The sequence below is a fragment of the Bos javanicus genome, chromosome 18, assembly GCF_032452875.1.
Source record: "Bos javanicus breed banteng chromosome 18, ARS-OSU_banteng_1.0, whole genome shotgun sequence".
NCBI classification, from domain to species: Eukaryota; Metazoa; Chordata; class Mammalia; order Artiodactyla; family Bovidae; genus Bos; species Bos javanicus.
In genome coordinates this window covers 43,751,515-43,856,700 of record NC_083885.1, presented here as the reverse complement: position 1 = coordinate 43,856,700, position 105,186 = coordinate 43,751,515, and the positions used below count along the sequence as shown (strand labels likewise).

The 105,186-nt window shown below is 52.9% G+C and overlaps 2 protein-coding genes and 1 non-coding gene across 5 annotated transcripts; 1 reads left to right on the top strand and 2 right to left on the bottom strand.

Annotated features, from left to right (window-relative positions):
- The first annotated feature begins 40,536 nt into the window (after positions 1-40,536).
- SLC7A10 (solute carrier family 7 member 10) lies at positions 40,537-56,395 on the top strand. Of its 2 annotated transcripts, XM_061387902.1 has the most exons (11): positions 40,537-40,918; positions 50,144-50,348; positions 52,398-52,549; positions 53,022-53,147; positions 53,219-53,372; positions 54,063-54,186; positions 54,272-54,375; positions 54,717-54,813; positions 55,013-55,162; positions 55,726-55,903; positions 56,146-56,395. In XM_061387902.1, the coding sequence occupies exons 1-11, from the start codon at positions 40,768-40,770 to the stop codon at positions 56,274-56,276; spliced, it is 1,572 nt and encodes a 523-aa protein (XP_061243886.1). In that variant the 5' UTR covers positions 40,537-40,767; the 3' UTR covers positions 56,277-56,395. The 2 variants fall into 2 exon arrangements, with proteins under 2 accessions (XP_061243886.1, XP_061243887.1); XM_061387903.1 differs by lacking the exon at positions 55,013-55,162.
- A 1,081-nt stretch (positions 56,396-57,476) lies between these two features.
- Positions 57,477-69,742, bottom strand: LRP3 (LDL receptor related protein 3). Of its 2 annotated transcripts, none has more exons than XM_061387900.1 (7): positions 69,406-69,738; positions 67,518-67,565; positions 61,800-61,974; positions 60,283-60,497; positions 58,743-59,859; positions 58,388-58,520; positions 57,477-58,130 (listed from the first exon to the last, which is right to left on the bottom strand). In XM_061387900.1, the coding sequence occupies exons 1-7, from the start codon at positions 69,476-69,478 to the stop codon at positions 57,543-57,545; spliced, it is 2,349 nt and encodes a 782-aa protein (XP_061243884.1). In that variant the 5' UTR covers positions 69,479-69,738; the 3' UTR covers positions 57,477-57,542. The 2 variants fall into 2 exon arrangements, with proteins under 2 accessions (XP_061243884.1, XP_061243885.1); XM_061387901.1 differs by having other exon boundaries at positions 57,844-58,149; positions 69,406-69,742.
- Positions 69,743-104,693: 34,951 nt separating this feature from the next.
- Positions 104,694-104,767, bottom strand: TRNAT-AGU (transfer RNA threonine (anticodon AGU)). The gene has a single exon. It is a non-coding gene; the product is annotated as a tRNA-Thr (tRNA).
- Between the last annotated feature and the right edge of the window lie 419 nt (positions 104,768-105,186).

The window sequence follows — 105,186 nt, the reverse complement described above, 5'->3', positions numbered from 1 at the left end:
CCATCCAACTTTCCTTCATTAGATGCTCCGGGATGTTTCCCCTTCGGAGGCTGCTCGAGATAACCTGGCTGATAAAGGCCTGATTCTCGGAGTCTTAATTATGGCCCCAAGATCTCCATGTAAACAATCAGCCAGAGCTTGCTCTCTGCCTCCCCTCGGTGCTCAGGGGAGCACAAGCCAGGTGCCAAGTAGGAACCGGGTGACCCCGGGCTCCTGAGTTCTCTATGCTGCCTCCCTGTGGGGCTGTCCCCAGGGAGCTGGGTGGCCAGGCCCTGGGCTTGATGCACGTCCCTGCACGGTAGCCACCGGTTTTGGGTCCCAGAGCCACAGCCTCCTGACCACATGGCCTCAGCCTGCTCATCCGTAAGTGACAGTGACAGTCATCAGACGGTGAAGGAGACCCCTGGCCCGTAGCAAGTGCTCAGGAAATGTTGGACAGAACCTGTAGTGGAGAGGCACTGTCTTGACCTTGACCCCTGTCCCAGCCCCTGGCAGGAAGCCTCTGAATTCTCAGCTCCATCCCCGCTCAGCTGGACGAACAGGGAGGTGGACGTGAGCCCGGCCCCCAGCAGCTCTGCCCAAATTTGCCCCCAAGCCCCACCCTAGGCCCAGGTGCCCACCAGGTGCCCGTGACTTCACATCGCCAGTGGATCAAGGTGGTCCAAGGTGGCAATTTGAGGACTGCCTTGGGTACCCTTCTTGGCACCCTCCCCCCATGCCCTGTGTAGTACCATGCCCCCCACCCTCACCTTAGGTACCCCTGAGGAGTCACCCAGGGAGGGAAGGCCACCCTGTGCCCCCTGAGGGCAAGCTCGGGCACTTGGCAGGACGCATCTCAGCCTCATTTGAGGGAGAGGCTCTGCTCAATACGAAGGATGCGTTTGGGAGGAGATGGCGCCCCCCCAACATGTTCACCCGGAGAGACCTGCACACACATACACGTGATCCCCCCACACACATACACACCCACCAAGGCATGCACACACGAGGACACTTCCCAGGCTAGGCCTCAGCAGCTCAGCTCCTGGTGGGGCCATCCGCATGCGTGTGTGAGTGTGTGCCAGTGTGTGCGTGTGCGTTCGTGGGCTGATGTGGTGCTGCCCATCAAGTGTCTGTGTCAAGTGCAAGCATGCCTGGGAGAAAGCAGGAAGAAGAGGAGGGCCAGAAGCCCTCTGGTCCCCTGTCTGAGGCAGGAAGGGGACAACAGTGACTATGCAATGTCCCAGGCCACTGTGGCCTTGAGCAGGGCTCACCCCGGAAGCCCTGAGGAGCTGGGGAAGAAGCCTTGTCAGGGCTGGGGCGCTGGCCTCTGTGGGCGCCGCCACCCTCCAGGGGCACGGAGCCCCCGCTCCCTCTCTCTGTCTGTGTGCCTTGGTCTGGAACGACCAGCCTCCCGCTGGGCCTCCAGCTGAGACCAGCAAGCCATTTTGAACCATAATGAGAAGAGGAAGTTCCTGAGGCCCCAAAACAGGAACAGGAAGCTGGGAGGGGGTGTATGGATAGGGAACGGGGAAGGGGGACACGGGTACTCTGCTGATGCACACGGAGAGCCCCAGCCTTCCTGGGCCCAGCTCAGCTGCCGTGTCTGGGTGTCTCCACCTGATCGCAATGCCATGGGGCTCATCTGCCCTGCTGCCCCCACCCAAGAGCCAGGCTCCCTGAGGGATCCTCAGATGCTGGCCAGTTGTCCACCCGGGCGTGTTCAATCATTCAGGCTCATCTGGTCCTGATCGAGAGGATTCCGTGGGTCTGCTCGAACCTTCCTGTCCAGCCAGGCACTGTGTCTGGTCACGCCACCACTCCCTGGCCCCGGCGCGTGGCCATGTGGGACTCTCCACTGGGCTGGCCTACCACGTCTGTGTGACCACCTGACCACTCCCCTGACCAAGCACGTGACTTGCTGTCTCCCTGGCCGTGGATCTGATGACTCCTAGCCCCAGCCTGTTTTCTCAGCTGCCTTACGGGATGTGGCAAGTCTCCAGCCATACCCTCACTTGGTAATAGGACACAGGACTGTCCTGACCCCCCCTCAGCAGAGTGGGAGAAGCTGGGGTTCTGCCGCCCAAATACCCCTGCCTCACCCCACATCCTGGGGTGGGAGGGCCTGGGGCCTTCGTCTCCCCTCTGCTATGTGGGGTGGGAGATGGCATGTAAGAGGCACAGCAGTGTGTGGAATCACGTGCCAACCTCCAGACCTGGGGAGTGCCTGGCTCACGCAGGGCCCAGGCAGGGGTGGGGGTATGGAGAACTGGAGGGTGTGCTCACTCAGGGAGCACACGGCTGCTCCTCCTCCCGGCTTTGGAGGGAGCGCCTGCAGAAAGACTCTGGGGCGAGTGGGCGGGGGCGGGAGCTCAGGGGCGCTGAAAGGCAGATGTCACCAATTTCAGTTCTGCCCCGGCCAGCCTGAGGCAGCCTGGGACTTCCCAGAGTGGAAGGACAGGCTGGGGGGCCAGGCCACTTGGAGGCAGGGGGACCCCTTCCTCGCCCCAGCTGGACGCCATCTGCAAAGGAAGCAATAGAAGTTCTGGGGATCCAGAGTGGGCTGGATGGAGCTCCCTAGGGTCCCCACACTCTCCTTGATCCTCCAGAGCAGGTCCCTCTGGTACCCCATGCCAGTCAGCTCCAACCCAAGATCCTGGCAACAAAGGAAATTATTGGCCTTCTTGTCCCCACAGATGAAGGTTATAAAGGGCACATCTGCCCCCAGAGGCATCTAGAAAGACTTCCAGGATGGGAGAGGGGTGGGTGCCACGTGGATTCCTCTCCTCACGCCAAAGGACCAAGCGGAAGCCACAAGAGCCGCCCCCCCCCAGCCCCACGAGTTGGCTCCATCATCTCAGCTCCTCATGCTCATCCCCCAAAGAGGGAATGCAAGGAGCAGGTGGGGTGGGCGGGCAAAGCCCCCTGCCTCAGCCTCGGCCCTCCCCTTGCTCGCAGCCCAGCCAGGCGGGCGGTCAGCACCGGAGCCAGCAGGGAAACGGGCCCCTGGGTAGGGAACACTTCTGACTGGACCGTGTTCTTGGGAGATCAGTTGTGAAACTCGCTTCAAACCCCCAAACCACAAAAACGGCCGATTTTCCCAGCCCTGTTCTCACGTTTCTCAGATCAGCCTAGGAGTCTTCAGTGTTTCCATCCGAGAGACGCCAGGCCAGCCGCCAGCCCCCGGGGGGGACGAGGAAACGGAGCACGACAGACTAGGGTGCTCCGGAAGCCCCTCCACCCTTCCCCACAGGGCACCGTTCTGGCCAGTGTGTCTGGAAACGTGGGGTCCGGGCTGGGGACAAGGGCTGGGCCTGGTGCGGGACACTGGAAATCCGGACAGAGGCATCTTGAAGCTGCTAGAGGCCTCCGGGGAAGGAGAATTTGAGAGCACCCTTCTCTCAAGGGTGGGGGACGGTGGAGGAGGGTTAGCTGGTGGGTAACTGGGAAGATGCCCTTCGATTTGAAGGAAGGTCCCAGCGGTGTCCCTGCTGTCTTCCTCCTCCGCCTGGGGCACAGTGCACACGGTTCTAGTTCTTTGTCGTCGGGGCCGTGACAGCAGAGAAGGAGGCTCTCGTCAGGCAAAGACTGACCTGGGGACCCTCAGAAGTCATCAGAACCCCAAGAAGGCCTTCCTGCTTTTCTCTGCTGGGCGGGGATGATGGCAAAAGCCACCTGAGAGAGAGAAGCTGCCTGTAGTTGCTTTGGATGACGGTTGCCTCAAAGTCTCAAGGCCCCAGTCCCCGCTGCAGGAATGCAGGCTAGTCTCTGCACCCCACCTCGGCTGCCTTCCTGGGGCCAGATGCCCCCGCCCCCACCCATAGAGGAAGCCAGGTGAGGCCCCACCCCTCCCCGTGCCACTGCCCCCTCCTGCTGCCAGCAACCCCCCGCCCGAGGGCCTGCCCTCCACATGGCCTGCCACCCTTCACCCCTGTCTGCCACCACGGCCGCCTGTTTCCAGCTGGAACCTCCTTGAGTCTGGGACAGAAACTCTAACCGGATTAACTTCAGCAGTGATTTCCGAAAGCAAAACATTGCTGAGAAAAATACCGAGCTTTAGCTTCGTGCGTGCTGCCCCAATCTTTCCCGGAACTGTCTCCTCTCTTTAAAACGCCACATAAGAGGTTAACTGATGCCATGCTCCCAGTGTTAATATCTATGGTAGGTCATACTGGCTGTGGGACTACATGTAGGATCTGAAAGCTGCCTGATATAAGAACTAATACCTCCAGTCCACGGGCAGGGCCCAGAGAATCCTGCCTGGGGAGACTGTGACCTGGGTTCCCTGAAGCCAAGGCCAGGGCAGCAATAGAATCCAGGAGGTCCCCACAGACAGGGGGTCCCACGTGAGGGGCAGGGTTGGGGGGCCCATGAGCCAGGTGACTGGGGTGCCCACCAGCTGATGAGAAGCATAGGGGACAGTGGGGACAGATACGTGTCTCCATCTCTCTTGTCTCTCTGTACTTGGGTTTGCAGGCCCATGTCTATGAATTTGCCTGGGTGTTTGCCTATGTGGCAGTTCTTGGGCATTGCCTATGAGTGTGTTTGTGTGATTTTCTGTGTGTGCCTACAAGCATCCACCTCTCTGTTCATGCAACCACTCTCATGGGCCCAGTCCTGGGCCAAGTCCTGGATGGGGGGTGGAAGACTTGGTCCCTACTTCATCACACCCAGTCTGGTGAGAGGTGGATGGGACACAAGGAATCACCCCCTGAAAAGCATAGCCCAGTGTGATGATGGAAATCCATGCTGTGCAGACAGAGCATGGGATGGGGGGAGGTGAGCAGAGCCCCTGAGACAGTGTGCTGATGGAAACACTTGATGCTCTGAGAAAATGACATGAAAGCTGAGTGAGCCGGGGCACATGGAGTCGGCCAGATGGGTGAGAAAGGAAAGTTTTCCAGGCAGAGGGAACAGCATGTTCCCTCTGGGGCACAGAGGAGGAAAAGGAGGCCAGGGTGGCAGAGCAGAGATAGCTGAGAGACAGTAGGGGGAGAGGGCACGGGGTGGGGCCGGAACTGGACATAAAATCTTGGAGGCCACAGTGACAATACTGTGCTGGTCGGGAGCACTGCAGGAGAGTTTGGTTAGAAGGGCTACACCGTCTGCTAGGAGAACGGGCTGCGCCGGGCCTGGGGCAGGGCTGAGAAGTCATCCAGTGAAGAGAATGGAAGGATAAGGGGCAAAGCTTGGCGGTGGGGGAAGTGTGCAATGGTGGCTTCCTGTGTATGTGTGCACACGTAGGCACGTGTGCCTGTGTGGGTGTGCACACACCCGCCAGGTGCCGGGGCCTCACACTCAGACCTCTCCCTCTCCCCTGCCAACCTTGCACCCGTGTCCCCCCACCGCCTCGCCGCGGACATGACAGTGACGGTAAGAAGGGCTCGGTGTTGCAACTGCATTTCCTCTCGAACCCAGGGCCACCAGAGATTAGCTGAGAGCCCCGTGTGCGCCAGGCGATAACACCCCCACTCCCCCCGTTTCCTAATCTCTGATTCATTTCCAACTGATAACAGGACGAGGGCCCACGGGCGACTAAGAAATGCCCCAGCAGGTCCTGCCAAGACTGTGGCCGGGCTGCCTACAGGGGCTCTTGGATGGCAAGAGCCTCAGAAAGATGAGGGTCGGGGGTGAGCTTGGAGGGCGAGAGAGATGGAGAGAGAAGCAGAGAGACAGGGAGATGGAGACAGACACAGCAGACGCAGAGGAGCCGGGGTCGGGGTAGGGTGATAGGAAAGAGAGATAAGGAGGGAGAAACACGGAGAGCAAGACAGACAGACTGACAGATGTATAAATATAGAAAGAGAGGGGTTGGGAGTCCCGGGGGCTGGATGGACTTACGAAAGAGAGAGAAAAACAGAAGACACTGAGACAGAGACTGACAAAGAGAGAAGAGGTGACCCAAGGTCAGGAGAGATGGGGGCGGTGGGCCGCCCTGGCCGTCCCCAGGCACTGCGCATGCGGCCAGAGAACAGTGAGCCGGAGGTGGGGGCTGGTCTTGCTGACTCGATCTCTGCCAGACACAGGCCCCAGCTGGGAGCAGACCCCCACACACATACCACACACCCACCCTCACTGGCCTCAGAGCCTCTGGAGGAGCAGAGGGCTGCTCGGCTGCACGGCTGTGAGGCTGATGGAGCCATGTTCCCTGGCCTCAAGGCTCACCAGAATGGGGGGCCCAGCCAGGGCAGAAGGGACAGAGGAGCCCCCCGGGGTTTATTTGTATCCTGCTAAGGTCTGGTGTGGGTTTTCCCAGTGGCTCAGTGGCAAAGAATATGCCTACAATGCAGGAGACTCGGGAGATGTGGGTTTGATCCCTGGGTCGGGACGATCCCCTGGAGAAGGGAATGGCAACCCACTCCAGTATTCTATCCTGGAGAATCCCATGGACAGAGGAGCCTGATGGGCTACAGTCCATGGGGTCACAAAGAGTCAGACACGACTGAAGCAGCTGAACACACAAGGTCTGGTAGGGCTGGAGTGAAGCTGGACAGTCAAGGTGGGGTGGGAGGGACTCAGCTTAGAGGCAGGGGGAGCAGAGGGCCAGGCCACCTCTGTGCCGGGACCAGAGGGAGGCCAATCTGGCCTCAGCTCCCCTCCCAGGTCCAGCTGTCTTCTGAGGTCAGAGCCTGAGCTCATGCCCTGTAATGCTCAGAGAAGGGGAGGTGGGCTCCAGGAGCTCTGGGGACCTGGCCCCCCTCCCTCGCTCCTAGGCCACCACTCCAGGCCCCTCCCTAACAAGAGACAGAAAAACGCAGACGGACAAGCTGCCTTCTTGAGCAGCACCAGGAGCTGGGCAGGCTGCACAGGCTTCTGGGCTTTGGTCTTCAGGGAGAAAGGGGGTTCCGCGGAGCAGCCCAGCCAGGGGCTGAGGGCTTCCCAAAGGGGAAGGGACAGCAGGCCTCTGGGTAGAGGAACTGCGTGAGCAGGTGCAGGATAGGCAGCGTCTGGAAATAACAAGAGGCAAGGAGCAATTCTCCAAACCTGGTAGACCTCATTCTGAGGGCAGAGCTGAGCTCCGGAAGATCCCCAAACGGAGGACCCAAGTCCCCCATGGGCATTTTAGTAAGTCCCTTCAACCCAAAGCCCCCAGCCCCACGAAAGATAGCACAAGCTGCTTAGCCAGGGTCCCCTGGCCCAGGCCTGCACAGGAAGGCTCACCTCGCCCCCTCCTGGGGCAGGCCAGCCTCCCCTCTGATTTGCCATGCCTGCCCCGATGCCCTGACTGCCGCGACCACAGGAAACGCTGCCCCAGCTCAGCACTTCCCTTTTCTGAAATCTGCCCCCAGCAGCCTGGTGGCCAGGGAAGGCAGACTTCCCGCTGCCCCCACCCTGGTCTCTTCCCACCGGTCACAAGTGGTTTGTTCCTGAGCTTCCCTGGGCAGAGGTGACCTTGCCTCAACCACAGATCAGTTATTTATCAGAACAGGAAAGATGGCACCAGAGATATGTCCTCACCCCCACCAAGAGGGCCTGGCCTGCTCCAACGACCGCACGCCTGCTCCCCACATCACAGAGAAGCGTGTGGCCGGCTCGTGCGGGCTGCACAGGGGAGGGTGCCGAGTCGAAGGCCTCATGGGCAGGCAGGGCAGGCCTGGGTGAGGCTCTGAGGGCAAGCTGGGAACACTGAATCTGATGGGACCCACTCTTCCTTAAGATGCAGTCTCAGTCTTAAGACTCCTCTGTCCCCTGACTCCTGGGGTCAGAATCCCAGACCACTTCTCCGTCCCTCTTCCATCACAGACCTACATCTTGGTGCCTATGGATTCAGAGGCCAGTTGTGAGAAAAGGAAGAAGAGGTTATCAGGGTTCTTTAACAGTGGCAATGTAGGCAGTTTGCTGCTGCTACTGCTAAGTCGCTTCAGTAGTGTCCGACTCTGTGCGACCCCATAGACGGAAACCCACCAGGCTCCCCTGTCCCTGGGATTCTCCAGGCAAGAACACTGGAGTGGGTTGCCATTTCCTTCTCCAATGCATCAAAGTGAAAAGTGAAAGGGAAGTCGCTCAGTCGTGTCCGACTCTTAGCGACCCCATGGACTGCAGCCCACCAGGCTCCTCCGCCCATGGGATTTTCCAGGCAAGAGTACTGGAGTGCGGTGCCATTGCCTTCTCCAGGCAGTTTAGCCTGAAGAATTAATCCTGTATTGTTGAGGGCTGTCCTATGCGTGGTAGAATGTTTAACAGCATCCCCAGCCATTATCTACTAAATGCCCACCAGCACCACCAGTCACAGCATTCAAAACTATCTCCAGATATTGACAACCAGTCTCTAGGAGGACAAAAATGTCCCAAGTTGATAACCAGTGATCTAGGTGTATCAAAGGCCCTGGTTTCATGGCTAGAAAGTTCTTGGTCTCATTTGGCCTCTTTTACAGTTTTTTGCTAGAAGGTCGCAGATTCAAAGGGTTTCCCTGGTAGCTTGGCTGGTAAAGAATCCACCTGCAATGCAGGAGACCCCAGTTCGATTCCTGGGTCAGGAAGATCCCCTGGAAAAGGGATAAGCTACCCATTCCAGTATTCCTGGGCTTCCCTGGTGGTTCAGGCTGTAAAGAATCTACCTGCAATGCAGGAGGCCTAGGTTCGATCTCTGGGTTGGGAAGATCCCCTGGAGGAAGACATGGCAACCCACTCTAGTATTCTTGCCTGGAGAATCCTCATGGACAGAGGGGCCTGGCAGGCTATAGCCCATGAGATCACAAAGAGTCAGACATGCCTGAACTATTAAATACAGCACAGCACAGACTCAAAAGACTGTAACTGATCAGAGTCTGGGGTTCCTGGGAACTGGAGGATGTGTTTGAAGCATCTGTGCTTTCAGGCCCCATCTGGGATTCTGGGTATCACTGTGTCACAATCTGGAGCCAGAAAGAGGAGTCATAGAACTGGAAAGGGGAAGGTAAAGGTGGGAGGTTTCATTCAAAGGAAGATCCAGGAGATATACTCAGGGGAGTCATGACTCATGACTCGTGAGTTGAGTCATCTAGAGGCCCTCAGGTTCGTGGGCCACAAAAGCCGGGGAAAGCTACAGAATCTGTCAGAACACAGGGACAGGATATTTGTCGTGGACTCCCTGAGGTGGTAAGCTGGAACTGATGTCCTCACGTAAAGCCCAGGCCTAAAAGGGCTGCCCTGAACAAAGTAGACTTGTAAAGCTGACCCAAGAAATGAAACTTTCCATCCTCCTTAGAACAGTGGGTAGGAAAAATAAGTCAGCTGTGAGAAAACAAAACCCTAGCCAGAGATACAAACAGGTATGGGATTCAAATTTACACAATCCAGCCCCAAGTCTAGAAATTAATATAAAAACTGATAAAGAACTATAAAACTTACTTTTAACCACTTTGTATGAACACTTCCACCCAGGGCAATTTCTACAGAAAAACAATCCCTGGTGAAGATGAGCTCACAATAAAAAGAAATTACGAAGAATCTGAGAGAGCAAGTCACTGCATCAGCAGGAGATCGTAGATGTATTAATAGATACTAGAACAGGGGCGGCGGCTGGGAGGAGCTACTCCGCATCCGAGGTCAGGGAGGGCAGCCGAGAGGAGCTGCCCCACATCCGAGGCCAGGAGCGGCAGCTGGGAGGACCAACCCCACACCCAAGGAGCCATGGCTGCACGGGCGCAGGAAGGCCTAGAGGAGCTATCCCACGTTGAAGGTCAGGAAGGGCAGTGGTGAGGAGATACCCCTCATCCAAGGTAAGGAGCAGCGGCTGCACTTTGCTGAAGCAGCCATGAAGAGATACCCCACGCCCAAGGTAAGAGAAACCCAAGTAAGATGGTAGGTGTTGCAAGAGGGCATCAGAGGGCAGACACACTGAAACCATACTCACAGAAAACTAGTCAATCTAATCACACTAGGACCACAGCCTTGTCTAACTCAATGACACTAAGCCATGCCCGTGGGGCAACCCAAGATGGGTGGGTCATGGTGGAGAGATCTGACAGAATGTGGTCCACTGGAGAAGAGAATGGCAAACCACTTCAGTATTCTTGCCTTGAGAACTCTATGAACAGTATGAAAAGGCAAAATGATAGGATACTGAAAGAGGAACTCCCCAGGTCAGTAGGTGCCCAAAATACTACTGGAGATCAGTGGAGAAATAACTCCAGAAAGAATGAAGGGATGGAGCCAAAGCAGAAAGAATACCCAGCTGTGGATGTGACTGGCGATAGAAGCAAGGTCCGATGCTGTAAAGAGCAATATTGCATAGGAACCTGGAATGACAGGTCCATGAATCAAGGCAAATTGGAAGTGGTCAAACAAGAGATGGCAAGAGTGAATGTCGACATTCTAGGAATCAGTGAACTAAAATGGACTGGAATGGGTGAGTTCAACTCAGATGACCATTATATCTACTACTGCGGGCAGGAATCCTTGGAAGAAATGGAGTAGCCATCATGGTCAACAAAAGAGTCTGAAATGCAGTACTTGGATGCAATCTCAAAAATAACAGAATGATCTTTGTTCGTTTCCAAGGCAAACCATTCAATATCACAGTAATCTAAGTCTATGCCCCAACCAGTAACGCTGAAGAAGCTGAAGTTGAACGGTTCTATGAAGACCTACAAGACCTTTTAGAACTAACACCCCAAAAAGATGTCCTTTTCATTATAGGGGACTGGAATGCAAAAGTAGGAAGTCAAGAAACACCTGGAGTAACAGGCAAATTTGGCCTTGGAATAAGGAATGAAGCAGGGCAAAGACTGCCAAGAAAATGCACTGGTCATAACAAACACCCTCTTCCAACAACACAAGAGAAGACTCTATACATGGACATCACCAGATGATCAACACCAAAATCAGATTGATTATATTCTTTGCAGCCAAAGATGGAGAAGCTCTATACAGTCAGCAAAAACAAGACCAGGAGCTGACTGTGGCTCAGACCATGAACTCCCTATTAGCAAATTCAGACTTAAATTGAAGAAAGTAGGGAAAACCACTAGACCATTCAGGTATGACCTAAATCAAATTCCTTATGATTATACAGTGGAAGTGAGAAATAGATTTAAGGGCCTAGATCTGATAGATAGAGTGCCTGATGAACTATGGAATGAGGTTCATGACATTGTACAGGAGACAGGGATCAAGACCATCCCCATGGAAAAGAAATGCAAAAAAGCAAAATGGCTGTCTGGGGAGGCCTTACAAACAGCTGTGAAAAGAAGAGAAGTGAAAAGCAAAGGAGAAAAGGAAAGATATAAGCATCTGAATGCAGAGTTCCAAAGAATAGCAAGAAGAGATAAGAAAGCCTTCCTCAGCAATCAATGCAAAGAAATAGAGGAAAACAACAGAATGGGAAAGACTAGAGATCTCTTCAAGAAAATTAGAGATATCAAGGGAATATTTCATGCAAAGATGGGCTCGATAAAGGACAGAAATGGCATGGACCTAACAGAAGCAGAAGATATTAAGAAGAGATGGCAAAAATACACAGAAGAACTGTACAAAAAAGATCTTTATGACCCAGATAATCACGATGGTGTGATCACTGACCTAGAGCCAGACACCCTGGAATGTGAAGTCAAGTGGGCCTTAGAAAGCATCACTACAAACAAAGCTAGTGGAGGTGATGGAATCCCAGTTGAGCTACTTCAAATCCTGAAAGATGATGCTGTGAAAGTGCTGTACTCAATATGCCAGCAAATTTGGAAAACCCAGCAGTGGCCACAGGACTGGAAAAGGTCAGTTTTCATTCCAATCCCAAAGAAAGGCAATGCCAAAGAATGCTCAAACTACTGCACAATAGCACTCATCTCACACACTAGTAAAGTAATGCTCAAAATTCTCCAAGCCAGGCTTCAGCAATATGTGAACCGTGAACTTCCTGATGTTCAAGCTGGTTTTAGAAAAGGCAGAGGAACCAGAGATCAAATTGCCAACATCCACTGGATCATGGAAAAAGCAAGAGAGTTCCAGAAAAACATCTATTTCTGCTTTATTGACTATGCCAAAGCCTTTGACTGTGTGGATCACAATAAACTGTGGAAAATTCTGAAAGAGATGGGAATACCAGACCACGTGATCTGTTTCTTGAGAAATTTGTATGCAGGTCAGGAAGCAACAGTTAAAACTGGACATGGAACAACAGACTGGTTCCAAATAGGAAAAGGAGTACGTCAAGGCTATATATTGTCACCCTGTTTATTTAACTTATATGCAGAGTACATCATGAGAAACACTGGACTGGGAGAAACACAAGCTGGAATCAAGATTGCTGGGAGAAATATCAATAACCTCAGATATGCAGATGACACCACCCTTATGGCAGAAAGTGAAGAGGAACTCAAAAGCCTCTTGATGAAAGTGAAAGAGGAGAGTGAAAAAGTTGGCTTCAAGCTCAAAATTCAGAAAGATCATGGCATCTGGTCCCATCACTTCATGGCAAATAGATGGGGAAACAGTGGAAACAGTGTCAGACTTTATTTTTGGGGGCTCCAAAATCACTGCAGATGGTGACTGCAGCCATGAAATTAAAAGACACTTACTCCTTGGAAGGAAAGTTATGACCAACCTAGATAGCATATTCAAAAGCAGAGACATTACTTTGCCAACAGAGGTTCGTCTAGTCAAGGCTATGTTTTTTCCTGTGGTCATGTATGGACGTGAGAGTTGGACTGTGAAGAAGGCTGAGCACCGAAGAATTGATGCTTTTGAACTGTGGTGTTGGAGAAGACTCTTGAGAGTCCCTTGGACTGCAAGGAGATCCAACCAGTCCATTCTGAAGGAAATCAGCCCTGGGATTTCTTTGGAAGGAATGATGCTAAAGCTGAAACTCCAGTACTTTGGCCACCTCATGCGAAGAGTTGACTCATTGGAAAAGACTCTGATGCTGGGAGGGATTGGAGGCAGAAGGAGAAGGGGACGACAGAGGATGAGATGGATGGATGGCATCACTGACTCGATGGACGTGAGTCTGGGTGAACTCTGGGAGTTGGTGATGGACAGGGAGGCCTGGCGTGCATGCGATTCATGAGTTGGACACGACTGAGCGACTGAACTGAACTGAATAGAAATTGAATTACTAAGGAGATAGAAGCAGAAGTGGAAGACATAATAAAAATATTACTTAAAAATAAAGAGCAGATAGATTTCAAAGGATATCAAATAGTCATCACAGTATAAAATAAAAGTTCAGTGGATGGATTATATAGCAAATTAGCTATGGTGGAAGAGGGAACTGGAAAACACATCTGAATAAATTTCATGAAATGCAGCACAGAGATATAAAAACAAGGAAAAATAAGATACAAACTCTCTTAAAGGATAAAATGAAATGGTCCAAGAAGGTCCAACATGCATGTAGTAGGGATTCCAGAAGACAAGAAAAACTCAAGACCTAATGGTTGAGAAATGTCCAGAATTAAAGAATAAATCCTCACACTGAAGATGCACACTGAGTCCTAAGAGGCATAAATAAAAAGAAATTCACATAATAGTAAAACTGCAGAACTTTAAAAACAAAAAACAATCGTAAAAGTACCAGAAAGAAATGAGGAATTACACAGAAGAATGGCGGTTAGCCTGACAACAGACTTCTCCTCAGCCACAATGGATGCCAGAGGACTAGAGAACCAAACATTCCAGGTGCTTAGGGAGATAACTTTCCATCAAGAATCCCGTGCTCCACTAATGTCACGCCATGTGTTAGTCGCTCAGCCACGTCTGACTCTTTGCGACCCATGGACTGTAGCCCACCAGGCTCCTCTGACCATGAAATTCTCCAGGCAAGAATACTGGAGTGGGTTGCCATTTCCTTCTCCAGGGGGATCTTCCCAACCAAGGGACTGAACCCGGGTGTCCTGGGCTGCAGGCAGATTCTTTACTGCCTGAGCCACTAAGCTGTCTCCACACTCCACTGAACTGAAGTGAAATAAAAAGCTGGGGTGCAAGCGGTGGGCTCGGTCTGTGGTGAGAAGATAGCGTTCATATCAGGAGTAGAACTGAGGGCCTTCAAAGCAATCGTGGTGGAGGGCAGAGTGGACAGATGGGCCAGTCTGGCCTCGTGGAGAATGGCTTACTTTTGATGGACACATGAGACAGGAAAGTGGTGAAAGGCAAGGTCAGAAACTATTCCAGAAAAGAACATGATAAAGCGGCAAGAGAAGTCCAGCAAGACAGTTCTGTATGTGGTTTTCACGAGTCGTGGGGGTGAGGTCAAAAGCCACTAAGGGCCCCTTTTGCCCTGGAGCCACACTGGCTTCAGAGTGCAGCCACATCTTCCCTACATCTCCACCTCACCTGCTCTTTGTGCTCCACTCCATCGCTACCTGTTTTTCCCTGACCCCTCACCGATGCAAACTCTCTACTCCGTGAACTCCCTATGAAATATCTTGCGAGCTATGTCGATTCAGTCATGTCCAATTCTTTGCAACCCCCCAGGCTCCTCTATCCATAGGGTTCTCCAGGCAAGGATACTGGAGTCGGTTACCATGTTCTCTTCCAGAGGATCTTCCCAATGCAGAGATCCAACCTGCATCTCTTATGTCTCCTGCATTTGCTGGCGGGTTCCTTACCGCTAGTGCCATGTGGGAAGCTCATGAACTATTTTAGATGATTTTTTTAATATTTATTTATGGCTGTGCTATAAATAAATATTAAAAAAAAAACTTCAAGGAGATCCAACCAGTCAATCCTAAAGGAAATCAGCCCTGAATATTCATTGGAAGGACTGATGTTGAAGCTGAAACTCCAATACTTTGACCACCAGATGCGAAGAACTGACTCATTGGAAAAGACCCTGATGCTGGGTCTGAAGGTAGAAGGAGAAGGGGACGACAGAGGATGAGATGGCTGGATGGCATCACTGACTCGATGGACATGAGTTTGAGTAAGCTCTGGGAGTTGGTGATGGACAAGGAAGCCTGGTGTGCTGCCGTTCATGGGGTCACAAAGAGTTGGACATGACTGAGCGACTGAACTGAACTGAACAGATGGCTGTGCTGAGTCTTTGATGCTGCGTGGGCTTTTCTCTGGTTGCAGGGAGTGGAGACTACACTCTAGTTGTGGTCCACAGGCTTCTCATTGCGGTGGCTTCTCTTGTGAAACACGGGCTCTAGGGCACGCAGGCTTCAGTAGTTGTGGTTCCTGGGCTCTAAAGCACAGGCTCAGCAGTTGTGGCGCGCAGGCTTAGTTGCTCTAAGGCATGTGGGATCTTCCTGGACAAGGCATGTGGGATCTTCCTGGATCTTTCTAGACATAGAACCTATGTCTTCTGCCTTTGCAGGCTGATTCTTTACCACTGAGCTGTGGAAGCCCTATCTTAGATGATTTTTGTCTGGACTTCTGTGTTCTTTCCCTATGAGACACCCACCCCAGGATCAGTATAGACTCACCTGTGCTTCACACACAAGTCTTCCATGGTTCCCTTTCCCTGGTGGGTGGCCAGGAAGTGTGCCCCGCTCACTCATTAGAAGTGGTACACAGGCTCAGCCACACCACAGCTGCCCTTAGACAGAGCAAGGCTTCAATAGAGCTAGAGGACTCGAATGCCTACAACTACCCCCAGGACCACTCTGAGAAGCTCCCATCTCAACTCCTGTGACTCAAGGGGTCAAGGGGTCCTGTAAGTCAGCCTGAAGCACAGAGAGAAATGGATAAAACCATCTACTACAGTGGAGTCATGCTCTCATCACTTCCTGTCATCCCTGGCCTGTCCTCCGGAAAGTTATGGAGGAAAATTTCTAGTACTCCATGTAGGAATCCTCAGAGGCAGGAATTCACCCACTGTGAAGCTGGCACAGCTCCCCTGACCGGAGACACAGGGCTTAGAACAGATGGCCACGCCCATTTGCCCTGGGTGGTCAGGTCATCTGTATTGGGTGGTGGGGTGATGGCCTACATCTTGGCACCACCGGAACTGTTAACTGGACAGTTAACCTGGAACCGTCCTCTAAAGACTTCCAACCTGTTCCTGCCACAGGGCCTTTGCACTCCCTGTTCCTCTGCCCAGCACACCCTTCCCCCTTAGAGTCATTTTGTTGGCTCCTCCTTGTCATACAAGTCTCAGCTCAAGTGTCACCTCCCAGGGAGGAGATCACCTCTGACCCCCTCAGCTAAAACCCCATGGCCACTCTCATCACCCTCATCTCTCTGATGGGTATCCTTCATGGCCTTTATCAAAAGCTGAAATTACGTCATTTTCTTATTTGTTTACTGGTTGATCATTGCCTCTTCACAGAATGTCAGCTCTCCAAAGGCAGGGTTGAACACACCTTGCTCACCGCTGAGTTCCCAGTGCCTGGTGCAACACAGAGCACACGGCAGGTTCTCAACAGATACTGAGCAGGAGTGACTTCGAAACCCAGAGGGCACCGGAGGTGGACAATGCCAGCCCCGGACTGCAAGCCTCAGGCCACCCTGATGACTCCCTACCCAACAGGGCTCACTCAGCCTCATCCTCCCAGCTGCTCCCTGGCCCTGGCCTTGGAGGCTGGACCCCACAATGGAGCCCTGGACCTAAACCGTCCCAAGTTCACATCCTGGTACTGCCAGTAGTCAGCTGTGGGACCCTGAACATGTGTCTAGGCCTTGGCTTCCTCATCTGTGACATGAGTCTGCCCAGCAGGGATCCTGGGAAGATGAACTGGAATAAGAGACTTCAACATGGTTAGGTTCCTAATGGGTGCCCCGGCAGAGTGGGCCTTTGAGCCTCGGGGGAGTCCAGCTGAATGGCTGGCAGCGTTTCCCAGAGGCTGGGCGCAGGGTTCCCAGCAGCTGACTGGGCGGCTGACTAAGGCCCTTCCTTCCCGGGAGCAGCCGCCCCCACATCCAGGAAGAATGGCAGGCGGGCACTCGCCTGGCACTGGAGACCGCTTCCTATTTTCATCCTATCCTATGAACATGCCTCCTGCCAGAGCGGGCCGGACTGCCATCCTCCACAAGGACCAGAGCCTGGCGCTGGGCAACAGTGGCCTGCTGCAGACCCAGATGAGGGCTGGGGTCCAAGCAGACCCAGTCAGGGGGGCTTCCTGAGAGGAGCCCCTCACCCTCAGCGCTCCCCAGGGCTGCCTCCTCCCCCAGACCCTCTACTCAGCAGGAGGCTGCTGGCAGTAAAGGCTAGTGGGCACTGACTGGAGCAGGCAGTGATCACCCTCAGGGTCAGCGACTGGCCTTCTGTGCCCAAAGAACCACTGTGTGAGCCGGGACTCAGCCCTGGCTACACCTTTTGCTATCTGGTCACTGCCTTTCTGGGCCCCAGCCCAGGAAAGGGTGGCAGTCTGGACGGTTTAGAACCCCACTGCCCACCACAACTGACCTCTGGAAAGAGCCCCACAGGACTAGGGAAAAACTTACTCCTCCTGGGAGCCACGCCACCAGGGCCCCACTGGCCTTCACCGCCCCACCCCCTCCAATCATCCACAAATGGCCCAGGAGAGCCTTGGGCACTTTCCAGCAGAAAATCCGGCTCCAGCGCTGGAATGTCAGGCAGACTCAGTGGGTCAGAGGTGTCAGAGGCCCTGCTCTTCAGGATGGGACCTCTGCTCTGACCAGCTCAGGCTCAGGGACCAAGACTGGCCTGGCTTCAGGGTCTGGGAAAGTTCTCAGGCCCTGGAGCGGGTGGGGGGTCTTGGCCCAGGCCAGGAGTGACACCAGAAGTCACCCCACTCGTTCGGGCACAAGATACGGGGCCCCCTCCTTTTGAACTCCTGCGGAGTTCCAAGCCAGGAGGGCCGCAGGGTCGGGGCCCAGCTGTCCCTGAGTCAACCGTAAAGGGGGGGTGGGTGGAGTCAGAGACCAGGGCCTCTTTTGTGCACACATACACCCTGGGGTGGCAGAAGCCGTCCCAAGGAGGGGGCAGACCCTGCCCTGAGAGTGCAGGAGGTGTGGGGGAGGAGGGGGGACATCCCTCAGCCTCAGGCCTCAGCATCCAGCCACCCACCCCTGAAGGCACAACTCCCCCCACCGTTGGGTCCCCGCCCTGCAGGATGTCCCCTCTGAATTCCTCCCCTCAGGCATCCAGCGGAGGACACCCTGCCCTCTCCTGAGCTCTGGCTTCTGCCAAGTGGAGGCTGGGGTGCCTCTGGGCTGGGGGAAGGGCTGTGTGGCCCCAGGGCTCCCGCAGGCTGACATGGCTGACTGTGAGTCGGTGTGCCTGGTGGAGCAGGACACGCGGCCAGTGAGGGTAGAGTCAAAGCCTGCTCAGTGTGTGTCTGTGGGCTGTGTCACTGAGTAGTGTGTGGTGTCCATGGACCATATCAATGTGGCCTGTGTGTCAGTGTATGATGTGTGGTCTGTGTGTGCTGCATGTGTCTGTGATCTGTATCAGTGTGTGATGTGTGATATGGGCATGTGTGGTATCTGCATTAGTGTGTGGTAATGAGGTCTATATGGTGTGTGTCTGTGTGTGATGTGGTATGTGTGATGTGGGGTCTGTGCGTGTAGTTTTCGTGTCTATGAATGGTATGTGTATCTGTGTGTGGTGTGGGGGTCTGTGTGTGATGTGTGAGTGTGATGTGTGTGTCTGTGTGTGATGTGTGTGTCTGTATGTGATGTGTGTCTGTGTGTGGTGTAGGCTTTGTGTATAATGCGGGGTCTGTGAGTGGTGTGTGTCTGTATGTGATGTGTGTCTGTGTGTGGTGTGAGGGTCTGTGTGCGATGTGTGCGTCTGAGTGTGATGTGTGTGTCTGTGTGTGATGTGTGTGTCTGAGTATGATGTGTGTGTCTGTGTGTGATGTGGGGTGGTCTGTGTGTATGGTGTGTGTCTCTGTGTGGTATGTTTGTGGTGTGGGGTCTGTGTATAGTGTGCGGGTCTGTGTATGATATGTGTGTCTGTGTGTGGTGTGGGGTTTGTGTATAATATGGGGTCTGTGAGTGGTGTGTGTCTGTATGTGATGTGTGTCTATGAATGGTATGTGTATCTGTGTGTGGTGTGGGGGTCTGTGTGTGATGTGTGTGAGTGTGATGTGTGTGTCTGTGTGTGATGTGGGGTGGTCTGTGTGTATGGTGTGTGTCTCTGTGTGGTATGTTTGTGATGTGGGTCTGTGTGTAGTGTGGGGGTCTGTGTATGATATGTGTGTCTGTGTGTGGTGTGGGGTTTGTGTATAATGTGGGGTCTGTGAGTGGTGTATGTCTGTATGTGATGTGTGTCTGTGTGTGATGTGAGGGTCTGTGTGTGATGTGTGCATCTAAGTGTGGTGTGTGTCTGAGTGTGATGTGTGTGTCTGTTTTTGATGTGGGGTGGTCTGTGTGTATGGTGTGTGTCTCTGTGTGGTATGTTTGTGGTGTGGGTCTGTGTGTAGTGTGGGGGTCTGTGTATGGTGTGTGTGTCTCTGTGTGGTGGAGGGAGTCTGTGCATAGTGTGCATGTCTCTGTGTGGTGTGGGGATCTGTGTGCGGTATGGGGTCTGTGTGTGGTATGTGTGTCTATATATGGAATGTGTGTCTGCGTGTGGTGTGTGTGTCTGTGTGTGATGTAGGGGTCTGTGTGTGGTGTAGGGATTTGTGTATGGTATGTGTGTCTGTGTGTGGTGTGCATCTGTGTGTGGTGTGTGTCTGTGTGGTGTGGGGATCTGTGTGTGGTGTGTGTCTGTGTGTGGTGTGTGTCTGTGTGTGGTATGGGGTCTGTGTGTGGTGTGTGTCTGTGTGTGGTATGGGGTCTGTGTGTGGTGTGTGTCTGTGTGTGGTATGTGTCTGTGTGTGATGTGGGTCTGTGTGTGATGTGGGGATCTGTGTGTGGTGTGTGTCTGTGTGTGGTGTGGGGGTCTGCAGTGTGATGGTGTGTATGTGGTGTGGAGATCTGTGTGTGGTGTGGGAGTCTGCGGTGTGATGGTGTGTGTGTGGTGTGGTGTCTGTGTGTGGTGTGGGGATCTGTGTGTGGTGTGGAGGTCTGCAGTGTGATGGTGTATGTGTGGTGTGGGTCTGTGTGTGGTGTGTGTGTCTGTGTGTGGTGTGGGGGTCTGCGGTGTGATGGTGTGTGTGTGGTGTGGGTCTGTGTGTGGTATGTGTGTCTGTGTGTGGTGTGGGGATCTGTGTGTGGTATGGGGGTCTGCGGTGTGATGGTGTGTGTGTGGTGTGGGTCTGTGTGTGGTATGTGTGTCTGTGTGTGGTGTGGGGGTCTGCGGTGTGATGGTGTGTGTGTGGTGTGGGTCTGTGTGTGGTGTGGGTCAGTGTGTGGTGTGTGTGTCTGTATATGGTGTGGTGTCTGTGTGTGGTGTGGGGATCTGTGTGTGGTATGGGGGTCTGCGGTGTGATGGTGTGTGTGTGGTGTGGGTCTGTGTGTGGTATGTGTGTCTGTGTGTGGTGTAGTGTCCGTGTGTGGTGTGTGTGTCTGTGTGTGGTGTGGGGGTCTGCGGTGTGATGGTGTGTGTCTGGTGTGGAGATCTGTGTGTGGTGTGGGAATCTGTGTGGTGTGTGTGTGTCTAAGTGTGGTGTGGGAGTCTGTGGTGTGAATGTGTGTGTGGTGTAGGTCTGTGTGTGGTGTGGGGATCTGTGTGTGGTGTGGAGGTCTGCAGTGTGATGGTGTGTGATGGTGTGTGTGTCTGTGTGTATGTGTGGGTCCGTGTGTGATGTATGTGTCTGTGTGTGGTGTGGGGGTCTGCCGTGTGATGGTGTGTGTGTTTGTGGTGTGGGGGTCTGTGGTGTGATGGCGTGTGTGTGGTGTGGGTCTGTATGTGGTGTGTGTGTCTGTGTGTGGTAAGGGGGTCTGCAGTGTGATGGTGTGTGTGTCTGTGTGTGTGTGTAGGTCTGTGTGTGGTGTGTGCACAGTGTGATGGTGTGTGTGTGCTGTGGGTCCGTGTGTGGTGTGGGGGTCTGCGGTGTGATGGTGTGTGGGTCCGTGTGTGGTGTGTGTGTCTGTGTGGAGTGTGCCCATGTCTGAGGGCCTGACCGGCGCTGGGAGTGGCGCGGTGTCTGGTGCAGAGTCTGACTCCACAGGAGCCCGGGAGCCCCAGGAGCGGATGAAGGGCCTGGGTCCCCGTGCGGTTACCTCGCGGGGTGCGGCGCAGGGAGGGCGCCTCAGAGCCCACGGTGCTGGCGCTCTCGGCATCCACCCATCCCCTCCCTCCAGAAGCTGCCCAAAGCCCCGGGGCCCGGGGAGCCCGGGCTCATTTCCTCTCTCTGCCCAGGCCCGCACGGCCCATGTGCCAACCAGAGAACGGTGGCTCTCGCAGCAGGATCCCCCCTCCCGTGGCCTGGACTCCCTGCCTGGGGTTCGAGTCCAGCTCCGTCCCCTGCGGGCACTGTGCGAGCCGCTTTTCCCTCTGAGGCTCAGCCGCAGCACCCAGGTGGGGTGACCAGGCGCTTGAGCTCCAGGAAAGGCGTGCACGGAGGGGTCACACAGCACGTGTCACACCATTGCTCTTGTCCTCACTCTCTCCTCCGGTCCAGGACCCTTTGGCTGGTTGGGGGCAGGCTGTTCCCACCTGACGGGTCCGGGTCCCAAGCAGGGAAGGAACTGGGGGCCAAACGGTGACCCCGGGCATGGCCAACGCAAGTGTGGGTAGTGGGCCTCCCGGATCCCCCACCCCCACCCCACCCACCAACCTCAGGGCTTACTGCCCACGCAGCTACCAGCCTGGGCCAGCATAACCAGTCTTCCATCCCAAGCCTGGCCCATCCCTCCTGGCACTGACAGTGCCCCAGGGAGGCAACCTGGAGTCAGGCCCACTTGAGCCCACTTGCAGGCGTTCCTTCTCTCTGCCTCTTCGACTCCCCAACTCCACGCGCTTCTCGGCTGCATCTCCCACCTTAGAGGGTGGCCCCCGCTCATCCTCCTTCTCCGCTCCTCTCCCTCATATTCTTTCCTCCTCACCCTCCGCTTCTGTTCTTTCTCCCCACTGAGGGGGAGTCTCATTGCTGGAGTTCCTGGCCATCCTTAACCCCTCCCGCTACTGCAAACCCAGATGGACCCAGGACAGAGGGCTGCTGGGCTCCACAGCCCTCAGAGCACCAATGTTGGAGGTGGGTCCCCTTTTCGAAGCAGGAGCCCTTGTGGAGATACTCCAGGTGCCAAGAAAGGCAACCAGGTAAGAGTCACATGGTGAGTGACTGGCAGGTTCTGTTGTTCTGGCCAGACCCTCTGGGGGCAGAGTCTGGGGACAGCAGTGTCTTCCTGGGAGCCCAGGACTCCCCAGGGGATAGGGCTCTCAGCGTCCATGGGAGGATTTCAATGGAACAATGGGTTAAATACCCACCCAGGCTGGTGCAGCCTGGGTGAGGGGGACAGGGTGGCCAGGGCAGTGTCCCTCCCGGTTGAGTCAAAGGGGACTGGGCCTGGGTAGCTTGGGAGGGGCCTCTGCTCAGCCTCTACCTCATTCCTAGCTCAGGGCTGAGACACAAATCTGGGACACAGATAGGTCAGGGGGATGGCTGTAGGCAGGGGACATGCTGGATGGGAAAGCCAGGGTCCCTCCATCCCCTAGAGGTTTATGGGCAGGTGCCCCAGCCATGGGGACAATGTGGGCTACAAGTCATCCATAGCTGCCCTTCCTGTTCCAGGCCCCTTCTCAGCCAGGACCATGCTGAGCGTCAGAGGGTTAAAGGGTGGGGGTCTTGAGCCTCAGGTCCCCCACCTGGTGCACGGCAGTTTGCAGGGGGCAGGGTAGGGAGACGCCTTAGAGGCCTCAGATAGGAGACAGGAAGCCCAGAATCCCTTCTCTGATGGCTGGACCTCCAAGGCTTCTGGGCCCCAGAAAGGAGCCTCTGACTCCTTCATCCACAGCCCTTGGCTGCTTGCCTATTGCTCCAGGGCCCAGCCGTCTTCCCCTGCCCAGGGGGGCCCCCTCCCAGAGCCAGCCACCCGCCTGCCCTGAGCCCGCTGCTGACCACAGCCCTGAGTGTGGAGTGAAGGGAAGAGGCTGGACCGTGGAGACTGAGGGCCTCCCACTCCCGTCCCTCACAGCCAGGGTTGGAGCCAGGGGTCACCCCCTCATCCACCCCAGAGACCAGGGCAAGGATTGGTGGAAAGGCTGAGAGGTTCAGGGGTCACAGTGCATCGCTGGGTCGGAGGTCAAAGATTTGCTGACAACAGCCTTGGAGGTATTGATCCGGTGGGGGAGGTGACAGAACTCTGTGCCCTGCCAAGAGCTGTGGGCACGGGCTGGTGGTCAGCAAGCTGGATGCAGCAGAGCCCACCCCAGAACAGGCTCCTGGGGACGAAGGGCAGGGGGCTACACAGCCCCTCTCATGGCGCCAAGTCCCTTGACAGGCAGGGGAGCAGGGGTCATATCACAAGGGATCTCAGTTATCATGCCTGAGCCGATGGTCCAACATGCCTGGGCCTGTCGCCAGGGGGACAGCAGGGACCTGGCGGCTATGTGATTCAGCACCCAGAGCTCTCACAGGTATGAGGCGACAGGCCTGGGCGATCTGGGAACTGAGGAGTCAAAAAACCCGACATATCTTCAAGAGAACAGCAGGCCAAGGGCCGGGCTGGCTTCCTGGGGGAGGGTACACAGCTGCAGTGACCCTCAAAGGCTTCCCCCAGTCTTACCTGCTCACCCCAGAGCCAGCTTCTAGCGGATGCAGGCATCATTCCAGCTCCCTCGCACCCCAGAAAGATGTAGTGAATCCTCCTCCCCACTCCCATCCCCAACTTGTGCCCAGAGCCCACCCGGAGATGGCCAGACAGTCTGACTGCCCCTTACTCATCTCGCACACACCCACCCACCCACCCAGCCTTGGCCCAGAAGGAGGGAGCCCCCATGACCGAGAGGGTGAAGGGGCATCTCGCCCAAATGAACTCACCCCAAACAGACTGGACCCAAAGGTGTTTCCTTTTCTTTTGGATTATATGAATGTGTACATATCTTTGTATGGAGGGGATTTTATTTATTTACTTACTTACTTAGCTATTTATTTATTTTGGCCACACCATGTGGGATGTGGGATCTTAGTTCCCCAACCAGGAATCAAATCCATGCCCCCTGCAGTGGGAGCACGGAGTCTTAACCACTGGACCACCAGGACATCCCCCCAAAGGTGTTTCTGCATCTATCCTTGAGGGTGCCTGGGGAGAGAAAGGAGGGGAGTATGCGTGCCTGCCTGTGTGTGTGCCTGTGTGTGTGTGCGTGTGTATCTGCATGTGCGTACATCCATGTGCTTGTAGCTATGTGTGCACGTGTTTTTCCTGTGTGTGTGTATGTGCACGGGGCATGTGTGTGAACATGCCGTTGTGTGCATGTGTGAAGTGTGTGATCATGTGCACTTGGGTGCATTGTGTGTGTGTGTGTGTGTGCATGTACTCACATGTGTTTGGCCCAGGCCCGAGGCTGGGCTGGCCCCCTTCCAGGCACTGCCTGGAGAGACACTCCAGCTGTCCCTTGGAATGGCTTGATCAGAGCTTAGCCAGAAACCCTTACGAGTCCCTGTGGCCCTGGCTCTGGCAGCTGGCCCAGAGCTGAGGGCTTCTGATCAGCCCTGGCCAAGCTGGCAGCATGGCCAGAGGGCAGCTCTGTCCACTGGGAAGCCATGTGGTGGCCCCTGACTCAGAGCATGCCTAGGTTCGAGGTCACTGTCTCGGAGACAGGAAGAGACACGTGGCCCCCTGGGGTCTGGAGCTCCTTGATGCAAATGGGGCCCCCTAGCAGTGGCCCCTGCTGGGAACATCAGGTATTGCAGACTGACTCTACAAGCCATCGTCAGGCAAAGGGCCCCCTTCGCTGCAACAGATCCCTCTCTGCAAGGAGCAGTGGGTTGATACACATGGTTTTCAAACTGTGCTCTAAGGAAGCCTGGGGTTCCTCAGGTCTCTCCAGGGGCTCCCAAAAGTCAATGCTCCCAGCTTCTCACCTTCCTTCTCAAAAGAGCATTGCTTTTAAGTATTGAGCTTTTGAAGCTATTTCTCCCAAAATACTTTAAATCTCCAGGCTGATTTTGACCTTTCAGTTCTGGGAGTCTATTTATGAGTGTGTCTCAGTCAGATCTGCGTTTAGAACAATTCATTGGGCTTTAACCCCATCATCTTCTGCCCGGTATACAATGTCACTTTAGATTGGGTTCTGACTTAAATATCTCTTGGAAAGCGGAAGAAGCAATAAAGAGAGGGGAGTTCATTTCAGAGCTGGGCAGTTTTGGGGGTCCCCTGGGGCCCAACTCTTTGGCAAGGGCCGAGTTCATGCCCTCCGACAAAAGGGTATGTACGTGAGGGGCTCCGAGGGACGGGCTGCCTCACTGCTCTGGCCTTGACACGGGGAGACCCTGATAACAGGGCATGTCCACCCAACAGCTACCGGCTCCTCCCACCACTCCAGAGGGGCAGAACAGTAACTGCTGGTCTCCCGCTGCCACATGGCTTCTGGCATCCTCCCGCATGTCCCCAGCTCCTGTACGTCGTAACACATGGGGCACACCACGTCGCCTGCATTCCACACCTTGCTGTGTTTGCCTGAAGCCATAAAATGTGATTTGCTAGATATAAAACATGGTTCACAGGGAGGTAAAGCAGGGCCAGAGGTGTGGTGGGTGGTGGCTAGCCACCCTAGCCCCAGCCTGGCCCACCACTTCTAGCTTAGACTGGCCCCAGAAGCTCCCCATGGGGGCCACTTCCCTATAATTTCCTAGGGGGTGTGGCCATAACAGACCAATCAGAGCACGACAAGGTCTGGGGACAACTGGGGCAGATACACCTTGTTCAGGTCTTTGGCTTTGTTCCAGGGGGATGGGCGCTAAGGCCCAGGATTGGTCCTGCCATGGCAAGACAAAGTTGGGATGGGTGGGGGACAGCCTTGACCCACTCATCCCTGTGCATTCACTCATTCATTCAGCAGTGGAGAGACTCCAGACAGGAACTTTCTTGCCCTTCCCTCTGCCCCACTCCCTCTGACTTTGCTCCCAGCCAAGAAGACACTATCCAGGAGCCTGGAGACAGACCAGCCCTGTCCTGCCCTGGGGAGCCCTCAACCAGCGGGGAAAGGCCCTCGAGGGTTTTAACTGCTTCTCAGCCTACAAAGATATGATGACTGGGTCCTGTTGGATCCACCACAAGCTGTGGCCTCCACTCCTCACCAGCCATTACCGGCCCCAGATAGAACAAGCCCTTCAGCCACATCCCAGCATGAAGGCTCCACTGCCTGGCCCCCGAGGGCCTCTCCATATTGCATGTCCTTGGGGAGAAGAAGGCAGCGTAGCCCGAGGCCCCATGTAGTCTGTTCTCTCCCACCCTCCACCCTTTATCACTTCACCCATCCACACGGGCCTAGGTGTTCCACTGTAACAGGTCCAGCTTGTTCCTGCCTCAGGACCTTCGCACATACTGTTCCAGGTGCCCCGAATGCTCTTCCCTCTAGTGTTCACACGACTGATCCTCTTCATTAGCTGTTCACAGAAGCCCTCCCTGGACCCTCCTTGCCCATGACCCTCCCAGTTCTTCCATGAATGACTTCCCCCGTGACAGGGTCCCCACCACAAATTCTCGGGTTCATTTACTGCTGCCTTTAGCATTCTGAGCCTGCAGGCTCCATGGGGTAGGGTCCAGTCGTCTATGGCTGAGTCCCCGGCGCCGGACACACAGTGGGTCCTGCTCACTCTTGCTGAGCAGTGCACAAGTGAGTGCTTGTCTAAGGGCTGGGAACTAGGCCCACAGGCAGCAGAGTAGGGCTGTGGGAATCTAAGTGCCAAGCTGGACAGGGGCGGGCAGGTGCAAGTGGGACTCTACCCTCCTCCTTCACCTGGCAGGTAGGCCTGCCTGCGGGCAAAGTGCTCACCTGGAAGTGCCAGCGGGAAGGCGCTCCCTCCCCCGCAGCAAGGCATCTGGGCCAGGGAGGGGCCGGGTGGCCAGGAGTTACCTGCCGCCCCACCACTTGCTACCTCTGTCCTCAGCCTGGATCTATATGGACAGGAGGTGGGGACGGGCTGAATTCCATGGAGAATGTCTCCTCTTGGACAAGGCAATGTCACCCCCATGGGCTAAACACAGCTAGTGGGTGCTTAGATGTCTTAACAGATCGGAAAGCACCCCTTTATCAAGGAAAGGGGGGCAAGCTGGGGGGGCGGATGAGGGGACTTCTTCTGTCCCATGGGCTCCTGGTGACACCTAGTGGCCAGCGTTTCTGATGCACTGTTTCCCCCATTCCCTGAACTCTCTCCTGGGGGAGGTCCCCGGGAGCAGGGGCCCCCCCAGCCCTCGGCCTCACCCACTCACGTTCTCACGATCCCCGTCTCTGGGCCCACACCCACACGCTCACTGTCACACCCTCTCTCAAGGCTCTTCCCACCCACACGCAGTCACAGAGCCACCTGGGGGCCCCTAGGGTGTCCCTGGGCCCTGTAGGCAAAGAGTCTTCACCAGGGCCAGCTCCTACCCGCCAGCCTCCCCACCCCCACCCAGATACACCATGACCAGCTAGTCGCCCCTGGGGAGGGAGGCCTCAAGGGGAGGCTGCAGTGGCACGCTGGGCTCCCTGCCCACCTCCTCCCCCTGATAAAAACAAACCAGGCGAGGGGCCCCAGACCAAGGTCGAGAAGCAGCAGGAACCCAAGAGGTCACCATCCTGACCAGAAGCCCAGGAAGAACCAGCCCGTGAGCAAGGCCTGCACGAATGAGGGTGGTGACCCTTGAGGACACCGGGCAGGGGAAGGGGCCTGGGAGCCAGGCCAGGCCCCAGAGTGGGCACGTCCACACTGGCCAAGAACAACCTCAGCTGAGCTGGGGCCAGGCTGCCTGCGTCACTGAGAGGAGCCTGAGGAACTGGGAGAAAGGCCTGGGCGGCGGGGTGTCTGAGCCCTACCAACTGAGGCATGGGGCACGCAAGGCCAGTGGTACAGGGCGGGGCCTGACGGGGCCCCGGAACCCCGACTCCGTGGACTGGAGGGATCCATTTCAGGTATACTGCCAGCCCTCTCCTGCAACAGCCACCAGGAAAGGAGGGCAAAGGTCCCTTTCCCCATTTTTTTTCCCCAGTTGGGAGCACGAGGCCCAGTGGGAGCTGACCGAGACAGGAGTTGCTGGCGCCTCCCTTCCCAGACTACAGAGCACTGGGGCCTTCACCTCCTATAGGGCCTCGCTGATGGCTCAGATGGCAGAGAATCCGCCTGTAACACAGGAGATCTGGGTGTGTTCCCTGGGTCAGGAAGATCCCCTGGAGAAGGGAATGGCTACCCACTCCGGTATTCTGGCCTGGAGAATTCCATGGACAGAGGAGCCTGGTGGACCACAGTCCATAGGGTTGCAGAAAGTCAGGCACGACTGAGCCAGTAACACTTTCACCTCCCATATCCTCCCAGGATCTGGCATCCCTCAGCGCTGTGCACCCAGCTCAGCCAGCTTGGAGATGGCTTCATGCACCAGCGCACCCTCCCTGAGCCCCCTCTACCTGCATCACACAGAGGAGGTGTCCCAAAAGCCAGAGCACCCCTGGGATGGGATGCAGTCTCTGCCAAGGGCTGAGAGGTGGCCAGGTAGGGGTGCCCACAGCCCTTCTCTGCCCTGTCCACGGCCCTGGCCCACTTGCCAGGCATGAACCTTGCTCAGGGACAAGCAGGCTGGGGCCAGATGAGAAGTGAGGTGAAGGCCACCCCAGGAGGTGCCCCATGCCCCAGGGACACCTTAAGTGCTGGAAGTTCTGGTTCCTCAAGGGGTAGATGCCAGGAACTGAACTGGAGGCGGGACCCTTCCCTCTGCCTCCGCAGTGCTCGTCCTCAGCCCTAGCCCCACTTTGGGCCAGAGCAGACCTTCCCCAGTAGACACCTGTGGTTGGAGAGATTCCAGGGTCCTGTGAGAGAAGGGGCAGAAGCTCTGGTCAGGGAGACTCCATGTTCTTCCCCTACCCCACAGGCTGTAATCCACAACCCTCCCAGAGCTGCCCCTCAACAGGCACCTCCTCCAGTCTCTGGAGGGGCACTGGAGGCCTCAGCAGATGAAACGAGGCTTGAACTGACTCGAGGTCTCAGCCACGTCACCTTCTTAGGAGTCATACTCTGACAATGCTGGCCCTAGGGGCTGGGACGTGTGGAAGGAAACACTGGCCCAGGTGATGCTGGGGAGAGGCTCTGGTGGAGGGTTCCCTGGAGAAGACCCCTAGGCTGAGAAAGCTCCTCCAGACCAGGGGTGCTGATAGAATTTCAGGCTAAGGCAGAGGAAAGGGCCCTGAGAAGGACGAGACCCCAAGCTGCTGGGAGTGAGACGTAGGAGGGGCAGGTGGGCGAGGCTGGGGCAACAGGGGCCCTGGGGGCCATGGGTGAGAGGCCACCAGCTGGGTGAGAGGCCCTCGTAGTTCTTGTGCTTCTCCCATGGGGTGTCTGAGAAATGGAGGGAAACTCTGGGTGTCGTGCAATGAGACTGCTACAGGCATTGCCGAGGAGCGGTGGTGGGGCTGGGGGCTGGGTGTGGGGGCCATCCTGCCCAGCGGCAAGTCGTCCTGTGCCCACACAGCGTCTGAATATCACACGGGACACTCTGGTCGGGGTAGGTTCTGCCCCTCAGGGAACGTTTGGCAATATCTGGTCACACTTCTGATCATCACCTGGGGTGGGAGTGCTCCTGACCTCTAGTGGATGGAGGCCAGGGATGCTGCTAACATCCCACAACGCACCATAGCACATCAGTAGCACCAAGGCTGAGGAATTCCTGGCGAAGGTGAAGACTCTCTTGGTAAGGATGAGAAGTCTGGAAACTGCTTTCGTTTTACACGGTTTCCAAATATAGAACTTGCTAGGATGCAACAAGCATGACAGTCCTGGGAAAATGTTTCCTTGTTTCGTTTGGATGTTTATCAAGAGTTGTTTGTTCTGGTGGTCCAGTGGTTAAGACTCTGACTTCCAATGCAGAGGGCTCAGGTTTGATCCCTGGTCAGGGAACTAAGATCCTACATGCCACCAGATATGGCCAAAAATTGAAAAATAAACCTTAAAAATTTTTAAATAAAACTGATTGGGAGCTGCCATGTAGCACAGGGAACTCTACTCAGTGTTCTGTACAGAAAGTGAAAGTGAAGTTGCTCAGTCAGGTCCCGACTCTTTGCAACCCCATGGACGGTAGCCTACCAGGCTCCGCAGTCCATGGGATTTTCCAAGCAAGAATACTGGAGTGGGCTGCCATTTCCTTCTCCAGGGGATCTTCCCACACCAGGGATCGAACCCGGGTCTCCTGCATTGAAGACAGACGCTTTACCGTCTGAGCCACCAGGGAAGCCTGTTCTGTATAGAGGGGGAAAGAATCTAAATGAGAGTGGATATATGTGTGTGTGTGGCTGATTTGCTTTGCTGCACACCTCAAACTAACACAACATTGTAAACCAACTATACGCCAATAAAAATTTTAAAATATATAAAATAAAAAAACAGAGTTGTTGGTCATTTTGGAAATTTGCCATCCCTAAGCTGCGGCTCCTGCAGCCATCTGAGCCTGGAAGGATGCTCTGAGCTCAGTCTGGTCTACAGTTGCCACAGCCTCCATTATTCTACACAACTGGTAACTGAGTCCTCGGTAGGTCATACGCAAGCATCTTTTAAATCAAACACACATTGTGAAGTTACAATTTACATCCCTTTTATTTCTCTCTAGTTTTAAAGTTAGGGCATTATGTTGATTTTTATTTAATTTGACTGTAGGTTACATTACCTATGAATTATACTCTGGGGTGGCAAGAAGACATGATAACATTCTTTACAGAAAGGCGAATGAATCAACAGGCTGTGCTGAATGCCAGGACAGACCCCAGGGAGCAGCTCAGGACCAGGAGGCCCATGCCTCCCAGGGGTCACAGTTTCCACATCTGACTATCCCAGCTCCCCACTTATCAGCTACATGACTATTTCCACTCCACTCCATGCCACAGCTTTTCCACCTTAAAAATGGGGAGACAACACAGCACCAGACCCACTCCCATCTCCCCACCAGCAGACCACGCCCTGAACCTAGCCTGTGCCTGGCCCCCTCCCCTCTTGGCACGACTCACCCTTAGCCAGGCTGACCCGAACCCCATGGGCAGCCTGGAGTCGGCTGAGGCCCTGGGAATCCTCACTTCACACATCTTCCTCCCTGTGAGGTGGGCCCGAGGGAACTTGGCATCCTCCTCTTGGGAAAAAGTTCCAACAGATGCTGGTCCTGAGGTCCTCCGGGATGGTGCTGAGTGGGCCCGAGGCCCTAGCCCCACTGGTGACTCATGTCAGGAACAGACTGGGTGGGGTCAGATTCAGGCCCTCCCCTAATGCAGATCTCAGTCCAGCCCACCCAGAGTGGATGGTGCTTTGTGCCCAAAGGGGTGGTCCCAGGAGGGTGACCCAGGGGCCAGGGGTGGGGAGATCTCTCTGACATTGAGACAGCTGCTCTCCAGACCCTTCTCTGTGGGCACCCAGGGTCCAGAAGGCCCATCTGCACAGGGCCCTGGAAAAGCAGATGGACCTGCGTTTCCAGAGTGGATTACCCCTCACAACCCAGGGGAGACAGACCCCTACCCTCTGGCACAGGGAGGAGGGGGATCCAGGAGGGGGCACCCAGAGAGCTGTCCTGTCCAGGGTCCCAAGTTTAGACTTCCTGTGAGGTCCCCCAGTGACATTCCACCAAGGCCCCTAAGCTGCCTGCACGACTGAGGACAGTCCCTGCCCATTAATAATAAAATCCTGCAGTGTCCCAGGGGCTGGTGAGTCTCAAATTCAGAAGTATCTGGTGATGCCAAAGTCTTGTTTTCACATGAAAAGCGTTAGTTTGTAACAAGTACATGCCTAGAGTGCCCCAATATTTAATAGTAACTGATTTTGACCTATCTCTGTGTTTTGAGGCACCAGGTCTCTGAGGGACCCGCCTAAGCGCCCAGGCCCACAGTGCCCGATCCCCTCCAGTGGCGCCCACTCCTCCGCCCGCACCTTTCTCAGGCTCACTGCCTCCCTGCGTACTGGGCAGGTGGGGAAGCTGGGCCCATGGGGCCCACAGAGCCCCTGCCCACCAGGCTGTGGTTGGCTTGTCAGGGCAGCTCACTCCGCTGTGAGAAAGGCCAGGGCCCATCAGATAAGGCCCTGGGCCCTCCCCACACCACCGCCACTGCAGAGGCTCTATCGCCTCCTGTCCTTCCCCAGCCCTGCCCCGAGGCAGGTGTGCTGCGCGGAATGAATTTTACTACCAGATCTCTCGGGTTTCACTATGAGTTTCCTGACCCAGGCCAGCACCCACGGCCCCGGGGGCCTCCCCTCCATGTCTAGGGCCAGGACAGGCAGCAGAAGAAGGAAGTAGGCACAGCCCTTGGGAAGGACTTCCCTGGCTCCCAGCTGACTCCAAGAGAGGCTAGGTCCTTTCCCAAGAAGCCTGGCCAGCCTGTCCCAACCCCTTACGACAGGATTCACCAGGGCCTGATTTCCTTGTGTCTGAGAGGGAGGCAGGCTACAGAGTCCACCCCAAGGTCAGAAGGCTGCCCTCTGGTGGCATCTTTTGGAATGGCCGGTGTCCTTGAGAGACGGCCAGGGCAAAGGTGTCCTGGTCCGGGAAGTTCACCTGGCAAGATTTGGGACTGGGACAACCAGGAGGGACAGGAGAGTCCAATTCCGGAGCAGAGGCCCAAGCCACAACTTCTCATATTTTCTACTGGTCCCTGTTACCCACAGCCCTCACCACCTCCAACAGGGGGCTACACAGGGCTGTGCCTATGGGAGTCTCAGGGGAGAACACGGCTGACACAGGACAACGTGAGGGTCCCAGACTCCCCAGCAGGTCACCCTACCCCTCTTTTTCCCTCTTCCAACCAGTGGGCCCAGGAACCCCAGGCGCTGGGCAAGCTGCCCCTGAGAATAGCTGTGGCACTAGGGGATCATGCCCCATTCCCACTCCCTCCCCTTCACAGATGGTCAGTGACTCATCTAGCTTAGAAGTCAAGAGCAGGACTGGGGCTGGAAGCTGTATCTCTGAGTTCGCAGTCAGATGCTTGGGAACCTGCATTGAGGATCTACTGTGTGCTGGGAATAAGGCCAGATTGCCTATGAGGAGCATCTGGTCCAGCAGGAGGGAAGTAGTAAGGACAGGGGCAAGGTGGACACAGAAGAGGCACGTGGTCCCATCTGGGGACCAGGAGGTCTTCCTGGAGAAGGTGGTGAGCAGGCTGACTCACGAGCAACACAGGAGCAGGAAGGTGTGCGTGAGGGGGTGCAGGCCAAGCAGACAGCATGGGCGAGGCAAGATGGGGACCGACATCTGAGCATGCAGAGCCTGGCACAGTGGCTTTAAAGGTGAGCGCACATCCTAGATTGCTCAGACATCCAGTTAATGCCCTCTCATCCTGCTTTAATTATTAATAGCACCCCCTTGCATTTTCAAAGGGCCCCAGTTTGGACTGTTAGTCAAATGGCCTCCCTGGATTTCCCTGGTGGTCCAGTGGTTAAGAATCCACCTGCCAGGGGCGGGGGAATGGGCTCGATCCCAGGTCCAGGAAGATCCCACATGCCTTGGAGCAACAAAGCCTGAGTGCCACAGCTACTGAGCCCGCCTGCTGCAACTGCCGAAGCCTGCTTGCCTAGAGCCTGTGCTCCTCACCAAGAGAAGCCACTGTGATGAGAAGACTGTGCGTCACAGCTGGAGAGCAGTTCCTGCTTGCTGCAACTAGAGAAAGCACAGCAATGAAGACCCAGTGAAGACAAGAATAAATTAATTAAAAAAAAAAAAAAAGAAAGAGAAACCTGTTCTTTAAAAAAAAAAAAAAATTAAAAAATAAATAAATGGCCTCCCTGCTGAAACTGAGCAGGGAGACTTTGGGATGGGGGGGAGAGATTTGATTTGCATTTTGAAGCAATCTTGGGGTGACGAAGAAGCGGCCGTCAGCCTGGAGGAAAGAGTGGGTGGTGGAGAGTACTGGCGAGGCTGGTGTGGAGGATGGAGGAGTCAGAGCTCCGGGAGTGGAGACCGAGATAGGGATCGCAGAGTGGGCGAGGGCTTGGTGTCCTGACACACCCTTCATGTGATCATTCTAGAAGCACCGAATGTGCAGGCTGAGCCCTCAGCTTTGGGCACAGGGGACCCTGCCATGGACCCTCACACCACGGACAGCCAGAATGTCACCAGCCCAGAATACAAAGTTGTTTTTAATTTCAGTCTCACAGAGTATTTTAAAGTTTGGTAACTAGCTGAACAAAGGTGAACTGCGAGAGAGGAACAAAAGTAATACAAGGGCCCCCCTCCCAAGGCCAGAAGATGCTGGGCTAAGGAGTGTAAGTGTGTGTGTGTGTACATGTGCACGGGGGGCAGTCATAACCCCTGCCCTGGGAAACTGGAAGAGACAATGCTTTCACTTAAAGTTGGCTGCCTCAGGTCACCAAAGACAGTGTCCTGATTTCCCTCTAACTGTGCTTTCTTCATTGTCTATTCCACAGTGACCTTAGGAGCTGGGATTTAAACTAAATATTTAGGCATATGTATGTGGAGCCTTTGTGTGGACTCCTGCCCCTGGTCCAACCAGTGCTAGGGCTAGACATAGGCAGTGGCTGTCCAGGGAGGGTACAGAGACTGGAGACAGAAAACAAGGAGAGGCAGAGACAGCCCCATGAGACAGAAGCAGAGCGGTCCCCTAGAACCACCCACAAGGAGATGCTGGAGACTTAGGGAGTGGTTTGGGATCAGGATGGCAGAAACTAAGGAGAAACGGGCTGCCTGAGCAGCCACCTAGGCTGGAATGTAAGTAGCAGGAGAAGGGGGGTTAAGGCCAGAACAGGTATGGAGGTACTGAGCAGGTTCAACACCTTTGAGGAGCTGGTGGAAAAAGAACTGGCCCAAGGACACCCCAGCTCAGATCCTGTCCCATCCAGGGACGCTGCAAAGGACATGCTTAATGTCCTATTCTTATTGAAGTGAGCACAACCTACATATAAAATATTGCACATATCCTAAGTGTTTTGCTTGATGAATTTTCACAAACAACATATTCATACAACCAGCACCCAGATCAAGAAATAGAACACAAACCACCCCAGATTCCCTCCCTCACCCCTCGCCAGTCACCACCTCCAAGGCACCTCTGTCTTAACTTAGAGCGTCATACATTAGTTTTGCCGAGAATGTTATACCATATTCAGCTTCTTTTGTTCAATATTATGTCTATAAGATGTATCCAGGTTGGGGCATGGTAGTAATTTGTTCATTTCCTTTGCAGTACAGGACTCTAGGATTTGAATGTACTTTGACATATTTATCCATGCCACTAATAATGGTTTCCTGTTTGGGGCTACTGTGAAGAGGGCTGCTATGAATAGCGTTATAGGGACTTTCCTGGCAGTCCAGTGGTTAACACCCCACTTCCACTGCAGGGGGCACGGGTTCTATCCCTGATCAGAGAAGATCCTGCATGCCCCACAGCATGGCCAAAAAATAAACAATAAAATAGTTAGTTCTTTTAAAAATAATAACAATGTTATAAACATCTGGCAGTGCAGTTGTATCTTTGTTTCTGAAAGGTCCACGGGAGTGTATCTTTGCCTGGGCGCTCTAGAAACAAAGCCTGAGGCAAAAGCTTAGGTGGCACTTCTTACCCAGAGTGTGAAACCACAGGGAATCAAGAGTGAGGCTAGAGACTCCCCTGGTGGGCCAGTGCTTAAGAATCTGCCTTGCAATGCAGGGGGTGTGGGTTGTAAGATACCACATGCCTCTGGCCAAAACATAAAACAGAAGTAATACTGTAACAAATTCAATAAAGACTTAAAAAGGAAGGACTTCCATGCCGGTCCAGTGGTTAAGAACCCACCTTACAATGCAGAGGATGTGGGTTTGATCCCTGGTTGGGGAACTAAGATCCCAGATGCCGCGCAGCAACTAAGCCTGCCCTCCGCAACTACAGAATCCATGCACTGCAATGAAAGATCCCACATGATGCAAGCAAAATCCTGCGTGCTGCAACTAAGACACAGCCGAATAAATAGTTAAAAAAAAAAAAAAAAAAAGACTGAGGGGAAGGGAAGTGAGGCAGGGAAGGCAAGAGAGCCAATATGAGGGTGAGTTTCTGAACTGGCCACAGCTTGCCAAAAGCATCTGATTGCTGGGCCGGTGGGACCCTCCTGCAAGAGGCCTTGTAATGAACAGGACTCATGACAGTCCATCCAGGATGAGGAATGGCGGAGAATTTGTCCACTGGTTACCACCTGCCTAACTTTTGATAAAAATCAGGCCCAAGTATGTTAACTCCTCTGCATTTTGGGTTACAAATGTGTGGGTACCGGTTTCAACCCTCATGGTCTCAGACCTCAAGGGATAGCAGAGAAGACCTGGGTGGGGGTAAGGGTGATGGGAGGTGTCAGTAGGTTGTACTTGAAAAGGAAAAGAAAGTAGCCAGGCCCTCAAAGCAAGGTGAGGCTGGAGGATCTGAGGTGGAAGCTGGCAGGTGTCTGATAAAGAATGGAGATGCTGGGCCATAGGGATTTAGTGCCTTTGTGCATGGGCAGTCAGTCGTGTCTGACATTTTGTGACCCCAGGGATTGCAGCCCACCAGACTCCTCTGTCCATGGAACTTTCCAAGCAAGAATACTAGCATGGATTACCATTTCCTTCTCCAGGGGATCTTCCCAACCCAGGGATGGAACAAACCTGCGTCTCTTGCGTCTCCTGCATTGGCAGGCAGATTCTTTACCAGCTGAGCCACCGGGGAAGCCCATAGCAGTTTAGAAATACTGCCAAAAAGGCTTCCAAGCTGGTGTACCAAGGCACACTCCCTCCACATCCTTGGCGACACTCGTGTTTACTTTTAAGCAGTGTGGTGGACGTGCATTGGTAGCTCGTTCTGGTTTAATTTGCACTTCCCTGATGACTAATGAGGTTGAACACCTGTTCAAGAGTTTACCAGCTATTTGGACATCCTCCCTTGTGAAGCACCTACTTAAAGTCTTTTTCCTACTAATCTGTAGTTTTTTTAAGATACAAGTCCCTTATCAGATACACGTACTGAAATAACTTCTCTCAAAGGTGGCTTACTTTTCCCTCTCTTAGTCACGACTTTTGATTAACAGAACTTTTAATTTTTAACGGAGTCAAATATATCACTTCTTTAGTGATCTTGCTTTTTGTGTCCTGGGTAAGGCAACGAACCTATTCTTTTCCCTAAGTCTTCTTGTAGCAGCCTGGTTGTTTTACCTTTCACGAGTTCATTTAGCTTTCATGGGCACATCCATGGACTCGGTTCTAAGGTATAGAGCAAGGCAGAGATGAAGGGGTTTTTTGTTTGTTTGTTTTCCAATATGGATACGTCATTGATTCAGCACCATTTACTGAAAAGTCTGTCCCACTTCTCTCCCCGGCTCTGTGATGTCAACTTTGTGGTAACAAAATAAGAGTCCAGAAATGAATGAGTCTATTTCTCATTTTCTATTCTGTTCCTAGTTGATTGTTTATCCTTGCACCTGTCTTCCTAACTGCAGTGTACATCCTCCAGCTTTGTTCTTCTTCATCTATGTTTTAAAATCAGCCACTTTGCTAAATTACCTGATTAACCTTGAGTTATAAACATAAATGTTTTATATAATAGAAATGTTTTTGGATTTTCTATCCAACAGTGTTACATGTAAATGACAGTTGTATGTTTTCCTTTCCTATCTTCACACCTTTTTTTTTATTCTTTTCAGATTGGCTTCTTTCACTTAATAACATGCATTTAAGTTTTCTCCATGTCTTTTCATGGGTTGATAGTGCATTTCTTTTTAGTGCTAAGTATGGAGAAGGCAATGGCACCCCACTCCAGTACTCTTGCCTGGAGAGTCCCATGGATGGAGGAGCCTGGTGGGCTGCAGTCCATGGGGTCACTAAGAGTCGGACACAACTGAGCGACTTCGCTTTCACTTTTCACTTTCATGTTTTGGAGAAGAAAATGGCAACCCACTCCAGTGTTCTTGCCTGGAGAATCCCAGGGACGGGGGAGCCTGGTGGGCTGCCGTCTATGGGGTCGCACAGAGTCGGACACGACTGAAGCGACTTAGCAGCAGCAGCAGCAGTATTCTCTTAAGGGATTCCCTGGTGGTTCAGACAGTAAAGAATCCACCTACAGTGCAGGAGACCTGGGTTTGATCCCTGGGTTGGGAAGATTCCCTGGAGAAGGGCATGGAAACCCACTCTAGTATTCTTGCCTGAAGAATCCTATTGACATAGGAGCCTGGTGGGCTACAGTCCATGGCGTCACAAAGAGTCAGACATGACTGAGTGACTAAGCACAGCACACATTATTCTATCATCCTAAACTGTAGATGTACCATTCACCTACTGAAGGACATCTAGATTACTTCCAAGTTTTGACAATTCTGAATAAAGCTGCTATAAACATCCATCTGAAGATTTTTGTGTGGACTTGAGTTTTCAACTCCTTTGGGTAAATACCAAGGAGCACGATTGCTGGGTTGTATGATAAGAGTATGTTAGTTTTTTTAAAAAACTGCCAAAATATCTTCGAAAGTGGCTGTACCATTTTGCATTCCCACCAGCAACCAGTAAAAATTACTGTAGCTATACATCCTCAACAGCATTTGGTGTTGTCAGTATTTCAGATTTTAGTCATTAAAAGGTTGTGTCTTATCACTTCTTTTTCTTGCCTTATTCCACTGGGAGGACCAGCCCAGTACTGTATAGAAAAGAGTGCTAACTAACATTCCTTCTCATCTCCAGTCTCAGTGGGAAAGCAAGCATTTCGCCATTGAGCACGAAGTTACTGAATGGGTTTTGTTTGTTGTTTTCTGTATCTTGGAGGGTTTGAGGGTTTGGTAAGATACCTTTATCAAATTGAGAAAGCTCCTTACTATTTCTAATTTGCTAAGACTTTTTTGGTTTGTTTAAATCGTGAAAGACTGTTTTCTGAATCTTTTGAGAACATCCTACGATATTCCTATTTTTTCCTCCTGTTAATGTGGGGCCTTATATACCTCTTGTCATTTGGATGGTAAACCAATCTTGCCAACTTTTTTTTCCCATCAGGGTTTGCAAGGTCTGGTGTATTCCACTAAAATGACCTCCTGAACTGTGGGCCTGGAAAACAAAATACAAATTCCATTCTGCGCAGTGCCCTAGGGTCACCCCCCTCCACCTCCTGAAACACCGACTCCACATTTCAGGGACCACGAGAGGCTCACCTTGGAAAACCACAGGCCCCTGGCCCGTGAGGTTCATGCCAACCCTGGAGGGACCCTCTCCCAACAGACCTTATCGTTGCAAGGGCAGCTGGGTGCAGAGAGTCGAACAGGTTAGACCCCAGTCCACATCACCCGCGACAATTAAAGAGTCCCCAGAGCTCGCGCCGCTTGCCCTCACCCCACCGCCCGCGCGAGGCTCCTTTAAGAAAGTCCGCGCTGAACGCGTCTCTGGGGCGGGAGGCGGAGGGCGCCAAGAATGCGGGACTCCGACGGGAGCGCGAGGGCTGAAGCCCCGCTGGGCGGCCTCCCCCACCGCGTCCCGCCAGGGTCGTCCCACGCCTACTCCTAGGTCCCCACCCCCAGCTTCGAAGGTCCCCCTCGCCTGCAACCTCGGAGCACCGCCACGCTGGCAGCTCGACGCTCCGCGCGCAGCCCAGCACGGGGCCCAGACCCCGCCCCACCCCCGTCCGCCCGTCGGAGGCCGCGGGCGGGGGGAACACGGGTCGCCCGGCGCGGCTCATCCACATTCAGGGGACAGCGCGTCGCGGCGGCCGCCAGGAAGGGACAAAGGCTGTTCCGCCGCCGGCCGCACCGTGCCAGACTCTCCCCTCCCGCCGCCCTGGTGGCCCCCGACGCGGCCCTCCTCGTGTCTGCTCCGCCGGGCCGGGCTACGCAGTCCTGACGGCTTCCGGGAGGAGGAGGCGGCGGCAACCTCCCTTGGGCCCTGCACACCCGACCCCCGCCTGTGACCCCAGAGGCCAGGGCCCCCTTCTCCGCGTCTCCGGGGCAGTTGAGGTGGCCTCGTCTCCTGGTGCGGGCTGGACTGCGCGGGGCCTTCGCCAGGGACCCGAGTTCTGGTGCACCGAGCCCGAATTCTCACCTGTGGCCAGGCGTCTGCGGGTAGAACCTGCCAGGCTCAGCGCAGAGCCGGGCTGGGCGGAGAGCGAGGGAAGGTGGGGTTTTGAGCCGAAGCCCTTCCAGGGCCCCCACGAGGCACTGGGTCCCCTCTGGATGGCCGTTGAGGGCTCCAAAGTCTTCACCCCGACCCCATCTCCCCAGACTTTTGATGGCGTGGCCTTAGGGTCTCCTGACCCCTTCGAGGGGATCCCGGACACAACCTATACCCCTCGGAGAACTGTAGCTCCTACACCCTCCACCCAGCGTCTGTCTGGAGGCCAAGGCGGCCAAGGCGGCATGGGAAAGGGTTTGCGCCTAGCAAGCCACTCGGTCAGCTCCCTTTACTATCCCGGGAGCTCAGCGTCCACCCGGAGAAGGGGCCCAACCTCCATCCCTCTCCTGGCACTCGCGCTCTACGGACCCGAGCTAGGATTTAAGGGGTCCGGCAGCGCTGGCGCACAGTGGATCTCAGCACATAGACGGCTATGATATTGACCAGCTTTCTTCAGTCTCCTTGAGGGCAGGGACAGTCCTGCCTTTGAGCCCTGCCCCCCTACCCCCACCCCAGGAATGGTTGTAACTCAGGCAGCGGGAGGACCCACTTCTTAAGCCTTCTTGGGTCTGGGAAGTTCTTCCTAAGTCTGCCCCAAGTCCTTTCCCTCTTTCCAGGCCTGGGTTGGGAGGGGGAGAGCCACGGGGAGGGGGGGGAGAGTTCCCTTTAAGGAAGGTGGGGGAGGGGGCTGCCGGCCGGTCTTCCTTCCGCCCCTCCCTGGCCCCCGCCGCCGGGGCTCAGGGCCCGGGCCCCGCGCCCGCGCATGCGCCCGCCTGTGGGCGCTGTCCCGGCTGAGAGGGCGGCGCGCACCGACAGCCGGACTGACAGGCGGCCGGTCGGACCGACGGGACAGTGCGGGGAGCGGGGACGCGGCGGGACAGCGACATGGCCGGCCACACGCAGCAGCCGAGCGGGCGCGGGAACCCGGGCCCTGCGCCCTCGCCCTCCCCCGGCCGGGGTCCCGGCCCCGGCGCCTCGGAGCGGGTGGCGCTCAAGAAGGAGATCGGGCTGGTGAGCGCCTGTACCATCATCATCGGTGAGCGGGACCGGAGCGGGCGGGTGCCTGGGGCGGTGAGGCCTGAGGCGGACAGCGGCTTGGAACAAGGAGCACCCCTCTCCGGGTGCGCCTAGCGGTCCGCGACGGTGGACCATGGATGAAGGATGCACGCCCGCGGCACATGCGGCGTCTCCCTTCACACAGCAGCCGCAGAGTTCCCAAGTGCCCCGGACTTCTGCGCTCGAACGAGGTGCAGGTCCCGTCCACCGCTGGAATCCTCCTGCTGTCCTTATTTCTTTAAACTTCTGCAGGGCAGTTTCCCTCAGTCTTATCATCTCTAACATGTGGTCCTGCCTTGAGTGCAGGAGCCTTGCCAAGTGAGCAGACACTGTAAGCTGGCCTACTGCTAAGGCCTCCCAGTTCTGGATCTTGTGGCTCAAGCAGAGTTCCTACGGTGTGCAGGGTCCAGGTGCCATAGCGTGTGAATGATTTATTCTTCCAAAGCAGGAGGGACTGTGGGTAGCCTGGACAGGTAGAACCAGCCCAGAGTGGAAATGGGTTCCGAGAATGTAATTAGTGCCAAGATTGCCAGCTGGACCCTGGCGCAGGGGGGCGGAGCAGCAGTGATGGGGCGGCTGAGTTGGGGTGGGCAGACCCCGCCTGCAGAAAGGCTTCCTGGGGTGGGACCCCACTCGCATCCTCTCTGGCCCAGCTTCCCCACCTGAGAATGAGTGCACACATCCTGCCCACATATGGGGATTTCTGGGTAGGCAGAGGGCTCAGGGCCCAGTGAAAACAGTGGTGGGATTTCCCTGCTGTCCCAAGTCATGAAACTGACACCTCAGGAACTGGCCAACCCAGACCTGTGCCTGTGTCCACACAAGGTGCCCCAGACAGCCCTGTGGGAGGAGTCTGTTCCACCTCCAGTGTCCCAGGAGACAAGGGCTGGAAGGATGAATGGAGTGGACTTTGACTGCTCTTTCTTTATCACCTTCTCATGCTTCCCATCCCCAGTCAGTGGGAGCTGCTTGTTCATCCTCGGATCCCTGGAGATGGAAAAAGTTGGGGGCTCAGGAGGACAGTCTGGGGTCTTCACTTCCTCCTCCGCTGGCCCACCCCCACCCCCCACACTGGAGCTCCTGGGCCAAGGCTGGGGTCTAGCTGGGGTCTAACTCACACTGAGGGTTGCCCCAGGACACAGCCCCTGTACAGGTACCCCTCTGTCTCACCCCCTTGCACCTGGAAAGGCATCTTCTAGGAGCTGATACTGATCTGGTCTGGAGCCCTTCTTGACCTCGAGTGCCCCTGCCCGTCTGCTGGGAGGACAGTCTCCTTCCAGGGATTCAGTCAGAGTACTGGCTAGAGCTTTGCCCTGACCCACACCCTCTCCAGGAGCTGTGCCCCCAGAAAGAGGAAGCCCACACATCGTGGGTGGACCAGGGAGTTCAGAGGCTGACCAGCTACAGTGCCCAGAAGGGGCAGAGAGAGACGTGATTTTTCCTGGGCTGCCTCAGCTAAACCCAGCATCCTCGAGCATAGACCTACTCTGCCTTATCCCCATATCCCATCCCCGCTCCCCTAAGTCCAGCAGAGGCTGCTGGCTCATCTCGCCTCCTGAGAGGGCCCTGGTGGTGATGGTGGGAGCAGATGAGGCTAACTCAGCAGGAGTTTTTCTGTGCAGCACAACTCTGCCCTCCCAGCTTCCCCACCTCTCATGCCATTTTTGCTGTTCCAGGGCCACTGTTCCCTTGGCGTGAGGCCTTGAAGACTGAGCTGGGCTTTAGGAGTGACTTAGCCAAGGGTGGCAGACTCAAAAACAGAGCCCAAATGATCTGACTGCAGCCCAGGACACTCAGGGGTGGTCCTATAACCCTACTTGGGGAGTTTTGAAGGGTTTCAGCAGGCGGGAGGCTAGCCTGGGCAGAAAACAGACAAGGGGAGAATGTTCCAGAAGGTGACAGATGAGGCAGGTATGGCCTGAATCACTGCACCACCATCTCCCACCTGACACCCTGAAGGTCCCCCTCTTCACTGTTCCAGGGGCCGCATCTCCCACATCTTATCCCACTTTCCTGCTCTGGGGAGCCTGGCCAGAGTAAAAAATATCTTCAAAGTGTCCTATTTTAGCCTAAAAAGTCTTGAGAACTTTATAGCCTTCTTCATAATTTTTCTTGTTTGTTAGCAGCTACTCTTCTTATCTCCAAAACTTCCAAATACTCTCCCAGAAGATCCTGTAATTCTCTCCCCTTGCAGCCCCTACCTCAGGCTAAGTAGGGCTTTGGGCTTGAAAAAGACTCCACCTAAAACGTACTTAGGACCACTGAAGCAAGCACAGCTGGAGGGGAATGAGCCAGCCTGGAGGAAAAAGAGTCCTCTGGGGCCGGAGCTGTGCAAGACATCACTACATCTGTCTATTCAGAAAAATACGCCTGGCTACATTATGAAAACACAGTCTCCCTTTATCTCATGTGATTGCCCACCTTGCAAGATGGGAATTTTCATACCACTTTATAGATATAGAAACTGCTGTTGAAAGTTAAATGATGCTGCTGCAAGGGGTGGACTTGATATTTGGAACCAGAATTGGGCTCCTCTCCCAATCCAGCGTGCTTCTTCACACTGCTCTGGTGCAGGGCAAAATCAGAGCCAGATTCAGAGCTCATGATAGGGGAAGGTTGAGGATTAAGCTGGGAGCTCATCCAACCAAGATTTACTGAACTCCTCACTCTACTATAAATAGACAAACAGGTGGACAGAGAAGTCTTCTGTGACTCCTCACCCCCACCCAAGGCTGTATGTACAGGATCCCTTGTCCTGACTCAGGGACCACAAACAGCTACCTCCCCAATTCATGCCCAAGGAGGGACTGTGCCCAGGTTCAGCAGACTGAGAATCACCTGTGTCTGCTGACCAGGCTGTCCTGGCCTCCACTGTCTCCCTTTGACCCAAATATCCAGCCTATGTTTGTGGATCAGGCTCAAGTGTGTTCTGGGGCTCTGGGGTCTCCTTTGTGAACCCCATCTCCTTAGGAGCCAGTACCTATGCACCCAGCTGTGGCCAGGTCCCTCCATTGTCTCCAGGGCTGGAGATTCTGGGCTGCTCAGGATACCCCTCTTCAGAACCCTCACCCCCCAGCCTGTCTTTGCTTCACCATAGCCCCAATTTACAGATGAGGGAAGTAGGGACCTGAGGCTGCCACCAGGCCTGGGTCAGATGCTGTTGGTGTGCTCTCGATCACCCTTGGGGGCTGAGGCAGCTCCAGCCACAAGGGTGGGGCTGGCCAGCACTGGTCATCTTCATGCATCTATTCAACAGTTAGGTACCAAACAGTGCAGGGCTCTGTTCTGGGTGCTGGAGACACAACAGGGAACAAGACAGACAAATCCCTGTCCTCCTGGAGCTGATGTTCCAGCATGGGAAGTCGAAGAGCAAATAAGATAAACCAGCTGAATGTTTAGATGACCGGGTCATGATTAAGCGCTAAGGTGAGAAGATGATAGAGAGAGGTTTGTAGATGGGTGATGAGTCAGGCATGGGATGGGGTCCAGTCTGTGTGGGTCTTGCAGCCACAGTAAGGACCTTGCCTCTTTTTCTTTGTCAGATGGGAGCCCGAGGAGGGCTTTGAGCAGAAGAGGGATGGCGTGGGGTGGAGTAGGATGGAATGGAACAGGATGGCATGGCATGACATGGCCTGGGGCTTACTGTGGGGGAGAGGCTGCGGGCTGAAGCCGGAAGCCCAGTCAGGAGTCACCCAGGTAAGAAATAATGGTGGCAGACAGTGGGGTGATGCTAATGGCGGTGCTGAGAGGAGGTTCAGTCCTGGGCATGTCTGGAAGATTGAGCCAAAGGACTTGTGATGAACTGGATGAAAGATGTGGCCAAGTAGAGTCTAGGTGATAGCGAACTGGAGCCTGAGCAGCTGGGGGCCTGGTTTGCCATTCATCGATCTGGGAAGACTGTGAGGTGAGTAGGTCCAGGGAAGAGAGTTCTGTCCTTCTGCTCATCACTCTCTCAAAAGGAAAGTGGGTCAGTCTGGTGGTACACACTGGCCGATTGGCACTTTCAGGCATGTCTTGGAAGTGTCCCCACTCACCTCCCTGGAGTTCTGCCACGACTTCAGCGGGCACTTGTGTCCCCCAGAGGGGTGCCTGACATGTGCTCACCACCAGGACACTGGGAGGCAGAGGCTTCACCCAGAGCAATAGCAAGGCCCCCAAAGCAGGGCTCTGGCTGCTGACCCCACGGTGTTGAGGTCCCAAGGGGCTCAGGTCTCCATAGGTCAGCTTGGGTGGCTGGCTGTCTCCAAAGTAGACAGCAATAGGGACTGCCCATAAACACTTCCCAGGACCTCTGAGGTAGCAGACAGGATGAGTACAGACCCACATCACTCCCTCATCTCCCCATCTTACAGATAAGAAGGTTCAGAGAGTGAAGCACCTTGTCCACAGCCCCCCACCATGAGGGATCCAGGGTTTGAATTCAGATTTAGGGGTTCTCAACTAGTCATTGGCCCTGCCCACGGTCTCAGGACACTTGGGACTTACCAGCAGGAATTTTGAGTTCTTCCCTGGAAATCTCATGGGTCACATCCTAATGGGGAGGTGCTGGGACTCATTGCCCAGTGCAAGGGAAGGAGGCCTGGCCCATGGCCAGTCCCTGACAGGGCCCAGGAGTCCAGGAGCTGTTCTCTGTCAGGCCAGCAGGCCAGTGTGGCAGGAGGAGGCCACGTCATAGCCATGCTCACTGAAAAGGCAGGCATGTGTAAGAGGACCTAGGCCCTAGGGGTCCCCTGTCCTTTTAGGGGGCTCAAACTCCTCATCTCAGCAGGTCAGGGCATAGTCCCTGCCCTCTGGGAATGCAAGGTCCACCCAGGATGGCAAATAAAGGTAATCACTTCCTAGCCATCCTCCAGGTACCATGGGAGAGGAGGAGGGGCCCTATTATAGAGATCATGGTGGGAGATCAGGGAGGGCTTCCTGGAGGTGGCATTGCTTCTTGGAGGCCAGTGAGCTGGGAAGAGACCTGCCACGGGAGAGGACAGAGGGCCCTGAGCAGACCGTGTTTCCTCTGGCAGCTGGCAGGACATATCCATCCTGCCCAGCAGTACCTCTGCCAAAGTCAGGGTTGCCCCAGCCCTCTGCTGCCCCCCGAGTCCCATGGCCCTTCCTGGCAGAAGGGGAACCTGAGGCTTAAAGGGGGCAGCACAGGCCTGAGTCACACAGCTGACTCCTGTTCAGGGATGGGGGTGGTGGTGACAGGACCGCCCCGACCCCTCCCTGAATCAGACTCTGCACATTACCCCCACACACACCCAGGGCAGCCAGCCCCTTCCACCGGCATGACCTTCGTGGTCTACCCTGGGGACCTCCATAGTCGGCCACTGCCTCCCAGAAATAGGTCAGCACGCACTGCAGCAGCCAGGGGAACAATGGCCCTTTCTTCGTTCCTCCACGGAGCTGGGTAAGCCCCATCAGGCCAAACATCTTAATGTGATAAAAACCACCCAGCTCGGGCTGAGGGAAGAGGGCCGAGAGGATACTGGAGGGGGGCCCCCCTGGTTGGGGGGACTCATCCTCACCACCCTCCTGGGAGCTCTGGCCCCGCCGAGGACCCGCGAGGACCACAGAGCAGCCGTCCCATTGGGTGGACAGGAATATGGAGGCCTCGGAACACACATTCCTCCAGCCTACTGAGACACCTGACCAGGTGCTCAGCAGTATCTCCCAGCCCATCCCACCTTCCATGGTCCCTGCCCTTCCTCTGCTTCCTCCAGAGCAGGATCCCCCAAAGGATGGACTTGTCCACTGTGCTTGGTCACTTAGTCACGTCCAACTCTTTGCAACCCCATGGACTGTACCCTACCAAGCTCCTCCGTCCATGGGGATTCTCCAGGCAAGAATACTAGAGTGGGTTGCCATGCCCTCCTCCAGGGGATCTTCCCAACCCAGGGATTGAACCCAGGTCTTCAGCACTGCAGGCAGATTCTTTACCATCGGAGCCACCAGGGAAGCCCAGGAATACTGGGATGGGTAGCCCATCCCTTCTCCAGGGTCTCTTTCCGACCCAGGAATTGAACCAGGGTCTCCTGCACTTCAGGTGGATTCTTGACCAGCTGAGCTACCAGGGAAGCCCAGACTTGTCCACTGCTGTTCACTAAATCTGGCAGAGCTGATTCTGCCGGGCCTGAACATGGGCGCTGAGAAGGGAGGCCTGGACCCTCCACCACCAGGAGCGATAGGCAGGCATCCCTTATGGCTCTGTGGTCCCTTCTCCACACCCCTAAACATCCACTGCTGTAGGCGGCCACCTCAGCAACATCCCTCCTTGTCCTCTGCCCCTCATCTAGCCTTTTTGCTCCTTGCATAGCCCCATCCCACCCACATGGTACCAAGAGCAGCCAGTGGACCTTGATGGGGTTTTCTGCCATCTTCCAGCGCAGACCCAGGGCAGAGGCTGGAGGATGTCCAGGCCTGGAGGAAGAGGCCCCCAAAGACCTCAGAGACACCTGCTGGCACACGTGTCCCTTTGAGCCATGTGGGGAGAAGTCCTGCACTGTAGCCTGAGGCCACGTGTCTAAAACAATAGCAGTCTCCACCCCCGGCCCATCCCCCAGTTCCCAGCATCCAAGTTAGTGGGCAACGACTACTGATATGTCCCTTTCAGATCCCAGCCTTGGGAGACGAGGTGCCAGGTGTGGCTTCCCCGAGGGCTACCCTGGTGGGGCCCTGTCAGGCTGAATTGTACAGGGTGGTGGTGGGGGCCCCACAGTAGGGTGGGGGGGGCCGCGTGGCTCAGGGCTCTGGATGCACCCAGCTCCTTCCAAGGCCACCCAACCCCCGCTGGCTTCCAACCTCCCTGGCTTTTGGCAAATCCTGCTCCACCAGGTCCTGAGAACAGAGGCTCTACTACTGGACAGAGTGAACTCAAAGACCCTTTAGAAACCCAAGAGCCCACCGAGGCCCCGGGCCCCACAGTGGATGAAGCAGGTGGCCTGTCTCCCCCTAGAAGCAAGCTGAGGACACAGCCTACCTGGGGGGAGGCTGGGAGACAGAAATTCTTTCCTCCTTATCTGGATGTGTTTAGGGCTCCTGGGATGTGACTGGAAAGCCAAGCAGGGCATCGTGGCCATCCAGACTGGAAATCTGTGTCGACTGGGTGGGGGTGGGGTAGGACTGTGAACAGGGAGTCCATGCAGATGGGCGGCCCCAGCTGTGTCCTCATCCAGACCTGCCTGTGGGCCCTGCAGGTGGAGCCGGCAGACTCTGCCCTCTTGGTCCTGTGCTCCCCACCTGGGCCCTAGCAGATGGGGCCATTTGTGGAGGGGTTGAGGCCCAGGTCCCAGCAGTGCGACTTTTTTATTCATGTGGCCTGTGGGTGTGTATGCGCTTGTGTGCTCAGTCGTGTTCGACTCTTTGCAACCCCTTGGACTATAGCCCACCAGGCTCCTCTGTCCGTGGGATTTCTCAGGCAAGAATACTGGAGTGGGTTGCCATTTCTGGCTCCAGGGGATTTTCCTGACCCAGGCATTGAACCTGTGTCTCCTGCATTGGTGTGCGGGTTCTTTAGCAGCTGAGCCACCAGGGAAGCCCATGCCCTGTGGGTTCTGGGGTTATCTCCTCTTGGGCAGGCCCTACTGTACCTCACCAGTGATATGACTGGATTCATTAGCACAGAGGATGAGGCCCAGGTCACCCAGTGCATTATCCTCTTTGCCCTAACTGCCAGGGAGCTCAGGGTTAAGTGGGCAATCAGCATTTTGCTCATTCTGGAAGCCTGCTCTGCAGCCTGCAGCTTGGCTCTCTGAGGGTCTCCCATTGTTCTGCTCCCAGACCCCACGAGTCAACAGAGAGTCCCACTCTGACCAGTGCCCATCCTTCCAAGACTCAAGAGTCAGTCCAGGGGCAGGCCAGGCTTTCTGTGACCCATGACCTGCCAGATTCCACTGGCACCCAAACCTAGAAAGCCAGCCAACCCCTCTGTTCCTGCCCAGAGTCTCCTGCTGGGAGGGCCGAGTGGAGACAGCTGCACCCACTTCACAGATGAGAACATTGGTCCCTCACATCGGGGCACGGGTGCCATTTAGGACCTCAGGCCATTCATTCACTCATCCCGTAGTTTGCGCAACAGATGTGTATTGACCACCTACTATGTGCTGGAGGCCCTAGGTGAGGTTTCCAACAGTACACACAGAATCACCCGAAGATGCAAAGAACATCTGGATGCAGCTGTGAATGAGCTGAGGCTTCCCATACAGTACTTCACTGAATCCTCACTAGAGCCCTGTTGTGCAGGCAGGACTCGAGAGGTGACCTGAGCTAGGAGAGATTCCTGGCTTTCTGAGCCCCCGCCAGGATTTCCCACTGTGGTCCTGGGATTTGAGCAGTAACTCCTGTTTGCAACAGTGGCTGTTCCCAAGGGAGAGGCATCTGTGCCCAGACCCCAGGCTGAGCCAACCGAGTCCTGCCAGCCTGCCACCGTCCACCTCATCCCTGAAAATGTACCAGGTCCTCTCCCTCACCCCACTGCCCTTTGCCCAGAAGCTGAACCATTTTAAGAACACCAGGAAACCAGATCTCTTCTGAGTCTGTGTCTGCCGTCTGTGTCCTAGGTCAGGGAAGAGCCCAGCAGGCAAAGGGCTCTCTGACAGGGAAACAGGAGATGGAAGATAAAGAGAGTATGGAGCAGGGTCTGGGGCTGTGAAGTGGGAGGAGGAGCCTTGCCAGCTGGTCAAGGAGGGCTTCCTGGGGGAGGTGCCGTCCCCAAGACACTGTGAGTTTGGATCTCGGCCAATAGAAAGTGGCAACAGTGTCATGGTCAAGGTCTTGCTTTAAGTGACCGGCTCTGCCAGCAGGCCGGGAGGAAGGAGGTGGCTGGAGGCTGACAAGCCTGGAGGCCTTGGCCAGGGTTGAGGGGCTGCACTTGGGCCCTGTGGGGAGGCACTGGAGTGGCTGCCACTGCTTGGGCTTGGCCCACCTCATGGGAGTGAGAGGCAGAGGAATTTGGAACAGGACTCATCTCTGGCAGGGAGCCTGTCTGGACAGACAAAGGTGTCACTGTGCATGTCAGGGGCTGGGGAGGGGAAATGAGGTGGCCAGAGTGGGGCTTGCAGGGTCTCAGGGGCCCGTGGTGTCCACATGCCTCCAGGCCCACCTCCAGGGAGCAGCCCAAGCTCCCCTCCTCACTGCAGCATCTAGAGCTGCACAGAGAGGCTGGCCTGCTGGGGGCACCCCAGACCTGATGCCTCCCTACCTTTCCCCACTGCAGGAAACATCATTGGCTCGGGCATCTTCATCTCCCCCAAAGGGGTCCTAGAGCACTCTGGCTCTGTGGGTCTGGCCCTCTTCGTCTGGGTCCTGGGTGGAGGCATCACTGCCCTGGGCTCACTCTGCTACGCGGAGCTGGGAGTGGCCATCCCCAAGTCTGGTGGGGACTACGCCTATGTCACTGAGATCTTTGGGGGCCTGGCTGGGTAAGTGTGGGGCTCTAGCAGCTGGGGGTGGGGACAGCCTCTCCAGAACCGATGGCCTGCTGGGCCCGGACCCCAGTATCCTCTTCTGCTTCTCATATCCTGGGGAGGTCATGGGAGTGGGTGGAGGGAAGGAGAGAGTGTTGGATGGCCTTCTAAGGCCAGGGTGTGTGGGACCAACGCCCATGGCACTCCAGCCAGACACTAGCTGGCCCCTGACCTCTCTGTGCTACCTTTTAAATAAGCCTCACCTCCCTCCCAGGTGTTTACAGGTGAGAAAGTCCTTACTATGGAAACTTCTAGATGTTGTCAGCATCCAGGCAAGCAATGAAGGGCATGACATTCCTATTAACGCTCTGCAAGAGCTTTCCTTTAAATAACTTCTAGTGTTCCTTTAATCACCGTGAATGTTAGCTAAGCACCTGCTGCTTGCTGAGGGCCGGGATGCAGTGATAAAAGAGTCCGGCCCAGTCGTCAGGTTGCTTACAGTACAGAAGGGAAACTCCTCTGATGTGATCAGGACCAGGAGGAGCCTTGCTCTGAAAGTGTAAGAGGTAGCTGCCCAGTAGCCAAGAAAATAGCTGCCTACCACCCGGAGAAGGCTGCCAGAGAAAACACTTTTGCGCTGAGGCTTGAAGGGGCAGGTGGGGGTTTTTTGGCTGACCAGTGAGGAAGGATAGGGTGCACGTACAGAGGGTGGTGGCCTGGGCTTGGCGGGGACTGGGCAGCCTGTGGGTGGAAGGGAACCCAAGCTCCATCTAGCTGAGCCACGCTGAGGGCCTGAACAAAGGTCCAGGAAGATTCCAGAACCATTAAGGAGTCCAAATTGTGGGGACGTGGTGGCCGGTGTGGCATGAGGGAGGGCTTTAGCAAGACTCCACTGATGGGGGTTCCTGATCAGGAGGGGTAGATTTCAGGCTGGGGTTTGTTACTTGGGTGAGGTCTTTGGCACACCCAGGAGATGCTCAGTCAGGCCTTGGGTGGGGTATCTGGAGCACAGAGAAGTCTAGGCTGAAGAATTTAAAGGGTGGTTCTGAGCAATGCGGTCAGGGGCCTTTAAGAGGATGGAGTGTGGCAGAGCGTGCACACTCCTCTGGGTGTGTCTGGGGGTGTTCTTCTCTGGGGAGGGGATCCTCAAAGGGGCCTGGGACCCATGAAAGCAGAAGAATCATGCTGTGTGGCTGGAATACTTGAGAAGATGGGAGAGGAGGGCCCAACCCCCACCCCAGGGACACATAACACTGAGTGGGTGTGTGGGTGGGGAGAGGGGAGCACCCAGTATGAGAGGGGGGCCAGGGTGCTAGGATGTCCCAGAAGTGAAAGGAGTGGGGCAGGGGGGAATGTGTACAGCGAGGAGCATGGAAGCAGGGCTACAGAGCAAAGGCCAGGACGGAGAGGAAGCCACTGAGCTTGGTGCCCCAGAGGCCACTGGTACCCTTGGATAAGGCAGTGCCCACCTTCAAGGTGGGGTGGACAGGCGGCCAGCACCACCCCCACGGACAGGTGGTGCCCTGGGTGCAGCCAGAGCCCCCAGGAACAGGTCAGACCTCACTCCCAAGTGGACACCCTGCAGAGGGAGTTTCGGGCAGAGGGGACCTGAATCCTTCCCACCCTACCAGGGTGCTTTGCAAGGTCTGGTCCCTCGGGGCCCACAGCTCAGAGTCAGCCATCTGTAGCCACAGGGCTCTGCTGGGGACTACTTCTGGAGCCAGGACTGGAGGTCCCAGGAGAGCCCAGCCCAGCTCAGGAACAGCCTGGGGCCGAGGACCTTTTCTTTAGAAAAGGGGTGGGTTCCCTAGTCTCTCTCCACACCTGCCCAGAGACAGCCCATAGCAGTGTGTGCTGAACAGCTATCTCTGTTGAAACAATTTATCAGTAGAGCAGACACCTCGACAAGGTGGGCCCTGCCTCCCTGGACTGAAGCCAGCCTCTGGGTTCCCACAGCAGCCTGGGTACCAGGGCTCAGGGTGCAGCCCCGCTCCCCACACCTGGGCCCACTTGGCCCGGAGGGTCCCGGGAGGCCCGCCCCACTCGGGCCCTGGCTCATTCCAGCTTCCTGCTGCTCTGGAGCGCCGTGCTCATCATGTACCCCACGAGCCTGGCCGTCATCTCCATGACCTTCTCCAACTACGTGCTGCAGCCCGTGTTCCCCAACTGCATCCCGCCGGCTGCCGCCTCCCGCGTGCTCTCCATGGCTTGCCTGAGTGAGTGCCCAGTCGTGGGGGTGGGCAGGGCCTCTGTCCCCAGGACCCGCCCTGCAGAGGAGGACTTGGGGGTCTTTTTTTTTTTTTTTTTTTTCCAATGTGGACCATTTTTAAAGTCTTTGTTGAATTTGTTGCAATATTGTTTCTGTTTTATGCTTTGGCTTTTGGGCCTGGAGGCTTGTGGGATCCTAGCTTCCTACCCAGGGATCGAACCCACACCCCCTGCATTGGAAGGCAGAGTCTTAACCACTGGACCACCGGGGAAGTCCCCTGTGGGAGGACTTGGGAGCGGGTATCCCTCCAGCTGCCAGACCCCCGTGAAGCTGGCCTCAGGGGGTGGGCTTCTGGCACTCTGGCTGCTGCATGAGACACCCCGTCCTGCAGCCGGGGCTGGACTTGGCCATGGCCCACCATGAGGGGCTTGGCCTCGGGTGCCTGCTCACCCACCTGCCCTCCTGTCCTTCTCCCGCAGTGCTCTTGACGTGGGTGAACAGCTCGAGCGTGCGCTGGGCCACGCGCATACAGGATGTGTTCACCGGCGGGAAGCTGCTGGCCCTCTCACTCATCATTGGCGTGGGCTTTGTCCAGATCTTCCAAGGTAGGGCCGGGCATGGGGCTGGGTGCAGGGCCGGGGAGACGATGCTGACCCTTGGCCTCCGGACCCCCCAGGACACTTTGAGGAGCTGAGGCCCAGCAACGCCTTCGACTTCTGGATGACGCCGTCCGTGGGCCACCTGGCCCTGGCCTTCCTCCAGGGCTCCTTCGCCTTCAGCGGCTGGAACTTCCTCAACTATGTCACAGAGGAGCTGGTGGACCCTCGAAAGTAAGTGGGGCATTGGCCCAGCCCTGGGAAGGGGTGGGAGAGGCGGCCTCCCCAGCCAGGCCTGCGGTCACCTATGGCCTGGCTGCGCTGCTGATCCCCACGAGCGGCTCTGGAAAGGCAGCCAGGAGGCCTGTGTTCCAGCCTGACCCTGCTCTGTATGGTTGTGGATGAGTCACGGCCCCTCTCTGGGTCTCGGAAACACTGAGTCTCATTGTCTCCCTGTAAACGGATCCAGCTATGTGGTTGGCCAAAAAATTACACATGTGCACACAACATGGTCCCTAGAAAAGAAGCCAATGGCTCTGTCTGAGGCTCAGCTGGGACCCTGACGGTGAACAGTTACAGCTGGGGCTGGGGGTGAGGGGTGCCGATGGGAGTCCCTGGGGACCCTGGCCTGTGTGGACTGAGCTCTAAGGACACTCTGAGGATCTTCAAAGCTGATTTGGCTGTATGCAACATTCTTTTCACGTGCAGACATTAGATCCGCCCCCTCCCCCAGGATATTAGTGACTCCTCCTCCTACCAGGCTGTGCCAAGGCTGGGCTGCGGAGTAGTGGGGAGACAGACTGACGGATTGCAGGGCTGTCCTCTCCCCTGCCCTGGAGATGGGTTCAAAGCCCCATTACCTCCCTGAGGCCCCACCCCAGCCCCCCAAGGACCAATGCTGACACGCTCCACCACTGTCCCCAGGAACCTACCTCGTGCCATCTTCATCTCCATCCCCCTGGTGACCTTCGTGTACACCTTCACCAACGTCGCCTACTTCACCGCCATGTCCCCCCAGGAGCTGCTGGCCTCCAATGCCGTGGCCGTGGTGAGTGGGGGCCCCCGCCTGGTCCCTGGCTCCTGTCCGGCCCCCGCCCCACCTCACGCTCTGCTTCTCTTCTGTGCCCACCCAGACCTTCGGGGAGAAGCTGCTGGGCTACTTTTCTTGGGTCATGCCCGTCTCCGTGGCACTTTCCACTTTCGGAGGGATCAATGGCTACCTGTTCACCTCCTCCAGGTGACCGGGCTGGAGGGAGAGTGGTCAGGGTGAGGCCAGGCCGCCGCCCTGGTGCACGGGAGCAGTGCTGGGGGAAGGGAAATCCCGCCTGGTTGAGCCCACCTGAAGGTGGGACGAGGAACTCTCGGGGAACAGAGATCTGATCCCACTTCTGAGGAACAGGAAGCAGGAGGGAGGCAGGCTGGATGAGGGGAAAAACTGCCCAGTGGGGCTGCTGGAGCAGGGGGTCAGAGGTGACAGCTCAAGAGAGCTATCAGGTCCAGAGCTGAGGTCGGGATCTGGCTGGCAGGGAGGCCCTGGGCCAGGCTCATGGCCCCCACCCATCTGCCCCCATCCCCCAGACTGTGCTTCTCTGGAGCCCGAGAGGGGCACCTGCCCAGCCTGCTAGCCATGATCCACGTCAGACGCTGCACCCCTATTCCTGCCCTCCTCGTCTGTGTAAGTTGGGGGACCAGGCTGGCAGGGCAGGGAGCCAGGGCCACGCAGCAGCCTGGGTGGTGGCAGGGGGTGAGGCCTGGCCCTGTGGGAGGGGAGGGCCGGGCTCACCGACGTCCTGGCCTGAGCTGGCCGGCCCAGGGCCCCTCCTGGGCTGACAGGAGGCAGGTGGGAGCCAGACCTCAGCCCGGTCCTCTCCCAGTGTGGGGCCACGGCGGTCATCATGCTCGTGGGAGACACGTACACGCTCATCAACTACGTGTCCTTCATCAACTACCTCTGCTATGGCGTCACCATCCTGGGCCTGCTCGTGCTGCGCTGGAGGCGGCCAGCGCTCCACAGGCCCATCAAGGTGAGGCCGGGGAAGGACTGGCTGGCTCACATGCCGGAAGTGGTCAGGGCCACCCCCGGGGGCAGCGATGGCAGCAATGGGGAGGCCAGGCTTTGCCATGTGCCCAGCCCTGCCTGGGGCCCTGTGTGCACTGGCGTCTTCAGTCCTTAAGCAGCCCTATGAGGTTGGTGCTGTGAATACTCCCACTTCATGGACAGGAAAATAAGGTTAAGACACGGTCACAGAGGATTCCACGAGCCCACACAAAACAGAAGCCCCGAAAGCGAGCTAAAAGGAAAGTCCTCCCATTTGCATATCAATCCTTGAGCTGGAGAAGTAAGTGCTCAATGCCTGAAATGTGGAACACTGAAAATCATTCACCTCCAGCCAAGTGCGAGCGGCCAGTCCACATACAGTCGTGGTGGGGAGCTCCGAGCCACTGAAGTTGACAGACCCTCAACAGTTGGGCCAACTGGGCTCCTCAGGTCTCAGCTCCCAGGAAATGGCCCGAGACCCCCAGGGTTGGGGGGTGGGCAGGAGAGCTGGGGGGGTGGTGTCCTGCACTGCTGCTTGCTGTCCCCCAGGTGAACCTCCTCGTCCCCGTGGCGTACTTGGTCTTCTGGGCATTCCTGCTGGTCTTCAGCTTCATCTCGGAGCCTATGGTGTGTGGGGTAGGCGTTATCATCATCCTGACAGGGGTGCCCATCTTCTTCCTGGGAGCATTCTGGAGAAGCAAACCAAAGTGTGTGCACAGACTCACAGGTGAGCTGGGCGGCTCCCCGAGGGGGCGGGGCCTGGAGATAGGACCCTCTCTGGGCTTTGCCCTAAAGCGGGGATCTCCCGGCAGCCGAGGTGGCCACACGGGGCCCAGTCACCACCAGACGTCTGCCCATGGTGTGGCTCAAGTGTCCGGGTCCCGTCACAAGAGAGCAGCTCCCTGAGGACCCCTGTCCCACGGGGTCAGACCCCAGCGTCCATGTGTTGGTCTGTCTGTCTGTCCTCAGAGTCAGTGACACGCTGGGGCCAGGAGCTGTGTTTCGTGGTCTACCCCCAGGGCTCCCCAGAGGAGGAGGAAAATGGCCCCTGCCAGCCCTCCCCACTGCCTGCCACGGACAAGCCCTTGAAGACACAATGAGACATTTGTGGAGCCTGAAGCAGCTGTTTCTGTTTACATGTTGTTTATTGAGGAGGTGTTTTTGCAAAAAAAAAAAAAATTTTTTTCCTGGGGAAAAATAAAAAGAGCTCTGACTCTTAGGGCTTGGTAAGGAAGCCCTGAAGATGTGGACTGGGTCCCCTGTCAGCACTGCCCTGCTAGCTTTTCCTGGAAAGATCTGTGCATAAAACAGGGCTGGTGGTGCACTTGTCTCAGGAACTTGTTGGGTCCCCCTGGGTGGGGGGGGGGGGGGCATGTGTGGAGCTGGCTGGAGCAGGTGGCTTGGTTGGCTCAGGAGGAGGCTCTTGACTTTTGGGGGTTCTGATGCTTGAGCCAGACACTCCTTCTCTGGGGTTGGCACCTTGGTGTCCAGGGCCAACCCTGCCCTACAGAGGTGGAGGACTGAGAATTGGCTGGGTGTGACCCTTTCTCCCATACCCTGCTGTAGGCTCAGCCACCCAGGAGAGCCTGGGGTCCCCACCAGAACTGCCTTTCTTCCCATAAATCCCCACGGAGTGAGTGTCAGGACTCAGTGGCCTGGCTTGGTTTACAGTTGGGGAAACTGGGGCTTTGAGACGGGATGGCATGGGTTTGGCTGCTGTCGGTGCCTCAGCCTCTGCCCTCTGAGAAAGCATTGGGCACCATCTTCTGGGGGCCTTGGGGCCTGTAAGAGATCCCGTGAGCTTTCTCTACCCCGTGCCTACCTTCTCAGCCCGGCATCAAGCTGACTGGGCCCACACTGACCCCACAGGCATGAGGTTAGGGGCAGAAGCCTCCTGGCCCAGCTTCTCCGGGCCCTGTGCCACCAGAGCGCTCACCGTGGACTAGGTCTGACGTACCCATGGCCAAGTCCAGTCCAGGGACAGCTCTGGCGCCCCACAGGGTGAATGGAGGGAGAAGCCACAGGAAACATTCCGGGGAGCCCTGCCCTGGCCCTCCTTTCTTCTCTGCAAAAGGATTCCCAGAATGGAGGCAGGGGAGGCAGATGGGGACTCCCCCCAGGTATCTTGTGTACCCTGGGGCCCTGGAGAGGGGCTTACCACTCCACCCTCTTCCCGTGTTCAACCCCCGGCAAGTCCCTCTGCCCACCATGCCCACCAGAGGGGCCAGGGTGCTGACACAGGAAGCTGGCAGGGCTCCCGGGTGGGCCTCTCCATAAGAAAGAAGGACACGGAGGCGGGGTAGAAATGACTGTGTATTCCCTGGTTACAAAGCGGGGCTGTGGCGGTCATCAGCGTGTCCGGCGGGTCAGCAGACCAGCAGGGCCTCGTCGTCACTGGCCTCCAACGTTGGGGAGCAGGGTGGCGGGGGGCTCCTGCAGACACCCAGTGGCTCTGATGGGTGGGGGCCGAGGGTGCTACCGGCAGTGAGGGCCGGGGGGTGAGGGTCCTGGCCCGAGCAGGACTCCTGAGGCACGTCCACAGGGGCTGGGCTGTCCACCAGAGGGTCCCTGCCAGCCTTTCTGTCCTTGTCAGCCGGCCTGGACTCCAAGGGGTCCCGCAGGCCGGAGGGGGGCGGCACAGGAGGTCCCACCTCCGAGGCGTGGCTGGGGGCGCCGGGGGACCCCTCCCCTGCTGCCCCCGGGCTGCTTGTGTCCGTTAGGGGTGCCGGGGGGTCCCGGGCAGCCCCCGGTGCCGGCTGGAGGAGCCCGTCACCCAGCACCGTCTGGGAGGTGCGCGCGGCCGTCAGCAGCGGGATCTGCCCGCGTGGTGCCCGCGGCCGGTGAAACAGCCGGTTCCAGAGGCGGCCTAGGCGGCGGCGGGAGGGCCCGCGGCGGGAGGCGTGTCTGCGCATCTGTCGCCGCATGGCCGTGCGCAGGTTCTGTAGCACCGAGGCCTGGAGGGTGGGGCGGCGGCTGAGGGGGCAGAGGTCAGCACGACCCCACCCCCCGCCGGGGGGCCCCCTTGTCCCCTCCCCTGGCCTGTCACCCTGCCGAGGCCTCATCTCCCACCTCCCTCAACCCCAGAACCATCCCGGCTGCACGCTGTCGCACCCGGCCCCTGGGTACCTCCCTGTACCCCGCGTTCTCTGAGGTCTGGCTGGGCGGGTCGCGGGGGCGGGGCGGGGGTCCGGTCTCACGCTCTCAGGCTCACCTGGGATGCACTGTAGACAGGAAAGTCCTCGACGGGTGGAATGAGGCCCTGTGCGATGAGCTGCCCATAGGACGGGGGTGCCTCCCGCCGCACAAACTCAGCCTCCAGGCGTGTCATCTGGGTCTCAAAGGCCCTGAGGGCAACGGCAGAAGGGCAGCATGGCAGGCCGGCCTGGTGGGGGTGGGGGTCGCACTTCCCGCTTCCCAGGATGTGGGCCCTCCTCCCTCCATCCGGGCATCCCGAGGGGCCCAGACCGGAGAAGCCCCGGGTGGGTGGCCCACAGCTGCAGGAAGCGTGAGCCCAGGCCCTCTCTCCAGGAACACGGAGGAAGTGACGCTCCGGCCCCAGCGCCCACCTGTACTCCTGCGTGCGCAGGGAGTAGAGCTTGAAGGCACAGCCCAGGGCGATGACGAGCAGCAGCCCGCAGACCAGGCTGCCGATGAGTGCAGCGGTGATGACCTTGCGGGGCACGGCCGCCAGGCAGCCGTGCTCATCGCTGCCGTCCTGGCAGTCCTCCTGACCGTCACAGCGCCACGTCTCGAAGATGCACAGGTTGGTGCCGCAGTGGAAGGTGCCCGGCTGGCAGGAGAAGCAGTTCTTCTCGTCCGCACCGTCGGGGCAGCTCTTCTGGTTGTTGCAGCGGTCGGCGGGCGTATAGCACAGGCCGCTGCCCCCCTCGCAGGGGTATTGGTCCGGGGGACAGGCGGGGCAGCCCTGCTCGTCTCGGCCGCTGGCACAGTGCCACCAGCCGTCACAGCGCTGCGGCTCCGAGAAGCAGCCTTGCTCGCCCGGGTCCTCCGCGTCGCCCTCTCGGCTGCTCCCGCACGGCTGCTCCCACGGGAGGCAGTAGCCCTTCACCTGGTAGGTGGCATTGAAGCCGTGGCCGGCGCTGCGGGCGCGGGCGTGGTAGGCCACGGTGAGGCGGCCTTGGGCGGCCTCGAGGCTCACGGGCCGGTGGTTGCTGCGGTAGGAGAGCGTCTGCAGCAGGCGGTCCCCGCGCTCGCCCAGGCCCTCGTACACCTGCACGTAGTCGTCATAGCCCAGCCGCAGCTCCAGCTGCAGCAGCACGCGGCGCGGGTCCTGCGTGTCCACCAGCCACGTGCAGTGAAGGTCCGAGGGCCCGCGGGCCGCGCCGAACAAGTCTGGGGAGGCGAAGGAGCCGTAGAAGCTGCCCAGCCGTCGGCCACAGGCCAGGTCGGGGCAGCCGGCCTCGTCGGAGCCGTCGCCGCAGTCCTGAGTGCCGTCGCAGCGCCGCTCGGCGGGCAGGCAGCGCGTGGAGCGCGCCCCGCTGCAGGGGAAGGTGCCCCCGGGGCACAGGCTGCCTGGCGGCTCCGAGGCGGGCGCCGAGCAGTTGCCCTCATCCGAGCCATCGCCACACTCGTCCACGGTGTTGCACTGCCAAGGGCCCGGCAGGCACTTGCCGTTGTCACAGCGGAACTCGTCAGCCTGGCAGGATGCCTGGCCCAGCTTCCCTGCAGGGTGAAGTGCGTGGTGGAGACAGTCAGGGGTGCGCCGAACCACCCTCCTCGTGGGGCCTGGGGCCAGCAGCCCGCAGGAGGTCCCCCCCATCCCAGCAAGGCCTCTGCAGGGTCCAGGGAGAGGCAGGACCCAAGGAGAAGGGCGCTGGACTCTCTCTCTCCCTGACCACCTGAGGGGCAGAGACACCTCAAATGCCAGGGAATCTCAGGTCCTGACCTGAGCTGGGGTCTATAAAGTGGGGTCAGTGATCTCGAGGGGTTCCAAGGCACCCCGAGGCAGCAAGATGACCAGTTCCCGTCCCAACGCTGGGCTCCAACCGTTGGGCTACTGGGGGAGACCCTGAGGGTAGGGGGCAGATGGAGGGTGCCACCCTCACCCCCGGGGAGCCCATAGGTGCACCCTGCCATTGGTGTTACCTCGGATGTAGGAGAGACGGAAGCCCTGGGCCTGGCCAGAACTGGAGGTGTCGGAGTGGAAGAAGATCCAGACGTGGTCCCGGGCAGAGATGAAGGCGGGCGGGATGGCAGATCCACAGAGCCGGAAGGCCTCCTGGCGGGGCGGGGCTGCGGGGCCCAGCATGAGCCAGTCCAGGGAGCACTGGTGGGACTCCTCCACGTCAAAGTTTCGGAAGCTGCAGGGGGTAGGGAGGACCTCAGACGTGAGTGGGTGGCCAGAGACCAGCAGGTCATGCTTAAACTCACAGCAAGGACGGCCAGCCCCAGCATCCTCTCCTCCACTCCCAGCCACTCAGCAGGCCCCCAGGGGTCCGAGAGTGGCTCCATGAAGAATCAGGACAATGTGGACAACTAGGAACATGTCAGCCCCCTTGCAGTTCTGTGAAGGCCTCCTCTTGTGCCTCTCCACCCTCCATCAGAACACACACGGTGCCCCAACCCAAGGCCACGTGGAGGCAGAGGCAGGAGTCCCAGGGTAGGCAATTCCCTCCACGTACACTCTCCCCTGAAGGACAAGGTCCAAGGGTCCAGATCCCCCTACGCTGGCTTTGCTTCAACAACCCCGGCAAGAATCCCAGGCCAGGGCACTGAAGGGGGCCTGTGTGCACAGGGCAGGCCTGGGCCGGGGGACAGCTCATCCCCTGGGGAGAAGCAGTGGCCCGGGCTGTGGATGAGCAGGGCCGAGGAGTACTCTAGAAGTGGCCAAAAAGGCTGGCGTCTTTGAAGAGATTCCCAGTGGCCACAGGGAAACAGGCACAGACCCTGATGTGTTCCCATCACACCCCTGGCCTTGGAGACGTGGAGTGACTGGGTCTTCCAGGCTTTGCATTTACAGGAGTGACACCCCAGCCAAACTCAAGCCTCGGTTCCACCATCTAATCTCCTCACCCCGCTTCCTTCTGCACATCCCCGCAGCTTGAGCACCCTGCTCCTCCCTCTCCTGCTGAGATGGCCCCGAGGGCCCGGGGGAAAACCTGCTCTGGGCTTAGTGCCAGCCTGGCCTCAAGCCACCCCTGCAGGACAGACAGGACACCTCTGCCACCTCACAGATGACTGGGCCATGCCCTCCAGTCCCAGGGCTCCCCTCCCTGGAAGGCCTGAGGTGATAGACAGCCTCACAAGCCCATGAAAGAGGCCCAGGTCTGGGTAGCCAGCCCCAGAGACCCACACCCACATGTTCACATGCATTTGACCCATACATGTGCACACATAGACTCACACATGTATTTGCACACCTGCACATCTCACACACATGCCCTCCACACCTACACACACATGTGCTCACAAACGCACATACACGTGTCATTCATACCTGCTCAGGTAGGGTGCACACACATACACAAGCACATGTGTGTTCACACACACGTACACACACATCTGGTCACTGTACTTGTCACAGATACTCACATGCACACCATCACACATGCAGCGCGTGCAGGCCCACATCGAGTCGCTCTGACACCCCCGCGCACACGTACCTGATGGTGATCATGTCCCCACGGTCGCCCTGTATGTACCAGCTGCAGTTGGTGCCCGGCGGGTAGTTGAGGGGCCAGGCTGGGCTGTAGATGACGCCGCGGCGCGCAGTGTGCCGCTCCAGCTGCCCGCTGCAGGCGGCTGTCAGGAGAGGAGGCTGAGAGGCGCTGGCTTCACCTTTGGGTGGGAGGGGGCAGTGAGGGAGGGCGACACTGAGCCCCTCACCCTGTGACCTGAGCACAGGCCTTCCCCAGGTAGGCTCAAGGCCAGCTAAGGTGATCACGGCCAAGGGCGTGGGCGTGCCGTGAGACTTCAGGGAAGTGGTATGTATGGAGTGGGGAGAGGAGGACCCCCATGGACTCAGGACAGTCTACCCTGAGCCCCAGAGCCCAGCTCTTCTCCCCTACCCTCCACGGGGCTGGGAGCCAGCCCACCAACTCTCCTTGGCACCTCACAGGTAAGGCCTCTCGGCCTCGGGTCTCAGCTCAGTGGAGAATCCTGCAGCCCTAGGTTGCATAAGAATCCAGCATAAGCAGGCCCACTGTGGTTCCCTGCCTGCCACCCCACCACCCCAGGGCTGGCCTAATACAGGCCTCACCCAACACATTCTTTTTGAGGACCTACTATGTGGCAAGCACAGTACCAGGCATGTTCATAAGACGGGTAAAAGTCTGGCTCTGTGGGGCTCACAGACTGGGGGAGGAGCAGACAGACAATGCAGATTCCCTGGGCAAAGTGAAGTTTATAAAACGGGCCTGAAGGGAGGGGCCGATATCCTGAGGAGGCTGGAAACACAGGCTGGGTCTGATGGCATCTTGTGTGGCATTTAGATTTTATCCTGAGTGTGAGTGGGAGGCATACCAGGAGGGGATGTCATAACCAGATGAGGAAACCAAGGTTCAGAGAGGGTCGGTGAGTTGCCCATGGCCACAGCGGGTAAGTGGCAGAGTCAGGGCCCACCCTGGTCCTCTAGTGGGCTGGGCCTCTCATTGATAAAGTGCCAACTCATTGGTAAAGTGTCAACCGTCCACTGTGTCAGTGAGCACAAGGCATCACCCTGGCCAGCACGGGTGATGAGTGCCTCTATGCCCAGCCCCGCAGGCCTCATTGTACCCACTTCATTAGTTACACATGCCCTCTGCACCCAGCCAAGCTCACCTAGCCTAAAGGTGGCAAACCCTGCCCTGGTGTGCCCTGGCCTTTGCAGGACCAAGCAAGGTCCTATACTTGGTTGCCCCTGCCCCTCATAGCCCCTCACCATACTTCTTCATCTGATCTTCACAACAGCCTGTGGCACAGGCAGGCCCATTATACAGACGGAAAAACTGAGGCCCGGGGAGACAAATAGTACTTTTCCTGAGCCCAGTGACACTACCTACCTCTTCATTCTCCCTGACCCCTGACTGTTGCCCTGCAAGCAGGATCTCTCTGCTGGCTCTCAACAAGACTCTTTGGAACCCCAAAAGACTCAGCTGCAGAAAGAAGAGTGAAAGCCCTCTAGCAGCTTCCCATGCTCCACCCGTGGAGGTCCGGGTGATCCAAGGCTGTGACCCACAGGGGGTTAACCCCTAGCAGTGGCTCACAGGAGCATCAAGGGCTGGAAGAGAAAAACCCACACCGACCCTAAAGCAAGGCTGACCACATCGGGTCGCCGTCAGAGCCTTGACAGCCCCAGGTTGGTGAGGTACCAGCCAGGGCTCCCCACTTGGCACTCACCAGGGCCTGGAGGTCATCCTCCCTGAGCCTCAGCGTTCTCACAACCCAGGAGGGTAAGGACTAAACAACCGGAGTGGTGATCAGGGGCCTGAGCAACGTGTTTCCTTGGATGGGTGAGGCTTTGTGGGCTTCACAGAGATGCTGACCTGGGGACACCCTGGCAGGTGTGAGGTCAGGGCTCCTCCTCCTCCAGGATGCTGGGTGGGGGAAGAGTCCCTAGGCAGGGTTGGGAGCACATCCTCCCCCAACATTGAGTCTCTAAAGCAAACGTTACACCCGGAGTCAGATGCTCCATCAGCCAGTGTGGGAGTCACCCCTGTCCCCTTAGCCCCCAGGACAGGCCTGAGGCAAAGCAATACCCACTGTAGCCTAGAGGTTTTCCCCACAGGATGGAGCCCTCGTGGAGGCTGGGTTTATCCCCCATATAGCCAGAGAAAGCCAGGCCTGCAGGGACCCATGTCTGACCCTCTTTCATGACATGGGTTAGCCTGTCTCTCCAGACCACCAGCCTAGTCAGGAGCAGAAAACCAGACACTGCTTCTCAACAATCCCCTGGCAACATGTTCCCCCAGACATGCCTCACCCCAAGTGCCCCTCGGATGCCCCAGACATTTCCCCATTGGGGGCAGCAATGTCGCTGAGTCACTGTAAATTCTTCTGCAAGGGGGGAGTGGGCAGAGAGACCACGGGTTACTGCAGCCGTCGGCCTGGCCCATGCAGAGTGACCATGGATGGGGAGGGAGGCCGGGGTCCCTGCAGGAGCCCAAACTGGACACTGCCTGGCCATGGGCCTGGAGGGCATCACCAGCTCAGACGACCAGCCCTAGGCTTCTCTGGGACAGCAATCTCACTCCCATCCCACCGCCACCCCAGCACCCAGGCACAGGCAGGAGAAAGAGCTTCGTGAATCCAGTCCAGTTCTGGAGTCCACACTGCCAGTCGCACCCTAGGCCCAGCTTGCCCATCAGTGAAATGGAGTCAGAGGGTGCTGCTCATCTCAGGGTGGCTGGAAGATGTGGGGGAGTAGCAGTCTGGAGGCAGACGTGCATGTGGGGTGAGGAGAGGGGACACCTATGGGAGGTGAGGGCAGAGATGGTGTGTGTGATGAGGGGTGGGCAGTGAGGGGAGCTGGGAGATACTGACGCAGGATGGAGGCTCTTGGGGGTCTTTAGGGGCCGTCAGAGAAGTCTGTCTGAGCTTAACTGCAAGTGACCTGTGTTCACTTGGACAGAAGTTTTGCTCAGGTCAAGGTGGCCTGCTCAAGGGAGCAAGGGGTGACTGAGTACTTTCAGACCAGCGTCCTTTCTTGGTCCAAAGAAATGTCAAATACTCCCAAGAGGGCATGAGCAAGCCTGAAGACACACAGCTTGCAGACCTGGTTTCCAGGGGCTGCCGGCACTCTGGACCACCTGCCAGTGTGCTGGAGGACTGGGAGCCGGGAGCCCAGCAGAGTGCCTGGGCGGAGCTGCCAGATGAGCGGAGAACACCCTGGAGACCCTGCCCATGCTCAGCCCCTGGGTCACAGCGGCCAAAGTCTGGGCTGCAGGGGTGAGTTATCCAACCCAGTTAGTGCCTGACAAGCTGGGGCAGGATGGCAGCTGAGAGGCAAAAGCCTGTGAGGTCCCTGGGTGGACTGAGCCCAGTGAGGGTGGGAAAGCAGCAGGTGAGACAGTGATGACCCAGGCTCCTCACAGCAGGAATCGCACGGAAACCCTAGAAGTGCAGAGGGACGGAGCTTCAGGTGGGAGGAGACACTCTGGCAGCCAGAAGCTGGTCTCCACTTCTCTCAGCAATGCTAGAGGGTGAGAGACCAGCTCTAGGACAGCCTCAGTTCGGCATAGCCCCTATGGCCACACAGGCTCTGTGTGCAGCTTCAGGACACCGGGGCCAGGGGCGGGGGTGGAGGGGTGCAGGCACAGACAGCTTGAACCCCGCTGGCAGTCAAACAGGAGGCTGAACCTGGATGGATTTCTCTCCGGGCTCTACAGATGGACTTTGTCCCCAGCGCATCTCTTTTCAAACCCGGGACAGACATGTTTGGAGCCACATGCCTGCCCACACACCAGCAGGGGGACTGGCCTGGGACTCACATGTGTAAGACCTGCCACCCCTTTGTCCCCTTCCCCCTGCGCCCACTCTCTACCATGGCCATGGACACCTGACCCAGGTGAGGCCAGTCTGTCTGGTCCTGGAGATTGGGGTGGGGAGACTGGGTGGTTAGCTGCAGGGGCCGTGACGTCAGGCGGGACTGAGGCTGGCTCAGCTCTGAGCAAGGCTGGGCCCTGAGCCAGCGCGGTCAGCAGCGGAGGCCAGGCTGCAGGAGCAGGAAGGAGCTGGTTGAAGGGAGAATGGAAAAGGAGGCTGAGAGTATGCATCTAAGAGATAAGCCTGGGAGAGCAGCTTGTATGAATTCTGAGCCTCCCCATGGCAGGGACAGCCCAGGAGACAGCCCACCCCACCCCACCCTTCCGCCTCCCTGAGCTGCCTCAGTGGGCTTCTGCTGCCAGCCAGGCCCTGAGCTGCTGCTGCCGCTGCTGCTAAGTTGCTTCAGTCGTGTCCGACTCTGTGCGACCCCATAGACAGCAGCCCACCAGGTTCCCCTGTCCCTGGGATTCTCCAGGCAAGAACACTGGAGTGGGTTGCCATTTCCTTCTCCAATGCATGAAAGTGCAAAGTGAAAGTGAAGTCACTCAGTCGTGTCCGACTCTTAGCGACCCCATGGACTGCAGCCCACCAGGCTCCTCTGTCCATGGGATTTTCCAGGCAAGAGCACTGGAGTGGGGTGCCATTGCCTTCTGCAGGCCCTGAGCAGAACTATTAATAAAAATCCCAGGTACCTCCTGCCCCACGACGCAGCTCAGGACACAGCAAACAAGCCCGCAGCCCCCAGACTCCAGCTCCCGAGGCCCTTCTCAGATGTCTCCCCTGGCACCAAGGGACCCAACCCCTGGCAGCCCCCTCAGCAAAGGGCAAATGCCCCTGATGGCCTCAGCCCTGAAGGCTCCCGCTCCTGGCGGCCTTTGCTATACTCGGCACCAGGCCCACGCATGAAGACGGCCAGCGGATGGACAGACAGGCAGGAGGCAGCCACGGAGTTCAACTGTGTTTTCTTAGATCCCGTGTGTCTATTTGGCACCTGCTTATCACAGGGCCAAACTATCAGCCAAAGTGTTTACTTTGCTGCAAACCGGTGTCCCTGAAACTGGTCTTTCCCTGGCAGACAGGCTGATGCGAGAAAGAACCCCTACAGACTTCTTACCTAATTCACACGCCAAGACAATATTTCATCCCAGGGTCAGGTACCAGGCACGGAGAGACCACCCCCCAGCCCAGAGCTCTTGGGGATTAGCCAAACTAGCCAGCCCTAGGATGTTTACTCTGCCCTGTCTTGCCCTTCTCACCGAAACTTCGATCAAGGCTCTGGCCAAAGCCTTCCATTCACTTCTGTCTGCCTGACTAGACCTGGTATTGTCCAAGTGACCCTAAAAGTGGCATGGCATGTCCCCTCCTCGCAAGACATGCAAGTAACAAATTCCTCCATCAATGGCTTTGGCCTCTCTGTGTTGTTGCTCAGTGATACCTTCATAAACTAAATCCCAGGTGGAATTTTAAAGCAGGCAGGCATCTTATGGTGCCCTACGGTTCTCTGGGACCCCCACTGCCTACAGGAATCACAGTCTGCCAAGTGTGCAGGCCATGACAGTTTCCTAGCTGTATGAGGCTACCACGTGCAAAAGCTGTGCTGAACACCTTACCTCACTGGCCCATTTAACCAGGCTTCATGGTTAAAGGCACCCATTTTACAGAAGAGGAAACTGAGGCTCAGAGAGGTATAAGCTTGCCCAATGCCAAAAAACTCCTTTGTGATGCATAGATGCCCAGGAATTGAGGTGGAAAAAGGCCAGGTGACCTCAGGGGTGGAGCCAGGCTCCTGAAGGTTGGTACTCAGAGGTCATTAAACCAGGAGAGCAGGGAGGAGGGAAGGGGAGAAGCATGTTACTCACCTAAGGCAGGAACGGCGCTGCTGAACCGCCCAGTGAGAACAATGTTCACTGTGGGAGACACAAAGCGGGTTCAGTGGTGTGGGGGAGGGGAGGAGAAGGGGGGTGGCTCTCGGGGCTTAAGCCCTTGGGGTGCAAAACAAGAGAGCCCAAACTCCAGGCTGCTTAAGGGTACGGCCTAGAGCACTGTTACAGGCCTGCTGGGATGGGCAGAACGAGAACCCCAGGGGATCTCAGGACTCACCCAAACACCCATAGTAGGAGAGAGCAGGGTGCAAGCCTGGCTGCACCAGGCCACTCCCGCCATTCCCCACGCTTGGGAATTCTAACTCACGTGGGAGGGGGCTTGCTTGTATCTTCTCAGGCTTGGGAACCAGGGCCTTGACCATCCTTCAGGGAAAGACCTTGCTCAACCCAGGCATGGGCCCTGCTTATGAAGGGGGCTCCTACCACTGTATGGCTTCCTCCCTCTGAGGGGCCTTGCCAGCCAGCCAGGGAGGGAGGGAAGCAGTTCTGATCATCCCCATTCTACAGGCACTCACAGCTACCAGGGTTCAAGGTCCTTCTCACTGCACCATGCTGACCTTGCGAAGAGAGGCAAAGAATTTGCCTGCCACCTACCCCTTCAAGTATCCACCACCATGGGATCTGCCCTTTGCTTTCACTGAATGCTTTCCTGCAGCGATTATGGGAGCAGAAGATGTAGGCACACTCAACTTCCTGAGGTTCAGGGTGCCCCCTTCCCCAACATCAACGATGCCAAGGGAAGCAGAGAACATCTCTACAGGGGTCAGCCCTGTAGCCCAGGGGTCTGGTGAAGAAGAGAGCCAGCTGCCCCCTGGCAGGACACCCAGGCTCTGCTGGGCGGGGAGGGCCTTGGGGGAGGCCAAAGGGTCTGCGCCTTGCCTTGCACCCCGGGGGAAGCCAGGCACTCAGGAGCACGGGACCACACTGACAGATTGGGGAGTGGGCACTCTAGGGGCCATGAAGCTTACTGAGATCTGCTCACGCAGCTAAGGCAGGGGCCTGACCCCAGCTCCTAGATTCTTGGGGGCAGAGGAGAGTGCACCCTAAAATGAACAGGCTTCTTTTTTTTACTTTGTCATTTCAGTGGCTTCAACAAACCTTCTGGGATTACAGAGCCTTCACTGATGACACCATAGGGTGTCCCCTAATGACCCCGGGCTTAGATAATGGCCTCCCTCCTTCATCATGGTAAATAAAGGAGCCATGTGGCTAGAGGATTTAACCCCTTGCTTCCCCTCTCCCGCACACAAGGCCCTGGAAAGGTGGACAGAAAAGCTCTGGCAGGGCTGGATGGGTCCCTCGGCCCTCCCCAGACACATCACCCTGGGCTGCTGAGGCCTGCCCTGCTGGGTCCGAGAAGACACAAAGGGGAGACAGGAGTCATTCTAGCAACTGCCTCCTGCCGCGCATCCTGATCCCGGCTCCGGCTGGCTCCCGCCCCCAACCCACTCCAGGCAGGAAATAGTTCCTTATTCAGGGGACTACCGGCCCCAGCCCCGCTGGCTTCGCCTTTGTCCGCAGCTCCGGAGGTCCGGATCCCCCATCGCCGCCAGGCTAAGCGCGGGGAAGTCAGGCAGAAAGCCACTGCCCGCCAATTCCAGGCGCCCGCACAGCGGGCCGCCCCGCGCGCCGCTCACCCGGGCTCCCGGACGCTATTCTGAACCCTGCTAGAGAGGCCTAAGACCCCAGCAGGCCGGGGTGTCGGGGAGCCGCAGTCTCCTCGGCCTCTGGCGGGAGCTCTCGCAGTGCCCGCCCCGGGAGCCCCAGCCGCAACCAGGAGAGGGGCGCCCCGGGTCCGACCAGGGCGCGGCGCGGAACTACGAGGCAGGGGACCGATCCCGCTGCGGCCGCGCGGCCCACTCACCCAGGCAGACGACAGCGAGCTGCGCCCGGGCGCCCGGCGCCCCCTCCGGCCCCGCGGCCGCCCGCTTCTCCATGCCGGGGCCGGCCGGCCGCCCGCGGGCGCCGCCTCCTGCCCCGCGCCTGCGGCTCCGGCTCGGGCTCCCGCGGCTGCTGCGGCTCGGATGCGGGCGGCGGCTCCGGCAGCGTCTTTGTGAGGCGGCGGTGCAGGCCCGCAGCGCGCGCGGGGCCACATTGGCCGCGGCGTCACGGGCCCCGCGGGGGCTCAGCGGCGGCCGCCAGGGAGGACCCCCGCCCGCCGCTGCCCCCGCGCCCCGGACCCCGCGGCGCGGCCGGCCTGTGCCCGGGGGCCCCCGGCGCGCCCATGCCCCTCGGCGCGCAGCCCGCCCGGCCCTGGCGCCCCCCGGCCGCCCCGCGCTGCGCCGAGCCCGCCCGGCCGGTGCCGCCGGTGGAGCGTCCGCGGGTCTGTGGGTCCCGCCGCCCGGCCCCTGGCCCGCCCGAGCCCGGAGGCCGCGCCGCGCCAGCCACGTGACACGCCCGCCGAGCCGCAGTGGCGCTGGCAGGGCGGGTGCGGGCGGCTGGGGCGGGCGGGGGGCGCGCGCCCCGCCTTGGGTGCTGGACAGCTCCACGCAGGCGGCCCCTGGCCAGTGCGCGCCCTCCCGGCCGAGCCTGGCGCTCCCAGCAGCCCTCCTCCCCGCCCAAGAATCTGTCCCTCCCGGAGCCGGCTGAGATGGAAGGGGAGGGGGGCGGTGATGGGTAGGGGGTGGCAGAGAAAGGGGCTAGAGGAGCTGCTAAGGGGACCTGAGGGCAGGACCGCGCCTGGTGGCGCAAGACTAAGGCCTGTCTTCTGTGTGAGGACCTGCCCCCCTCATTGGCCACGACCAAGCAGACCCACCACATCCCTGAGATGAATCGCTCTGCGCAGAGCGAGGCCTGTGAGGGGACACTGCTGACCAGGTGACCATTCTAAGAGGCCTCTGGAAACCCACCCCTCCCGCGGGCCCCAGAGCCCACGCAGTCATCCCGACAGGCACTGGGAAATGGAGAAAAGGCCTGTTTTCCAGCCTCTTCCATCCGGGAGTGTTGTCAACCAAGGGCCTGGGCCCAGTAGAAGCCGAAACCCTGGGGAACAGTTTGAGGAGATCACCTAAAGGGCCACCCCTCCTTTCTTGAGAACTTTGTGAAATGGGATGTCCCCAGAGCGTCCCTCCCTGTCCTGGCTGCTGGGTATAACCTTCCCTGCCTTCGTCCCCAAGCCAAGGCTCAGGATTGGTCTCCCCTTGATGTTCCCTGTTTTGCAAAGAAGGTAGAGAGAAACCAGTGTTATGTTAGTGAACATTGTAGACATTGTAATTCAACTAACTCATTTTCACAGTGCAGGCCAGCTGGATTTTAATTTTTAAAAATCTGGGGGAAAAACAACTTTTAGGTTTTCTGTCTTCCCTTGTTCTCTCTGCTAATTCTTCTGGTGATTTTTCCACAGTGGACTTCTTGGGATATGTATTAAAGGATTTAAGAATCAAATAACAGGATAAATGAGTCATTTATAGTAAAGAGCACTAGCCTGCCGTAATTCGGTTTCAAAATTTCATCAGGCTGCTGACCACCCTGTAATGGGTGTTTATGCTTAGCAAAAATGTTCAGCAGAGGTAGGGATAGGCAGAGTCTGCAGTTTTGTTTCCATCTGAAGATGCTTTCTGCCTCAGTATATGTTTTTCAAGCTATGTAAGGAATCCAGGGTTGACACCAGTGCCCTGGGGAGTCCTACTGGAGCTTGTGGGGAATGGAAAAATATGAGCCCCTATGTACACTTCTCAAATACAAAATATGTTTAACCAAGTGGGAAAACATGGTTAGATAAAAAGCTCCAATTTGCCCAATCCGTTCAGACTCACTGTCAACCCTCATAAACCCACAGGCCAGAGCACAGACAGCCTGGGACCCTTCGGTCAATTGGGAATAAGTCTTCCCACTGCCCAGTAGAGCAGGGTCAGAAAACAACAACCACCTAACTTTATGTAAACTTTTGATAATTTGTTCAGCACGAATTTTTCTTGCATTTATATACGTTTTTAAAAATATAACTTATCTGGAACTTCCCTGTTGGTCCAGTGGTTAAGAATTTACCTACCAATGCAGGGGATACGGATTCAATCCCTGGTCTGGGAAGATTCCACACGCCACAGAGCAACTAAGCCCATGTGCCACAACTACCGAAGCCTGAGCACCTAGATCCATGCTCTGCAACAAGAGTATGTGTGTTAGTTGCTCAGTCGTGTCTCACTCTTTCAACTCCACAAACTGTGGCCTGCCAGGCTCCTGTGTCCACGGGATTCTCCAGGCCACAATACTGAAGTGGGTTGTCATTTCCTTCTCCTGGGGATCTTTCCAACTCAGGGATCAAACCTGAGTCTCCAGGGTCTCCTGCATTGGCAGGCAGATTCTTTACTGCTGAACCACCTGGGAGAAGACACCACAGTGAGAAGCCCACGCACAAAAACTAGAGAGGAGCCCCCCATTCACTGCAACTAGAGAAAACCCACGTGCAGCAACAAAGACCGAGCACAGTAAAAAAATAAAATAAAAAACAATAATTAATGAAATTTAGAAATATATGAAGGGAATGGCAACCCACTTCAGTATTCTTGCCTAGAGAATCCCATGGGCAGAGGTGCCTGGTGGGCTATAGTCCATGGGGTCGCAAAGAGTCAGACATGACTGAGTGACTAACACAGAAATATATGTGACTTATCTTGATTACTGGGGCTTCCCAAGTAGCATTAGTGGTAAAGAACCCACCTGCCAACGCAGGATATGTAAGGGACTAAGTTTTGATCCCTGGGTTGGAAGGGAGGAGGAAATGGCAACCCACTCCAGTATTCTTGCCTGGAGAATCCCCTGGGCAGAGGAGCCTGGTAAGCTACAATACATGGGGTTGCCAAGAGCTGGACATGACTGAAGCGACTTAGCGCATACACACACATCTTGATTACTGAGTCTTCTGGCACAAACTTAGTCCCTGCCTACGCTGCTGCTCCTAAGATGCTTCAGTTGTGTCCGACTCTTCGTGACGCCATGGACTGCAGCCTACCAGGCTCCTCTATCCATGGGACTCTTCAGGCAAGAACACTGGAGTGGGGTGCCATTTCCTTCTCCAATGCAGGAAAGAGAAAAGTGAAAGGGAAGCCACTCAGTCGTGTCCGACTCTTCGTGACTCCATGGACTGCAGCCTACCAGGCTCCTCCGTCCGTGGGATTTTCCAGGCAAGAGTACTGGAGTGGGCTGCCATTGCCTTCTCTGGACCCTGCCTATATGGAGACCTTGACTATCTGACATCCCTTTCCAGTTTAGTCTCCTGGTGGTCTAGCGCCCTCTAGAGGCTGCTGCCCCAGGAAGGGCCTCCCTAGGGGGCTCCAGTGGAGCCCTGGCCCAGTCTTCTCCTGTAACCCTTCTAACCACTTCTGGAGCAGTTCCTGGCAGCCTAATCTCTGCTGCAGGCCTTGACAGTCTGGTTGCAGTCACCAGGTCGCCCACAACTTTTTAACAAACATCCCACCTTGGCTTGATTGTCTCCAGGAGGCCTGTGTCCCTCACAACCAAATCTTCCAACTAGTGGAGAATTTAGTACTGGAAAGGGGTGATACAGGTAACAAACCCCAAGACCCTGCAGACCGGCTGGAGCCGATGAGGAAGCAGTGGGGCGGAGGGACCCAGGCAGGGGATCAAGGTCTTCCTGGCAGGAAGCTGACCTTCCTAGTTAGGAGGAAGGGAAGCTGCTGTTCCTTCCACATGTCTCCTGAGCTTCAGCATGTGGGCCACTGACAGCAATCTGCTCCAGGAGTGAGGTGAGGAGGGCAAGCAGAGAGAAGGAAGGGGCTTGGAGGCATCCCACATAAATCCCCTTCTGAAACAACCTCTTCACCAAAATGCAGGCACAACTCAAGCCCGCTCTTACCCAATGGTTGCTGGACCCTATGTAGAGGACGCCAAGTTGGCTGGTAATGGTCTTTCTCAATCTCACACAGTGAGCATCGTTTTGAGGAGCAAAGGCCAAATGTGGCTTTGGCAGGTCAAACTGAAACAAGGGCTTATGATCACTGGGTCCAGGTCTACTGCAAGTGCCTTCCAGGGTGGGGGGCAAGCTCTCCATTTTCCAGACACTTCCAAATCTGCCGTCTGCACCTTCGCTATTGTGTCCCTCTTGGTTCATGGTGGCATCATTTGCTGAATTAATAATTTCTACTCCAATCCCCCTAGAGCCATCCATCACTAAGTCCTGATAGCTCAACCCCACAATGTGGGTATCTCAAATCAAATCTACCCACTTCTCTTCATTACCACAGCCAGCTCCCTGGTCCCAGCCACCACCTCCTCTCTCTTGGGCCTCCTACATGGTCCCCTGCCTCTCAGTTAACAGCTCACATTTTTAACATGCAAAGTGAATCATGCTTCCTACAGAAAATGCACCAGGGCAGACTTTAAAGTTTTTAACCTGAGCTTTGTGATCCTGTGGGACTAACCCTGCCTACCAACCTCTCCAAGCCCCCCTCTCCACCCAACTCGTTCTGGCCCCAGAATGTTTCCACCTTAGCCAGAGCTAAGATCTACGTTTCCTTCTTGGCCAGAAGAGCAGTCCAGAAGCAGAGGAGGAGAGCGTTTGGAGAGATGTTCTTAGCCCTGTGAGTGGCCCCTCCAGCGTGTGGAGGTAACTGTTGCTACATGTCCAGGGCCACCTTGGAGAGAAGCGCTCCAAGCCCCTGAGGATGGCCACTCACTGGAGCCAGTGGTGGGAGGGCTGTTCTGTCTGCATTTAAGTCTCTCTTTGGGCAGAAACAACCCTTGAATGCTTTGTAAGATCCCTCTGGGACCCAGCAGAGAAGCCTCACAAGACCGTGCTTTCTCTATTTTGCTATTTCTTTGCTATTTTGCTCTCAAATACATCAAAGTCCGTGTTTCTCAAATGATATTTTAAAATCTCAGCCTTTTAGGTAGAAACTAACAGGAAAACATGCAACTATGGGACTTCTGAATGGCAGCTAATGTTGTACAGCTTGAATATAAGCTGGTAGAAGGACAGGAAAGAAGCAAGAAGAGAAAGAATAGCCTCAGAGAAAGAGAGTTAAGGTTTATTTGCCTTAGAAGTACTAGAAATATCAAAACCACAATGAGACACCACTTTATATCCATTAAGATGGCTATTATAAAAAAAAAAAAAAGAAAGAAAGAAAGAAAATATCAAGTGTTGGCAGGCATGCGGAGAAGTTAGAACACTTGTGCATTTCTGATGGGAATGTAAAATGGTACAGCTGCTGTGGGAAACAGTTTGGCAGTTTCTCAAAAGGTTAAATATAGAACCACCATATGATCCAGCTATTCCACTTCTGAGTATGCACCCAAAAGAATTGAAAGCAGGAACTCCAGGAAATGTTTGTACACTCATGTTCGTGGAAGCATTATTCACAATAACCGACAAGCAGAAGCAACTCAGGGGAAGTGAAAGTGTTAGTCCCTCAGTCTAACGACTGAGGTGGCCACCACGACTCTTGGGGACCCCCCAACTGTAGCCCGCCAGGCTCCTCTGTCCATGGAATTCTCCAGGCAAGAATACTGGAGTGGGCAGCTTTTCCCTTCTCCTGGGGATCTTCCCAACCCAGGGATCAAACCCAGGTCTCCTGCATTGCAGGCTGGTTCTTTACCATCTGAGCCACCAGGGAAGCCCAGAAACAACAGAAGTGCCCATTAATAAATGAATGGATAAGTAAAGTGTAATACAGAGTTATAGGCATAGACATAATGCTATTCAGTGAACAAGGAAGGATGTTCTGATCCATGCTTCAACATGGATGAACCTTGCGAACATTCTGCTAAGTGAAACCAGCCATTCACAAAAGGACAAATAGTGTGTCATTCCACTTACATGAGGGACATAGAGCCATCAAATTCACAGAGACAGGAAGTAGAAAGGTCGTTGCTAGGGACTCGGGGAGGAGGAACCAACGGGGATTCATTGATGAACAAGAGTTTCCCTTTGGGAAAATGAAAGTTCTGGAGATGGAGAGTGGTGATGGTTATACAACAACATGACTGTACTTAATGCCACTGAACTGTGCACTTAAAAGTGCTTAAAACGGTAAATTTTGTGTAATAGGCATTTGACCACAAATAAAAAATACTGAAAATAGGGACTTGCCCAGTGTTCCAGTGGCTAAGACGCCATGCTCCCAATGCTGGGGACCTGGGTTCAATTCCTGGTCAGAGAACTAGATCTCACATGCCACAAGTAAGAGTTTGCATGCTACAACTTAAAAAAAAAAAAAACAACCCTGCATGCCACAATGAAGACCGAGGGTCCTTCGTACCACAGCTAAGAACTGGCATAGCCAGATAAATAAATAGGTACTTTTTAAAGTACTAAAACTGGCAAAATTCCAAGTTGTGACAACATTTCCACCTGGACTCTGTGGGGTGAGGTGGCCAGCCTAAGTGGCTGCTCTGGATTTAATGTGTTTCCCAGCATCCCTACCCTCCCAGAACCTCACAAAGTGCAGAGCAGAGCCCTGCTCCACCCTGTGCAGCCCAGGGACCCCGCCTGCCGCATCTGCAGGCACACTGGCAATGGGCTCAGTGCAGCAAAGTGCATCTACCTAGACACTCTCCAGGCCGCCGCTGGTTCTTCCAACTTTAATAGACCTGCAGCAGTAAAATAATTTTACCTTCAGTATTGAACAGTAATTTTCAAATTATAGGCCTGGAACAGTGATAGTATGCTATAAAAGCCCCATTCCAAAAAAAAAAAAAAAAAGGCTTTTTACTGCAATAAAAATGTTAGTGCCAGGTCATCCCCTTGGTTTACATAACCCTCTCCACAGTAATTTTGAATAAGGAGTACAGTTTCAATTTTCAATCAAAAAGCTCCCCCTCCGCCTTGCTGAACCACTCAGAAGTACCCTGAAACAGTAATCATCTTGTATATTGATTTGGGGGGGGAATCAATCCAATTCAGTCCACCTCACTAAATTATTAATGGAGCAAAGTACATCAGAACCCCGAGGTGACTAAACAGGTACTGTTTGTTCTTTAGCTTCATTGCTGCCACGGGAATGAAGGTGATAGTTTGAAAGCCTGAGTCCAGAGGGAGCTGTATAGCTCTGGGAAACCCAAGGGCAGAGGGAGAGACGAGGAAAGCCGTGGGGACAAGCCCTCACGAGCCCAAGTGTCTCCTTCACCGTTCAAATCAAGAGAGTGGAGACTCAGCTCCCCCCCAGCATGTGTGCGAGATGAAGGCAGCCTGTTGAAGGGTCCCAGGTGGCTCCTAGGGAGGCCACTTTTCCCTATTGAGTTCAAAGGACTCCTGGGGGACAATGGGGAGCCTACTGCTGTGCTGCTCACTCACCCAGGCTAGAAGACCCCTCCTCTACCGTGGTGGATTGTGAGCCTTTATTATGGACTTAGTAGTTGTATTTAAGTCAGCTCATTCTAAAATGAGAAATATACTTAAGTGTTTCTGCTTCAGAAAGAAATCTTACATCATTACCCTGAACATAAATCCAGATCTCTAGCCATAACTTAGGAACTATGATCTATGATCCAAACAAAACATTGCACTTTTTTTTTTTTTTTTTTGCCTACATCCCTGTTTTCACCACCGAGAACAGTTAGGAAGTAATCTAGAGAACTGAAGGTGCACTAGCTTCAGGACTTCCCTGGTGGTCCAGCGGTAAAGACTTCACCTTCCAGAGCAGGAGGTGTGAGTTAGATCCCTGGTTGGGGAGCTGAGATCCCACATACCTTGTGCAAAAAAAAAAAAAAACTAAAACAAAGAACAGAAGCTATCTTGTAACAAATTCAATAAAGACTTTAAAAATGATCCACATTAAAAAAAAACTTTTAAAAAAGACATACTACCTTCAAAGCAAAGATTTTCTCTTCAATCAAACGAGAAACACTGGAGAAGAACTGAAGAGAGAGGAGTATCCTAGCATTGTGGTTCAATAGTATTTATAGCCTTTGGACAGCAAGGAGATCAAACCAGTCAGTCATAAAGGAAATCAACCCTGAATATTCCTTGGAAGGGCTGGTGTGGAAGCTGAAGCTACAATACTTTAGCCACCTGATGTGAAGAGCTCACTCACTGGAAAAGACCCTGATGCTGAGAGAGATTGAGGGCAGGAGGAGAAGCGGGTCATAGAGGATGAGATGGCTGGATGGCATCACTGACTCAATGGACTTGAGTTTGAGCGAGCTCTAGGAGACAGTGAAGGACAGGGAAGCCTGGCATGCTGCAGTCCTTGGGGTCGCAAAGCATGGGACACGACTGAGCAACTGAACAACAAGTATTTATGGCAGGATGCAACGGCTCTGATTAGGATCATCCCAGTCACACTAGAAGTCATCCCACACATCCCACATCCCACAAGCAGGAAGATGGACATGATTAAGCACAGAAGTTTTGGAATCAACCTGCGGAGAATTCAACCTGTCTCCCCATGGACTCCCCACGTGAGCAGGTGTAACTGCTATGAATCTTGGTTTCCTTCTCTATAAATACGACCACAACAGAACCTACTTTTCTAGATCATGGTAAGAGCTCAAAGCATTAATACCTCCAAGGCACTCACAACAGTGCCCAGCACAGAGTAAGCACTCAGTAAATATTAACATTAGCCATTATCCAGCTGCAACTCCCTTCAGAAAAACTCCTGTTCAGTTTTCAGAACCCAGGCCAACGATCCTCTGTCCATCTTCCCAGAGGAAGATAAAACTCCCTCCCACCTCACTGCTTTTTCTGTATCTTAAACAGGATTCTCGGAGAAGGCAATGGCACCCCACTCCAGTACTCTTGCCTGGAAAATCCCATGGACGGGGGAGCCTGGTGGGCTGCCATCCATGGGGTCGCACACAGTCGGGCATGACTGAAGCGACTTAGCAGCAGCAGCAGCAAATGGGGTTCTGGGACTGAGCACATCCTCCTCTTGTAATTTACAAGCTTATTTTCATGGCTATCTGTGTCCTCAGGCTGTTAGTTCCTTCCTAGAGATGTTAACTACCCTTTATATCCTAATCATCCAGGGCAGTTCTGCCCACACCTACCTAGTAGGTGATTAGCAGGTGTTGACTGACTTGGGTTGAAGCAAGTGACAGCCTGGCTCGGGCTGCCTGCAGAAATACTGTCTTTCATCATGTCTCCAATCTTTCATTCCATAAATCCATCCCACCCCCCAGAGGAAAGGAGTCCACCCAGCATCCCTTGGAATTAGCCATCACTTCGAGAGAATCCTGCCCCATCCCATTCTCCATCACTAACCCAGCCTGAGTCTGGTATACATATTTACTCTTCATTTTTATACTTTCACTACATGGTATATACCCATGACCAATGTATCATATTGGGGTTTTTTCTGAGTTCTTTTTTTAACTGGAATATAATTGCTTTACAATGTTGTGTTAGCTTCTGCTGTACAACAGTGTGAATCAGTCACATGTATGCATATATCCCCTCCCTGCTGAGCTTCCCTCGCACCCCCACATCCCACATCCCACACTCTAGGTCATCACAGAGCACCGAGCTGAGCTCCCTCCACTATACAGCAACTCCCCACTAGCTAGTTTACACAATAGTGTATATATGTGCTGCTTCTCTCTCGATTCGTCCCACCCTCTTCATTTTGTATTTTACATAAGTGGTTATTCTCTGACAACTTGCTTTTCACCCAGTGTTATATCTACAAGATCTATCCACACTGCTATGCTCAGACCCAGTTTATTCACCTGGGAGCCATGAAAATGCATGGGTCCCCTGCCACACTTCCTGCACGCTGCTCCCAGCCAGGGGCTGAGCGTGGCTGGGGTGCTAATGCCAGTCCACTGCTGCAAGATGAGGTGGGATGGGGGCTCCCTTAACGGGCAACTGTGACTCAGCCTGGCCAGACTGAGCCTCTTGCCACCCACCCACTCCTCCTTCCCAGGGTAAGGTCTGCATCTGACCTGGAGGCTGCCCCCCCCCCATTTCTCCAGCTCCCTCCCCTTTTATTGTTCAGGCATTTCCCCCAGTAATTACCTTGCAGATCTAATATCATCTCCATGGCTGCTTCTCAAAGGACCCAAACAAGCACAATTCCTTTTAACTTATTATTATTCTATTTATACATACGTGTGCATTTCATGGGCTTCCCTGGTGACTCAGTGGCAAAGAATCCACCTGCAATGCAAGAGACTAGGTTCGATCCCTAGGTTGGGAAGATGCCCTGGAGGAGGGCATGGCAACTCACTCTAGTATTCTTGCCTGGAGAATTCCATGGACAGAGGAGCCTGGTGGGCTACAGTCCATGGGGTCACAAAGAGTTGGTCATGACTGAAGCATGTGCATTTCATACCGAGGGACATTCAGGCTGTTAAAACAGTGTTTGGCTATTGCTAAGAATGCTGACACCTGTAATGGTTTCTAAATGGTGGGGGTTGAACAATGAGAGTTTCCTCCTTAGCTTGGCAACAGGGTACCTGTGTCCACAGTGGTCCCCAATGATCCCAGACTCCTGACAGTCATGCTCCTCTGAGTGTCCCCATCCCTGCTCCCTTTGAAGGTGGACTGGACCTAGTAATTCTCTTCCATGAATAGCAGAAGCGATGGATGCCACTTCCAAGATTACGGCCTTCACGCATCTTGGACTGCTCTCTCCCACCCTCCTCCTCTGCGGGAAGCTGTGAGCAGACCTGCTGACACCTTGATCTTGGACTTCCAGCCTCTAGTGCTGTGAGAGAACAAATATCTGCTGTTGAGTTTCCCAGTCCATGGTGTTTTGTTACGGCAGGTCTAGGTGACAAATACAAGAACCAATGGAGAGGTGACCCTAAACATGCAGGTGAGTGAATACAACACCCTCAGGTGAAGATATGTACCTCAGAGAAAATAAGATGTGGGATCAGGATGGAGGAATCTTCAATGGCCTACCAGAGGGATGCACCGAGATGGCCTTCAAGCTGAGACATGAATACAAGGAGGCAGTGAGGCAAAGGTTTGGAGACAGATTGTAGTAGACAGAGGGAATAGCTTGTGAAAAGTTTTCAAGCTCTGGAAGTTTGCTGCCAAGTGGGCAGCTGCCAGGGTTAGATGGTTCTCCCTTCCTGGTCCCAGCCACAGTCTCCTTCTGAGGATGCTCTGCCCCCGGCTGTTGCTAGAAGCGCAGAAGTCTATTAGGGACACTCTCTGTCCCACTCTTGCAAGCACTGACATGCACACAACCAAGATCAGCCAATCACCACACTCTCAGGCCCTGGTTACAGAGCAGGGAGGGTGGGGGGAAGTGGGGGAAGAAGGGTTGGTGTTACCAAACCAAACTGGGTCCACTCACCTGTGCCCAGTAAAGCCAATCTAATGACACCAGGCTGTGGTGAAGAAAAGCACAGCATTTTTGCAAGGCATTCAACATGGGGCCAAACAAAGAGAATGGGCAGCTCATGCTCAAAAGACCCTGAACTCCCCAAAGTCTCCTGGGGAAGCGTTTCAAAGACAACACTAGGGTTGAGGATCGCAAGGTAACTAACTGATCAGCTGGTGGCCATTCTTCTGCTTGTTTGCTGCTGAGATAAGCAGGTTCATCAACCTTCTGGTTCCAACCAGTGTGGAGTCTACATGCTTGTGGTCAGCATGCAGTCAACTTCTACCTGGTAGGGGGTTTTAGTATCTGTAGAACAACTGAGTTTATGGCTCAGGATATTACCTACAGCCCTTGAGGAGGCAACTGAAGGTGCTTGACTTTGTTCTCTGGCTAAACTATTAATAGTTTGTCTTGCTACCTGTTTTCCTTTGTTTCTGTATTTTTTTCATTTCCCTGATTCAATTTGCTCTTTGGAACTCAGAATGGGTCTAGGAGGCTAAAGCTTTTCTACAAATGAGAGGCAGGAGATACAGAGGGTTCTGTCCCTGGAGGGGCCCTACAGGACCCTGCTTCATTGCAGCGGGGAAGACGGGTCTGGTTGCTGGCTCCTGGGACTGCTCTGCCAGTGAGTGCCAAGCTGGCGTCCAACTTTGCTGCTGTGGGTTCCATGACCTCGCTCCATCCCCGAATGTCCTCCTCTCTCTCCTCAACAAACTTCCCTGGCAGCTAGAATGGTCAGTGGTGCCCACTGTGGGTAAGAGCAATCTGCAGGCACTGAGACTGACATTCTACAAGGCAGGACCCATGACAGAGTGTTCCCCGTTGGCTAGAGGAAGTTTGGGAAGTCTGTGGGGTGGGAGGGGTAAGCAGAGGTGAGGGGTGGAAGGGAAAAGAGGCAAAAATTATACATTTGCTTCTAAGGGAAAATTTGACAGAAACACCCCCAAAGAGATCATGGGTGCAGGCTTCGAGTCAACGTAATAGCATTTTAATTCTTTAATGGAAATAGAGGTAGTTGATGAACCCATAGCTCACTGGCTGCCCACAAAATAGAAAAGTAATGTATGCATGTTATAAGGAAAACAAAGACCAGCCATACAGGGTTATTTTGGCAAAAATCCTTCCAGCCTCTTTTAAAATAAATCCTCTTGTGGTAAAATATACATAACATGAAATTTACCATTTTTAAAGTTTTTTTATTGCAGTATAGTTGATTTACAATGTTGTTAATTACTGCTATACAGCAATGTGATTTAGTCACACATACATATACATTCTTTTTTAAATATTCTTTTCCATTATGGTTTATCATAGGATATCGAGTATAGTTCTCTGTGCTATACAGCAGGACTTGCTGTTTGTCAGTGAGCCATTCTAACCATTTTTAGAAGCTTTTATTTTATTGATTTATTTGACTGTGTGGGTCTCAGTTGTGGCACATGGGATCCTTAGTTGCGACATGTGGAATCTAGTTCCCTGACCAGGGACTGAACCCCAGGACCCTTGCATTGGAAGCACAGAGTCTTAGCCACTAGACCACCAGGAAAGTCCCCCATTTTAACTATTTTTAAGCGCACAATTCAGTGGCACTAAACTGTCACCATCATCCCGCTCCAGAATTTTTTCCCAAACTGCATCCATGTACCCAGTAAACAGTAACTCCCCATCCTCCCACCCCCACTGCCCCGGTGACCCCCATTCTACTTCCTCATCTATGAACGTGACTATTGCAGGTACCCCGTCTGATTGGAGTCATACAGTATTTATTCTTTGGTGACTCCCCAGACTACTTTTTTAAAACACACACACAAATGTTTTACAGAAATGAAATCACAATGAGCACAGATTTGTCGCTTTTTTCACTTGCAGTAACAGACCTCCTGTCCGCACATTTGCATGTGAATGTCTGCACCCTCATTCTTACCACCTGCCCCAGCTCCGTGGAGAGCCGTGGAGAGCTGTACGGCACGCGTCTCACCCGTCCCCGCTGTGGGCGTGAGGCTGTTTCTGGTCTCTCTCCTAAGCAATCTTCAGTCAATGGCCTCAGTTTCCAGCCTCACAAAGGGCTTCAGTTAGGGCTTCAAGACTGTGCTTGGAGGTACAGTTTCTGAGCCAAAGGAAGCAGTGTAAACCCCGGTGAAGGTTGCCAGATTGCACCTGGAAGGTGGGATATAAAAAGTGCTCATTTTCTCAGCAACGCAGAATTGTCATTAGCCTTTATATAATAGTTTCTTATGTGGCTGGAGGGGAAAAAAACCTCACTGCTTCAATTTGCATTTGCTCAATTGAACATCTTTTCATATGCTTTTTTCCCCCCATCTTTTATTTGCTTTTCTTCTTTGCCTATTTCTCCTTTTTGCAACTTTTTTGCAAATTTTTTTCTCCCAAGGGAAAAAGTATTTAGCAAGAGTGAGAGGTGTGTGCACTACCTTTAGGAACAACAGCAAATAAAATCATGCCTCCATAAGCCTCTCAGAAGGGCACATTTGTCAACAGAATGAACACGCTTTGAAATTCCTGCTTTAGCAGGTTTCTAGGATATTTTATTCCTTCAATATGCGAATCATTAGCTTCACAGCAGTTGAAATAATCAGTGCCAAGAAGTTTAGAGGTCTCCTTCCAGCTCCTAAATCTCAGATAACAAAGAAAATGAGCAGGTTACATAGCACTGGAAATACAATTTTACACTCTCTCAGGTAGCTGAAGCCAGGTTGAACAACATCATCCCTGGTCCCCAGGGACTGGAAGTCACCAGAATGCATGGGGCTGAGTTTTGTCCACTCAACTCCCCATGTTGTCAACAACGCAAAAAAAAGAGAGTGATGTTTTCATCTAGAGAATGAGCATCAGAAATGTCCATCCCCAAAGTTCATTCAACTGTTTATGTAAATAACATTCTATACCACCTAGAACACCAAGAGATGATGTTCTTTTCATTTTTTCTTTTTAAAAAATTTCTGTAAATTAAGAGGAGAAAATAATCTCAGTTTCCTTAATCTTGTTCGCAAGATCCAAAGTCTAATCGGTTTTGATCTAAGGTTCGGTCACAGGTCGCCATGGAGTGGTCAAATTTGGGAGGCGGCAAGGGAGGCCAAGGACGCACCTAGAACCCTATGAGCTCAGGGTGCTCAGTTACGTCTAGCTGTAACAGTAATGACAAGGACAACCACAATAATAATATTATCGGGAGGGTTATGACAACTTCAAGGCCAACTAGGGAGGCAAAAGTTCTTTTCTGCTCCTGGGGAGGCAAAAATCCCAAATCATCATCCCCATTATCATCATCACTATTGGATAGGTGTGTGTGCTAAGTCATTCAGTCATGTCTGACTCTTTGTGACCCTAAGGGCTGTAGCCCACCAGGCTACTCTCTTGGATTTATCTCAGCCCAAAATTCAGATGATTGAAATTCTTGGCTGTTTTCCTTCCAACATCTTTGTCCTGGCGGTCCTTTGAATCCCCTCTCCATGCAAGATCCCTGCATGAAAGTCAGAGAGGATTTCCTTCACTTTATGAAAGATGAAAATGAGAATCAGCATGGTGTGGCTCAGCCACAGTGATCCCCAATTTAGACTAGGGAGGAGGAGGCCAGTTGAGGGAAAGTGACCAGTGATACTTATGGCTGCAAGTAACAGAAACCCAACTCAAGTCTTCCTAAGGGACTGTGGCCTGAGGTATGTTCAAGAACTCAAATGTATTTGCTCTTTTCCCTAAAGGTAGTACACATACATCTCTGTCTCTAAATACTTTTATCCCTTGAAAAGAAATACAAAAGGTAGAAACAGGCAGATGTGTGGTTTGTGTCTCTCATCCTAGCCCTTGTCTCTGTACCTGATCTGTTCTCTTCTTCAGCATCTTCTGTTTCTTGCAACTACATAGCAGAAAGCATGGCACCCCACCACCACCGCCACCACACACAGAACCAGGGTCTGCCTGTTACAGGCCAGCCAATCAAGTTCCAAACTCTATGGAAGGTCTCTGATTAGCTGAGCCTGGCCAGGTGCTCTCCTGTATAGGCCATCCTGGGACGAGTGTCCAGCTGTGGTCAAGGGATAGTGTCGTCTGATCTTAAATCCCTGGGAATTGGCATCAAACCATGCCACCTGGCACAGACAAAAAAAATTTTTTTAATTTAATACAGCAATATATTAAAAAGATACTAAACGGAGTTTATCCCAAGAATACAAGGCTCATTCAACACTGGAAAATAAGTGTGTGTAATTTGTCAAAAATCCATAGATCTGCACACCACAAAGAGTAAATTTTACAATATAAAATTTTTTTAGAAATCATCCAGAATGTCAAGGGAATCCAAAGTGAAATGCATACTCTGAAATTTGAAAATGAAAAGCAGACAAGTAAATCTGCTTACAAATGGATGGTTTAGCCACAATGAAACTGGTGAGGAAGAAAAGAACTCAGGCAGTGTACTGACGAGATATGGTAAAACTAAGGAAAAAAGAACTGTACATAAATTGTACTCTGGTTGAAAGATTTGTTTCTCAAACAGATGTGTGTGTGTGCTCGGTCGCTGAGTCGAGTCCAACTCTTTGTGACCCCACGGGACTCCATGTAGTCCGCCAGGCTCCTCTGTCCGTGGGGATTCTTCAGGCAAGAATATGGGAGCGGGTTGCCATTGCCTTCCCCAGGGGATCTTCCTGACCCAAGGATCGAACCCTCGTCTCCTACATGGGCAGGCGGATTCTTTACCACTGTAACACCTGTGAAGCCCTCTCAAACAGATGCAGGCTATGAATTCTGAAACCATTTCACACGTCTAGTAGAACAAAGAAGTAAATGTATTGGAGCTAATGAGAAAAATAGATTTTTCACTGAGTGAGAATGAAATTACCAGAAAAGCAAGGGGAAAATGCTAGAATGAACAATGAGGTGGGTCAGAAACTGCACTATGGTTTGGTTTGGTTCCTTCAAACACTTCTCTTGTGGTCTACTGGTGAAGAATCCGCTTGCCAGTGCAGGGAACATGGGCTCGGTCTCTGGGCCTGGAGAACCCCACATGGCAAGGAGCAACTAAGCCCATGTGCCACGACTACTGAGCCTGTGCTCCAGGGCCCACCAGCTGCAATACCGAAACCTGTGAGTTCTAGAGCCTGTGCTCTGCGACAAAGGGGAGACAGCGATGTGGGCAGCATCACAACTAAAGAGCAGCTCCTGCTTGCTGCAGCTAGAGCGAGCCTGCTTCCAGCAAGGGCAGCCAAAAGTAAATTAAAAAATAAAACAGAAGGTCTCTCGAGTCATTCAGGAGATGATTCTGATGTGTTGCCAGGACCACAAGGGGACACTGTGGGATTTACCCACTGAGCCCTCCCTCCTTTCCTCTGGGTGACAGCATCTCACCCAGGACAGGCCTGAGGCCCAACTCTGGCTCACAAAGATGAGCCTGAGATTTCGAAGCTGGGGAAACTCTCTGCCCTGAGCTGGTGTGGCAGCGGGATGTCCGTCTGAGGCCACTGGCAGCAAGCTCCCCTCCCACCTGGAAGGGAGGCAACCCCAATGGAAGCAGAGACAAGTGACAGAGAATACACAGACCCTGAGGCACTGTGGGAAGACTGGGCCACCCCGCCAGAAGCCAGTGCCACCCTGGGACTTCCCAGAGTCTGGACCCAACCAAGTTCTCTTTTTTCTTCAGTGGGAGAAGTTCTAAGGAGCACACGGGACAAGGTGCTGGGCTCCCAACCAAGAGGCCACCTCCCTTCCCACCAGGGCTTCAGTCCTGTGAGCGGCCACACAGGCTGCCCTCAAGCCCTCTGTCTCGTGTGCCTTGACACCCTCTCCTTCGTTTGGCCCTGCCTCCAAAGACACTGATGACAATACCAGGAAGCAAAATCCTGCCAGCAGCAACACGTCCTTGGTCTACACCCACTTCATCTGTCGGAACCCACTGGCCCCTTTGTCAGAGACTGCTCCCCACATTTGCATCTTCTGTTTCATCAGGTCGTTTGTTTCATTTTTCGATGGTGGATGGAGTTTGAAAGAATTTACTATTTTTAACAAAATCATAGACTATAAGATGCAATGATAAATGTGGCTGGTTGTGAATATAAAATCCAGCATCCTCTCAAAGTTATTGGGAGACATTGATGTATTTATGTAGCTAATGCTTCCCTGGTGGCTCAGTGGTAAAGAATCCACCTGCCAATGCAGGAGACCCAGGTTCAATCCCTGGGTTGGGAAGATCCCCTGGAGGAGGAAATGGCAGCTCACTCCAGTGTTCTTGCCTGGCAAATCTCATGGAGAGAGGAGCCTGGAAGGCTGCAGTCCACAGGGTCGAAAAGAATCAAACACGGCATAGTGACTGAACAACAACAAATGTAGTTAATAGATCACCACGTGCTAATTACAAATTTGCTCAACTTTTTTTGGCCTTGCCCCACAGCATGTGTGATCCTCTTTCCCTGACCAGGAATCCAACCCATGCCCCTCTGTATTGACAGCATGGAGTCTTAACCACTGGACTGCCTGGGAAGTCCCAAATTTGTTCATTTTAGAATGTAAAGAATAACACAGGTATCATAATTGCAAGTATCTTCATTTGTTTACCTCCAATCTCATTTTGAAGTGCTATGATCTAGAATAAGTTCTTATCTCTGTGATATTTTACCACCAGGGATTCCCTGGTGGCTCAGACGGTAAAGAATCTGCCTGCAATTCGGGAGACCTGAGTTGGATCCCTGAGTCTGAAAGATCCCCTGGAGAAGGAAATGGCAACCCACTCCGGTATTCTTGCCTGGAAAATCCCGTGGACAGAGGAGCCTGGCGGGCTACAGTCCATAGGGTAGCAAAGAGTCAGACACGACTGAGCAACTACGCTTTCATGATATTTTACAAATTTGGAAAACATGGTCTAGAAATACTTGTTTGATGAAATGTGTGTATATAATTATATTCTGTACTCGAAGTTATGATGATTCAAACAAAATTCTTTTACTCTCATGCATTAAAAAGAGCTTTGGGAGTCACTGAAAGAGGGAAATCAGGGGTGCCCATTCCACCAGGAAACTGATCAGTCTGGCTTTCTCCAGGGCTTGACTCTCATAGGTGTGGACTTACTGAAAGTCACTGGCTTGACAGCCACCCCAGGAATCCGCCCCACCCCCAGGTCACCTTTAGCTGTGTGCCCTTGGGGCTGACCTGCAGAAGCTCCACTGAGGCATTCATCAGAAGACTTGCTCCCTGGATCATCAGCTGGCCTCCTGAACTCTCTTTAAAGCAAAGTTCCCAAGTTCCTCTATGCACTTCAGACCCAGGTACACACAGGTATACCAGACACTGCATAGAGCAGAGTAAGCACAGCTAGTGGCTGACTTGGTACCACATTATTGTTTAACATACCAACAATGGGACTTCCCTGGTGGTCCAGTGGCTGAGAATCTGCCTGCCAATGCAGGAGGACATGGGTTCGATTCCTGGTCCAGGAAGATCCCACAGGCTGAGGAGCAACTGGGCCGGTGTGCCACACCTACTGAAGCCGAAGTGCTCTAGGGCCCAGTCGCCACAACCACTGAAGACCGAGAGCCCTAGAGCCTGTGCCCTGCAGCAAAGAGAAGCCACCACACTGAGAAGCCCTCACGACGCAACTTGCAACTCAAGAGTAGCCAGCCCCTGCTTGCTGAAACTAGAGAGAGCCTGTGTGCTGCAATGAAGACCTAACACAACCAACATAAGTAAATAAATAAGTTTTAAAATAAAAAGTAAAATACCAACAACAAGGTCCTACTATATATTAATAGCACAGGGAACTATCTTCAAATAAGTTATTATGGGAAAGAATACCAAAAAATAATGTACGTGTAAGTATAACAATCACTTTGCTGTACGGCAGAAGTTAACACAACAGTGTAAATCAGGTATACTTCAATTTAAAATAAAATAACTGATTGCAACAGCCTTCTAAGAAGCCACTCTGTTCAGAAGTAAGTGATAGAATATCTCAGGGATGCAGACCAGTGAGGAATCAAAACATGAAGGCCGGAAACCAGTCCACACTAAATCCTACACCTGCCCTTCACTCTCCATTTTAATGCTCCTCCAGCTTGAATTAGGGCACTCCCCCCACAGATCTTCTAAGCTCATGTTACAGCTCCCAGAGCACAGAGTAAATCGTTTCACGCCTAATAGACACTCCATGCTTGCTGAGTTTCAGTTAAATTTAGATGAGTTTTTGTATTAAAGTATAATCTGATTATAAGAAATATAATGTAGTGTGAAATGTTTTCTGTTTCTCTGTTAGTTACCTATTAGCTTAAATAATAAAATCTTGTAAATATCATTTGTACAAATACATTCAACATTACAGTTTGATTTATAAAAATAACTGCATGATTGAACAGAGCTGGAGGGAGGGAACTCCATGATTGATTTTGTCTCCCTAAGAACCCAGCACAGCGGAGACCCCACACACTCCAGACTCTTCCCTGATAGCCAGGCTTCTTCCCCAGGAGGATGTCAGAAGGTTCATCCCCAAGGCTGAGCCTGCCCTCCAAATGATAACTAAATGTGAAACCCTTCTCAGGAAGCAGCTAATGGGGTGTGTAAATCCCTGTCCTCCTGGCCCAGATGAACCCCTATCTGGAGCCCCTTTTAAGCTGTAATTACACAGAAGGTAGAAATAGGGGGTGATGAGACAACCCCTAAATGAAGGCCTGGCCCTGCCATGAGGACACAGGACATAGGCAAGAAAAACTGGTAGGTCAGACTGGGGTAAAGTTCCAGATTTTTAACAAAATTGTGGTAACACGATTTTGATTATTTTAATATTTTAATTGAGATTAACTTTCAAGCAATAAAATGCATACATATTAAGTAAACATTAGATGAGTTTTGATAAACATATCCCTACCAAGATGAAGAGCATTTCCATCATCCCAGAAAGGTTTATTTTTTGTGCCCCTTCTTAGTCAATCCCTCCACCATATAGGCAAAAATTGATCTACTATCACTGTGATAAATTTGCATTTTCTCAAGTTTTACATAAATGAACTCATGAACCCTGTGCTGTTTTACTATCTCCAATGTGAGATTTTGTTCACATGAGTATATTGGAAATCCATACCTTTTTGTGACTCCATAGAAATTCTCTGCCTGGATATGCCACGGTTTATCTGTGTCCTGTGACAGACACCTGGGCTAGTCTCAGTTTTTGCCATTGTACTTAGAGCATCTGTGAACATTTGTGTACAGGTCTTTGTTTTAATTTCTCATGTACAAATGCTAATTTTTCTTTGATAAACATTCAGATTGTTGATAACATATCTTTTCAAATTCTGATTCATTTCAGTTCAGTTCAGTCTCTCAGTCGTATCCAACTCTTTGCAACTCCACGGACTGCAGCACACCAGACCTCCCTGTACATCACCAGCTCCCAGAGTTTACTCAAACTCATGTCCATTGAGTCGGTGATGCCATCCAACCATCTCATCCTCTGTCGTCCCCTTCTCCTCCTGCCTTCAGTCTTTCCCAGCATCAGGGTCTTTTCAAAAGAGTCAGCTCTTCGCATCAGGTGGTCAAAATATTGGAGTTTCAGCTTTAGCATCAGTCCTTCCAATGAATATTCAGGACTGATTTCCTTTAGGATGGACTGGTTGGATCTCCTTGCTGTCCAAGGGACTCTCAAGAGTCTTTTCCAACACCACAGTTCAAAAGCATCAATTCTTCAGCAGTCAGCTTTCTTTATGGTCCAACTCTCACATCCATACATGACTACTGGAAAAACCAGTAGACAAAGTCCAGCTTTGACTAGGACCTTTGTTGGCAAAGTAATGTCTCTGCTTTTTAATATGTTGTCTAGGTTGGCCATAACTTTCCTTCCAAGGAGTAAGCATCTTTTAATTTCATGGCTGCAGTCACCATCTGCAGTGATTCTGGAACCCAAAAGGATAAGGTCTGTTACTGTTTCCATTGTTTCCTATTTGCCATGAAGTGATGGGACCAGATGCCATTATCTTAGTTTTCTGAATGTTGAGCTTGAAGCCAACTTTTTCACTCTCCTCTTTCACTTTCATCAAGAGGTTCTTTAGTTCCTCTTTGCTTTCTGCCATAAGGGTGGTGTCATCTGCATATCTGAGGTTATTGATATTTCCCCCAGCAATACTGATTCCAGTTTGTGCTTCATCCTGTCCAGAATTTCTCATGATGTGCTCTGCATATAAGTTAAATAAGCGTGGTGACAATATACAGCCTTGATGTACTCCTTTCTGGATTGGAACCAGTCTGTTGTTCCATGTCCAGTTCTAACTGTTGCTTCTTGGCTTGCATACAGATTTCTCAGGAGGCAGGTCAGGTGGTCTGGTATTCCCATCTCTAAGAATTTTCCACGGTTTGTTGTGATTCACATAGTCAAAGGCTGTGGCATAGTCAATAAAGCAGAAGTAGATGTTTTTTCTGGAAGTCTCTTGAAATTCTGATAAGATGAGGTAATTTCTATGACTCTGCTAACCTCGCTGGGTCCTTCCTCTGCCAAAAATTATTTTGTTACTTATATGTATTGCAGATGTCTTTTTCTAGTTTGTTGTGATCTTTTTTCCCCTTAAGATTAAATTTATCCTTCAATATCCCAATTTTCAGAACCCAGGATTTGCTCCCTCCCCCAAATCTTACAAACTATTGAAGGGACTATTATCAAACTGTAAGAGACTCAGGCAAGAGGGCTTCTTTAAAAAGCCATATCCAAACATAAAGGGAGGTCCTACATAGCAGGAGTATAGAAATTTTAATATAATAGGAATATTATCCCATTCACCATCAGTTCAGTTCAGTTCAGTTGCTCAGTCGTATCCGACTCTTTGCAACCCCATGGACCGCAGCACACCAGGCCTCCCTGTCCATCACTAACTCCCAGAGTTTACCCAAATTCATGTCCAACTAGAAATAAACCCAGCAAGAAACAATATAAGACCTAGATTAAGAACACTGTAAACTGACCAAAGGACTTGAAAGAGGACCAAATCCAAATAACCAAAAAGATAAAACTGTAATAGTCCAAAGGCAAACGGCATACTGAGAAAAAAATATTGATTACACCTATGAAAGGCAAGGGGTTCTTATCTAATATAAATTCCACCTGCAAATCAATAAGAAAAACAAACAACACAGCTGTAATACTGAGCAAAGGATATGAACAGGCAATTCACAGAACAAATGCCGTGCCCAGCAAACATATAGAAGGATACCCAACTCCACTTGTAAGCAAAGGAAATGCGGGTTAAAACAATGAGAGCTCATTTTACAAAGCTACCCTGATATTGGCAGTCTCCAGTGCTGCCAGATGTGGAGGAGTGCGTTTTCCAGAACAGCTGGAGGAGGAGGGGAAAGTGTGACCTGTCCACACTACAATCAGCAATCCCTTCTCAACTTTGTCTTAGAAAGACTCATGTGCAATAAGAAACCTGTGTGTGAGGGGAGTGATATCCCAGATTTGTCCCTGGTGGTGAGATTCAGAGAAAACCTCACACCACCATGATGTCCACCAACAAGGGAGGGGTCCTTGTGGGTGCAATAGGACCAACAATTCATGCAATTCATGAATTATATGCAATATAATTCGTACAATAGTCATGGTTGGGGTTGGGGAGTGGGAGGGAGGCTCAAGAGAACGGGAGTATAGGGATACATATAGTGATTCATGCTGTTATACAGCAGAAAGTACCACAACCTTGTAAAACAATTTTACACCAATTAAGTAAATAAATAAATAAAATTTAAAACCAGCCACAGCCAAGCCAGAAACACAAGAGAGTGATAAATGAGAATATAAGGAATTTAGAGGCATGCACCTTGAAAGACTTCCAAGATAAATTTGATGATTACATATGTTAAAAACACATCTAGGTGAGATTTATCAGAGGAATGCAAAGTTGGTTTAACATCTGAAAATGAATTAATGTAATATAACAATAAAATAAAAAACCACAAAAAACACATAAATATCTCAATGGATACAGACAAAGCATCCGACAAAATCTTTTCATGGAGAAATACACTCAACAAACTAGGAATAGAGAACTTCCTCAACCTCGTAACAGACATCTGTGAAGAATCTGTAGCTAACATCATGCTTAATAGTGAAAGACTGGATGCTTTGCCCCTAAGATCAGGGAAAAAACAAGGATGTGTGGTCTCACCACTTCTATTCAGTACTGAACTAGAGATCTAGCCAAAGCAACTAGGCACAAAAATGAAATAAATGATATCCAGAATGGAAAAAACAGCAATTTTTTCTATTCACAGAATATATGATTTGTATAGTAAAGCTCTAAAGAACTCACTAAAAAAGTATTAGAGCTAATAAAAGAGTCCAGCAAGGCTTCAGGATATAAGATTATGATTAAAAAAAAAACCGATTGTATTTCTATATATTTGCAATGAACAATATAAAAATACAATTAAGAAAATAATTCCATTTATAATAACATCAAAAAGAAGAATAAATTTAACAAAAGTCCAAAATGTATACTCCAAAGAGAAAAAAAAAATGTTGAAAGAAATTAAAGGCCTGAATAAAGGAAAACGAATGATATGTTCATGGATTGGAAGAGTTAATATTGCTAAGGCAGCAATTCTCTCCCCAAAATTATCTACAAATTCAAGGTAATCCTTAACAAAATCCCAGCTGGCTTACTTGCAGAAACTGAAAAACATGCTAAAATACATATGGAAACTCAAGGGACCCAGAGTAGCCAAAACAATCTTGGAGAAGAATTAAGCTGGATTCAAAATGCCCAATTTCCAAACTTATTGCAAAACTGCAGTTATCAAAACAATTCAATACTTAAATAAGGATAGACATATAGATCAATGGATTTGATTTAGCTCTTACCTGAATGGTCTAGTAGTTTTTTCTTTACTTTCTCCAATTTAAGTCTGAATTTTGCAATAAGGAGTTCATGATCTGAGCCAGAGTCAGCTCCTGGTCTTGTTTTTGCTTTTGAACTGTGGTGTTGGAGAAGACTCTTGAGAGTCCCTTGGGCTGCAAGGAGATCCAACCAGTCCATCCAAAAGGAAATTGGTCCTGAATATTCATTGGAAGGATTGCTGCTGAAGCTGAAATTCCAATGCTTTGGCCACCTGATGCAAAGAACTGACTCATTTGAAAAGAACCTGATGCTGGGAAAGATTGAAGGCAGGAAAGATGTGACGACAGAGGATGAGATGGTTGGATGGCATCGCCAACTCAATGGACATGAGTTTGAGTAAACTCCAGGAGACAGTGATGGACAGGGAAGCCTGGCATGCTGCAGTCCATGGGGTCGCCAGGAGTCGGACACAACTGAGCAACTGAGCTGAAATGAACTGAGAGATTAATGGAATAAGACTGAGAATTCAGAAGAAAAACACTCATGTTTATGATCAATTGATTTTCAATAAATGATGCTGAGATACCAGGATATCCACATGCAAAATAATGAAGTTAGACCCTTACTTCACATGATATACAAAATTAACTCGAAATGAATCAGAAACCAAAGTAAAAGAAAAATTTTTAAACCCTTAAAAAAATGTAATTGTAAAACTTTGTGACCTTGGATTTAGCAATGGAATCTTAGACACAAAAAAGCATAAACAAAAAAAAAGAAAAAAGAATAGATAAATTAGACTCGATCAAAATTACAAGTTTTTGAACTTCAAATGATGGTCAGAAAGATTCCACATGCCTCAGAGCAACTAAGCCTGAGCGATACAACTACTGAAGCCCACATGCCCTAGAACCTGGGTTCTTCAACAAGAGAAGCCACCACGATGAGAAGCCCACGCCCTGCAACTAAAGAAAGCCCATGCACAGCAATGAAGACCCAGTGTAGCCAGTAAATACAGAATAATTTGTTTTAATGACAGTATAAAGAAAGTGGGGGCTTCCAAGGTGGTGCTAAGTCACTTCAGTCATGTCCAACTCTCTGCGACCCCATAGACGGCAGCCTACCAGGCTTCCCCGTCCCTGGGATTCTCAAGGCAAGAACACTGGAGTAGGTTGCCATTTCCTTCTCCAATGCATGGAAGTGAAAAGTGAAAGTGTTGTCGCTCAGTCATGTCTGACTCTTAGCGACCCTATGGACTGCAGCCTACCAGGCTCCTCCGTCCATGGATTTTCCAGGCAAGAGTACTGGAGTGGGGTGCCGTTGCCTTCTCTAAGGTGGTGCTAGTGGCAATGCAGGAGACATAAGAGATGCATGTTCAATCACTGGGTGCAGAAGATCCCCTGAAGGAAATGGCAACCCACTCCATTATTCTTGCCTGAAAAATTCCATGGACAGAGAAGCCTGGCACGCTTCAGTCCATAGGGTTTCAAATAGTCAGACACAACTAAAGCAACTTAGCATGGATGCACGCATGCATGAAGAAAGTGAAAACTCACAGAATGGCATGAAATATTTGTAAATTATGTATCTGATAAGGAACGTGTATGAAGAATAATTAAATGCAATAAAAAAGACAACCCATTAATACTTTAATGGGCAAATGATCTGAATAGACATTTCTCCAAAGATATACAAATGGTCAACAAGTGCATGAAAAGATGCTCACCACCGTAAGTCATTAAAAGAATGCAAATCAAAACCACAGTGAGATATCACATCAAACTTACTAGGATGGCTATAAAAAGATAATAACAAGTGTTGTCAAGGTTGTGGAGAAATTAGAACCCTCATAATTAAAGGATATGTTTTGTGGGTTGTTGTTGTTGTTTGTTTTTTTTTTTTGTGGGGAAGGGCAATTTTATGTGTCAACTTGACTGGGTCACCAGGGTGCCCAGACATTTGATCAAACATTATTCTGGGTGTGTCTATAAGGGTGTTTCTGGATGAAATTACATATTTGAATTGGTAGATTGAGTAAAGCATATTATGGAGTAATTACTGAGTAAATTGATTCCTAAGTTAATTACTGGGTAATTACCGAGTAATTACTGAGTGAAGCCTGTGAACTCAGTAAAGCATATTACTCCCTAACCTGGGTGGGCCTTATCCAATCAATTGAAAACCTAACAGTAAACCCTTATGAAGTACTTTCTCTGTGTGATCTAAGGGTGAAAATAACTCATTTAGTCTTTAGGACAAGCAAATGAGGTAATTATTATTATTCTCATTTTACACGTGCAGAAACTGAGCCTCAGAGAGGATAAGAAATGTGCTGAACATTTATCGCTGGCAGCAAACACACAGCTGCTGCTGCTGCTGCTGCTAAGTCGCTGCAGTCATGTCCGACTCTGTGTGACCCCATAGACGGCAGCCCACCAGGCTCCCCGTCCCTGGGATTCTCAAGCCAAGAACACTGGAGTGGGTTGCCATTTCCTTCTCCAATGCATGAAAGTGAAAAGTGAAAATGAAGTCACTCAGTCTTGTCCAACTCTTAGTGACCCCATGGACTGCAACCTACTGGGCTCCTCCGTCCATGGGATTTTCCAGGCAAGAGTACTGGCGTGGGTTGCCACTGCCTTCTCCGAAACACACCTGGCAAAGCAGTCTGATTCCACAGTCAGTGTTCTTACCCATTAACACAGATGATGTGCTGTGCTTAGTGGCTTAGTTGTGTCTGACTCTTTGTGACCTCATGGACTGTAGTCTGCCAATCTCTTCTGTCCACAGGAATTCTCCAGGCAAGAATACTGGAGTGGGTTGCCATGCCCTCCTCAATACAGACAATACTGCTTCGCGTGTATCTTGGTCTATACATTTCTTTTTAAATATTTATTTATTATTCCTTTATTTGACTGTGCTAAATCTTTAGCTGTGGCATGTGGGATCTAGTTCCCCGACCAGAGATCAAACCCAGGGCCCCTGCATTTGGAATGTGTAGTCTTAGCCACTGAACGAGTGGGGAAGTTCCAGTCTATACATTTCTTTTTTGAACTTTCATCAGGAGGCTGTATTGGTATGATTTCAAAACTTTACTTAAATCATAATTTTGTCATCAAGATAATTCATTCAACACTATCAAAGGAGTCACTGAAATGAATGGAGGAGTCACTGGTCAATAAAAATGATGTCACCACATTCCAATCCTCAGTTACCATAATTCAGAGTTGTTTCATTGAGGGGAACGCATGCAACCCCTCACACATTTCCCAAAACTCTCTCTTATCCCGCCTCTCTTAAAATCCTTCAAGGCTCCAAAAGCTTTTTCACTAAAACAGTGGTTCTCAATTCTTTTTACCTTGAGATCTCTTTGTACTCTTAAAAATTACTGAGCATCCCAAAGAAGTTTTTATTTGGAATATATCTATCAATAATTTGAGATATTAGAAATTAAAATTGAGACAAATTTATAAATATGTATTAATGTTTTAAAGTAACAATAAGTTTTAACAATAACTTTAAAACAATGTTTTAAAGTAATAATTACAATAACATTTTGCATGAAACTATTTACAAAATAAAACAAAACTGAGTGAGAAGGTGGCATTGTCTTACAGTTTGCAAATCTTTTTTATGTTGGGTTTAAGAGAAGGCAGCTGAATTGTCATATCTACTCCTGCATTCAGTCTGCTGTAATATGTTATCTTGGTTGAAATAGAAGACAATATGTCCTCAGAGTGATATGTAGATGGAAAACAGAGGAGTATTTTAATAGCCTTTTCCAGAAAATTGTGGATATTCTTCTTTTATCCTATACCTAGAACCCCCGCCAAGGTTCTAAGGCAGATTCTTAACCACTGGACCACCAGGGAAGTCCCAGAAAGTTTTTAAATACTGGAAAACTGTCGAGCTCATGGTGGTGGATACAACTTTTCTAAAACTTGTGTTTTGGTTTGGAAATCCACATTTTATCATTGGCAACAAATACTGTCAGTTGGTTTCCTTGAAGTGATAGGTTCACTTTATTCATTTTTAAGAAGATGTCTATTAAATGTGAATAAGCATGTTTGCCTGTCGGTTATCTTTTCAAGTGGAAATAGTGTTCTGTGAAAACCGTTGCCTTGTCACCCGATAAACAATCACACAAGTACTTTTTCTTAAAACAACCACTGAACCTTGATACTTGGCAGAAGGGCTCTTTGCCTACTTCCCATTTCCTCACACAAAATATTAAAGTACTTGTGTTAAGATTTAATAAAATTAATAATGCTTACTGCTCCATAAGCACATTCTTAAGGGAAACTGGCTTTTTCTCTGTGAAAGAGTAGAAAGTGAAGTTGCCCAGTTGTGTCCGACTCTCTGCGACCTCATGGACTGTAGCCCACTAGGCTCCTCTGTCCATGGGATTTTCCAGGCAAGAATACTGGAGTGGGTTGCCACTTCCTTCTCCGAGGAAACTTCTGGACCCAGGGATCAAACTCAGGTCTCCTGTATTGCAGGCAGATCCTTTACCATCTGGAGAAGGAAATGGCAACCCATTCCAGTATTCTTGCCTGGAGAATTCCACATACAGAGGAACCTTTGCTATAGTCCATGGGGTAACAAAGAGTCAGACATGACTGAGTAAGTAAAACAAACAAACATCTTTACTATCTGAGCCACCAGGGAATTCTGAAAGTGTAGTAGTGAAGAATAAATATAATGATAACTAGGGCCCTGTGGCCCCACTGCCTTGAATTTACCCACATCTATGCTGATGTGTTGCAGCCCATCGATGACAATGTGAGCACAGTGAAAAAGTGACATACAGTAAAATCATGAAAGTAGAGTTGACCACCTAGAGAGTCTTAGGGACCCCTAGGGTTCCAGGAACCACATTTTGAGAACTGGCGCCTTACGGTATTTGAAAAGGCCGAACTAACTGTCCAAAAAATGCATAATCCAAACAATATAATATGTTCAGTTTTTAAAAAGTCATGTGTCCAGGGGCTTCCTTGGAAGTCCACTGGCTAAGAGTCCATGCTCCCAATGCAGAAGACCTAGGTTCAATCCCTGGTCAGGGAAACAGATCCCACATGTGACAACTAAGAGTTTGCATGCTGCTAGTAAAGATGTCCCTTGCCATAATGACATAGAACAACAGACTGGTTCCAAATAGGAAAAGGAGTACATCAAGGCTGTATATTGTCACCCTGTTTATTTAACTTATATGCAGAGTACATCATGAGAAATGCTGGGCTGGAAGAAGCACAAGCTGGAATCAAGATGCCAAGAGAAATATCAATAACCTCAGATGTGCAGATGACACCACCCTTATGGCAGAAAGTGAAGAGGAACTAAAAAGCCTCTTGATGAAAGTCAAAGAGGAGAGTGAAAAAGTTGGCTTAAAGCTCAACATTCAGAAAACGAAGATCATGGCATCTGGTCCCATCACTTCATGGGAAATAGATGGAGAAACAGTGGAAACAGTGTGAGACTTTATTTTTCTGGGCTCCAAAATCACTACAGATGGTGACTGCAGCCATGAAATTAAAAGACGCCTACTCCTTGGAAGGAAAGTTATGACCAACCTAGATAGCATATTCAAAAGCAGAGATATTACTTTGCCAACAAAGATTCGTCTAGTCAAGGCTATGGTTTTTCCTGTGGTCATGTATGGATGTGAGAGTTGGACTGTGAAGAAGGCTGAGCGCCAAAGAATTGATGCTTTTGAACTGTGGTGTTGGAGAAGACTCTTGAGAGTCCCTTGGACTGCAAGGAGATCCAACCAGTCCATTCTGAAGGAGATCAGCCCTGGGATTTCTTTGGAAGGAATGATGCTAAAGCTGAAACTCCAGTACTTTGGCCTCCTCATGTGAAGAGTTGACTCATTGGAAAAGACTCTGATGCTGGGAGGGATTGGGGGCAAGAGCAGAAGGGGATGACAGAGAATGAGATGGCTGGATGGCATCACTGACTCGATGGATGTGAGTCTGAGTGAACTCCGGGAGTTGGTGATGGACAGGGAGGCCTGGCGTGCTGCAATTCATGGGGTCGCAAAGAGTCGGACACGACTGAGTGACTGAACTGATCTGATCTGATCTGATCTGCCATAATGAAGATCAAAGATCCAGCGTGCTGAAACTAACACCTGGCACAGCCAAATACATATATTTAAAAAAAAAGTCACGTGTCCACAAATGCCTATTACAGTCCAAGCACCATTAGGTAGACAGACATATAAGGCTGCCCACCTGCCCGGGCCTAATGCTCTTTGAGAAGGTGGACAACAGACAAAATGATTTCAGACTGTGAAAAGGCTATAAGGAGACAGGCAAGATGAGGTATGGGATGCTGACCTAGAGGAACCTGTACAGAGCATGGTGAGAGGAGGCCTTCCAAAGAGGTGATACACTTACTGACTGCCAAGAGAGGAGAAAGAGCCATTTCTGCAAAAGGCCCAGGAAATAGCATTCCAAGTGCAGGGCACAGCAAGTAGAAAGGCCCCACGCAGAAATAGCACAACATTTTTAAAAGAAAAGAAGGAGGGTTGGGCTCAACCCTGGGCTTAAATCTCTTTTCTGGCTTTGCTCACTGTCCAGGAGTGAGGATGTCTTCAAAGTTACCTGCTGCAGGCAAGGCTGTGTGTGCTTAGTCACTCAGGCGTGTCTGACTCTTTGTGACCCCATGGGCTGTGTAGCCCGCCAGGCTCCTCCATCCATGGAATTCTCCAGTCAAGAATACTGGAGTGGCTATTGGCACAAAAACAAATATAGACCAATGGAACAAGATAGAAAGCCCAGAAATAAACCCATGCACTTACGGGTACCTTATTTGTGACAAAGGAGGCAAGAATATTCAATGGGGCAAAGACAGCCTCTTCAATAAATGGTGCTGGAAAAAAAATGGACTGCTACATGTAAAAGAATTAAATTAGAACACTTCCTTACACCATAGGCAAAAATATACTCAAAATGGATTAAAGTCATAAATGTAAGACCAGAAACGATAAAACTCTTAGAGGAAAACACAGGCAGAACACTCGATGACATAAATCAAAGCACGATCCTCTATGACCCACCTCCTAGAGTAATACAAACCAAAGTAAACAAGTGGGACCTGATTAAACTTAAAAGCTTTTGCACAGCAAAGGAAACCATAAGCAAGGTGAAAAGACAACCCTCAGAATGGGAGAAAATAATAGCAAATGAAACAACTGACAAAGGATTACTTTCCAAAATATACAAGCAGCTCATACAACTCAATACCAGAAAAACAAACAAAAAGTAGGAAAAAAATGGTACTGAATCAAAAAAGAAGGAAAAAGACTTAAATAGACATTTCACCAAAGAAGATATACAGATGGCTGACAAGCACATGAAAAGATGCTCAACATCACTCATTATTAGAGAAATGCAAGTAAAAACTACAATGAGAGATCACCTCACACCAGTCAGAATGGCCATCATCAAAAATAAATGCTGGAGAGGGTGTGGAGAAAAGGAAACGCTCTTGCACTGTAGGTGGGAATGTAATTGATACAGCCACTATGTAAGACAGTATGGAGATTCCTTAAAAAACTAGGAATTAAACCACCATATGACCCAGCAATCCCACTCCTAGGCATATACCCTGAGGAAACCAAAACTGAAAAAGACACATGTATCCCATTGTTCACTGCAGCACTATTTACAATAGCTACAACATGGAAGCAATCTAGATATCCATCGACAGATGAATGGATGAAGAAGTTGTGGTAAGTATACACAATGGAATATTCAGTTCAGTTCAGTTCAGTCGCTCAGTTGTGTCCGACTCTTTGCAACCCCATGAATTGCAGTATGACAGGCCTCCCTGTCCATCACCAACTCCCAGAGCTCACTCAAACTCATGTCCATCGAGTCGGTGATGCCATCCAGCCATCTCATCCTCTGTCGTCCCCTTCTCCTCTTGCCCCAAATCCCTCCCAGCATCAGAGTCTTTTCCAGTGAGTCAACTCTTCGCAGGAGGTGGCCAAAATACTGGAGTTTCAGTTTTAGCATCATTCCTTCCAAAGAAATCCCAGGGCTGATCTCCGTCAGAATTGACTGGTTGGATCTCCTTGCAGTCCAAGGGACTCTCAAGAGCCTTCTCCAACAACACAGTTCAAAAGCATCAATTCTTTGGCGCTCAGCTTTCTTCACAGTCCAACTCTCACATCCATACATGACCTCTGGAAAAACCACAGCCTTGACTAGAGGAACCTTTGTTGGCAAAGTAATATCTCTGCTTTTGAATATGCTATCTAGGTTGGTCATAACTTTCCTTCCAAGGAGTAAATGTCTTTTAGTTTCATGGCTGCAGTCACCATCTGCAGTGATTTTGGAGCCCAGAAAAATAAAGTCTCACACTGTTTCCACTGTTTCCCCATCTATTTGCCATGAAGTGATGGGACCAGATGCCATGATCTTCGTTTTCTGAATGTTGAGCTTTAAGCCAACTTTTTCACTCTCCTCTTTGACTTTCATCAAGAGGCTTTTTAGTTCCTCTTCACTTTCTGCCATAAGAGTGGTGTCATCTGCATATCTGAGGTTATTGATATTTCTCCCAGCAATCTTGATTCCAGCTGTGCTTCTTCCAGCCCAGCGTTTCTCATGATGTACTCTGCATATAAGTTAAATAAGCAGGGTGACAATATACAGCCTTGACGTATTCCTTTTCCTATTTGGAACCAGTCTGTTGTTCCATGTCCAGTTCTAACTGTTGCTTCCTGACCTGCATACAGGCTTCTCAAGAGGCAGGTCAGGTGGTCTGGTATTCCCATCTCTTTCAGAATTTTCCACAGTTTCTTGTGATCCACACAGTCAAAGGCTGTGGCATAGTCAATAAAGCAGAAATAGATGTTTTTCTGGAACTCTCTTGCTTTTTTGATGATCCAGAGGATGTTGGCAATTTGATCTCTGGTTCCTCTGCCTTTTCTAAAATCAGCTTGAACATCTGGAAGTTCACAGTTCACGTATTGCTGAAGCCTGGCTTGGAGAATTTTGAGCATTACTTTACTAGTGTGTGAGATGAGTGCAATTGTGTGGTAGTTTGAGCATTCTTTGGCATTGCCTTTCTTTACTCAGGCATAAAAAGGAATGCATTTGAGTCAGTTCTAATGAGGTGGATGAACCTAGAGCCTATTATACAGAATGAAGTAAGTCAAAAAGAGAAAGATAAATATCATATGCTAATGCATATATATGGAATCTAGAAAAATGGTACTGAAAAATTTATTTACAGAGCAGCAATGGAGAAACAGACATAGAGAATAGACTTATGGACATGGGGAGGGGGGAGGCAGGGTGAGATGTATGGAGAGAGTAACATGGAAACTTACATTACCATATGTAAAATAGATAGTCAATGGGAATTTGCTGTATGTCTCAGGAAACTCAAACAGGGGCTCTGTATCAACCTAGAGGGGTGAGATGGGAGGGAGGTTCAAAAGGGAGGGGATGTTGAGGTTAGACAGAAAACAACAAAATTCTGTAAAGCAATTATCCTTCAATTTAAAAAAAGTTAAAAATGTAAAAAAAAAGAATACTGGATTGGGTTGCCATGCCCTTCTCCAGGGGATCTTCCCAACCCAAGGATCAAACCCAGGACTCCTGCATTGGGGGTACATTCTTTACCATCTGAGCCACCAGGTAAGCCAGCACAAAGGGATGATGGCTCACAGATGCTTTTCTCCAGCTGACCTTCCCTAAGACCCAGATTCACACTCCCAACCAAAGACTCCCCTTATCTATCTAACAGGCAAATGCTCAAAACTGACTCCGAATACCTCAGGCTAGCAGTAAAGACGTGCCAGAAAAAAAATGACTCAAGCCCTATAATCAATAAAGTCTTCTTCTCCAATTGGGTTAGGAGGATTCTCCTATCAGAAATGCAAAGCCTCAAAGTATTCCTACAAGTTTTCCTTTGCAACACCAAACAAAACCAAACAAGCGGCAAAGGGCAAGAACTGACCCGCAACAAAGAGGGAAACACACACAGACACACACACACACACACAACTCAGAACCATGGGAGAAGGCGAGAAAGGTGCAGCTTCTGGAGCAGGTGATCTGCGTACAGACGCTGATGCCATAAACTGCGATTTCTGCGACTCTTCGGGACTGTCCTGAAGCATGTAACAGGAAAATTGTTGAGGTTGACATGAGAATTCCTGGGTAACTTGTTCTTTTCTTTCCAAGGCCTCATTGACCCCTCCAGAGACTCCGATGCAATTGCTCGGGGTCAGAACCCACAATCATCTACTTGTGCAGCTCCGGGCCTTAGGATTCAGCCTCACAGAAGGCACCTCGGAGAAGCTGGCTCTAAACTTGGCACAGGGAGTCCCATTTGAGGCTCCCTCCCTGGAAATTTCATACTTTCATCACCCCGAGAGTCGCTCTGGCAGGGTTCAATCCTCCTTTCTCCCCGGCGACTTTGGGCCTCCCTTGACCTCATCGAACCCGTCTTTCAGTTTGGGGAAAGATGATCCGGATTGTGTGGCTAGAGAGAGAGGAGTAAGTCGGGAGGGCTGTGTGAGGGGCGCCCAGCACCGAGAAATCGATGGAGGAGCGCGAGGGCTGGGCCTCGCCACGCAGCCGCCGCGGAACCTGTGCAGGTCTCCAACCCCAGAGTGTTCCCATGGCTAAAGGGAAGTCCTGCGCCGCCTCCAGCTAGCGTCCCCTCGGCACCGAAGCCCCAGTCAGTGATCCCACGCCACTCAAGAAACTCTAGGGACTCCGAGCAGGGCCAGCGCCCCACCGCGCCACGGGCAGGGGCTGACTAAAATGGCTTATTAAGCTCTCTCTTTTCCCTGATGCTAGGAAAGATTGAAGGCAGTAGAAGAGGGAGACGGGATGAGAGGGTTAGCGTTAGGGTTAGGGTGCATGGCATCACCGACTCCACGGACCTGAGTTTGAGCAAACTCCCGGAGATAATGAAGTCCAGGGAAGCCTGGCGTGCAGCCACCCATCGGGTCGCAAAGGGTCAGACACGACAGAGACTGAACTACAACAAAGCCTCATGTCATACCCCCAAAGCGAGGAGGAACAGGGTAGAGGCGCAGCAAAATTGGGTTAGTTGGGCAAAAAGAGAGCCGGGACGCTCGGTTGAGGCACCGCTGGGATTCGAACCCAGGATCTCCTGTTTACTAGACAGGCGCTTTAACCAACTAAGCCACGGCGCCACCCGCGTTTCAGCTTTGCAAATCTGTTCCCCATCACTGTTGCCTAGATAGGCTGCGCGCATGCGCACAAACTTTGTTGGTGGGTGACGCATGCGTGGTGTAAGGTCTCTGTCACAGGCAACTTAGACCAGGGGCACTCTGAAACCGGAAGCTCGGACAGTGAGCTGAGGGGCCGGTGATCTCAGTGTTGTGGTATCTGCTCACCGACGTGGAGCCAGGATGGCCCGTCTTTAGGGGATGCTCGCACAAGGTCCGGTCCCCGGCCCTCCATAACTGGTGCAGGGAAGCCCCACGCTGTCCGGCAAGGCCGAGCCCCTCCCGCTCCAGAGATCCCGGCCCCGCGAGCGCTGCCTGGCCGCCGGCTGCCCCCGGCAGGTTCGTTCCAGCACTGTTTGTAAAAGTCAAAAAGGAGAAGCAAC

Excerpts from the sequence above, each read along its gene's own strand:
- LRP3 (XM_061387900.1), bottom strand. The coding sequence starts at position 69,478 with ATGGAGAAGCGGGCGGCCGCGGGGCCGGAGGGGGCGCCGGGCGCCCGG. Across the intron at positions 61,975-67,517 it reads CAGCGCCGTTCCTGCCTTAG|GTGAAGCCAGCGCCTCTCAG; the intron begins GTGAGTAACATG and ends TCCCACCCAAAG. Across the intron at positions 58,521-58,742 it reads CTGCGCACGCAGGAGTACAG|GGCCTTTGAGACCCAGATGA; the intron begins GTGGGCGCTGGG and ends CGTTGCCCTCAG.
- SLC7A10 (XM_061387902.1), top strand. The coding sequence starts at position 40,768 with ATGGCCGGCCACACGCAGCAGCCGAGCGGGCGCGGGAACCCGGGCCCT. Across the intron at positions 53,148-53,218 it reads CTTTGTCCAGATCTTCCAAG|GACACTTTGAGGAGCTGAGG; the intron begins GTAGGGCCGGGC and ends CGGACCCCCCAG. Across the intron at positions 54,187-54,271 it reads CCTCCAATGCCGTGGCCGTG|ACCTTCGGGGAGAAGCTGCT; the intron begins GTGAGTGGGGGC and ends GTGCCCACCCAG.